The sequence below is a fragment of the Podarcis muralis genome, chromosome 7, assembly GCF_964188315.1.
Source record: "Podarcis muralis chromosome 7, rPodMur119.hap1.1, whole genome shotgun sequence".
NCBI classification, from domain to species: Eukaryota; Metazoa; Chordata; class Lepidosauria; order Squamata; family Lacertidae; genus Podarcis; species Podarcis muralis.
In genome coordinates this window covers 81,481,804-81,621,997 of record NC_135661.1, presented here as the reverse complement: position 1 = coordinate 81,621,997, position 140,194 = coordinate 81,481,804, and the positions used below count along the sequence as shown (strand labels likewise).

Below are 140,194 nucleotides of genomic sequence, written 5' to 3'. Positions count from 1 at the left end.
TCAGACTATTGGGTTGTCAACTTGCAACCTGACCGCTCCACCTGCACCTTTACATTTCCAGCTGTGGTGAGATATGGCAGCGGCCACTTCCCTGCCTGTCCTCCCTCCCCAGTCTTTTTGTCTACCCCCTCCCTCTTTGCTATAGCAGGATTTCCAGATAGGCTGCCCAAGCGGGGAGGAGGAGGAGAATGAAAGGACCGGGATAGCGAGTGAAGAAGCCACCACCAGCATCTTGCGAAAACTCTACACAACTGGTTGTGCCAGCGGCAGCACACAAAGTTGTCTGTCCCAGCCTCCTTCTCCTATTATTATCTTCAAAATAATAATCTGCTATACTATACTATAGCAGAGACATCACCTTGCCAACAAAGGTCGGTATAGTTCAAGCTATGGTTTTCCCAGTAGTGATGTATGGAAGTGAGAGCTGGACCATAAAGAAGGCTGATCGCCGAAGAATTGATGCTTTTGAATTATGGTGCTGGAGGAGACTCTTGAGAGTCCCATGGACTGCAAGAAGATCAAACCTCTCCATTCTGAAGGAAATCAGCCCTCAGTGCTCACTGGAAGGACAGATCCTGAAGCTGAGGCTCCAATACTTTGGCCACCTCATGAGAAGAAAAGACTCCCTGGAAAAGACCCTGATGTTGGGAAAGATGGGAGGGCACAAGGAGAAGGGGACGACAGAGGACGAGATGGTTAGACAGTTGTGATGGCCTGGGAATCTGATTCAGAGGCTGAACCTGAGGAATCCCAGCCTGCACAGGAGTCCCCGCCTCCAGGGCCGGCTGAGCAGGGGCTTGAATCTGAAGGGCCCTCACCTGTGCCGGATCCTCAGGAGCAGACACCAGCTGAATCCAAGGACCCATTGCCTGCAGGTGCTCCTCTCCCAGCCCTGTCAGGGGAAGGTGAGGTTGCCTCTGGGTCCAGTAACCCTCCAGCCTCTCCTGAGCTGCAGAGGCTCAGGGCAGAGAGGCGGAGGGAACTAAGTTCTCTCAGGAGGAGTGCTCACCTCCAGGCCAGGGGAGGCGAGGCACCTGTGGGGCCGGGGCCACCCTATGCCTTGGAGGAGATAAAGGCCAGCCCGCCCAGTCCCAGGATGCGAGAGCAACATCGTTGGTAACCTGTTCCTGCCGGCACCCTGACCTGCTCTCCTGAGTTCCTGACCACACCCGACTCCTCGCTTTGGACCTCGCTTCGCCCCCGACAGACGGCCTCCTTACCCTTGACCTAGGACGAGACTTAGACCACGCCGCATGGTAACCCCCCCCTCCCTCCGGGACCAGCACAACAGTGTTCTCGAAGCTACCAGCATGAGTTTGACCAAACTACAGGAGGCAGTGGAAGACAGGAGTGCCTGGCGTGCTCTAGTCCAGGGGGTCACGAAGAGTCGGACACGACTAAACGACTAAACAACAGCAACAATACTATACTATGATATTGTTACACACCGGCCCAGTCTCTGAGCGGTGCGAGATCCCAGGGGTTCCAGGCCAGGGTTAATGGTTCCTTTTGGGAATAAGGCACAGAGGAGACTGTGGTGTCTTTAGAATATATGGTTTATTTACCCGTATGTACCACCTGAGCCTGCAGTGGAGGGGGTTCACATCACCAGCACCCCAAAAGGGTCTTTGTTTCTCCTCTAACCGCAGCCTTGGATTCAAGCAGAAACCAAAACATGCTATGCTGGGAGGTGGTGGAGCTGCCAAACTGAGAAGGTGCACAGCCACATCCACCACCAGAAGCTGTGCCAGCAACCATGTGCCTCATGGGCTCTACACACACCCCCGGCACGTGCCTCTACCCCAGCTGCCCAGTCCACCAGGGGGGTGTAACACTTACTCTGCCCCGGGCACCCACAACCCATCCTACACCACTGGAGGGTCCTCACAAGGAGTCTCTTTACTTTGTTCTCCTCAATGGCCCATCAACCAGGATATCACCTCACAAAATCATAGACTCAGTGGAGATTGCACATTATGGCTGACTGTGGCCCTACTCTGGGAGAATTCTGTGCCCCCACACTGCCGTCTGCCCTCCATTTTGCTTCCATATAGAAACATCACTCTCCAACTGCAGACCCTCCAAGTCTCCCTATTTTTCAGGGACGCCCCTGATTCAGAGAAGCTGTCCCAGTTTCTGATTTGATCCTCGGATGTCCCGCTTTCCCTTAGGGCGTCCTTATTTTCATCAGAGAAATGTTGGAGGGTATGGAGTTTTCCAACCCCTGAGCCGTCTGAAGGCAATCCTGTATAGGGAAGTTCTTTAAATGTTTTGTTATGTTTTTGTATGTGTCAGAGGCTGCCCAGAGTGGCTAGGGCAACCCAGTGAGATGTGTGGGGTATAAATAGTAAAAATTATCATTATGGAACGGGACCTCCCTATTTTCATCGGAGAAATGTTGGAGGGTATGCAATTGGTTTCTATCAATCTTGTCAAACCAGCCAATCCACTCTTAAACTACAGCCCCATCCTTGAATTTCGAAGGATGGCTGAGCTCCTCTTTGTGTACTGAAAGTGCAAAGTAGGTAACTTGGCCTTTCGATGCAGACTGAATCGAATGGCTCCCCCATCCGTACTTGGGACTTGCCCCAGGGCATCCGCCTCAAGTGCTTTTTGCCTGGCTGGAATATGTCCTTGAATGCCTCTTGCCTGCTTTGGTGGAATGGGGTGTGTGTATGTTTAGAAACCTCTTCGTTCCTGAAGTATAGTCCCTTGTACATAGCAAAGACTCACATTTATTGCTCCCGCCCACTTTTCCTTTTGGCCCCAACTCTTGGCCCCAGGTGAGGGTGGGGGTCGGCCTTGGACGGGGGGGGGTACCCTCCCCTCTTCTTTTGTATTTTTATCCTCTTTGCTTTCGTTCAAAAAATTCCCCGAGCTGAAACTCGAAGCCCAAAAGTCCGGGAAGTAATATGATCTGCTCTTTTTTATTTGTGTCTGTCGCTCTGATCTGAATTTGGCAAGCCGCGCTATTTGCCAACTGCAAGGTACAAAAGCTGTATGGGTTGAGAGGTTGAGAGGTTTCCCTCTTCACAAAATATGCATCTCGAAACTTCCAGGAGCTTTTGAAAGCAGCTCTCTCCAAATAAACAAATATGTTACAGGAGAGCGTTTCTGCTCCAGTGATCCAGGGCCTGCCCCGAAATAATCCCTTTCTTCCCCAACTCTTCCCGTAAATGACATCAAGCACAAAGGGAGTTGACTCAAAAAGCGGTGCAAGCGGAGAGATTCCCTCGTCGCTACAAATTTGTGCCTTGCAGACTTTCGCGGACGCCGCTCTTTGCCATGGGCCGATTCCTAGCTTTGACTCTCCTGCTCCTGTCGCTCAGCATCCTTTGCTGCACGGCCAAGGATAAAGGTGAGAGGGGAGGATGGAAACTGGGAGGCGGAGGAATCGCTACGTCGAGTCTGCCTGGACACTGAGGTCCAGTGCTGAGGGCCTTGTGGCGGTTCCCTCACTGCGAGAAGCTAAGTTACAGGGAACCAGGCAGAAGGCCTTCTCGGTAGTGGCACACGCCCTGTAGAACGCCCTCCCACCAGATGTCAAAGAGAAAAATAACTACCAAACTTTTAGAAGACATCTGAAGGCAGCCCTGTTTAGGGAAGCTTTTAATGTTTAATAGGTTATTGTATTTTAGTGTTTTGTTGGAAGCCGCCCAGAGCAGCTGGGGAAACCCAGCCAGATGGGCAGGGTATAAATAATAAATTATTATTATTATTATTATTATTATTATTATTATTATTATTATTATTTCCCCTTTGGTGGGCGCAGGTGAACTGCGGAACCCGCTGCTGCAGGACGCAGCGACGGCCACCAATTTGCATGGCTTCGGAAAAGGATTGGACAGATTTGTGGAGGAGAAGTCTGCTGGTGGCTACTAGCCATGATGACTGTGCTCTGTCTTCACAGCTGGAGGCATTAATGCAGGGGCGGATCCTGGTAATAGGCCGCCCTGTGCGAGGCCATTTGACACCCTCCCTCCAGCCCTCTGTGGCACCGGCTTAAGCCAGGCTTTGGGAAGGAGACATGAGGTTCTGGCAAGGTCCTAGAGCCCTCCTACCTCTTTCCCCAAGCCCGGTAAGGGCTTTGCCTGCCTGTCTTTGGGAAGGAGGCAGGAGCCCTTACTGGGCTTGGAGAAGGCACCTTCCTTGGCTGCATGCCCGGTGTGATGGCAGCGTTTGCACTGCTGTAAATCTGCCTCTGTAGTAATGCTCCTGAACGCCAGTAGCTGGTAGGCGCAGCAGAGGGAGAGTATTTTTGTGTTTGGCTCTTGCTTGTTGGATTCCCACAGGCATCTGGGAACAGGATGCTGGAGTAGGTGGGCCATTGGCCTGATCCTGCAGGTCCCAGTGGCGTAGCGTGGGTTGCCAGTGCCCTGGGCCGCATGGAGGGAGGAAAATGGATGGAGTACACACGTACATTCAGCTGCGTCACAAAGGAGATTGCAGCCACAGAGATAGAAAAGAAAAGTCATTCCATTGTCTAGAGAGGTCGCTTCTTGGGTCTCATGGGAAGGGGTCAGCATGGCGCAGAACATCCCGCTTTGCCAGCCAAAGGTGCCAGGCTCAATCCCTTGCCCTTCCCAGCTCAGGGTGGTCCTGGGTTGGGAGGGCTTGAGGTTTGCCGATGCTGGAGAAATGCTGTTAGAATAAACTAGCCTTCCCCAGTCTAGGGCTCTCCATATAGAATCACAGAGTTTCCACTTCATGGGCGAGTTGGAATTCGAACCCAGATCCTAGTCTGACATTCCAACTATTACACCACACTGACTGAAAGGCACATAACAGCTAGGAAAAAAACAGTCAAGGAAGGCGCTGAGCAGGACCGGTAAGGGGCATGGTCTGGCGAAATGTAATGGCCAAGGAGAATCCCGGGGGCCGGACAGAGATATCTGGGGGCCGCATTAGGCCGAAAAGCCACCCCATCCATGCATGCTTTAGTTGAGATTCCTGCATTGCAGAGGGTTGGACTAGATGACCCCTGGGACCCTTTCCGATTCTATGATTCTTCTCCCCTCTCCAGACAGAAGAGCGGGCAGAGATTGCTGCTAGAGGGAAGAGTCACTCAGAATATTTTAATTGTTTTAATGTTTTAATGTTGTATTTTAATCTTGTTTTTAAGTTGTTTTTATTATTGGTTGTTAGCCGCCCTGAGCCTGGCCTTGGCTGGGGACGGCAGGGTATAAATAAATTATTATTATTATTATTATTATTATTATTATTATTATTATTATTATTATTATTAGGTCTTGGGACGCAAGGAAGTTCATGGCAGCAAAAAATCCCCCATCTTCTTTCCTCCAGCATCATTCAGGAGAGGGCCATGACTCTCCCGAATGGATTTGCAGAGGGCACAGTGGGGAGGAGCAGGCGGAAACTTATCCTTCTGTGTCTCGAAATCTAACTTGTTGCTCCATATAAATAACCCGCCCTCGTTCTCAGAGTAGCTGTCTTGCTGTTCGGAGCTGTGATAGGAATTTTGAAATCTTAGATATATGGTAATGTTCATTAGCATACCAACCAAGCGCGTACATAGATCAGCACAGGAAGATCCACCTGGAACCATTTTGATTCCTAAACTGAGCAAATGTTTTCTCTGCAAGGTCAAAGTGGGAAACGTCCCCATTGTCTCTTTCCTCACAAATCCTGTCTTAAGGGCACATTTAAGATATGAATAGGGTGTGAGCCTGTGACCTGGCCCAGGAACTAAGTATTTATCATTACAAAAGACTGGCCAGGCTCCCCAGGCAATCCAATCAAGTGACCATTAAACAGGTAACCTGCCAGACAGGAGGTAAACCTGCCAGACAGGAGGAGATAAACAACACACTCAGATTTCTGCTGTAGACCGCCCTTTCTGTGATGTAGGTGTGATGTATCTGAGGGGTGGGCTTAGGTTACACCCCTTCTGTGATGTATGTATGATGTTTTTGGGGGTGGTCTTGATCTACAGGGTGGCAATTTCAAAAGTCTTTATAAGGCCTTGCACGCCATTTTTCTGGGTTCCTCCTCCTTTCCTGCGGGTGAGGGGAGCACCCTGTTGCAGAAGATCAATAAAGATCAAGCTTACTAGCTGCTTTGCTTCCCAATATTCTCTGGTTGGCCTCTGTTATTCTCTCCTACCAATAGGGAACCTATGTAAGGACTCTATATGGGCTCTTGGATACCCCATAAGGGAAAAAGGGCAGATTTTTGTTTACAACAGAGTTTACCCAATTGACCATCTTTCCCCTTTTCTCTGCCAGGTAGAAGATTCCGTTCAGGCCACAAGGGGGGAGAGCCAGACCAGGAAGGCCACGAACCCTGCAGTTGTTCCGGTGAGTCTCTTTCTTGCACCAACAACCCCGGCAGTTGAGAATATGGAAACTCTCTACCCCAAGTTCCGCTTTCGGTTTCCTCTGCAACAGCTGGCCTCGCCTGTTTGTTGCTGAGGTGTGGCATTCAAAAAAGATCTGACCTGTAACCTCTTGCACAAATCACTCGGGCTCGTCGCTTGGTTTGAGAGCGCCACAGACCAAACCCGAGTCCCCACACTGCAATCTGACCCTGAAATTTCCCAGTGTGAAAAACGGAGATGGATGATGGGTCATCGTTCGTTAATTAAGAACAATTAATGTTGACGGTTAATAATGCAGCAAGACGCCGCCTAACGCCAAATTAGGCTTCGAAGCGGTCTTATTAAAAAAACCAACCAATTACGCAAGCATTTAAATATAAAGCACCCATAATTAAAATGCACAGACAATGCCATTAAAAATTAAAATATGAGCATCCGTAGTTAAAATGTGCAATGAAGCAAACCGATGCAGTAATTAAAGCAGGGGAATTCTGCTGGAGAGGTGAAGGAAATGTCTGTGTGAAGAGCCGGTGAATTAGACTGGGGGTTTTCTCGTCATTAGTGAGTGAGGCCGGGACTCAGCATGGTCTCCTATTAACTCAGAACATAACAGTGGAACCTCATCTATGGAGAATGGGGAAAACCGTGTGACTAATGTATGGCCCTCCAGATGTCATTTATGGCCCTCCAGCTCCTAACATCCCCTACCTTTGGCCATGCTGGCTGGGGCTGATGGGAGTTGAAGAACATCTGGAGAACCACCCCTGGCTCACTCCCACAATGGAGAATTAAAAGAGGATGGGGCCGCGGAGGAGGAATTGCACGTGGTTTGGCTCGCTTTCACGAGACGTCTCTGCAGTCAACACTCCTAACCTAGGAACCTAAGAAGAGCCAATGGCCTATTTAGTCCAACATCCTTCTTCTCATGCCCAGAGGCCTATGTGAAACAATTAGTCGAGACCCAAGCCCAAGACCACCGTTCCCTCTCGTCGTTTCCGGCAACTCGTATTCAGCAGTGTTGCTGGTTCCAACCGTGGAAGGAGAGCCGAGTCACAAGGACCAGTAGCCATTGTCTGCCCTCTCCCTGAATTTGTCCAGTCCTCCTTTAAAGCCATCTAAGTTGGTGGCTCAGGGACGCGGGTGGCGCTGTGGGTTAAACCACTGTGCTGCTTGGGCTTGCTGATCGGAAGGTCGGCAGTTCGAATCCCCGCAACAGGGTGAGCTCCCATTGTTCGGTCCCAGCTCCTGCCAACCTAGCAGTTTGAAAGCACGTCAAAGTGCAAGTAGATAAATACCGGTAGGTACCGCTCCGGCAGGAAGGTAAACGGCATTTCCGTGCGCTGCTCTGGTTTCGCCAGAAGTGGCTTGGTCATGCTGGCCACATAACCCTAAACGGCCTTGGTCCTGTGTACCTGAAGGAGCGTCTCCACCCCCATCATTCTGCCTGGACACTGAGGTCCAGTGCTGAGGGCCTTCTGGTGGTTCCCTCGCTGTGAGAAGCCAAGTTACAGGGAACAAGGCAGAGGGCCTTCTCGGTAGTGGCGCCTGCCCTGCGGAAAGCCCTTCCACCAGATGTCAAAGAGAAAAACAACTACCACACTTTTTGTTGTTATTTAGTCGTTTAGTCGTGTCCGACTCTTCGTGACCCCATGGTCCAGAGCACGCCAGGCACTTCTGTCTTCCACTGCCTCCCGCAGTTTGGTCAAACTCATGCTGGTAGCTTCGAAAACACTATCCAACCATCTCGTCCTCTGTTGTCCCCTTCTCCTTGTGCCCTCCATCTTTCCCAACATCAGGGTCTTTTCCAGGGAGTCTTCTCTTCTCATGAGGTGGCCAAAGTATTGGAGCCTCAGCTTCAGGATCTGTCCTTCCAGTGAGCACTGAGGGCTGATTTCCTTCAGAATGGAGAGGTTTGATCTTCTTGCAGTCCATGGGACTCTCAAGAGTCTCCTCCAGCACCATAATTCAAAAGCATCAATTCTTCGGCGATCAGCCTTCTTTATGGTCCAGCTCTCACTTCCATACAGCACTACTGGGAAAACCATGCCTTTAACTATACAGACCTTTGTTGGCAAGGTGACGTCTCTACTTCTCAAGATGCTGTCTAGGCCTGTCATTGCCCTTCTCCCAAGAAGCAGGCGTCTTTTAATTTCGTGGCTGCTGTCACCATCTGCAGTGATCATGGAGCCCAAGAAAGTAAAATCTCTCACTGCCTCCATTTCTTCCCCTTCTATTTGCCAGGAGGTGATGGGACCAGTGGCCATGATCTTCGTTTTTTTTGATGTTGAGCTTCAGACCATATTTTGCGTTCTCCTCTTTCACCCTCAGTAAAAGGAGACATCTAAAGGCAGCCCTGTTCAGGGAAGCTTTTAATGTTTAATAGGTTTTTGTATTTTAATATAATGTTTGAAGCTGCCCAGAGTGGCTGGGGAAACCCAGCCAGATGGGTGCGGTAATAATAATAAATTATTATTATTTTGACCCGACAAAACTGTCTGTGGAAGCGGACAAACGCTGGCTCCCTCGGCCTGTAAAGCAAGATGAGCGCCACAACCCCAGAGTCGTTCGCGACTGGACTTAATTGTCAGGGGCCCCTTTACCTTTACCTTGTAAGTTGGTGGCTATGATTGCATCCTGTGGCAAGGAGTTCCACAATTTAACAATGTGCATACGAGTTCTAGGGTTAGGAGCGCTCTGCGATATTCTGCTTGCATGCCCTAACCCATTCTGGTTATGAGGGGTGGGGTGGGGAGGACCATAAAAGCACTCCTCCATCCCAAATCTTGCACTTGCCTCTTCCCGCTGCCAGTTACCATACCTATGGCTTATGTCATTTTAGACCTGCATGGGCCCCGGAATCCAAAGAAACACGGACGGCTGTGTCCTTGCGATGGCATCCTTACCGGTTTGTCTCTGCCAGGTAACAAAATACCTTTTGGCAGGGCTGGTGGTGGAGATAAGATGAATGGGAAACATTTATCCCTCCCCCCCCCCAAAAAAAAAGACTTTAAAGGGGAGAGATAATTTATTGTGTATCCTATGCAACTAGAATCTCATTGATGGGAGGGAGAGAGTCGTAGTCAACACCTGGGTCCCCTAACCAGATTAGTTTCAACTCTGTATAGCTTGTGCTTATATCTCCTATTTGTGGCCCTGTAAGCTTAAATCGGGATGTGGGTGGTGCTGTGGGTTAAACCACAGAGTCTAGGACTTGCCAATCAGAAGGTTGGTGGTTCGAATCCCTGCAACGGGGTGAGCTCCTGTTGTTCAGTCCCAGCTCCTGCCAACCTAGCAGTTCGAAAACATGTCAAAGTGCAAGTAGATAAATAGGTACCACTCCGGCAGGAAGGTAAACGGCGTTTCTGTGCGCTGCTCTGGTTTGCCAGAAGCGGCTTAGTCATGCTGGCCACATGACCCGGAAGCTGTACACCGGCTCCCTTGGCCAATAAAGCGAGATGAGCGCCACAACCCCAGAGTCGGCCACGACTGGACCTAATGGTCAGGGGTCCCTTTACCTTTACCTTTGTAAGCTTAAATCAGCCATGCCTAACCATTGGGAAAAGGCTGTAGCTCCAAGTTAGAGCACCTGCTTTGAATGCAGAACGTCCCAGGTTCAATCCAGGGCTGGGAGCAATCTTGTTGTGAATGAGCTTTATGTGACCCCTGTAAAAAGTGTTTTACAAACACTTTTCAGTCAAAGCGACTGAAAGCATACATTGGGCAGGGGCGAAACTAGGCTTTATTTCACCTGGGTCAAAGACCCAATTTGGCACACTGACCCCAAGCACATTTGTGTAAACACACACACACATGCACAGAGGCTGGGAGCCTCAAGGGGGCCCCTGGAGGCTTCACGGGGGGGGGGGGGGGACCAGCTAGCCCCCTCCCCTAGCTACAGCACTGCATCAGGTAAGGTGATCTCACAAGTCAACTGCTCCCGAATTGTTAAGGGATTAATAAACTAATAGTAAAACCTTGATTTTGGCCCAGTAGCAATTCAGCAATTCAGATTTCTGAACAGAGGTGTTTTATGCGGGGGGGGGGGGGGCCTCGTACACACTTCCACTTGTTCTACTTGCCTATAAGACAAGTGTCCAAATGGTTTAATAATAATAATAATAATAATAATAATAATAATAATAATAATAATAATAATATCTTTATTGTCATTGCCCCCTCTCGGGGACAACGAAATTTCCCCCTTGATCCGCTCCTTTCCCAGGGAAAACCTGCTCTTTACAGCTAAATCGGAGAAAACGTCAATTTGGAGAAAACCCGAATTGCCATTTGCTCCGGTTGAGCACTAAAGAGTGGTTTCCCCCCAGAGGAAAGCAGCGGGACAAGAGGACGTTTGGCTCAACCCAGGGTCTCGGCATTCTGCGCTAGTTGCATCGTCCAGATGAAATGCAAGGGAAGCCCCACACAGAGCGCATAGCAGTTGAAGTGGGGTAACCTGTGTAAAAGGGGCAGGGACATAGGAATATGCCTTATACCAAGTCTGACCACTGGTCTATTTAGCTCAGTGTTTCTCAAACTTGGGTCTCCAGCTGTTTTGGGGGAGGACTACAACTCCCATCATCCCTAGCTAGCAGGACCAGCGGTCAGGGATGATGGGAATTGTAGTCCAAAAACTACAGCTCTCTCTTTTTTTCAAAAGTAGGGAAGATATAAACTGTCCCTTCTTCTTTTTTTGCAGAACAGCTCCATCGCCACCACCGTGGCATGTCCAAGCAGCATTTGCACCAGAGAAGGCATCGGTGCCAGGCGTTTGTGAATAAGTGCCACATGATGCGGGTGGCCATACCCTTGTAGCTTTCTCCTTGTTTTACATAAATTTTTATTAGTTTTTTAACATATCATTTTCAACAGTAATTAAACATACTTTTACATCTTATTCAATTTTTTTGACTTCCATCAATCCTGTCTGAATATTTTCCAATCTAATCTCTTAGTATGCATTTCTTATCTTCCCCTTTACATTTCAAACTCATAACCAATATCTCTATCTTTTTCTACTTTGAAACACTTCGTATATTTCTCCTTACAAAACTTCTTGTAGTCCTACTAGCGTAATTTGTTGATTACAGTTGCTCTTCAAATAATTCATATACTTCTTCCAATCTTCTGTAAATCTCTGGTCCCGCAGGTTTCGAATCCTTCCTGTCATTTTGTCCAACTCTGCATAGTCCATTAATTTCGTCTGCCATTCTTCTTTCATTGGAATTTCTTCTTGCTTCCATTTCTGGGCTAACAATACTCTTGCCGCTGTTGTTGCATATAAGAACAGTTTGACATCTTGTCTATTAATATCTTGGCCTATAATACCAAGTTAAAATGCTTCTGGTTTTTTTAAGAATGTATATTTGAAATATGAAATACCCTTGTAGCTTTCTCTGCCCCGACAAGCACACAGCTTAATTCTTTATGTTAACCATAAAACAAATCCATCTTCGGTACTGGCTGTCTTTACTTTGTTCGTTTCCCCACAACGGTCCTGCGAGGTAGGTGAGGCTGAAAGGCAGCGACTGGCCTACGTTTTACCCAGGGAGCTTCATGGCCCTGAAGGGGATTGAACCCTGGTCTTGCAGGGCCTAATCCAACACACCAACCACTACCATACCCTCCAAGTATCCTGTTTCCCCAGGGATGGGTTTGTGAATTACAGAAGCCATCCCAGTTTCTGATTTGATCCCAAAATGTCCTGGTTTTCCCCTTTTCCTCTCCTCCACACAGGGCCTTATTTTGGTTTGATGAGGCCCTCAGCTACTGAAGGTAATTGGGCCCTTCTATATGTCCAGCTGTCCTTTGTCAACAACAAATTGTTGCTGGTTTTTGTGTTGAATACAGTCATACCTCGGGTTGAAGTAGCTTCAGGTTAAGTATTTTCGGGTTGCACTTCGCGGCGACCCAGAAGTAACGGAGCGCGTTACTTCCGGGTTTCGCCAATCGCGCATGAGCAGATGGTCAAAAATAATGTCATGCGCATGTGTGGAAGCAGCAAATTGCGACCCGCGCAGACGCAGGTTGCGTTCACTTCAGGATGCGAATGGGGCTCCAGAATGGATCCCGTTCGCATCCAGAGGTACCACTGTATCTGCTATAAGGTAATTTATGGACCTCATAGGTATCTAAAGCCATTTGCACATGTTGCCATGCAACCACTCCATGCAGAATGTAGGCACCCTATATATAGAAATGAGCAAACCAGTGATATTTTAGGGAGCAGGCTAGCAGGCAGGGCCCATTACTTACACCATAGGAGCCTACACAACACAAAACACTGTTGCTGTATGTAGGTTCTATTTTATTTGTTTTTTATCTTATATTTTGGAAATGTACATCCAGTTTTCTTTTCCTTTAAATTTTTTTGGGGGCCCCCAAGAGAGTGAGGCCCTAAGCTTTAGGGCTTGTTTAGCTTATACGTAAATCTGGAACTGCCTCCACATCTTTGTGGAGAGCAATTTAAAGTGGGAGAAAGATCAGACCACCCCGCTCCTGTCCCTTTTGGAAACAAGAGTCTTTGCTCTGTGTGTGTGTGTGTGTGTGTGTGTGCATGTGGAGACGCAAAAACAGAGTCCTGTTTATACTGAAAATAAAATACCTGCACCAAATGAAGGAACAGAGAGGACCAGTCACCACTGCAGTGCTGGCGTGGCAGACGTAAGGTGGCAGCCGGTGGCAGCACGCGGCACAGTGGCGGAAGGCAGAGGCCGGGCACCCGTAGCAAAAATTTTGTGGGTGTCCGTGCCCCCAGGGCTCCCTGGAGTTGGTGCCAGTGGCTCGCAAGAAGCCCCGAAGCGGGGCCTGAGCACAGCACCTCTCTCTACGCACTTGTGATTCCCAGCAAACCAGTATGCAGACCTTTTACTCTGACCCAGAAAGTCTTTCCTTCCATGCTGCGTGGCAGACGTGTGTCATCCGAGGGGCAACATGATAAAATCTGGCAGCGAAGCATTTTGCTTCCGTTTGAGGACAGCTCACAAATCATTAAAAGTTGTCCTCGACCCACAAAAAAAGCAAAGGTTACAACTTAGGTTTGCAAACCACGACCATGTGACTTAACCACAGGAAATTGTGAAGTCGTAAAACTGGAGCTGCAAGATTTAGGTGATTTTGTTGGTTGAGTAACAGAATGGTGGGCAAAAAGAGGTAAACGTCGAACTCAGGCGTGGGGGACATGGAAACCTCTGGATGTTCACAGGCTCCAACTCTCATCATCCCTACATATTGGTCATGACAGCCGGAGCTGAAGGGACTTGGGGATCCTGCAACATCCTGCTCTAGAGCCTAGAATTCTGAGGAAGCATCTTTTAAAAGTTGAGGAAGAGAGAGAGATTTGATAAAAATGTGGGCAATCTGTTTTTGGATCACTAATTTATCTTTTAGGGAACAGTCAGAGGCTAATTCTCCTTCCTTGGCTGTGTGTTGCAGGGGGACTTAATCCCAATAAAATGGAATTGCTATTGCTCGGGAGATCTACTCGTCAGGATAAAAGTTTAGGCCAGATCCTGAATGGGATCATGCCCCTTCTGAAGGGCCAGGTACACAGTCTAGGAATGATCCCAGGCTGGGCACTGTCTGTGAAGACAATGTTGACATCTGTTGCTTTTCGCCAGCTTAGGCTGGTTCAGCAGCTGCGGCCCTATCAAAAGATGGCAGTGATTATGTCCAGGTTAGATTACTGCAATGTGCTCCACGTGGGGCTGCCCTTGAAGACGGTTCGTAAGCTGAAAGTGGTACCTGTGTTTGGTGCAAAGATTGCATGACATCTGTTCTGCATAGTCATTCGCAGGCACTAATTTACATTAGACAAAACATGCGCATTAGGCAAAATTGCAGACTAAAATGATGGAGACGATTTTAAGAAAAACATGAATTGCTGCAGAAATGCGTATAACTGAATTTAAGATTGCAAAGGTGAGAAACCAAGAGATCCAGCCATTCCTACGCATTTCTTCCAAGTCTGGCTGTGCACAAAAAGGAAAAAAAACTTTAGCAGCTGCTAGTGGGGATCTTGATCACTTTTTTTTTTTGCAATTGTAACTGTATATTTTTTTTTAATGTGCAGTGTGCCCTGGATTTTGGCTCAGAGGAATCAGGGCAGCACATATAAAGCATATGACTTCCCCCCCAAAGAATCCCGGAGGACTGTAATTTGTTAAGAATGCTGAAAATTATAGCTCTGTGAGCGGAGAACCACAGTTCCTAGGATTCTTTGCAAACTGCCTTGTGTTTTTCGGATGAAGGCTGGTATGTAAATTTAATAAATAATAATAATGGGTCACGTGCCGTGGATCCACCCGCACTTATTGCTGGCAGGGAGCCCCATTGAATCCACTGGGGACTTACTTTAGAGTAATTTACGCGTAGAATTGCAATGCATATAATAGCTGTCAACTTTTCCCCTTTCTTGCGATGAATCCTATTCGGAATAAGGTAATTTCCCTTTTTAAAAAAAGGGAAAAGTTGTCAGCTATGCTGCAAATACAGTAAACAACAAAAAAAACCGTGCATTTGCAGGAAAAAAAGGAACCCAGCATGGGTATATTAATTATATTAGGCGGCGCGGGACATTAGAAAGCGTCCCAAGCTTAATCCGTATCGATCCCCTGGCGTCTGCACTTCTGCGCGCCCGGCCCCTTTAAGGCCGGGCTGGCTGGGGGAATGCGGAAGCAGGAGCCGGGACGCCGTTGCCGTGGGAACCGGCTCGGGTGACGTCGCCACCGCCCGCCCCTCCGTCCCCGCCCACGACTCATTGGCGAGCGCCCGTCATGTGGCGCTACCGAACGTTCGTTCCGAGGCGGAAGCCGGTCTGGAAGGGGGCTCACAGGGGGCCGGCGGGGGCAGGAGACGGAACCCCGTTGGGTAAGTAAAGGGCCAATCAAGGGGAGGCGGGCTTGCCTTTTGAGGCGTTGGCACGTCTCGCCGCGGTCTGCTCCCTCCCCCCCAAAGTTGTAATGGTGGGGTCTGAGTCCGCTCTTCCTCGTTCTGTGGGAGGGCGCTTCCATTAGGGAAGTGGGGGGGGGAGGCGGTGGGAACATTAGGCGGTAGACAGTTATTGTTGGGGGGGGGCGGTTTTCAAATAACGTTGCCCCTTAAAGGCCAGCTCACTTTATGGTGGCGTTTGTGACAGTTCCATGGGCCGTGTTGTGTGATTGTTGAAGGCTGAGAGAGGGTGGCTGCAGCCCAAAGTCACTTAATGAGGGCGTGGGAGGATTTGAACCCAGGTCTCGCAGTCAGTCTGGCGCCCTTAACCTCTGCAGGTCAGGGGCATGGGGTGCTATCCCCCCCTGGAGGCAAATCTACACACAGATATATAGGGGTTGCAAGGGGTGGATTGTCAGAGGAAAATCTCACGCAAGAATCGCAGGTGGAGGTACGTAGTTTGGAGCAGGAATGCATGCAGAAATTAACGCTTTGACCTGTTACGACAAACCCCTTTGCAGTAAAAAACACAATAATAGCATAAATAAGGAGCAGCGGTAGGAGATCAAGCAGTCAGCTTGGTAATGTTGGGGTGTGTATGTGAAGGAATCCAAGGGTAATCGACTAATACTCTCTCACACACGGCTAGGATAGTAGATCCTGTGAAAACCCCAGCTGGTGGATCCTTTTCCCCAGGGATGGTCCTCAGGGGTGCCTCAAGTCTTCTGAAGGATCTGTGGAGATTCACCTGTGCAGAGCTTGAGGCCCAACTGAAAATAGCAAAGGGGTGGTCCCAAACTATTTTTTAATAAATGCCCAGCAGGTTCTTGCGGCACTATAAAGATTAACACGTTCAATTTGCTTTAAGCTTTTGTGGACTTTAGTCCCAACTTCGTCGACATGAATAAAACGTTGTTCTGAGTTATGGGTATATGCAGGATTACTTATCATGCAAGTGATGAAGTCAATTGTAGACCGTGGGATCTTATGCTATAATAAATGACTTGTAAACTGCTTAGAAGTTCTTTTTATAATCGGTAAATAAATATTGTTAAGTAAATTTTAAAATGTTAGTTTTTAAGGTGCCATAAGAAGGGGGGGGGGGGGTTTGCTGGGGCAAGCTAATGTAGCTACACCGTCAGGAAGTTGTTGCAATCAAGTCCTTTATGGGGCTTATGTTGCTGAAAGTATGATCCATGGTATCTTGACAGGATTTGTATTTATTATGTTATCTCTTAAGGACCTGAAGGCAATGTACATGGTTCTCTTACTATTTTATCATCACAACATCCTTGTGAGAGGGATTAGGCTGGGAGATAGTGGCTGACCAAGGTCATCCAGTGACCTTAGTGGCTGAGTCGGGATTTGAACTCAGGTCCCCCCAATTCTAGCTACTATATCACATTGTCCCTCAGTGACATCTGCTAGAAATCAACTGTGTGATCGACTGTGATGGTCCTTGAGAAGATGGGAGTGGGCTCTAGAGCTCAGTGGTTGTTGGGTCCTTTTGAATACAGTGTAAGAGAATGTCAGATTTAGTTTAATTAAAATGTTTACTAAATTATGGCTTTTCTATTTATCATATTAAGCAGAGTGTGTGTACTAGATCTTCTGCTTCTAGGAGTTCATATATGTCATTGATCAGTAGTGAAATCTTTGCAGCCCTGCTGCCAAGATGTGGGGAGGGAATTTCTTAGCATACCTTCCAAGTGTGTGTGTGTGTGTGTGTGTGTGTGTGTGTTCTGCTCTGTGCCCCATAATTGGGTGGCACCTGGGCTTCTGGGTAAGAATGTTGTTTCTGTGTATCCTATGTTTGCCTGTGGAAATTCTCAGTGAGATTCTCAGATACCAGCTGCGTGTATCTGAAAATTCTATGAGATGGAGGTGAATTAAAAATTTGATATTGGGGCTTTAGGAAGAATTATGTAAGCTTTCAGGTTCTGATATAGATTTAAGCTGCTGACCATCTGTGTGCGGCTGTCTGGATGATAAGCACTAGTTTCAGAGTCCTACCCAAAGTAATTTCTGAACTCTTAGTCGGCCATCCTAGATCTGGGAATAAGTCCTGTATAACCAATAGGACTTACTTCTGGGTAGACATGCGTAGAATTGCACTGCAAATGTCACACATCTCTGCTCTTAAATACAAAATGTTTTTGCACTGTTCCCCTGCTGGGATGAATTTTGGATGACAGCTTCTTGTAGAAGTTGTCAAGATTGGTTCCTTCTGTCAGTAAAGGCCCAAGAATGACTGAACTGTGCCACGTTCTCTTCTGTTACCGTACCTTGAGATTCCATCTAGTTTCCTCTCTTGGCTGTGTCTTCCAATTACTTTTTAATGAACCACCTTGCCACATCCCTGTGAGCACTAATAAAACAGCAATTCTAACAAGGTTTCTTTTATTTTTAAAGTTGTACACCGAGTGACTGGGTATATGTTCAGATCGCTTCAAAGTTCACGATATTACATTCTTCTCAGCCAGGAGTTCTGGTGATTTCTTACTGCCCTGGAGACCCCCTGCCCCACAAACATTGTTGGCATCTGTCTGTCTCAAGAGACAATGGAGTGCGCCTCTGGGGGTGAAGTCAGGCCGTGTTGTTTCTGTTGCGTTAAACAGACCCAAAGTGACCTCTCCGGGGCACAAGCCTGGGCAGTGTGTATGGAGGTCCTGCGCTGCCCAGATAATAATCACTCCCTCTAAAGAAAGATATATCTGCAAAATTGGTTTCTCAAACCAATGCCTGTCCTTAATGGCAAGGATTCGTTTCAAGGTTTAGTAATGTTTTTGCATATTTCCCTGGCACCCTACCCTCCAGCCCCTGAGCAACCTACAGCAGTTTCACAGAACTCGTTTTGTCACTTTTTGCCTAGTCAGTGAATTAGCTTCTAACATGTCATGCTGAGTTGGTACCACTGTTATTACAGTTCTTCTTCCTCGGTAATGGCAGCGCGATTGGTTTGCAGAACTTGTTGAGGCCTGCGAAGGCGTTGCCTGAGGCGCCACATTCCCAATCTACGAGCGTTGCAGAACCGGGCACCCTTTTGCTCCTGGCAGAATCTCCGACCAGCCTTTTCTCTGCCCTCACGGTCACGCCAAGGGGCAGGGAGGAGGCCGGCAGCTCAGCTGGCGGCCACAAAGGGAGATTTGTGTTGAGCGCGCCTGGCACAGCTTGTGCCTGTGCCCCAGAGGTCACCTGATGATCTTAACTGATGCGGGCATTAGCCCTGGCAGAGCCGCGTGAGATGCTGTTTCTCGCTGGTTTGTGTTTTTGCTAGAAACTGCGGCAGTGGAGCACCTGGGGTGAGGGGAGGGGAAGGCCAGGAACGGGTGCGGGTCTGTCGTCCGCCAATCCGAGAGCCACGTGGACATGGTGTGATACAGAGGCTCAGCTTTCACCGCAGGTCGTCATTCCTTAAGCTAGCCCCCCTTCTCTCCCCCCTGCACAGCAGAGGTTAAAGGGCAAAGGTTTCACACCCTGCCGAGAGGAGGAAAGAGAAGGGAGACAGTTGACTTCCTCCCTCCCCAATCCCTGTCCAGTTCCAGCTGCGAGGCTGTTCCCTGCCCTCTCTCCCAGTCCCCTGTTTTCCATGTTTTTGGCATTTGACATGGGCCCCCTTTGCTGCCGGTGCCCCTTGCTCTCATCCTGCCCCCATGTGTTTCCTAGTTTACCCAGAAACATTTCTTCCCCAACAGATGCCAAAGCGGTGACTCAGCTGGGCAAGTCTCAAACTCCACGTCCTGGGAGGGAATGGTGAAAGCCTGGGCATCTCCCGGCAGCGCAGATCTTTCAGCTCTTGCTCATAACTAAGTTTTGCCTTCCGCATCTCGTCTTTTCAAACACCCCATCTTTGGAACTCCATGCCGCTGTAGAACATGGATGGGGAGTCTGTGGCCCTCCAGATGTTGTGGGACTGCAACTCCCACCATCCCGACTGGGGACTGACGGGAGCTGGACTACGACCACATCTGGAGGGCCACTCGATTCTTGAGCAGCTGGTGCAATAAAACAGAAGGGGCGGTTTCCGTTCTCTCCTAGGAAGAAAACTCAAGTTAATGATAAAAAGGATTTGGCCCTTTGTTGTTTAAAAGGATGCTGTGTGTCTCTTAGGGTGAGGCCCACTATAAACCTGAAAGTTGTGGGTACGGGAAACTTGTAACACCTTTGCTGCTCCTAGATCTCCTGCATCAGCCACCAGGGGCTGGGAATACAGCGGTGACAGGGCAGTGAGGAGGCCCTGGCTTGTGGGTTGCTAAATTCCTTGAGACCCAAGTACTTAAATGAGCCCCTTCCGCAGTATCAACCGTCTCGGACCGTATGATTGGCAGGTATGGCCTTGTTGGTAGTGGCACCATTGGCGGCTCACCTGTGACGGGGCCTTTTTTGTGGTGGTTCCTCGTTCATGGAATGACCTTCCTAGTGAGGTACGTCTGTCTCGATCATGATTAACTTTCAGGATGCATTTGAGAACATTCCTGTTTGGCATTTGGTGGATGAAGGGGTGCTGTTCCTGGCAGTCCTGAGATCACTGGATAAAATAATGCTTTAAACTGATTTTAGAATGTTTTAGCTGCCTTAAAATGCTTTTTTAAAAAAAGATGTTTATTTGTTTGCCACCCTGGGCTTCTTCGGGAGGAAGGGTGGAATATAAATTCAGTAATTAGAAATAAGAATGACGACATCAATAACATCTGGTGGCTTTGAAAGCGAGATCCAGGCTGGGAGAACCAACTGCAGAATGGTGGTTGGAACATAGGAGAATGAAGGAGGAACTGTTATATATAATATGCCTCTTAGCTCACTTTTGTAACTATGGGGTTATTGTCCATTTTGTTGCAAGCTGCCTCAAAGTTTTGGCTGCTAAGAGAGGTATAAATACTCCAAATAAATCAGTTAACTTCAGTGGTTAAGGTGCCCCTTAACTGCACCTTAGAAAGATACTTATTTCTTTCCAAGATCCAGGATGATGAAAACTGGTTCTGCCACTTTGCAGCAGAAGCCGACTGTGCACAGTGGTGTTTGGCTAGTGCCCGTGACGTTACAATTCCACACCTGGGAGGTTTCACCACCTTTAGTGTTTAAAAAGGCGATCTTGGAAGCGATGACCGATGCTGACGTGAATAACTCGGCAGCCTAGCCCCAAGAGAAGAATAAATAAATTAAAAAGGCGTTGTGGAATGGGCAAGGTGAGATAATTCAGTTGGCATTCAGATTGCTGGTAGGCCTGTCCCTCTGACAGAGTGTCAAAAGAGTGGGGGCAGGATAGGCTCAGTTTGTGTGTGAGAGAGAAAAGTGCGTAAAAACCTTTGCAGAGGTGCATTTGGCTGCACTATGGACACCTTACGAGCACATGTCTTTTTGAAGCGTGGCGTGTGCTTATGCTGAATCTGGGATTGTTTTTTGTGGAATCAGAGTGGAGGAGGGAGCAAGGCGTGAGGAAGGAATTGGGAAAGTGTGTTTGTGGGGCAGGCATAACAAAGGTCAGAACAAATTCCTGTTAATCGGAAGGGAAAGAAGCCTCCTCTTAGCTGTTCTTTCCGACCGAGGGCCGAAACGACAGGTACGCTGTAGCGAGGGGCAATATTTCATTTGGTGTTCGAATAAATAAAGACATTCCAGCCCCTGCATGAAAAGTTGGCACGACCCACTTTAAGAATGGGGCTGAAGTCTAACCATTTCAAATTGTGCCCCATGTTCTCTGATTTAAATAGAAGTCGCAGGACCATTTGCTGGCGAGTCTATGATCCCTATTAGTTTTTTCTGATCTGGCTCAACGAGTGCAATGCCCCTTTCTTGCCCGTAGTGCTCTGCACAAAGGCTGTTGCTCTACAGCAGCCCAAGCTCAGATGAGCTTCAAGGAGCCCCATGGGACCTGTCTGCGCATGGGGAGCATGTGGCCCTCCTGGAAAGAGTTGGTCTAATTGGCACCGCTCTTGAAAACATGGTCACGGGAGCCCCATAAACAGCCCTGGCTCCCTGCCCTGTGTGAGGAAGAGCAGGGGCCTGTTATGTTCTTCTGGTGCAAATAGCTTCATTCTTCTGTTACGGAATCAACCAACTCAGTTCCTACAGTATTAAATGCAAACGAATATAATAGGTCTGTGGTTGCTGAGGACCAGAGTTTGGGGATCTTTGTTGCCACACTACAGTGGTACCTCAGGTTAAGTACTTAATTCGTTCCGGAGATCCGTACTTAACCTGAAACTGTTCTTAACCTGAAGCACCACTTTAGCTAATGGGGCTTCCTGCTGCTGCTCCTCCACCGCCGGAGCACGATTTCTGTTCTCATCCTGAAGCAAAGTTCTTAACCTGAAGCACTATTTCTGGGTTAGCAGAGTCTGTAACCTGAAGCGTATGTAACCTGAGGTACCACTGTATTTCACAGGGTTGGAAGGGACCCTGGGGGTCATCTAGTCCAACCCCCTGCAATGCAGGAATCTCAACTCCATGACAGATGGCCGTCCAACCTCTGCTTAAAAGCCTCCAAGGAAGGAGAGTCCCAACTGTCGAACAGCTCTTACTCTCAGAAAGTTCTGCCTGATGTTTAGCTGGAATCTCCTTTCTTGCAACTTGAATCCATTGGTTCGGGTCCTGCCCTCCAGTGCAGAAATATATCATGTGGTGTAGAGTATAATAATAAGAACTGCTAGACTCTCCGCATCCTTTTAGGGGGGGAAAGCACTAGGTTTTTAGTCCTCGTTGATTGCAGAGGAAGAAACAGGCAGCGGCTGTGTACACATTGTGCATGGCATTAGCCCCAATCCATATCTATCCTGTAGTTTCTTGGGAAATGACGCTGTTTGTTGTGTTTCCCCTCGAACCAGCTTCCATCCAGTTCAGAAATACCGTATATGCCATGTTCCCTTTGCAATTAAGCTGAGGTGTGTACATTTGAGCCAGCCCACTGCACATGCTCAGATGACAGCTTCAGGAATAGGAGTTGGAGGCATGGGCATAGCTAGGAATTATGTTAGGGGGAGCAGGACATTTGTTAGAGGGGAGCAGAAGAGAGCTATCTGCAATGCAATTGGTCAGTTAGTTAAGTATTTTTATTTATTTACTTGATTTAGGGGGGCAGCTGGGAAGCGGGTGGCGCTGTGGTCTAAACCACTGAGCCTCTTGGGCTTGCTGATCAGAATTTTGGTGGTTCGAATCCCCTCAAGTGGGTGAGCTCTCATTGCTCGGTCCCAGCTCCTGTCAACCTAGCAGTTTGAAAGCACGCCAAAAAGTGCAAGGAGATAAATAGGTACCGCTCCGGCAGGAAGGTAAACGGCGTTTCCGTGCGCTGCTCTGGTTTCAGTGTTCCATTGTGCCAGAAGCGGCTTAGTCATGCTGGCCACATGACCCGGAAAAACTGCCTGCGGACAAACGCCGGCTCCCTCGGCCTGTAAAGCGAGATGAGCGGCACAGCCCCAGAGTTGTCTGCAACTGGACTTAATTGCCAGGGGTCCTTTACCTTTACCCTTTTAGGAGGGCAACTGCGCCCCCCCCCCCGCCTACGCCCACAGTTGGAGGGCTTCTTGCAACCACAGGAAAACCCAACAGGCAATGCACTTTGGGTGAAAATATCTCCCTCTGCTCTCCAGTGTGTACAACAACATGCAAGTGTGACTTGAAAAGTGGGGTGGGGTGTGGGAGCAGCTGTATTTTAAACCTCCAAAATATACACAGGTAATTCCAGCTTTAGGGACAAGCATCCGAGGACTGAGACCTCCATTCCCCACAACCCCTAAATTTCTGCCTCATTTTCCTCTTGTCTCCCCACTCCCACCTGTTGCTCTCTCCCCAGTTTTCCTAGCCCAGCTTCCCTCGCAAATCACCTTCCCCACTGGGGTCCTTTGCACTCTCAGAAAACAGTACCTAATAATAATAACCCAAAGCTAGCGCCTTCCACCCTCCCCGCAGCTTTGCTGCGGGCACCAAATATATCCGGTGAAGAAAACAATTCATGCACACCAACCACTCTGTGCCTAGTTTATTCCAGCCATGGGTTTGCGGAGAGGGAACTGGCAGCGGAACTGGAATGTTGGAATTTTGATGCAGCGCCTCAGCATTCCAGAACGCTGCCGAGGGGGAAACAGAGAGATGGGCTGAGACGGCAGCTTGGCCCTCCTTCCCCTTCCCAGTCAATCCCAAACTCTCCCTCCCTCGTCCCCTCCTCCAAGGCGGGGCCAGCCTGTTGACTTCCCCAGCCCTCTTTTAAGCCGGCTGGCTGGGCAGGCAGCCAGTGGCCGAAAGGCAACTCCAGGCGGCATCAGGAAGCCCTGGTCCTTGTTGGGCAGCGGTGGGTGAGTACCCTCTCTTCCTGTGCTGAGCGTCTCCAAGAACCGGCTGGGGTGTCAGCTGCCTCCCGTCCCCTGCTAGTCTTGAGACCAGGCTCTTGCCTCCTCAGCGATCCGAGACCTCTGCTGCCGCCGCTGGCCTCCCTGGCAGGGCTGTTGTCAGGATTTTTGAGGATGCAAAGAGCTTTGGACCTCTTTGAAGTGCTGGAGGCTGCTCCTAACTATTTGGAAGGCCTGTTGATAGGATGGTGATTAGTTATTAAATGTGGGTGGGCTGTGCTTGTGGGGAGTGCTTTGGGCACCTCTAGCCGAGGGTCGGGGGCTTGCCAGTCACAGAATTAGAGTTTGGGAAGGGACCCTCCAACCCCGATCACCTGGTCCAACTCCCTGCAATACACAGCCATCTCTGGGCAGGCTCAAACCACCATTAGTCAGAGGCATGTCCCATCGCTCCACCTGAAAGGGAGCAGGTTTTTGCCTGTACCTCACCAGGGTCAACAGCTTAAGTTGTGCGCTCACCTTAACCCCTACCTGCTCTTAGAAGTGAGCTGCAACCAGTTGCGGGAGGAGGGATAAAAGAGGGAACTCGGGGACCCCACTGAGATGTGGGCAACATCTGCCTGCTCCATCCATTAGGTGTAGGCTTGATTCTCTTTTTGGGGTTTTTTAAAGTTTTATTTCCGAATTTCAAAAGTTTACAAATTGATACATGCTTCCAAGTAGACATACATTTCACATACAGTTTCACCCCATCGTAGTTCCCCCATAATTTCTAAATTTGCTGTGTATTATAAATATTCCACACTGTGCTCCCAACAAATACTCAACTGCTGCTTTTCATTCCAATCCTGCCTGTATTTTTTACACGTTTACGTGGAGTGGGCTTGATTCTCACCTGCACAGCTTCATCAGGAGAGCCCCTGTCGGGTGTTATTCCTGGGTGCCAGAACTGTTGAGAGAGAGTGGGGTGGAGCCCTCTGGAAACTGGCTCTTCCGTACCTTGATATTGTCTTAGTAAGCGATGCCCGCTCTGCTCACAGGGCTTCCGGCCTGCGCGGAGGAGACATGGAAGCCGAGGAATCAGGGAATGTGGAGTACGTAGCTGAGGCAGTGACGGGGGAGTGTAAGTAAGGGGCAGGACGTCCGGCGAAGGCGCGCTCTTCTCTTGGCGAGAAGCTCCTTGCGCTCAGTCGCAGCAGCATAACTTCTCCACCCGGCTCCCTTCATACCCGCCTCTCTCCAGAGGGGACCCCCTCACAGCTCTCCCTTCCTCTTCCAGGCCCCCCCGTCGCCGACACCATGGATCCTCGGCCCCTGTTCCAGACCCTGCATGCGCTGGCGGAAGACAACGTCAACTTCTTCCAGGAGAGCACCAGCGAGACGGGCCGGCGCTTTGTGGCGGCCTTCACCACCATCCGGGAGCACGCCCGGTGCCTGGAGCCGGTGCTGAGCCACTTTGCCACCATCTACCACATCTTCGACCTGGACGAGCACACGCCGGCCAACGGCTACCGGAGCCTGGCGCAGACGGTGCGCTGCTGCCTGGCCCACATCGTCCACAAGAGCCGCTACGTGGCTACCAACCGGCGCAGCATCTTCTTCCGCACCAGCCACAACTGCGCCGAGCTGGAGGCCTACTGCACCGCCTTGACGCAGCTGCGAGCCCTCGTCTACCTGGCCCAGCGCCTTCTCACCCAGAACCGGCCCGGCCACCTCTTCAACCACGAGGACCGAGGGCTCTCAGAGCAGTTCCTGCAGGAGTACATCACCATGCACAAGGGCTGCTTCTACGGGCGCTGCATGGGCTTCCAGGTGAGGCGGAGGGGAGATGCTCAGCCTGCATGGAGGTGCTAGGCTGTTCCTACCTGTCATCATTTCTGTAGTCTCCTGCTCTAAAAGGAGCTCGGTCTTTCCCCCTTGATGTCCTCGCAGCCCCTTAGTGAGACATCTATCTGCACAGTGCCCAGGGGGCATGAGCTGCTTTGGACTGAGTCAGACAATTGCTCCATCAATAATAAAAATTATAATTACAATTAATTACTTATACTCCGCCCATCTGAATGGGTTGTCTCGGCCACTCTGGGTGGCTTCCCAAATAATACAAAAAACACAGGCATTAAAAACTTTCCCACACAGTGCTGCCTTCAGATGTCTTCTCAAAGTTGTTTATCTCTTTGACACCTGAAGGGAGGACATTCCACAGGGCGGGTGCCACTACCGAGAAGGCCCTCTGCCTGGTTCCCTGTAACTTCGTTTCTCACAGTGAGGGAACCACCAGAAGGCCCTCGGAGCTAGTATCGCCTCACTGACTGGCAGCAGCTCTCCAGGGTTTCAGACGAGGACGGGGGGACGGTCTCAGCCCCACCTAGAGATGTCAGACACTTATCCTGGGACCTTCCGCATATAAGGCAACGGAGCTGCAGCCCTCCTTCTCCTTCCCCTCAGCCCAAACCCTGTGAAGTTGCTGACTGCCCTCTCCAACCCCATCTATAGCTTGGCTGAATTTGCCACAGCTGTGTTTGCTTGCATTCATCCCTTGTTGGCCTGGCCTGACTTCTCTCTCTGTTGTTCTTCCACCACTGGCTGCATTCAGCTGTATTCTCCTGTGGGCAGGGACCTGTCATCGTCCCCCCCCCCCCCAGTGTTTGCTCTGTGTTTTTTGTTATTGATTTCTACGTAGCGGCCGTCTCATACCGCAGTAGTAATAACTGCCAGGAGAGCCCGCTTCATCCCAGGAGAAGCTGGTACCCTTTCCTCACAAGACCTCTGCACTGCTCCCAAGAAGTTCACCTTGTTCTCTGCAGAGCTCACGCCGGTCCCCATCAGCTCCCTTAATCTGATTTGCCCAACACAGAGCCCTCCGTGTTTGTCCCGAAGGAGCCTCTGTGGCAAGAGCTGCCTGCCACACAGCGGAGTCAGGGCCTCCCCGTCACGGAAAGCCGGCTCTGGCCTTCCCCTTTCCTTCTCTCTTCTTTTCCACGCAGGCGAAGGCCTTGGCTGCATGGCCCTGAGCCATGGGTCATGCAAGTCCCTCTAGCTCTCTCCCTCCTCCACCCCGACACACTTGCCAGTCTCACAGGAGACGAAGTTTCCCGGCTGAGTTTGGATCTCCATTGCGGAGCTCCCCTGACTCTCTGACTTCACCCAGAGGGTCCATGCAGCCAGGATCCCTGGCAGGACTTGGCAAGGGGGATCCAGCAGTGCTGCTGCTTCTTCTGCATCATCCTTTTCCCACATGTTTGGCTGAGGCTATGAAAACCAGACCCGGCCAGGCCTCTGCCTGCGAGCAACCAGTTCCCCAAACGCAGCATCCTGTTCCCTGCCTCTCACGGTTTGGTCCTCTGGCTATAGATTTCTCAACTTGCCTTTCTCGGGTTTGGAACCAGCAGCCGTGTTTGGGAAGCATGGTGTGGCTGTAGATGTGCCGGACTGGATTCGGTAATGGACTGGATTAGGGTCAACAAACCAAAGCTCAGTCCAGACAAGGCTGTTAGTGGGTGGTTCGCTAGACTGGATGGCTGGGAGGTTGCCTGCTCCTGATGGGGTTACCCTCCCTCTCCATTGATGTTGCTTGAGGCTCAGGTGGCCTTTGGTGGTGCAGAGTGCCTTCCATCAGCTTTGGCTGGTGGCCCAGCTCTGCCCCAGTCTGGACGGGGGTAGCCTAACTTCTGCCGTCTATGCTGTGTAACCTCTAGTTCAATGCGTCGTATGTGGGGCTGCCTCTGAAAACGGTTCAGAAGCTTCAGCCGGTGCAGAATTCAGGCAGGCTGCTTGCTGGGGCAAGACAGTTTATGCATATTGCACCAATCCTGGCCCGACTGCATTGGCTGCCAATTAGTTTCTGGGCCCAATTCAAAGTGCTGTTTATAACCTATAAAGCCTTGAAGAGCTCAGGACCACCGTGCCTCAAGGACCGCCTCTCTCCATGTGAACCTACCAGGATCCTGTGATCATCTGAGGCCCTTCTTGGAGGTCCAGAGGGTGGCAACTTGAGAACAGGGCCTTTTCTGTGGTGGCTCCCCGTTTGTGGAATGCTCTCCCCAAGGAGGCTCGCCTGGAAGCATCATCATATAGCATTCAAAAACATTCCTCTACAACCATATAATAAGCCTTTTGCTTATTAAACTATCTATAGCCTTTTAGAAGTGGGTGGGGTGTTTTTAGGATATCCCCCCCCCCCCTGCTCCATTTTGGGTTGCCCTGGGGAAGAAAAAGGCAACAAACAAATGTGATTATTTAATTCATTAAGAGTTTCTGCCACAGCCTTAATGTTGACCTTTCCCTTCCCAGTTCGCTCCCTCGATCCGGCCTTTCCTGCAGACCATCGCCATCAGCCTCGTCTCCTTTGGGGAAAATTACAAGCGCCATGTGTCTGGCATTGGTGAGTGGTGGGAGGCGGGGGAATGGCAGCCGTATCTTGGCACATCCACAACATGGGAACTGTCTTCCTCTCCCCATCGTGTCCCCCTGAACACCAAAACGTTTGTTTCCCCCTCCCTGTAATGCATACCTGCCTTCTTTTCCCAGGACGCATGACTGGCCAGTGGGTCAAAGTGCTGTTCCTCTCACGTTTTTTGTATTATTTTGACCGTTTGGGGTCATGTTGGACTAGGGCCTGGGAGAGACCGGGGTTCCAATCCCGCCTAGACCATGAATGAAGTTCACTGGGTGACATTGGGCCAGTCACTGCCTCTCAGCCTAACCTACCTCACAAGGTTGTTGTTGGGGTTAAATGAGGCTGGGGTGGGGGAAAATCCATGTATACTGCCTTGAACACCTTGAAGACAAGAGTGGGCTATAAACAAATAAATACCATATTTTCCCGTGTATAAGGCTAGGTTTTTCCCCCTTTAAAATAATGTAAAAAATTAGGGGGCGTTTTAGACACGGATACATCTCCCCCGTTTTAAAATTAGGGGGCGTTTTAGAAACGGATACATTGTGGGGACGCGGGTGGCGCTGTGGGTAAAAGCCTCAGCGCCTAGGGCTTGTCGATCGAAAGGTCGGCGGTTCGAATCCCCGCGGCGGGGTGCGCTCCCGTCGTTCGGTCCCAGCGCCTGCCAACCTAGCAGTTCGAAAGCACCCTCGGGTGCAAGTAGATAAATAGGGACCGCTTACTGGCGGGAAGGTAAACGGCGTTTCCGTGTGCGGTTCTGGCTCGCCAGAGCAGCAATGTCACGCTGGCCACGTGACCCGGAAGTGTCTCCAGACAGCGCTGGCCCCCGGCCTATAGAGTGAGATGGGCGCACAACCCTAGAGTCTGTCAAGACTGGCCCGTACGGGCAGGGGTACCTTTACCTTTACCTTTACATCTCCCCCCATTTCTTAAATCTGAGTCCCCTAAAATAGGTGGCGTCTTATACATGGGGGTATCTTTACATGGGGGTATCTTATAGACGGAAAAATAGGGTAGTTACAGTGGAACCTCGGGTTACGTTACCCATGGGGTAACTTCGAGTTGCGAAAGCAGCAATTCGGAAGTGTTTTGCCACGCACGCATGCGCAGAAGCAGTCTCTCCGGTTGTGAAAACTTCGGGATACGGCCGGACCTCCGGAACGGGTCCCGTTCGCAACCAGAGGTACCACTGTATTTTGAAGTATAGGCCAACCGTCTCCGCAGAAAAGGTGGTCTCAAGTCAGGAAGGATCCCAATCGCTGTAGAAGCAGTGGAACAAGCGCATTTTTGCAGCGCATAAGCGCCACAGGCACATCCCCGCTATGCGCAGGAAGTCCAGTGTCTCTGGAAAGTGTGTCAACGCTTGACCTCTTTGCTACTAGCAATGAGCTTCGTGGTACCACATATTTTTATTTCTCTCTCTCCTGCCCTAGATGCACAAGGGGATATCATAATGTGGGCATCCCCTTTCCCGAAATTCGGAGCAGAGGTTTTCCCCTGAGATGTCACCCAACACCTTTGATCTCCCTCCCTTTCCGTCTTCTTCCTCTTTCTCTCTCTCTAATGTCCCCCCCCCCCCCAATTCAGGTGTGGCCGCCAGCTCTCTCTTCACCAGCGGGAAGTTTGCTATTGACCCCGAGCTCCGTGGGGCAGAGTTTGAGCGCATCACTCAGAACCTGGACGTGCACTTTTGGAAGAGCTTCTGGAACCTCACTGAGATGGAGCTGCTGGCTGTGAGTCCTGCCTCAGACGACAGGAGGTCGGACCTACTGGGGGGGAAGAAGGGACCTGGGATGGGAGAGAGACTCTGCCTGGGTCGGAGGGGGAGGCCTGGAGGAGGCATGATTCAGATGGCAGAGAGCGTGAGGCGAGGCAGAGGTTGTGGGAGCTGTGAAAGATGGACGGATGGACAGGTTTAGCAAGGGGGGCACCTATAGCAACAAAATGGGCTGTTGAAATTGTATGCATACCTGAAGGAGCATCTCCACCCCCATCGTTCAGCCCGCACACTGAGGTCCAGCTTTCAGGGCCTTCTGGAGGTTCCCTCACTGCAAGAAGTAAGGTTACAGGGAACCAGGTAGAGGGCCTTCTCGGTGGTGGCGCCCACCCTGCATAGCTGTCAACTTTTCCCTTTTCTTGTGAGGAATCCTATTCAGAATAAGGAAATTTTCCTTAAAAAAAGGGAAAAGTTGCCAGCTATGCCACCCTGTGGAACGCCCTCCCATCAAATGTCAAGGAAATAAACAATCTGACTTTTACAATACATCTGAAGGCAGCCCTACTTAGGGAAGGTGTTAATGTTTGATGTTCTATATATTGGAAGCCACCCAGAGTGGCTGGGGAAACCCATCCAGATGGACGGAGTATGAATAAATTATTATTATAATTATTATTATTATTATTAGTGATGCAGCACTGTTCCTGCCGTTCATGCTGCGTACCTGGTCCCTTGCGGGCCACCTCTGCCCTGGATATTCCTGCGGGGAACTGCTCTTTGGATATTCACTCCTAGGGCTCTCACACAGCTTCTGCCCTCTCCGCAGTCCCTCGCCAGCATGGCCTCCTCCCAGGTCCGGTTATCCCGGGCGCTGCTGGTGCCACCGCACTCCTTCGACCTGCCTCTGGTTGCTGACCCTCAGCTGACAGTCACCATCACCCCCCCAGTTGCCCACACCGGACCAGGAGCTGTGCAGATGAGACTCATCTCCCACGAGCTGCGGGAGGGACAGGTAAGCAGCTGGGAGCAGCCGCGGGTTGGCTTGAGCTAGGGTGGATGCGCAGGGTCAGACCTCGTAGCTTCGAGGCATGTGGAATCCTGGGCATTATTTAGCCTCTGGATGCGGCCCCTCAGACCTCTGTCCCTGGCCCTTGGGGCTCTCCCTAGGCCACGCTCTTCACCAGCCCTGCCCCGCCCCCTCGAGGGCTTTTGCCTTGCTGGAATTTGTCCTTCAACAGCACTGATGCCTCTCGCCCGCCTGGATGGAAAGCGGTGGGGGTCTGTCATTTTGCATGGCTGGAATGTATCGTCACATCCACGGCACAAACAATCACACACGCCGCTTTTGCATCCGATCGCAGCCACCGCCAGCCTGTGCCCCGAGAAGATTGCCTGCAAGGGAACTTGTTCTGCAGGCTGAAAAAGCTTCTCCAGGCGTATGGTCTCATCATGTGGCCAAACCGTTCTCGGACGGGACCCTGGCTGAGCGGGACTGCTCTGTAATTGGATACCGTCCCACATGTCAGTTTCCCTGACTGCAGGAAACCCCCGGAGTCAAGGACAAGGGAGCTGGTCTGTCCTTCTCTCTGACGTACAGCTTTTTAACCACTCTGCTGCCATTCAGAACATAGGAGACTGCAGGATCAGGCCAGCAGCCCATCCTGCCCAGCACCATGTTCTCATACTGGCAGACCAGATGCCTCTGGGAAGCAGACCCAAACACAAGAGCGCTCTCCTTTCCTGTGGTTTCCAGCAAATGTTGTTTTGGTCACTGTCTTTGTTGTTGGTGGTGGTGCGTTTAATTGTATGGCTTTCATTGTTACTTGCTTGAGGCTTTTTTTAAGCAGAAAAAGCAGCATATACAGTGGTACCTTGGTTCTCAAATTTAATCCATTCCAGGAGTCCGTTTGACTCCTGAAACGGTTCGAAAACCAAGGCACGGCTTCCGATTGGCTGCAGGAGCTTCCTGCACTCAAGCAGAAGCCGCACCCGACGTTTGGCTTCTGAAAAACGTTTGAAAACTGGAACATTCAATTCCAGGTTTGCGGCATTCAGGGGCCGATTTGTTCAGGAGCCAAGCCGTTCGACTACCAAGGTACCACTGTACACATTTAAAATAAGCGCCTCGTTTTCAGTGCTCCGGTTCCAAGGTTACCCTGAAACTCAGACTTCTGTCCTTCCTCCTCCCCCTTTCCCCCCTCACATGCCTGTTACCTTCCTCCGGGGTTTGATCCTGGCTTGCAGGACAAGAGCAAACCAGGGTTTGCTGCAGACGACTAGGAGAACTGTGGTTTGCCTCAAATCAGGAACCTGGGGCGGGGGGGAGGGCAAATTCCATGTTCCACAACGGTTGAGGGTTACCCAAATGCAAAATCCATTTTTTATTTAAATGGAGGATCATTCAACCATCCAATTCCCTGCTTGCAATCTGGAGCAACAGATTCCAGGAATGCGTCACAGCAGTCTTGTTTGTCAAGAGAGCCCTTTGAGATTTTGACACCCCCAGGGACTGGCACCGCCAGGCGGCGGCAGGTGGATGCCAGCTGGGCGCCTCTTGCCTCTCAGGGCCTGGCACTGCACCCTCAACCGCTTGGCTTTTCCCTTTTCTAGGACAGTGAGGAGCTCTGCAACCTCATGCGCCCCGAAGGCCCCCTGGCCCTGGAGCTGCGCTGGAGGACCAAGCCGCTGCCTCGCTCGCCTTACCTGGTGGTGCATTTCCACGGCGGCGGCTTTGTGGCACAGACCTCCAAGTCGCACGAGCCCTACCTGAAATCCTGGGCTCAGGAACTGGGCGCCCCCATCCTCTCCATCGACTACTCTCTGGCGCCGGAGGCTCCCTTTCCTCGGGCCTTGGAAGAGTGTTTCTATGCCTACTGCTGGGCCATCAAGAACTGCCACCTGTTGGGTGAGAAAAGGAGGGCTGGGGGGGGAGGAAGGAGGTGGGGGCCAGAACTGGGCTTTGGCCACAGTGGCCTGAGAGGAACCAGCTGCTAAGATCCTCCTCGGAAGATCACAGGAAGCTGCACTGTGCTGGCTCTTACCTTTGTCTGCCTAGATCAGTGTGTCCCTATGCCAGGCATGGACCACAGCTCCCATCTTTAGGGTTGCCATGCATCTGGGAAAACCAGGACATGTCCTCTTTTGCGGGGCCAACATGCCCATTCGGGCAGATTTTTAAATTTTAAAGGAAACGTCCAGGTTTTTCGGGCTCAGGCGGCTTGGACTGTTCTATTTTTTGCTCTTCAAGATATGGCAACCCTAGCATCTTAGAATCATAGAATGGTAGAGTTGGAAGGGACCACGTCGGTCTTCTAGTCCCTGCAATGCAGAAATCTTTTTTCCCCTGCTTGGGACTCACACCCACAACCCTGAGATTAACTGTCTCACGCTCTGCCAACTGAGCTTTCCCAGGAATGACCCTGACCATTGGCCATACTGGCTGGGAACAGAGAGTCAAGGAGCCTCTGGGGCAGGGGCCCAGGTTCCCCCCATCCTTGCCCTGTGCCCAAATCTCAGGCAGAACTCGGTTTCCCAGGTGTCCTTCCAGAGATGGTAGGAGGGACATTTCGCATGCAGAGCTGGAGACCTCCAGATCTGAATGACATCTCCCACTAGCGCCCCAGCAAGCATGGCTCCAGCAAGCAACATCGGGGGGGGGGGTGTCATATTCAGTGTAAGGTCTACTCTGTGTAAATGCCTTGTTTGCATAGAGCTAAAAATAATAATAATGAAAGCCTTCTACCAGCTTTTGCCCCGCTTCCAGCACACGACGAGTTTCCAACGCCAGCCACCCAGCCAGGCTTCTCTTGTTGCTTTGTTCGTTGACTTATCATTTCATGAAATTTATGCACCGCCGGCCTGTAAAAGTAAAAATTAAATCTCAAAGCTGTTTACAGAAAGAGGGAAGCAATCAAATTACTGTTGCGAGCAGTCGAAAGCTGCTAATTAAAGCATTTTTGAAAAATAGTAATAATTAAAAATCATGATCAACGAGAAAAAGATTAAAACACGTATCATCAGTCTGGATCAGTGGTTCCCAATTAGCTAAGTACTGTGAAACTCCTATTTTTTCAAAAACCAAGCCAGGGACGCCCGCTGCTTTTGAAAAATGTTGATACCTCTATGGTAGTTTTCTGTTATGTCCCACGGAACCCTTGGGGTCCACAGACCACCAATTGGGAACCACTGATCTACATGTGCCTAAAGAAAAAGGAAGTGCGGGCACTGCCACTGCCCGCGGTGCCTGGCATTCAGAGAGGGTTCTGCTGCTGGGTTTTGAAAAAGAGCCCTCTGCCCCGCTTGCCCCGAGTGGTTCTGACCTCTTTTCTCTCCCCCGCCGCTTGGCAGGTTCCACAGCCCAGACGGTGTGCCTCGCGGGAGACAGCGCTGGCGGAAACCTGTGCATCACGGTCTCCATGCGGGCGGCCGCCTTCGGGATCAAGATGCCAGACGGGATCATGGCGGCGTACCCGGCCACCCTCATGCAGGTCTCGGCCTCGCCCTCCCGCCTCCTCACCTTGCTCGACCCGCTCCTGCCTCTGAGCGTGCTGTGCAAGTGCCTCAGTGCCTATGCCGGTGAGGGCAGGGGGTGCTCGGGGGGGCAAGAGGGGTATCACTCCTGGCGGGCAAAGGGAAGCGGCGGTTGGAGGTCCATGGGTTGGTTAAGCTTGGCTGTGTGGTCGGTTGGCATCTGTCTGTCTCGGGAGACCACGGAGGAGTGCGCCTTTGGGGGTGAAGTCAAACCATTGGAGAGTTACAGTGCCTGCTGTGGCTGTTGAGACTGATAAGAGAGAGACATGTTTTGTTGCAGCTGGGGCAGAGGAAGGCGTCCGGTTGTGTGGCTGCATGCTTATTCTCACTGCGCTCCTCCCAGCGGTCATTTCTGCTCTGGCCACTACTGTGGATGCACGACTTGACTGCTTGTCTCCAGGCACGTCTGCAAGGGATTCCCACGTGGCGGAGATTACACTGCCAGACTTCCTGTCTCATTTGCAGACATCTTTGAAATACAGAGTTGAAGGCATCTGGCTTCAGACGTACTGCGGCGTTTCTGCTGCTGCTTTTAAAACGCAAAACTGTTTTCTCTTTATTTCACCGGAGCCCCGTAAGGCAGCTGTCAATCCTTGTATAAGATAGATAGGTAATTTATTACGGTCGGAGACCAGCTTATAAAACACACTTGGGGGTACAGTCACAGAAGGAAAACAAACAATTAAAACAATGTACAACAATAAATTAGGGACGCGGGTGGCGCTGTGGGTTAAACCAGCGGCTCGAATCCCCGCGATGGGGTGAGCTCCCCTTGCTCTGTCCCTCCTCCTGCCAACCTAGCAGTTTGAAAGCATGTCAAAGTGCAAGTAGATAAATAGGTACCACTACGGCGGGAAGGTAAAAAGCATTTCCGTGTGCTGCTCTGGTTCGCCAGAAGTGGCTTAGTCATGCTGGCCACATGACCCGGAAGCTGTATGCCGGCTCCCTCTGCCAGTAAAGCGAGATGAGCGCCGCAACCCCAGAGTCGGTCACGACTGGACCTAATGGTCAGGGGTCCCCTTTACCTTTACCTTACAACAATAAATTTAAAATTAATAAACGTTATAAGCGTAAAGACACTTGAAACTTTAAGATAAACTACCGCAGGGAGCTGACCCAGATTCACCCATGGAACCAAGTTTGGGGATTTTCTTCACGAACTAGTTTGAGTCGGGGGATGGTCTGCACCTACAGATCTGTACACTGAATCTGGTGACCATCTGGGTCGTCTTCTGATCTTTGCCTAACAGGAAATGGTCGACTTTTTGCTTTTCCGGGAGTTCAGCGAGCCTCGCCAGTAGGCAGCACATATACTAAAACTTGTATAAGACTTGTAGCCCGAATAAAACCAGAAAATGAAAGAGGTGGTGAGGAGTACCGTGAGAGGTGTAGGAAAGGGAGCTGGAAGGTTATAAGGGCATGGCAAAAATCGGGGTGTGTTTGTACGGTTTTAGGGAACCCGTCTCGTCCTGACTGTCTGGGTTTCTTCCCCCCCCCCCCTTTCCATTCCAAGGGATGGAGCCAGAACAGTGTGAGTCTCCCACCCTGGAGAAACTGAGCCCTGTGAACATGGTGCGCCGAGACACCACCATGCTCTTCCGAGACTTGCGCCTGGGAGCCTCCTCCTTGTTTGGTTCCTTGCTGGAGAACACGGGCAAGATCAATGGGGCTGACGCCCCGATAGGTAAGAAGCAGCCCTCCCCCATCTCTCCTCGGCTTCGCCATCTTTTCTTGCTCTTCATTCCCCTCTGTCCTCTGACCCATCTTGTCTCTGCAGGGCGCTGCCCCTTCTCCTGGGGCCTGCGGGGCTCCTGCCGGGGCCCCCTGGCCCAGCTGCTGGCGATGCTGTCCCTGGCGCGGCTCTTCCGATTGCAGGGCCCGACTCTTACTAACCCGGCAGCTGGTAGGAGCTGCCTCCTGCCCCTAACGGCATGCAGCGCTGCTTGAGGCGAGGAGAAAGGGGGCAGGGCTGCATCAACGCCCTTGCTGGCCAGCCCCAGGGGAGGGTCCTGCTGTTAGCACAGGGGTGGCATGTAGATTGGCATCGTCTGAACAGGGTACAGAGCTGGCTGGCTTGGGGTGTTGTTGCTGCTGCTGGCTCGGCATGGCATTTGTGGGAAAGAGCTAGATAAGGCTTTGGAGACAGGGAACCTCAGATTTTGCACTGCTCTATTCTCATTCTGCAGTATTGATTCTGGCATGCTTGCATGCAGAAATCTCAGCTTTTCTCTCTGCATTTCGCTCTTTCCCCCCCAAAAAAATTTTAATTGCTTTTTCCATGTATTTAAACAACTAAACAAACAAATAAACATAAATCTTAAATGTAATAATTCCATTTTTCTTTACTTTGTTGGGTGACTTCCCCGACTCACCCAGGCTGAGTTTCAATGTATATCATTGTAACAGTTTTCCAAAACAATTTTCACATATAATTTACTTAATCAATTAACAGCTTTCTTTCTTCTCATTTTTACTTTAAACATATTATTCTATAACATCACTTGTTTAAATCCTAGGCCAATCTGGTACTTGCAAGTATTTCTATTTATCTTAGCATATTTAGCTAAATAGTCTTTAAATTTCTTCCATTCCTCCTGGTACTCCTCCTCCTTCTGGTCATGGACTCTTTCGCTCTTTTAACGGTTCCATGAATCTCTAGGTTGAGAGGGAAAGGAAAAAGAGTTTGTTCACTCAGGCTGGATCTACACTGATCTGTAAACACTTTTAAAAAAGTAATATAGCTCTCAATGCAAATCTCCATTGACGACAGATCGCTGCTCTATAGTGCCCTCTGGTGTCATGTTTTTATAACACAATTTTAAACGTTTTAACTGAGCAGTGTAGATTAGTCCCCAGATTTCCGGTTTTGATGACCTGAGCCAAATTGGACCATTGTTTCTCTCTCCTCTTCGTCCCCCCAGCTGCCACCTCACCTGCTGCACTGTTGAAGGCTAGAACCTTGTTTCCTTTCTTTCTGCCGTCCCTTCAGGCAAGAACTGAGATTCTCAGAATTCTGCAGGGCTTTCTGTGTCCTTTGTTTTTAGGTCACATTCCTTATGGCAGCTGCTGCTTGGGAAAGTCTCGCCTGAGCAAACTGACAGTTACAGCCTGTTACACTGGGCCAGCATCGCATGCAGCACAATCCCTGTGCAAAACAGCCTGGCATTGATTGGCAGCTGCTCACACCAATGGGCCTCAAGGAGGCTGCCTTCCTTCCCGTCATTGGCTGACTCTTTCCCATGGCGCACGCTGCTGGGGAAGGGAGCAGGAAGGGGAGAAGAGGGATTATGTTTGCATCCTCACAGGGAAGTAGTAGAGCCTGTGCTTCTTTGTGCAGAAGGTCCCAGCTTCAACGCTTGGGATCACTGGGTAAAAAGATCTTTGCTGACAGACCTGGGAAAGACACTTAGAATCATAGAATCATAGAGTTGGAAGAGACCACAAGGGCCATCGAGTCCAACCCCCTGCCAAGCAGGAAACACCATCAGAGCACTCCTGACATATGGTTGTCAAGCCTCTGCTTAAAGACCTCCAAAGAAGGAGACTCCACCACACTCCTTGGCAGCAAATTCCACTGTCGAACAGCTCTTACTGTCAGGAAGTTCTTCCTAATGTTTAGGTGGAATCTTCTTTCTTGTAGTTTGGATCCATTGCTCCGTGTCCGCTTCTCTGGAGCAGCAGAAAACAACCTTTCTCCCTCCTCTATGTGACATCCTTTTATATATTTGAACATGGCTATCATATCACCCCTTAACCTCCTCTTCTCCAGGCTAAACATGCCCAGCTCCCTTTAGCCGTTCCTCATAAGGCATCGTTTCCAGGCCTCACTTTTATGAGGCTCTGCAGAGTGACAGCTGGGGAACTGAGCTGGGTTGGTGGGTCGTCTGTTTGGGCCAAATTCAGCTTTCCATGTTCTATGCAAAGGTGTCTCTGGTTCCACTTTAAGAGGCAATCTCTGACGATCGCTGGGAATCACAGGCAAGGAGAAATGGCTGTTGATCTCAGGTTATGCTTGTAGGCGTCCCATGGGCAACTGGCCAGTCCCTGTTAGTACAGAGGGCTGGACCAGATTGGCTCTTCTGTTCTTCTACCCACAAAGCAAGCTGTGTCCTTGTTTTGCACAGGGACTCCCACTTTTGTGCTTTAATCTGGATTTTTGGAGGTGTTATGTCAGGCATGTTCAAAGTCTGTTGCGGCAATTTATTTTCTGGGGGGAAATCCTAAAAAACCATCAACGACTTCAATCCTAAAGAAAGGTTAACAACTTTGGTTGGCCTTTTGGTCAGCCCTCACGGCCCTTCACTTCATCAAATCTGGCCCTCCTTAAAAAAGGTTGAACACCTGTGGTAGATGATGGTGATTTTAATTTGTATATCAGTCTTTCATGCGAAGATCTCAGGGCAGTTCACAGCATGAAATACAGACTAAAACCACAAAGCAGATAATAAATGTTATAATTTATTATTATAATAATGGTTTTATAACTTGCTGGAAGCTGACCAGAGTGTCTGGGGCAACCCAGTCAGATGGGCAGCGTATTATTATTATTATTATTATTATTATTATTATTACAACAAAATAAATCAAATTCTCCTCCCACAAACACATTTAAAAGGACATGGATTGGCTAATTAAACAAAGACTAGGGAGAAGAGGAATGTTTTTGCCTGGCGCCTAAAGATATGCAATGAAGGCGCCAGACGAGCCTCCCTGGGAAGAGCATTTCACAAATGGGGAGCCACTGCAGAAAAGGCCCTTTCTCATATTGCCACCCTCTGGACCTCTCATGGACACAAAGAAGGGCCTCAGATGATGATTGCAGAGTCTGGGTCAGTTTATATGGGGAGAGGCGGTCCTTGAGGTATTGTGGTTTGTTTGTTTGTTGTTATTGTTTAGTCGTGTCTGACTCTTCGTGACCCTGTGGACCAGAGCACGCCAGGCACTCCTGTCTTCCACTGCCTCCTGCAGTTTGGTCAAACTCATGCTGATAGCTTCGAGAACACTGTCCAACCATCTTGTCCCCTGTCGTCCCCTTCTCCTTGTGCCCTCCATCTTTCCCAACATCAGGGTCTTTCCCAGGGAGTCTTCTCTTCTCATGAGGTGGTCAAAGTATTGAAGCCTCAGCTTCAAGATCTGTCCTTCCAGTGAGCACTCAGGGCTGATTTCCTTCAGAATGGATATTGCGGTTTGTTTACAAAACTGCAAAGAACCATGTGATAGCAAGGAGGAGGCAGTGGGGGGGAGCATTTGGGGGGGGTCCTAGCCAGGGAAGGTATGGGGAGATGTGTGGCATGGACAGGTAGGGCAGTGTGCTCCTTGCAACAAGAGGACATTCTGCCCCCTTTGTAAACTGGAGCATTTTACCGCAGTCCCCAGGGGTGCTTCCTAGATCAGGTGTCGCTTTCTCTCCTCGGTATCGGGTTTTGCAGCAAGAAACAGGAAACGAAAGCAACTGTGGGCTGTGACCACGGAGGGGAAGGGAGCAGGTTTATCCTCATTCACCCTGTTGTTGTTGTTGTTGTTGTTGTTGTTGTTGAAGAATTGGATTTATGTACCGCCCTATACCCAGAGGTCTCAGAGAGGTTCACAGAACAGAATCAAAATATAGAACCACAAAATATATAATCAAAATAAAAACAACAACCCAATAACCACCTCTCCCCAAACCCAGAAGCTGCTACTGTGTGTGCACAGAGAGGGAGGGAAGAGTTATTGTGTGAATATTGGCTCTAGGGAAACAGTGAACGCTGGGATTTGTGCTGAGAGGGTCTCACTGTGGTCGAAACTGCACTTTGAGGCACTCACTAACCAGTCACTCCCCACCCGGCACACAGAGCCTGTGAGGAAGAGCATCTCCGAGGTGGGCCTCAAATCCAAGTCACTCGTCAGCAGCAAAGAATCCCGCAAGAGCCAGACCTATCAGAACCTTTCCTGTGCCTCGGATGCCTCTCCAGCCCAAAGCCCGGCCCAAAGCCCCACCCCGGCCCCAGACCCGGACCCTCTGGCAGCCAGCTTCTTCATGAGCGACGGCAAGCACGAGGCGGTGCCCCCCAGCTACGACGGCACCCTGACCTTCCCCGACGGCTTCCAGCCTCTGCGCTCCGACCAGCCGGCCACCTGCATGCCCCTGGAGCTGTCGCCCATCGTCAAGAACCCTTTCATGTCGCCACTGCTGGCACCGGACGCAATGCTGAAGGGGCTGCCGCCCATCCACATCGTGGTGAGTGAGGCTGCGGGGTAACGGCACCCATCTTGGCCCCCTGGGCAGTGGCTGGGCTGGTTTGGGGCTCGTGGGATTCGGGAGGTCAACAAGTTTGAGAGCCAGGTGCTAGGGTCAAGTCAGCAGTAACTCACAAGGTGTCAGCGAAGTTCAGACTTCATTCAAAGAAACAAAACAGTTCAGGCCTAGTGAGCCCGGTAATTCTCCCTAGTAGGTCTTGTCCCAATGAGGCAGTTGCAAAGGCTCTCTAAACCTCCTCATCCCCCAGGCCCTTCCCTCGCAATCTGGAGGGATTGGGGAGCTGGTCGCAGCAGGAGTTGGGGACTCCCTGGATTCTTCAGCGGCTGGTCTCATCTCTGCCTCCTGGCCCCCTTCCTCTCCTGCCTCTGGTTCTGGACTGCTCTCTGCTACGGCCTCTCCCTGCTCACTAAACCCTGTGAGCTCCTTCTCCCAGTCTTTTCTTTCTTCCCCCTATGACCACTCATTGTCGTCCCACCACCAACCCCCGGGCTCTGAATCTTCTTCCCCTGGGGGGTGCCCTTGGGGGGGGGTTCCCCAAATGATGCCTCTCACCACTTTTCTGCATCCAGCCAGTCCATGACAACAGGATACAAAAGTTAGCCGGCTGACCTCCCTCGGGCTTCACAAAACTGTGCAGTTGGTTGTCAGGGTGTGGGGGAACAGGTTTCAGCAGCACGTGTTAAGGAAGCCTTTGCCAGGGACTCCCATTGGCTCCAGTCCCGGCTAGGGGCCGATGGGAGTTGGGGTCCCAAAGACCTAAAAGTCACCAAGTTGGCAAAGGCTGTCTTAAGGGAAGAGGTTGAGGTGCTAGGGAGTTCTCTGGGGTGGCGTGGGATGGGGAGAGACGCAAGGGAGCGGCTATGTTGGGCATTTCAGCATCTCTTCTCCAGAAAACAGCCTACCGGATGCCTCAGGGGGAGAGTCGCCCCTTGGCATGATGGGAATATCCTTCCAATCATCAGATGGCCGGGCAAACCCTCTGCAGGAGTCTCCTATCTCTCACCCTGTCCTTTTGACTTTCCTTTGCCCCACCCTCCTCTGGACCCCCACATCTCCCGCTGCCCCCACCCCACCCACACGGCAATTGGGCAGGGTTGTCGCAGGTTCTCCACCCCCTGATTTGCAGGTAGCAGCCCAGAGCCATGCATTCACTCTGCCTCCCTTCCCTGCCTCTCCCTAGGCTTGCGCCCTCGACCCCATGCTGGACGACTCGGTGATGTTTGCCCGGCGGCTCCGAGCGCTGGGGCAGCCGGTGACTCTGCGGGTGGTGCAGGACCTCCCCCACGGCTTCCTGAGCCTCTCCCAGCTGTGCCGTGAAACGCGCCAGGCCTCTGCCGTATGCACGGAGCTCATCCGGGACATCCTGGTCCCCCAGGATCCGGCCACGCAGCAGCCGGCAGCCACTGCCTCCCACCGGAAGCACCGGAAGCTGGAGAGGACCTCCCACGGCACCGGGGCTGCCGCCAGCCGAGCCCCCAACCACACCCCCGCCCAGGAGAACAGCGCGGCGACGGCCGCCGAACAGGAGGGGCCAAACGGCGCGGCGGTGGGGAGCGGTGCAACGCCCGACGCCCAGGCCAGAGCAGCCCAGGAGCACCAGGAGGGCAGCAGGTCCCCCGAAGGCCAGCAAAGCGGGGCCACAGACAGGTCCACACCCGCCTCGGGTCCCGGCCCCTCCGACGGCACGGTGGGCAGGGGGGTGGGGGCTTGAGCCCTCCTGCATCACCGGAACCGCTCTGTTTGAGAAGGTGTGGCGTGGCTTTGTTTTGCAGTGGAAATCCCTCTTGGTGCTTTTTTTCTCTCTGCCCACTCCTGCCATTGGTGGGTTGCGGGAGGCAAATGTCCCGTTGCTTCCAAAACCCAGGGGCCGGTTGCCCCGTATTCTCCGTTTTTATACATGTTGGAGTGTTTTTAAAAGGGCAGAACTCCGCTGCCGATGGGTCCTGGCAGTCCGGGAGTTTGTGCGCCTCCTTCTCGCCCAGGGCCCCTTCCACAATCCTGCTCCTTTCTTCGCACACCAGCAGCCCCCCCCCCCACATGCCTTCCTATGCACATAACACCCCACTGCCGCCAGAGCACCCCCAAGGACGATCTGTGCTGGGGGTGCGACTTGGCACAGATGAGCACAAGCACTGACCTCCCTTCTCCTTCTCGGGAGGAAATGGGGGGAAGAGGACAGCTTCCCAGTTCTTGCAGGGCTGCCCAGCCCCCTCCTCTCCTTTGCACAATAAGCATAAAATCAGCCACTGCCCAGTCCCAACCCTCGATGGGGCGCCCCGGCTGCCACTTCTCAGTATTCACTTTTGTTCTTGGGGGACGCATTCCACCACACTGTGACCTTCCTGTCCTCCAAACTCAACAAGCTCCCCCCACTTGCCTTTCACTGTTGTTGCTGCTGCTACAAACCAAACCGGGGGGGGGGGGAGGAGGGAGAGAAGATCTGGGTGCTTCTACCCTCCTGAAAAAGGGCTGTGGTGTTCCCTCCCCACCTGTAAGGGATGCGGCGGGGGGCGGGGGAACTATTTTTGTAAATAAAAGCTGGTTCGATTTTGAACGACTCGTCCTCTGTCCTTTGGATGTGTGTGTCCGTGTCCCTTCAAGCAGTCCTGGTAAGGCTGAGAGAGGCGCCCTTGGCCACAGCAATACTGTGCTAATCAAGGCAGCAGTAGCACAGGTAGTGCGTATGGAGAGTGAGGAACCTTTGCACCTCCTGTTGTCACTGAACTACAACTCCCATCAGCCCCAGTGAGTGGGCCCCATGGTCCAGGGGTACTGGGAGTTGTAGTGCAGCAGCAGCTGGGGGGCCAAAAGTTAGTCTGCATGGCACCTGGGATATGAGATTCCTGCATTTTGGGGGTGGGGTGGGCTAATTGGCCCTTGAGAGTTCTTCCTAACCCTACGTTTCTACAAAAAGCAACTAGCCTATAGCATTTTGTCTAGAAGCATCTAAAGGTAAAGGGACCCCTGACCATTAGGTCCAGTTGTGGCCGACTCTGGGGTTGCGGCGCTCATCTTGCTTTACTGGCCGAGGGAGCCGGCGTACAGCTTCCGGGTCATGTGGCCAGCATGACTAAGCCGCTTCTGGCGAACCAGAGCAGCGCACAGAAACGCCATTTACCTTCCCGCCGGAGCGGTACCTATTTATCTACTTGCACTTTGAGGTGCTTTCGAACTGCTAGGTGGGCAGGAGCAGGGACCGAGCAACGGGAACTCACCCCGTCACGGGGATTCGAACCACTGACCTTTTGATCAGCAAGCCCTAGGCTCTGTGCTATAACCCACAGCGTCACCCACATCCCCCTAGAAGCATCTAGCCCACTGTCATCTCCACTGACTAGCCACAGCACTGCAAGGTTTCAGGCAGGGGGTATTGTTCCCATTCCAACCTGGAGATTTTGGGGATCTTCTTCTTGCAAAGTGGATTCTCTGCCACTGAGCTACAACCCTTCCCCTTGGGTTTGGGCATATCTGTGTGGCCTGAAAGATGGAGAGGAGGGGGAAGAACTGGATTTATAAAGCTTCCATGCCTAGTTGCCTGAAAGGATCACTCACCCAGCAGTGATGCAACTTACAAGGGTGGTATAGGCTGTAAAAAGGCCCTTTCCGACTAAGTCAGGCCTATGATTCCTTCTAGGCTAAAGCTCTCCTTCGCCTTTCAAGCAAAGGTCTTCCCTAGGGGCAGGGAGATGTGGCAGGGATCGAAGAGCTGGCATCTGCCACATGCGTTTCTCCCAACTGGAACAGCGTGGAGGGTTTGCAGCCCATAGGAATTGCACAAGCGACTTCTGCCTTGCAGAAGGGCTGCAACCGCCGTGCCTCCGCATGGCATGTAGCAATTCGAGGGTTTCTTTTGCAAGAGTGGGCTGTGGGAGCAACTGGAGCAGGGGAGGTGGGGGGGGGGAGGAATCGACAGGCTTTGGGGGCAAGGGGAGGTGCAGGAACACCCAGTTCCAGTGATTGAGAAAAGGGGACGGGTTTTCACAAGGCACTGCAGAATTGAGCCAGTTCTCAGCCACAGAGCATAGTGTGCTCAAGTCTGCAGCAACTTCTGGGTCCCTTGGGTTGGGTCCTCTATAGAAGCCAGACCACTTCTTCATATTTTGTGCTGGAGTGCTGCCGGCTGAGCCCCACCAGAGGTCCAGAGGGCATCTTTGGCTCTCCTAACAACCAGCCTTTGCTGGGAATCAGGCAGATTATAGCACTTCAACTGCCATGGCTGCCCCCAAAGAATCATGGGAGCAATGCTTCATAAACAACAGTTCCCAGAATTCTCGGAGGGGGGGGAGCTATGTGCTTTAGCTGTATGTGTGAATGTGACCCAAGTCTTGTGTTTTACACCTGCCCTGCAAACAGTTGTAAGGATAGGCTAGAAAGAGATCTGAGTGGGGAGACGGAATGGGAGGAAGGATGGGGGAGGCCTATAAAATCCTAGGGCCAGCTGCCATGCAGTACAACCTACCTGTAGTAGGTTAACCTGAAATGTTGTCATTGGCCAAAGGTCACCCGCAACCTTTGCAGCTGAGTGGCGATTTGAGCCTCATCTCTCAAGCCCTAGGGAAATAGTCTTAACTCAACAATGCAGCCACAATCACCTGTCATTCTCTCAGTTCTGTGCAGCAGTGCAGTTAGGTATTTGACAATGGGCAGACTTCTAGCATCTTAAAAAGTAGAGACATCACCTTGCCGACAAAGGTCCGTATAGTAAAAGCTATGGTTTTCCCAGTAGTGATGTATGGAAGTGAGAGCTGGACCATAAAGAAGGCTGATCGCCGAAGAATTGAGGCTTTGGAATTAATGGTGCTGGAGGAGACTCTTGAGAGTCCCATGGACTGCAAGAAGATCAAACCTATCCATTCTGAAGGAAATCAGCCCTGAGTGCTCACTGGAAGGACAGATCTTGAAGCTGAGGCTCCAATACTCCAATATGGCAGTGGCCACTTCCCTGCCTGTCCTCCCTCCCCAGTTTTTTTGTCTACCCCCTCCCTCTTTGCTATAGCAGGATTTCTAGATAGGCTTCCCAAGTGGGGAGGAGGAGGAGAATGAAAGGACCAGGATAGCGAGTGAGGAAGTCACCACCAGCATCTTGTGAAAACTCTACACAACTGGTTATGCCAGCAGCAGCACACAAAGTTGTCTGTCTCAGCCTCCTCCTCCTCTTTATTATTTTCTTCAAAATAATAATCTGCTGTATTATACTATAGCAGAGACACCATCTTGCCAACAAAGGCCCGTATAGTTAAAGCTATGGTTTCCCCAGTAGTGATGTATGGAAGTGAGAGCTGGACCATAAAGAAGGCTGATCGCTTTTGAATTCTGGTGCTGGAGGAGACTTGAGAGTCCCATGGACTGCAAGAAGATCAAACGCATTCTGAAGGAAATCAGCCCTGAGTGCTCACTGAAAGGACAGATCCTGAAGCCGAGGCTCCAAGACTTTGGCCACTTCATGAGAAGAGAAGACTCCCTGGGAAAGACCCTGATGTTGGGAAAGTTGGAGGGCACAAGGAGAAGGGGACGGCAGAGGACGAGATGGTTGGACAGTGTTCTCGAAGCTACCAGCATGAGTTTGACCAAACTGTGGGAGGCAGTGGAAGACAGAAGTGCCTGGCGTGCTCTGGTCCATGGGGTCACGAAGAGTCGGACACAACTAAACAACAACAACAAGACTTCTAGTCAAGAGGGCAGACCGTTTTTGCCCTAGCCCCAAATAATGCCACATTATTTTCTCCTGGAACGCCGCCACCGCCTGGAATAACAAATAACAAAGCTCAAAATGTGTTAGGGGTCTATAAACATCTTACGAGTGCAGAAGTCCCTGTAAGGGATTTGACTAGTATTAACACATGTTGTGCACACATATATATATTGCTCAGCTTGCCAGGTGTCCGTCCTCTTGCATTGCAACAAAAATAGATTGCAGGGTCCAGAACGGCTTTTGTCCTAGTTGTATCGAATCCAGGATTAAAATAATAAGCAATGTGTTGGCATAAGGACACTGGGCTCTGATTATTAATTCTCTCCTCCCTGTCAGAGGTCGTGTTAGCTCACGATTGGTGTGTTGCAATGTCCTTTCCTTCCTTCCTTCCTCTCTGCCTGTTGGGATCTTCTGTTGTGCTCAGAAAAGTCTTCTACAAGCAAGGTTATTATACTTTAGTAGGCAAGGCAAAGCAAAAACCTCATTTTAATGGGAAGATTAGTCTTTGTATTTTGCTAATTACAAAACTCTCCCCGCCCACGCAACCTGCTTTTCATCCTGAGAGCCTCATTAGTGTTTTTAATATCCCCCGCTCCTTAAATTAAATAGAGTCATAGAATTGGAGAGTTGGAAGGGATCATGAGGATCATCTATTAGTCCAACCCTCTACAATGCAGGAAAATGCAGTTGTCCCATACAAGGATTGAAGCTACATTCTTGGCATTATCAGCACCACGCTCTAACCAACTAAGCTTTCCAGGCTGCTGCATATATTTGCTGGTAGAGGTTCTGTAAAGATGGGTCCAACTGTTTGACAGCTAGTGTAGGACACGGAGCAAAGGGAACCATTTCAAAGAACCATTGACACAGCAGTGCCAGATTTCCCCCGCACAGTTGAGGGGGCACCAAATGGAGAAGATCCATAACATAGAAAATCCATTTGGGAGCACCAAATTTTGGCGCCATATGATGGAGAGGTTACCAAAGTCTTCCCCTGGACACACAGATGTGCCTGTGGAAATAACATGTTGCCCTGCTTTTCCTGAGACGGGATCTAGTTTTGATCTTTTTGTCTCCCCATATATTAACTGTACTATTTCTTAGCACGTAACTTGTACAGTTTTATTCTTTCGCATTTTCCTTTAAAGAAATCTGATTTGATGTTGTCATTGCTGTCCTTCGATCATTTCAAAGTTTTTTTTTAAAAAAATCCTTTAAAAACAAAAACATGTTGCAACAGATTTAGGGCAGTGCAGGTGGTTCCCTACACAGGGCGTCAAACTGAGGAGGTGCAAAATAGTAATAGTAGTAGTAGTAGTAGTAGTAATAATAATAATAATAATAATAATAATAATAATAATAATGCCACCTATTTAGGGTTACCAAACACCCCCGTTTCCCAGGGACAATCCCCCGATTTGTGAACAAGTCCCTGGACAAATTCCATCCCCGGAATGTCCCCGAATTTCATCTAATGTCCCCGGGAAATGCAGCAGTGGCAGTCTCAGCAGCCTGGAGCAGTTGGCTCTGGCTGGCTTCAGGAGCTGCTCAGAAGTCCCCGTATGATGGTGGTGCAGGGGCTTTAAGATGCAGCTTCTGGGCTGCCTCCACCTTCCCTGATCCCAGCAACTAAGCTGTGAAGGGAGGCTTCACGCTGCCTATCGGAGCAGCCTCCCATCTCCTACTTGCGTGCAAGCAGGAGCGGGCAGGGATCTCTCAGCTGTGAAGGGAGGCTTCACACTGCCTATCAAAGCATGCGTGCAAGCAGGAGGGGACAGGGATCTCTCAGTTAAGCAAGGGGAAGCCTCCCTTCCCAGCTGAGGGATCCCTACCCCCTCCTGCTTGCACGCAAGTAGGAATGGGATTGGGGCTGCTCCGATGAGAAGGGAGGCATTGCGCTGCCTGAGAGATCTCTGCCCCCTTCTGCTTGCACGCAAGTAGGAATGGGATTGGGGCTGCTCCGATGTGGAAGCATCACGCTGCCTGAGCCTCGCTGCCACCGCTCTCGACCCTCCTTCTCCGCCTTCCATGCCTGACCCATCACGCACCACTTCCCCACCACCACCACCAAAGAACCAACAACTCAGAGGCTGCCCAGGCTCATGGAGAAAGGAGATAGAAGCCTCGTAGGAAGGGGAAACGTGGCGGTTGAGGCAGTGGCATAGCGTGGGTTGTCAGCACCCGGGGCAAGGCAAGTAATTTGCGCCCCCTAACCTGTGGATTTGCGCCCCCTAACCCGTGGATTTGCCCTAACCCCAGATGTTGCACCCGGTGCGGCCGGCCCCCCCTGCACCCCCCACGCTACGCCACTGGGTTGAGGTCAAGGTGGCATCCACCCCTCTGCCGCCACTGCATCAACGTCCCGAACGTGTAGTATTTATTCATTTAAAGTGTCCCCAGATTCATTGAAAGAAATCTGGTAACCTTAATCTATATGCATGATGCATATCTACTCAAAAGTGAGTAGGGGCGCCAAATATTGTCCTCGCTCAGGATGCCCTGTTACCCAAGTCTGTCTCTGGTTGTAGCAAGGGGAAATAGAAGTGCCAAATGAGGTGGAGAAGACACATTGGGAGCACTGCTTTTGCACGTTGCTGCTGTGTTTTATATACAGTGGTACCTCGGGTTAAGAACTTCATTCGTTCTGGAGGTCCGTTCTTAACCTGAAACTGTTCTTAACCTGAAGCACCACTTTAGCTAATGGGGCCTCCTGCTGCCGCTGCCTCACGAATTCTGTTCTCATCCTGAAGCAAAGTTCTTAACCTGAGGTACTATTTCTAGGTTAGCAGAGTCTGTAACCTGAAGCATCTGTAAGCAGAGATACCACTGTATTGTAAGCCGCCCTGTGACCCCCGGATGAAGGGCGGCATAGGAATTTCATAAATAACAGTTACAGATGGGTAGCCGTGTTGGTCTGCCATAGTCAAAACAAAAAAAATTCCTTCCCGTAGCACCTTAAAGACCAACTAAGTTAGTTCTTGGTATGAGCTTTCGTGTGCATGCATGTGTATCTGAAGAAGTGTGCATGCACACGAAAGCTCATACCAAGAACTAACTTAGTTGGTCTTTAAGGTGCTACGGGAAGGAATTTTTTTTGTTATAAATAACAGTGTGAGGGAATTTCTGTGGAAGGAAGCAGTGGGGTGGAAGGTGTCATGGAGGTGGGGCTGGCTGCTTTCAGGAGGCTCCTGCCAACGGGCCAGAGGCTCCTGTGGGGTTCAGTGTGAGGTGGGGTGATGCCTCGTTGTCCCCAGGCATCGGACTCTTTCCAGGCGGAGGGATACGGTTCCGCTTCTGCTCTCACGACCCCTTCACTCCCCCCCGTCCCCTCGCAACGAGCCCCAGCGGCGGGTCGCTCCGCGGAGCAATCCCTGCCCTTGCCCGCCTGGGGGAAAAAGTCCCGGACCCTCCGAGAGGGCGGATTCCAAGATGGCGGCGCGGCCGAGTTGCCGCGAGTGGCCTTGACGGAGCCCGTGTGAAGCGACCGCCTCGGAGGCCCTAAGAAGCGGCAGCGGTCCCTTCCCCACGCCCGAAGAGAGACGACAAGGCGCCGGTGGTGGGGCCGGCGAGCGGGCCGCGGTTACGGGTGAGCAGCGTGAGGAGCGGCGCATCTCACGTAACTTGCGTCCGTCTGCGACCAGGAACGCAGGGGCGTACGGTGCGGGAAGAGCGTAGCAGGCGTCTGTGAATAGCTCGGTTGAATGGGGAGAGAGCGAGGAGCTACGGAACAGCGCAGCGGGGAGATCAGGGCGCCCGGCAGGGGTCGCTGCGCGCGCAGCTTCGAAGTTCGAAGAGGCGCAGGTGGGCGAGGGCGGGGGCTGTGAGGCGCTTTACGCAAGCGGAGTAGAACGCTTTCGAGAATAGTAGTAAGGAGGCACATGCGCGCCGGTGGGAGGCTCAATGTTTCGCTGAGGTTTTCATTGTGTTCTTGGAGAAAACAGCCTTAAACAAACGATACGTAAAATGCCCATTTAAAACTAATAAGCGTTCCCATGCATTCTAAGCATCAGGATAAATAGTCCTTTTTTTTTTTTTTTGCATTCCTTTCCCAGTCGATATCCCTCCAAAGTGAGGGAAAATAAATAATTTCATTCATAAAAGGGTCCTAGCATTCGATGCACAAAGAGGTGATCTGGTGGAATAAGCAGGGATCACATGTTATTCGGCAATCATTTCCTGTCTGTGCCTGTTGGATTTTAGCTATAGCGGTTCTTCAGCTGTCAAGTTCACAAAATATTACCATTTTGATGTAAATGTTTTTTTGGGGGGATGCAGTTAGCTCAGAGGGGTTGTGCCGAATCGGATCTTACAGGTACAGTGCCCAGCTTTATAGATGTTATTGTTACCTGACTTGAAATTATTGCTTCTGCTTATTTAATTTATTACCTTTCCTGCCCTATGTAAACGATCCTTGCCTAGCCACGAGCAGCAAAAAAGTGTGTGAAAGTAAATGAGTGGGCTAGTAGCATCACTTGCAGGCTACTCACTTTTGCAGGTTTATTTTAAAAGTTGGCTAAAGCAGCTCTTGTGGCAGCTTACAAGGCTAGTTAGATACAATGGGCCAATTTGTTTGTGACGTTAAACTATATGCTTCCATCATTGTTACTAGTATTATTACATTTATTACCTGCCCGTCACCAGCAGGTCCCAGGACAGGTTACAGTGATTAAAAATTAAAAACAGTTAAAAATAGATCACAGCACAGTGGTAGTATGCTGTCCACTGGGAGACTGGAAATAGAAGATTGGTTTATTTGAAACCAAACACAGACAAAAAAGTCTCCAGAGTTCCGTGTTGTGAATTTATTTATTTTTTATAAGATATTTATTAGCGTTTAACAAAAAACATAGGTTTACAGAATAAAAAGAATTAAAGCAGAGATTAACAAAATAAAAAGAAAACATAGAAGAGAAAAAGAAATAAAAAGAAAAATACAGGAATTACCAAAAAACTACAAAAAACAAATAGCTAAGAAATTTTTTTAAAAATAAATCCATTTTTCAATGTCTTTAAGCTCATTTGCTTATTTCCTTGACTTCCTCACACCTCCCCTTTTTGTATTCCCATTTACATAATCAATTCAGCAAATCCTTACCCTCTTTCATTTATCTTAACTCTATATCTTAACCTATTATAACTATGTATTTTCATCCATTATCAATCCATATTTGCATATTCTTATTAACCTTGTTACCAATACCACTTATTTTCAATCCAACATCATTTTAACATTCATTAATTTTACAGTATTTCTGCAAATAGTCTTTAAATTTCTTCCAATCTTCTTCCACCAACTCTTCTCCCTGGTCTCGGATTCTGCTGTGAATTTAAACAATAGTTTGTTGAAACAAACCAGGATCAGGTAATGATTTGTAATCCTTTTTGTTAACAGACCATATTTTAAAGTAACCAAAGTTTTCCAAGTTTGGAAATATTTAGAAATTCTGGCTGGGTTATTCTCAATTTTCTCCTTCTGACCATCTCTGGTTAACCGTCAAGGTTATTGTAGTTTATTAGAAGCTCCAGTAAACAGGATGAACTTGCAGTACAATCCTTTGTATGTTTACGCAAAATTAAGTCCCACTGTGTTTGATGCAACTTGTGGAAGTGGCTAACCTCTAGGTGTTGTAGGAACCCAACTCCCTCAGCCAGCAGGGACAATGCCAGGGATGATGGGAGATTTTGTCCTGCATCATCTGGAGGGCCACAGGTTAACCACCACCTTAGCCTAGTAAAAATAATAAAAACTATTCCAGGCAAGTATTCTGGAAAATGAATTACACAAACCAGATGCCATGAAAGAACACTGCCTGCCCCCCAGCCATCTGCTTAATCTCGGGGGGGGGGGGGAGTTCCGGAGAAGGAACTACAATGAAGATTGTAGCTGGTGAACAGCCTTATATAGGAGAAGGTTGATTCGAGCTCTAAGTTAAAACTAACTCTGAATTGCGCCTGGAAACATTTAAAGCACCAGAGAAATATGATCCCATGGTGAACCCTAGTTAACTGCCTTGCTGTTGTGTTCTTGACCATTTTATGACAAAAGAAAGAGAGTTGTAAACTTGCTAAACTTTTTTACAAGGCATTAAAGTATTCGTTAAATCTGTAAAATCTCTTTGGGCACATGAATGAAGACATGAAATTTCACCCTTGGTATTAAAGTATCTTATAACTACTTCAATACTTGATGAGATTGCACAGCTGCTTGATGCAGTTGTAGTGACATTATTTTCAACATGGAAATAGCACCTTTGTGAGTTTTCTTATGGGCAAATCTTTTTATTCCCCTCCACCCAATCAAACTGAAACTTCTCTTCACCCTAGTTGCTCCTAGTCTGAAACAAGGATCAGGTGCCTCCAAGTTCACATACATGGATATCCAGGTGTCTGGATTCCCTTTTAGTGTGTTGCATATAATTCAGTTGTCCCCTCCTCCCATGTCTTGTCCCCCCTTCCCAGGCACATCAAAAATGGCCCCAGCCTGCGAACGGCTGCAGTTTCGATTTCCTGGCTACGGAGATGGGGTGCTGCACCGCATGGACCAGCTGCGGCAGCAGAGGCGCTTCTGTGACGTGACAGTGCAGGTGAACGACCTGCGGGTTCCCGGGCACCGTGTGGTCTTTGCCGCTTGCTCCCCTTTCTTGCGCGACCAGTTCCTGCTCAATGACTCCCAGGAGGTGTCCGTCTCCCTCTTCCAGAGTCCAGAGATCGGGCGCCAGCTTCTCCTCTCTTGCTACACAGGATGCCTCGAGGTGCCCATCAAGGAACTGGTCAACTACCTAACAGCTGCTTCCTTCTTGCAGATGGGCCACGTGGTGGAGCGCTGTGCGCAGGCAGTCTCCCACTACTTAGTCCCCAAGGCAGACACCCTGCTGCGGGAGGAGCAGGCGGAGGGGAGCTATTCCCAGCAGGATGGGGAAGAAGAAGGGGAGGAGAAGCAACCTCCTTCACCTATGGGGGAGACAGATTCTGAGGATGTCAAAGTGGAAGTGCCTGAGTTCGCCCCACGCGACTCCCACGGCCCCTCTTCTCCTGCAATCTCCCTCTCCCTCATCAACTCCGCTGTGGAGATCACGCGCAGCTACCTGCAGGGTTGCTATGACGACGAAGCAAGCAGCGAAGGACTCACTTTCCCTCCAGCAGCTCCTGCCCCTGCCCCTCAGTGGAGGAACTACCCGCTGCATCGTCACCGGCACGGCACGGCCATGGCGTACAGGGACTGGCGGGCGGGTGGCGGGGTGGCGTCGTGGAAGGTGCCGGGGCTGGAGCGCCCATACCGGTGCCCCCGCTGCAACAGTGTGTTCCAGCAGCTGGGGAACTTTGTGAGCCACGTGCAGGAGCACAAGCTCTTCCTGTGCCTCCGCTGCGGCAAAGTCTTCTCGCAGAAGAGCAACCTGACGCGCCACATCCGCGTGCACACCGGCTTCAAGCCCTTCCAGTGCCCCGTCTGCCGCAAGTGCTTCACCCAGAACGCCACCCTGCAGGACCACCTCAACCTCCACAGCGGCATCAAGCCCCACAAGTGCAACTACTGCGAAATGCACTTCACCCACAAACCGGGCCTGCGGCGCCACCTCAAGGAGATGCACGGCAAGAGCACCGTCCAGAACAGCCACGAAGAGATTGAAGAGGTCACCATTGACTTTGATTGATGCGAGAGGAGGGCGGGAGGGGAGGCTGCAAACCGAGCGGTAGATAGTCTTCTGTGAGGCCGGGCAGAGTCTTCAGTCAGTCCAAAATTCCTTTCAGTGAAATATGGGCTACGTGAACTGGGTAAGAGGCACCCTGCAGACAGAAGCAGTCGACGCAGGGGTGTCACAGACACACTCGTTGCTTTTCAAGTAGTAAGGGAAGTGCTGTGGCTATAGAGTGTTTACTGTAGAAGAGCACAGAGGACAAGGACTGAACCGTCATCTGGATAGGAGACAAAATCACCCCACAGCAAGGAGAGGCTGTTGAGTGAGGATGCTGCCTGAGGATGTCTAGGCCCGTTTTGTAAATGGGTTCACGTGAGGGGAAGCCGCTGCCTCAGACAGTGGATTTTGGGTGCTCTTAACGGCAGCAGTGGGGACACGAGAGAGCTGGCTCATGGGGCACAATCCACTGGGCAAGCCCCAGTGAAATGAAGGGGAGCCCTGCAAGAATGTGATGGTGCTTTGGTATAGCTCCCTTTCAGTGTGTGTGCGTGTGCAGAAGACCATCATGGCGGATTAGTGTGTAATGGGATTGCGATTTAGATTTCCTACCTCACACGTGTCAGTGTTTGCTCTGGCCCCGGTGTGGCCGCTGCAGAATCAGCCATCTGACTCAACACCAGAAGAACTTAATCAAATAGGGATGACAGGAGATGGAAGTTTACAGTTGTTTGATGGATTAAAATTAACGTCATTGGGTTCGGGTGGCAGACACCCAATAATTCTTGAAATGATTGCTAATCTTATAATAAAATATACCACATGTCACTAAAATCAGTCTCCTTACCAAGATGATTGGAAAGTGGTCAACGTTTTGCTGCTGGTTTTTTCGAAAGGGGGAAAGCAAGACATTAACAGGCCACTTGGCCTAAGGTCTGCCTCTGGTAAATTGAGGGAATACGTTGTTAATGATAGATGTATGGAGCACGCTGAAGAAGTAAGTCTTGCTTACTATCAACATGGCTTCTTCAAAGGGAAGTCCTGCCTGACCTGCCTTCTTTAGATCTTTGAGAGTGTCTACAACTCCATGTAAGCTACAGGCCTTGACGCCTATATGAAGATCTCTTCTTGTTCAGAGGAAGTGTGCCACATGGTACCAGTTGCTGGGGTGTAACAGCAAGGGAGTCTGTTGGAATTTTTTGTCTGCTTAAGGCGGTGTTGGTGGACTTTTTGGAGGCATCTTGCTGGTCGCTGATGGAAAATAGATACTGGACTAGATGGACCTCCAGTCTCATCTCTCAGGTTTGTACACCAGCCTTACAATTAAGCACTAGCCTGGCTGGTGTACGCAACCAGAAATTGTATGCTGGCAAGCAAGTAGTTTGGCAGAGAAGGGGTGGAGACCTCTGTCCCTCCTCCATACCCAGCATAGAAATCAGGTGGGCTTCCCAAAGAGAGGAGCCTCTTCCTGTGCGCCCAGCATTGAAATGAGGTGACCCACTGCAGGAGAGATGGAGCTAGCCCCCAGCAGACTACTACTACTACTTTTTTAAATTATTTATTTATTTATTTTGTAGGCTACTAGCTTTCGTAGGATTATTTACAACATTCTCTTTCATTCTCTATTTTCTTTGGGCTAGGAATCACCCGTGATCCCAGTAGGCCCTTGTTGGACATCTGCGCCAACCGAGTTTGCGCAGCAACTGGGGCAATGGAATTAAAGCTTGTCTGCAATATCTTTGCTTGTCTTTATTTTAAAATAATAATCAAACAGCTGCAAAACACCCCTTCTCACCACCTTTCCTCAACAGCATTGCCTAACAGTATTCTATAACTACGCACTACACCGCTTGATCAACTTAAATACAGTTTTCAAATAATTACCCTATTGCATTGCTGCATTTGGTGCAGTAGGTAAGCTCCCCCTGCTAATTAGTTAAATTGTTAAGATACCTCAGGTGTGCTGAATTGTCAAAAGCTCACAGATGTGCTGCCATGCAGGTTATAATTACAAACACACACCTCTGAGTAGCACCATTGACCACATTAATATCAAGAAAACCCAACAGCCCTAGTGTGCTAAATCAGTACAATGCTCATTTTTTTATTCTTAACCCAATTAAGATGCATTCTGGAGAGGTGGACAAAAAGATGATGCTTGAGAAACGCTTTCAGCTTCCTGCATCTTACTGAGGAATTATTGCTCAAGTTCTGAGAACCTTAGTTCTAGGACAAACTTTTCCTTCCCAGCACTTGTGTAACCCATTGCCTCTCATATGAGTTATTTTTCCTGTTGCCTCACATCTGCTGTCGCGAGGACATGTGCTCTTTTGTCCTTAAGCACTGACAGCCTGACTTACCCTGTCAACAAACGAATTTGGAAACCAAATTTGGAAATGACTCAAGATGCCCCGGGAATAATGTGAAGTTAATTTCATGCAAGAGATCATGGCTTCAGGTTTGTGTCCTGATCTCTTGGGTCCAGGAAATGGAGTGGAAGATCCTGAAAGCCCCAGTTTCTAGAACCAGAGTGATGTGGGAGGAGGGGTAATCCTAGAAAGTAAAGTTACACAATAATAAAAATATCTGAAGAAATGTGCATGCACACAAAAGCTCTTACCAATAGCAAACTTAGTTGGTCTCTAAGGTGCTACTGGAAGGAATTTTATTTTGTTTCGACTATGGCAGACCAACATGGCTTTGTTGTTGTTGTTTAGTCATTTAGTCGTGTCCGACTCTTCGTGACCCCATGGACCAGAGCACGCCAGGCACCTCTGTCCTCCACTACCTCCCACAGTTTGGTCAAACTCATGCTGGTAACCTCGAAAACACTATCCAACCATCTCGTCCTCTGTCGCCCCCTTCTCCTTGTGCTCTCCATCTTTCCCAGCATCAGTGTCTTCTCCAGGGAGTCTTCTCTTCTCATGAGGTGGCCAAAGTACTGGAGCCTCAGCTTCACAATCTGTCCTTCCAGTGAGCACTCAGGGCTGATTTCCTTCAGAATGGATGCGTTTGATCTTCTTGCAGTCCATGGGACTCTCAAGAGTCTCCTCCAGCACCATAATTCAAAAGCATCAATTCTTCGGCGATCAGCCTTCTTTATGGTCCAGCTCTCACTTCCATACATCATTACTGGAGACCAACATGGCTACCTACCTGCAATATCCACAGTAGTTCATTAACTTGGGTCAAAGTAAAAGGCACAAAATAGCAAGCAAGATTTTGAGTCGTCATCAGATTGGCTAAGTCTGCATTGGTCTTTGTCTTTAGAGGGAACATAAGATGTGGAAACATACTTAATTTAATTAGGTTGTCCTAGATGCTGTTCAGATATCACGTTACATTTAGGGATGCTGGGATGAAGAAACAGGTGATGGCCTATACCCCTTTTTTGAAAAGATTAAAACCATCAATTATCCAGGACTGTCTCCAGCCTTGGCTCCTTCACCAATGTGATTTAGTTGAGGGATGTGCCTGATAATTGTTACCGTCCCCTGCCTTGAGGCTACCTGCAATGTAATCTGATTTTATAGATGCCCCACTCAGTGCTAGAACTCTAGCCCAGCAATCCTCTCTTGCCAGGGTTAGACTCGCAACACGTCCACACCCACACACCCATAAATATATTTCCACTTTAAAGCTTGTGGAGCTTCTGTTGCTTGTGCTGCTGTTGATGTGGAATGAGGAGAGACCGCAGAGCAGGAGACAGGATGAAATCCTCAAATAGCACCTGCTGCCTCCATCTGCCAGCTTTTACTCCTGGCCTACTTAACCTTGTGGCTGCAACAACTGGGCCAGCCAGTCTTCTGCTGCTGGTGCTCCCAGCATGCTCAGATATCTGAAGAAGTGTGCATGCACACAAAAGCTCATACCAATAACAAACTTAGTTGGTCTCTAAGGTGCTACTGGAAGGCATTTTTATTTTATTTTGTTTCTTCCATGAAATTGAAATGTGTTTATAAAACCCTGGAGTTCTCAATGCAACCATTCTCCATAGCTGCTGAACTGATGCAACAGGCTCCCTGGGTAGCAGCTGGTACACATGTGTGCCACCCCTTCCTGCCCTTTCCTAAGTGCTCTGGGGATCCCTTTGCTACTGGTGCAATAGCCAGCAAGTTGAATGGAGCCACGTCAGTGAAGCAGTTCTTGGTTTGGCTCTTCTTGGTGTTGCATGGGCCCCAGAGAATCTGCCAATACAAGAGTCTAGAGCCTACTAGCTATACAATGTAGGTGGAAGTTCTTTGCATAGGGAAGATGAAAATACCATAGACTCTGCAGACACTGGTAGTGCATGCCCAAGTTAGTTTGCATTGGAATAGCTCTTAAGTGGCAGCAAGATTTGGACAGCCATCAGATGTGTCTTTGCTGCACAGACTAGAGAGATCGCTGAGTGCTCTACCAACTTTATTGACCCAATGACTTTGAACGGATTCCAAAAACGTTCTTCAGGTGCATTCTCTGTTCTTCCACTATGGGTCTCCAGATGTTGTTGGACTACACCTCCCATCTTCCCCAGCCTTCTTCCCCAGTAGTGCAGGACGATGGGCGTTGTCCGACGTCTGGGGACCCAAGGTTGAAGGAGGCTGCTTTAAATCCAAGCTCAAAACAAAAATGTGTAGTTGGGTCAGCTCACTGATTAACCCATATATAGCTCACAAACACTTGCCCATACTTGGCTTGCAGTGGTTGCTTTCTTGTTTGCATTCATCACTTTCTAAAAGAGCCCCAGGTAACAGTTTCGGAATTCATGCCATGTCTTCGTACATGTAGCATTTCCCATTTTAAGGGAATTCCACAATGTCACACAACAAGGGCTGTGGAAATGAAGCCATCGGCAATGTGACCTGTCTAATCCATGCAGCAGTCTTCTCGATGTTCGGTGTGGCAAATATTTACTTTATTTTTAAACCGCACCTCACCTTTCCTCCAAGGAGGTCAAGGTGGCAAACATGGTTGTCCATTTTTGGCACACAACAACCCTGCAGGGTAGGTTAGACTGAGAGGCTGTGACTAGACTGGTGAGCTTCATGGCTAAGTAGGAATTTGAACCTGGGTCTCCCAGCTCCCAATTCAACACTCAAACCATCATACCACAATGACAATCCCAAGTTTGATGGGGCCTTTCACAAAGCTGTGCAAATGTATTATTATTATTATTATTATTATTATTATTATTATTATTGCCACTTAGATACCACAGGTGCCTTCTGTTTCAACTTTTCAACGCCTTTCTATTCCATCAGACTTGTGCAGTCAATTAAGAACATATAATTCCACAATAGTTAGCCAATTTCTTATTTTAACATTTCCATGTGGTTTTTATTTTATGGGTTTCTATCCAATTGTAGGGGACGCGGGTGGCGCTGTGGGTAAAAGCCTCAGCGCCTAGGGCTTGCCGATCGAAAGGTCGGCGGTTCGAATCCCCGCGGCGGGGTGCGCTCCCGTTGCTCGGTCCCAGCGCCTGCCAACCTAGCAGTTCGAAAGCACCCCCGGGTGCAAGTAGATAAATAGGGACCGCTTACTGGCGGGAAGGTAAACGGCATTTCCGTGTGCTGCGCTGGCTTGCCAGATGCAGCTTTGTCACGCTGGCCACATGAACCGGAAGTGTCTTCGGACAGCGCTGGCCCCCGGCCTCTTAAGTGAGATGGGCGCACAACCCTAGAGTATGTCAAGACTGGCCCGTACGGGCAGGGGTACCTTTACCTTTATCCAATTGTAGTAAACGGCTCTGATACTTTTCCGTGAATGCTGATATATAAATATCTTTGGAAATAGTAAATAAATGTGCCAAACGGGTTTCTAAGAGGTCTGAGATAGCTCAGTCGGTACAGCATGAGCCTCTTAATCCTGGTTGTGGGCAAAAGATTCCTGCATTACAGAGGGTTGGACTAGATGACGCTGGTGGTCCCTTCTACAATTCTGTGATTCTATTGAGTGTTTCCCGGACAATATGCTAACTTCTGTATGCATACAGGTTCCTGCATTACGCAGCTGGTAGACAGGAAATGGAATACTTTGGCTTTACCTGATGCTAAGCTTCTATACTACTACATGGTTTGCCAAAAGGACCTGGGAATTGTGGGGAAGTACGTTTGGGTGTAAGAGAGAGAGTGGTCCCTCCGGGTGTGACTGGGGTGTCAGTGGAGCTCTTGGTAGGTATTATCGCACTGTCCCTTTCTTGCCAGCTTTGTACTATTGGCCTTCCAGGCACTGACAACACCCAAGTTCATTATATAGAATCTTGTTTGAGTCTTTGAAGTGGGAGGGTGGGTGGGAGAGCCAGCAGGCATGAAAGGAGCATATGAGGCAGCGAAATGATTGTTCTGCATCGCCAGGGGCACGGAGGACTAATCATATGTTCTGCAGTGGCCTCAAAGCTCCGCACGGCAGCATGGGGAGCTGTCTGTGCGAAACAGCCCCCATGCAGAGAGAAACGGAAAGCCAGCCACAGACTGGACTGGCACTGAAAGAGTCTCTGAAGCCATAAGTCACCAGGATTTGTTTTTCGTTATCCTGTGTCTCCTGCTGTGGAGCTGAGGTGTTGGTGCAAGAGGCTGACTGTGCCACACTGGGAAGGCCCAAGACCTGATCGGTTTATAGAAACAGCACAGTGAGGTGGCAAAACTGTACTCTGCCCTGTGCCACTTGAGACAGAAGGTGGAAGATCACATGGTTGAACTCTCTCATTGATAATCTTAACAAGGGTACATCTATGGGGTGCGCTACCACAAGTTGTGATGGCCCAAGCTTCAAGAGCTTTCAAGCAAGATCGGGATGATTTATAGAGGACAGACCTATCAATGGCTGTTGGCCACAATGGCCAAATGAAACCTCCAATTCCAGGAGCAGTGTATCTCAGAATACCAATTGTGGGAGACAATCAGCAGAGGAGGACTGTTGTTCCTTTCATGACCTGCTTGCGGGCTTGATGGAGGCACAATTGCAACCAGGATGCTTAACTAGATAGCTCTGATCTGAGCCAGCTTAGTTTTCCTTGTGACACACAGAAGACAAGGATAGAATCCTCTCCGACGTCTGATTTTCCATGTGCAAGGACTTGGGGAAGGATGCTTTTAAAATGGAATATTCAACTACAAATTCCCACTATCAGCATTTTAGTCTGGAGTGGTACAAACCAGATTTTACCACTGCAGGGCGGGTGGGTGGATCCAGCCTGAATTGGTTTGTGTCCACTAGGAAGTGGAGAATAGTGGTTAGAGCAGTGCAAGCAGAAACCCGAGACATTTCTGCTGATGCTAGGAGGAGTCGTCAGAATTTAGGATCTTTGGGTTTGCTCCTTCATTCTGAGAAATGGGTATGTGGCTCATTCTCTATATAATTCATTACACTGCAGGCCTCGGAGGACCCTGGAGCTAATCTCGTTGTGCCTACTCAATCAAAGTTGGATCCTTTATACCCAAGTGCTGTTCTTGGAAACTATTTACAGATTTAGAGCAGATAGAGTCCTATCTCGTTTGGGGAGCACTTGTATGGAAGTTGTCACCATTCATGTATGATCTAGATGAGATACCTGCATTGCAGGGGGTTGGACTAGATGACCCCCCGAGGTCCCTTCCAACCGTACGATTCCTTCCATTCTTCCTTTTCACCACTTCCTGGAGGTGGAAATGAACACTGCCCATCCCTATTCTACCTCTAGTACTGGGTTCTTCTCTCCACTGTGAGTCGAAAGCATTTATGAGCAGGTGAAGGGAAACAGCTGGAAGCAGGAAACAGCCAGGAGCACCTGGGAGGAGGAAGAGGGGAAGGGCAGCCAGAAGAAAAGCACAGGAAGCAGATAAAGTGGTGGCAGTTTTGACACCTGCCTAGGTAGCAGCTGTCACAAAGAATGGTTACTCATCAGAAAGTGTGGCTCTAAACCAGAGCTCAACAATGCAGGGATGTTGCAACTCGGCTCACTTGAGTTGAATTGGCTGTTATATGGCAGTAGAAAACATGATTTGCCCAGATGAAGATTCACTGGTGATAATTTTGAGGAGACTTGATAAAAACACCTGTTTGAAACCCAGGAGTGGATCAACAGGACTGAGTTAGATTAGCTGTGTGCAGAAACACTAATGCATACAAGGACTAGGGTGCCTTCACAAGGCAGTTCATTCCGTTTCCCAATCTTCCACATTACGTCTGAGCTTTCACATAACATAAAAACCAGTTTTTGAAAAACTCACGGAACATATTTAGTAGTCCATGTTATTTGATTCCAGGGCAAGAAAATGCTTGCCGGCCATTAGCCTGGAAAATTGCAGTAGTAAAGTTTATCCCCCTCCTGTTGCGACAAACTGGTCTCCCACAACCAGGAGAGGCATGAAAATGGCGGAGGAGAAGTTAGCTTTGTGCAGGCACAGTCTCAAATTGCTTGGGGAAAGCCTTTGGGAGAGGGCACTTAGCAAGCTATGGGAAGGGGTACCTTTATTCTTGGCAACTGCTTCAACTTGGCAACTCTAGACTGATCTGCCAGAGATTAGCTGCTGTGCTCATTAGGCGTGACACTCCTGTGCAGATCCTGTTCTGCTAATAAAGGGTTAACTCCAACTTCCTCAGTGTGATTTACTGTGGCAGAAGCTGGCTCTCTTCTGTCACAGGCAGAACAGCAGCCACAGGTAGTTCCCCATCTCTGCCGCTATCCCATTTGGATTAACCACAAATCTTTCCCCCTTTGATCTGGGCTGGCCCACCCTCTAAATCAGAGGTGGGCAGATTTCAGATTTCTACTTCATCTTCCACTAGACCTTCCAAGATCTACCAGCCAGAGCCAAGTGCAAAAGTCGTACGGTCAGCATTAAAGAACATTGCGCTGCTTGCCCTGAGCCTAGGAATCTGCTTTCTGACCCAGAACAGAGCTGAGCTCCCAGCCCTTTTGCCTGGTTAGGTTTCTTCGTTTCAGCAGCCTACTCGACAATGTGGGAAATGCCAGTTTGCTGCCGCTGATGCTGTTGAAACAATTTGCAAGCTGCTGCAAATCGTCCAAAGATCCACCAGTGACCTGCCTTGGTTATTTGAAAGTTAACACTAAAAATGCAGTGTTTTGTCACCCGTAGACAAAACGCCAGGAGCACCCACCCCATTCTCATTTCCCGTAAAGGAGTTTTATCTGCGAGATGCAGTTGTGTTTTGTTGTCTTCTCGTTTTTCGTAAATAGTGTTGAATTTTGTGTTGTTGTTTTTTATAAAGTGCTTAAAGGTAAAGGTACCCCTGCCCGTACGGGCCAGTCTTGCCAGACTCTGGGGTTGTGCGCCCATCTCACTCAAGAGGCCGGGGGCCAGCGCTGTCCGAAGACACTTCCGGGTCACGTGGCCAGCGTGACATCGCTGCTCTGGCGAGCCAGAGCCGCACACGGAAACGCCGTTTACCTTCCCGCTAGAAAGCGGTCCCTATTTATCTACTTGCACCCAGGGGTGCTTTCGAACTGCTAGGTTGGCAGGCGCTGGGACCGAGCAACGGGAGCACACCCCGCCGCGGGGATTCGAACCGCCGACCTTTCGATCGGCAAGCCCTAGGCGCTGAGGCTTTTACCCACAGCGCCACCCGCGTCCCTATAAAGTGCTTAGGGATGTTTTATTACATTTAGCGGCATAAAATACTTTATTAATACATAGTGCTGCTGTTTGTACAGCATGGTTTCTGCACAGCCGGACATATTTCTAATCACTACAGGGTAGGAGAATACCATCAGAGCTCAAGTTTTACATTGGCCACACATTCATTTAATGCCAGGCCAGTAAACCTGCTGACAAGCACAGACTGGTAAGTTTTGATGAAACCATTGGGCGCAAGCCTGAAAACTAATTTAGTTTAATTTTTAAAAGAATTGTTTTTGCTTGCTTTGGAAGCAATTTGTTCTCCTTCATTGTGGTATTTTTAATTTTGAAAGCTGCTTGCTTTTGAAGATAGCCACACAAAGCTGATGCAGTCGCCACATCAAAGAACACCCACAGCGGTCATTGGAACAACCCAGATCCACTGATAATGATTCCATTTGTAATCTTGCTTCAAAATCAGCGGCTCCAGAAACCGCCCGGGACAGCAATATTTTTACGACTAGAAATGAAGCAACCTTTTATCCAGAAGGTGCAGCCCTTGAAAAGTCTCCAAAAAAGCCTGGAAACTGATCTCAGATTATGCAGTGCAGCTGCTTCGTATGGCCAAAATGGTATATTTTGCACTGGAGAGAAACCTGTTTCTCAGTGCCTGGCTATTAAACCTTTGGAAATTTGGGGTTGAGCTGAGTCCCATTGACATGGTATCTGAATGAAGAACTAAAGAAGGGGCAAGATGCAGGGCTCCAATTAGGGTGGCTCCTTCCACATCAGCCCACCACCAAAAAAGAGCCAATGCATCATCAAAAAGGGAGGATTTGCATTATATTTGCATATGTTGATTTCTACATATAACCTGCCTCATGTCCCTGTATGGCAACCTGGGGCACCTTGGAAGAAAGCTGAGGTGTAAATGTAAGAGAGATATACTGCTAGCATTTAAGGGGGTTTCCAACTCTAAATTCCAACTCTAAAATTCTATTATTTAATTGAGCACGCTGCTTTACGAGAGTGAGACATAGACAGCTTGCACCCTCCAAGAGCGACGCCTCAACACCTTCCACATGGGCCCCATCAGGAAGATTTTGGGCATCGCATGGCAGGATGGAGTCTCAAAGATGTGCTCTCCCAGGCCCACATTCCCAGCATGTCCACACTCCTGTCTCAGTGAAGTCTACACTGGCTGGGTCATGTCCACAGAATGGAAGGTGGCAGGATCTCCCAAGGACGTGCTCTATAGGGAGCTGGCCTCCGGCAACAGGCCAATTGGCAGACCAACTCTGTGTTATAAAGTAAAGGTAAAGGGGCCCCTGACCATTAGATCCAGTCATGACCGACTCTGGGGTTGCAGCGCTCATCTTGCTTTATTGGCCGAGGGAGCTGGCGTACAGTTTCCGGGTCGTGTGGCCAGCATGACTAAGCCGCTTCTGGCGAACCAGAGCAGCGCGCGGAAACACCGTTTACCTTCCCGCCAGAGCAGTACCTATTTATCTACTTGCCCTTTGACGTGCTTTCGAACTGCTAGGTTGGCAGGAGCAGGGACCGAGCAACGGGAGCTCACCCCGTTGCGGGGATTCGAACCACCGACCTTCTGAGTCCTAGGCTCTGTGGTTTAACCCACAGCGCCACCCGCGTCCCATCTGTGTTATAAAGACGTCTGCAAATGAGATGTGAAGGCTGGCAGCATCAACTCTGCTGGGTGGGAATCCCTTGTAGATGACTGCAGTCCCTGGAGACAGTCAGACAGGTCGTGCGTCCACAGCAGTGACCAGAGGAGGAATGACCGCTGGGAGGAGCGCAGAGAAGAAGAAACGCCATGGTACATCTGCAGCAGCACAACTGTATGCCTTCATCTGCCCCAGCTGCGAAAAAAACATGTCTCACCCAAATCGGTATCTGCAGGTGCTGTAACTCTCCAACAGTTTGACTTCTCCATTGTCTCCTGAGACAGATAGATGCCAAATTCAATACCAATGCTTGTCTTTTTCTCACCATAGTGGGAAAAACGCTGACCTGTGTGTTTCTTGCTCCACCTGCTGTCCTGTTACTAACAGTGAGTGGGCAACTTCAAGTTCTTCCCTTCTCCCGCACGGCTCATCCTTATATTCTTTTATCTTCAAAGCGAACTTGGGCGCTTGGCTCCCCCAGTCTCAATCCAGCTGTACCTGTCCGCAACCCCGAATGAGGACGCACCTCTCTGCCAATACAGTGGTGCCTCGCAAGACGAAAAGAATCCGTTCCGCGAGTCTCTTGGTCTTGCGGTTTTTTCATCTTGCGAAGCAAGCCCATTAGCGGCTTAGCGCTATTAGTGGCTTAGCGGATCAGCTGATAAGCGGCTTAGCAGCTTAGCGGATCAGCTGATTAGCGGATCAGCTGTTAAGCGGCTTAGCGGATCAGCTGATAAGCGGCTTAGCGGTTCAGCTGTTAAGCGGCTTAGCGGATCAGCTGATAAGCGGCTTAGCGGATCAGCTGATAAGCGGCTTAGCGGATCAGCTGTTAAGCGGCTTAGCGGCTTGGGAAAAGGGGGGGGGGAGGGGAAAAAACCTGCAGGAACTCGCAAAGACATTTTCGTCTTGCGAAGCAAGCCCATAGGAAATTCGTTTTGCGAAGCACCTCCAAAACGGAAAACCCTTTCGTCTAGCAGGTTTTCCGTCTTGCGAGGCATTCGTCTTGCGGGGCACCACTGTATCAAAAGACTCCTGCTAGTTTGGCCGCCTTGTCATCTGGTGGTTCAGTGTTTTCTCAAGAAGCAGTGGGAAGTCTTAATCCGTCATACTTAATCCGTGTTGCCTTAGTTACCTGCCCTTGAGCCCTTGGAGATGGGGTGAGTTATGGGTCTAAAAATGAACTGTGTGAGGACCAACGGGGGCCCAGGAGTACATCTGCTTCTGTCCTGAAGCCTCACTCACTTGATAGGGACATTAAGGCTGCATTTATCCCACTTAACTGGGATGTTCAGTATTGCTATCATTTGATATCAAAATACGAGTAACAAAATTTGGAAGTGTCTATCCCATGAGAATGGTGTGTCTCTTCTTAAGAACAAATGCATGCTTTGTGTTTTGTGGTTGATGGTAGTTGATGTACACTCTTTAGAAAAGATTGGGTGGCTTGAAGGTTGGGCTGGGTCGGGTATTTAAAATGATGTTTGTTTGCGTTTTCAGTTAGGATAAAAAACCATAAGCAGATAACTAGAGTAAGAAACTGGAAAGTCGAGGTGAACGAGATTATGGGAGGCATCTTTCAGTCAAGGAGACAAGTAAAGTGCAGTATATGCCGTATATGATGTTTTCTTCTCAGGTAATAATTAAGGACCTATATAAATGGTCCTTCCAAAAAAGCATACTGCAAGGATGGATTTCTTGCTTACATGTGCAATAAGATGAAACCGTATTTCAACAGAGCAATCATATTTTATATCCTTTGCTATTCTACTTTGGTGTGTTAGCTTTTTGGCAGAAACAACTCGTGAAATTTGTGCAAACCAACCTGAGATATCGCCTGCAGGTGGTTTCCAGCAGGCCACAGTTTCTAAGCTGACTGCAGCCAGAATCATTAAAATGAACTCTTTTGAAATGTGCCGTCCTGCAGGTTACTGAAGATTGATAGCAGGGCTCATAAAGGATCAGGGTGTGATTTGTTGGACAGCCTGCAAGGTGATGCTACAGACCTCGTGCACAGAAAACACGGCCCTGCACCTTTAGGAGTCACACAGAAGATGGAATTTCAGCAGCTGGAGCTTATATGGTTATTTTTAAGCCACTTTATTAATAGAGCTACAAAAGTCGTGTGCCACCTCCACTCTGCAAGATCCCAGGGGGTTCCAGACACCCACCCAGGGTCAGTGTTCCTCTGGAGAATTGAGACATGGAGACTGTTGTCGTTTTGCAGCCAAAACGGATGTTCAACACAACACTCTGTGCCTCCCAACCAAGGACTCCTGCCCGGGGCCTCAGGCAAGCTTTGATGACAAATACTACACTGTGCAGGCCTTGAGTCAAATGTGTAACTCCCACACATAGTTGTAAACTTGAAGCAGTACAACCTTGGAGAGTGTGCTTGCCAGTTGAGCCTACCAAATGGATTAGCGGCTTCCGAGCCAGGAATAGAACCCTGGTCTTCAGCCTGCCAGATTTTCACCTGCCATAGTTGAAGACTTGGGCGGTGTTGGCACTTTTCATCCCATCCCTTGGCCTTTGTCCCAGAGAGGTTTCAAAACACAAGAGGGTTGTGTTTTGAGGGTTAGATTGCAGCACATCCACTGAGCTCTTTTTGACTTTAGAGTTAGCCAGTGATTTCAGCTTGTTTGAAACGTCCATTTTGCCGAAACAAAGTAGGTCTGGCTCCGCTCAGTGCCTGAACGGGAGACCCACCATGGAAATGTGACTTCCATGATGGGAGTAAAGTGAGCGATAAATCCACTACTAAATGAAAATGAAAGTGGGTTTTCTGGGAAACTTTGGATCAGAAAAATATCCACAGTCCTGAACTAAACTGGGATCTGACTTCAGTGGCTTCTGTTTCCACTGTTGGAGGCAAGGCGCTTCTCTGCTATCGAGTTTTTGCGAATCACAAGAGCACTCTTGCTGTCAGGTCCTGTTTGCTGGCTTCCTATAGATGTCTGGTTGGCCACCGATGAGTACAGGATGGCAGACTAGTGCAATTTATTTTTACATTGTTATAGGTTTGGCAGGGGTCAGTCTGGATGATACCTGTGGGTCCCTTTCAGACCTGTGATCCTGTGAGTGAGGTTAGAATCTGCAAGATAAAACAGGGCAAACCAGTCTGATTCTGAAAGCTGGGAAGACAGAGGTATGTTTTGCTCTGTGCTGGACTCAGAGAGAGATGTGTTTTGGGGCTTCCCTTGAACTCTAATGGGGAAGCAAAAACTGTTGGGGTGCTCCTGCTGTGCACCCCTCCATCCTGTGAGGAGGTTGTAGACATGTGTAAACAAAACCAAATATCCTAAGGACATCACATTCTCCATCAATGGTTATTCCAAAGAAACGGAAGCCCTGGGACCACTGGAGCTTCTTGCCACTTGGAGATTGGAGTGGGCACGACAATATGATTGTGCCAATGCTGATGTGTGGTGTTTCTTTTTCCTGTTTTTATTTTTCTTTCTTACATTTCTTTACCGCCCTTCATCCAAGGATCACGGGGCAGTTGACAATATAAAAACACAGTCACAAGCGAAAACAGTACCCCCGTCACGTACACACATGCTAAGCTTAAAAAGCCATAGATTGTTTAATTAGCCAAAGGCCTGGGAGAAGAGGAATGTTTTTGCCAGGCGCCTAAAGATATGTAATGAAGGTGCCAAGCAAGCCTTCCTGGGAAAAGCATCCCCATTGCCAATTTTTAACTGGAACGAATTCATTGTGTAACTAATTAAAATGTTATAGGAAATTGCCTTTCTAAAAATGGGGGGGGGGGTTCCACTGAAAAATATAGTTGCAAAAAATATTGTGGGGAATTTCCAAATGGGGGGGGATGTACCCCACATCACTGGTTTCAGCTGCTATTTGAAATACATTATCAGTCGCCCTGATCCTCAGGTATCGGCCAAAATTTATCCAACAGAAAAGTAAAATATGTATATCTGGCAGTTTGGAGTATGTGCAGCCGCAGAGAGATGACGCTGTTTTATTTTGGAGGTGACTGGGTTTATATCTGAAGCTCATGCATCTCTTATCTGAGGGAACTGCCCTAGCTAATGAACCAGCAATAAATTGGAGGGGAACGAGAAGGCAGAATCGCACTTGACATCCAGGAACCGCCTTGAAAAGCTTTGAAGGCCGTACGCCCAGTTTCCAGGGGAAAGGGGAAGTGGTTGCCTCATCGCTCAGCCTGTGAGCTTCTCAGTCATCTCATCTGCCTATCCTGTGGTTGGAGGAACGAGGACCATGGGTGTTACTGCCGTAGCAATGATAAAGTTTCGCTCAATGCATTAGCTGCCTTACGGAACTCCCTGCCACAAGAAAAGGGGACGACGACAAGTTTAGAAGGTGTTGGAACACAAGATGGATTGGGAAAACTTGTGGAAGGGGATAGAGATCTACAGCTGATGTTCAACCTCAGTAGCAGCAACAGGAGCTGCGGTCAACTTCCAAGTCCTGTTCAGCAGGTTGGGCTGCACATAAGCTGCTTTTGGTGAGCCTGAGGTGTGGCTTCCATAATCTTTTGGTTGCCTTACCTTGATCACATTCTTTGGCTTCTGGTCAGTCCAAACAGGAGGCCGAAGAGAGCGAGCGCCACGGCTTGCACCACCTCCTGCCTCCCTGTTTGCTGGAAGCTGCACAGATCAGCTGCAAGAAATGTTTCTGCAGCACTTTCCAGAGGGGTGGCCGTATTAATCTGTTGCAGCCGTTTTGTAGCACCTTCGGGATTAGCAGTTTCATTAAGCTTTTTTTGTGGAGTGAAAATTGACAGAATTACGTTTTGGTGCTGCAAGAATCTCTGTTGATTTTGCAGCAGTAACTCCAGAGCGACTCCTCCCATGCTAAGCATTTAACTCTGCTAGAATCTTGCTTTTCTGCTTATAGTGTCTTCCGAACCCAGGATCCACCTGAATGAGAGTTTGGAAGTCTTGCAAGTGTAACTCCCTCATCCTCACTTAAACCGCCCAAACTTAAGCTGGCCTGTTCCCCAAAACCAGCATGGCAGGACTGGGCAAGGAGAGATTTACAGCTATGCCAAACCCCTTCCAGCTCAGTCATGGAACTGGCAAGCTGGCACAACTTACACCGCACAGAAGTGTGGCATAAGTGAAATTCTCCTTTCAAGGCTTGTTTTCCCTCCAGCAGGCTTGGGATGACTCGAGTAAGCAGTATAGTCTTGCCCCGAATGGAATCTGGAGTAAGGGTAACTTAAACCACAGAGCCTAGGACTTGCCTATCAGAAGGTCGGCGGTTTGAATCCCCGCGTCGGGGTGAGCTCCCGTTGCTCAGTCCCTGCTGCCAATCTAGCAGTTTGAAAGCACGTCAAAAGTGCAAGTAGATAAATAGGTACCACTCCGGCGGGAAGGTAAATGGTGTTTCCGTGCACTGCTCTGGTTCACCAGAAGCGGCTTAGTCCTGCTGGCCACAAGACCCGGAAGCTGTACGCCGGCTCCCTTGGCCAATAAAGCGAGATGAGCGCCGCAACCCCAGAGTCAGTCACGACTGGACCTAATGGTCAGGGGTCCCTTTACCTTTAAACCGACATTAAGTTCCACCAACTTCCTGGATTTAGGATTGCTCTGCCTGATGCAGAAACAGACCCAGTAAGGCAATGCCTTTGGAATGGCTTGTGTTTAAAATTCTAGAGCGTTTCCAGGTTACACAGAACTCCTCTGCAGAGTGAAGCAGGAATGCCAAGTTATGTTCCTCTGCCAAGCTAATATTTATACCCTATTGAATTCTTGTACACACCATTTGCATGAGTGGAAGTCACTTGCAGAAGTAGGTCACCAGAGGTGGACACTGCCCCTGCCGCGTGCCTTTATCTTAGGTGACAAACCAAAAGACAATTAATTCTGTTTTGTGTGAAACACCCCTTATTAGTCAATGGTTTAATTAAGATTTAATCAGGCATCTATCTATGTTATCAGTTTGTGCAACTTGGCTAATAAATGCAGATGCACCATCAAAGGCCTCTTGTTCCAATAATGGGGCGTTCCGGCTTTGCTTCCTGACTGGTTCTAAAGTGGGATTTCACCATGCAGCAGGCAGTTCGAGCAGCTAAATTAGGAGCTCATTGGAAGGACTTGCACAACGAAATATTGGGCTTTTTGTTTCAATAAAGGACGGGCGCTGGAAGGTGCAAGACAACCCCTTGCTTTTATGAAATGTTGCTAAGCCGTCCCAGAAACAAATCGGGAGGGACGGCACACGAAGCATCTAAGACTGCCTAATTTCCCAGCAAACAAAGCTCCCTTTGCCCTTTTAAATTTAAACCCAAACTCCTCTTCATAGAAGCTGTTAATTAAAAACTAATCTGGGTGTGGACTTTTTCTCACTGTTTTAATCCTTGGTATCCCTTTGGGGCTTGTCAGGGTGCTGACTTTGCCAGTAGAGTGGTACCTTGGGTTAAGTACTTAATTCGTTCCGGAAGTCCGTTCTTAACCTGAAACTGTTCTTAACCTGAAGCACCACTTTAGCTAATGGGGCCTCCCGCTGCTGCCACGCCGCCAGAGCACAATTTCTGTTCTCATCCTGAAGCAAAGTTCTTAACCCGAGTTACTATTTCTGGGTTAGGGGAGTCTGTAACCTGAAGCGTATGTAACCCAAGGTACCACTGTAGTATATAGAAATGAAGCTGTGAGAGGGTCTGCACCTTGATGTAGTAGGGGCTGTAACATGATACAAAGCTTTAATCCTCCTGTTTGTTTGTTTGTTTGTTTGTTTGTTTGTTTGTTTGTTTGTTTAAAAACCAAATCTTTAAGATCAGGAGGAAAAACTTTGGTGCTGGTAACGCAGCGGTTTGATTTCACCCTCCAGAGACACACTCCATTATCTCTAGAGACAATACGAGTGCCAGCAACACCGCATAGCACACTCTCCGATGTGCTAGTATTACTAGGGAATATCTGGATTTAGGGAGAAAGTATGGGTCGGCAGCAATTGGAGAATGCCACCTGAACAGGGCTTTGCAGAGCCAGGCAGAGGCCTGGGCCAGGTAGATAATGTGCCCCCGCCTTTTCTTTTTTTTACCCTGGGAATAACTGAAGTCTTATAAAATAAGTAAGTATATAAATAATTTTCACAAAAGTTATGCTGACCCCGGGGAAGCTTTTCTCTTGCGCTGCCAGCCATGGCCCCAGGGAATCCGCCCGCCGCCGCCTTTGCGCTTCTGCGTTGGCCCCAGTGCATCCCCTGCGATTGTGACTATGCTGGCTGAGGCCCCCTTTGGAATCGGAGGCCCGGGTCAAGTGGCCCATATGCCCCCCCCCTCTGTCTGGGCCTGCACATGGATGAGGAGGAATGAGAGGAAGCAGGCGAGATTCACAGGGCATGTTAAGCTGCGGTGTGGGTGGGTCTCTATGCTCAGCTGCAGAGGGTCAACACAACCTCTTTGGAACTAGGGGTGTAAAGATTAATTAGATCTCTCTGGGAGAAAACACAGCATGACTATTAGCCATTGATAGACTTATGCCAGGCATAGGCAAACTTGGCCCTCCAGATGTTTTTGGGGACTACAATTCCTATCACCCCTAACCACTGGTCCTGTTAGCTAGGGATCATGGGAGTTGTAGTCCCAAAACATCTGGGGGGCCAAGTTTGCCTATGCCTGACCTACACACTATAAAACTGGTCTTACTTTATTAAAACGGGTCAGATCTCAGCAGTTAAGAAAACGAAGCCATCCTGTTGTCTGAAAACAGATAAACACACACCCCTGCCATAAAGAGGCGCTCAAATAATTTATAAGATTTTATTGGAAAAAAACCATCACGTACTCATGTGTCAAATCCGTCAATAATTTACTTATTGGCTCGTGTCGTTCTTAACGATGAAGCAACTGGCATGCAGATGGGCTGCTTGGTAGGCTCGGCTACATGAGCAAGGGGTCAGCTGCCAACTCTGCAGGGGGGAACGATCCGCACTGCTTTGACCCAATTTGTGGGGAGAGCTTTCAGAGTGCACCAGGTTCAGTCCAAGTCTGTTACAATCCCATGAAGCGCTGTCATGACTGTCGACTGAAACGCTCCCATGTTACTGAGCTGAAATGCTCGATAACGTGGAGGCAGCAGAACTGGGGGGGGGGGGGTCTGCTGCCACAGTCCCCAACTAACTGGAAATCAGTGCTCTTCCTTAAATCCCTGAAAACTGCTGCTGCTAACGGTGCAGAGCAGTTTCCGAGGGGTGTTGCTGTTTTTAGGTGCCACTTCCAAGTTGCCAGGGTGGGGCTGAATGAGGCCCACCATCCACCACCCCGCCATCCTACACTATTGCTTCTTCAAAATACACAAGTAACCTTTTTGCACTTTGGTGCACCTGTGCAAAGCTTATTGCACTTGCACAACACGGAACACCCTGAGGCCTGGCTTGTTTGCTTTTTGGAGAAGTGCTTGTTCCACCCACCCGAAGACAAACCCATCGTCGGTGGTTACGCTGCAGCCAATCTGAGCCCCAATGGCATGCACATCGAGTCAGGATTCACCCCCACCCGGGCTTCTCCGCACTTACGCTGAACAACATCCATACCATTTCCCAGCCACCCCATTTAGAAGAGTTCCTGGACAGTTCTATGCAGATGTTACCTTCCTGAATAATCTGGTGCCACCTACAAGGCTGGCATGTGGCAGACTGTTAAACACACTTTTCTCATCGCTGTTCAAACAGCACAGCTTGCCACTGCACATTTGGGCTCAGGGGGCAGGGCTTTCAAGACATTTCACACCTGGGGACGCCCCTTCCTTTAACAGCCTGGCCACTGAGTGCAGCTGAAGGCATTTCTGAGTCAGTGGTTTAACACCCACACACCTTCCTTCTCCAGCTGTGTTGCACGCTCAGCCTCCTTTTGAAATTATAATCTTTTCCCTGCCGCCAGTTTGGAGTGGCAGGAACAGTAGCAAAATGAGCTTTTGGATTCTGTGCAACCTGCAACCACCTTCTCTTCTGTGTGCCAAGACTCACACCCACAGCCTCCCATCATCGCAGGTGCGCTGTGTTCCAGCTGCAAGCCTTTGCAAATTCCTCCAAACTGCTCCGTAATACACGAGTCTCGGTAATTCAAGCGCTCCCCCCGGATGATATCTAACTGGGAAAGTAGCTGAAAACTGGATCCCTGTGACTGGGAGCTGATACTTGGCGACCTCTTCCTTCCGATCCTCGGAGTGCCTTCTCTTCCTGGCACCATTCTCCTTCATGGCTTTCCAGCCTTGCCCTGTGGTCACTCAGCCTGCGGCCATCAACAGCAGCTGCCCGTGTCCATACAGGGATTGGAAATCGGGATTGACGGACTGCAGCTCGGACCAATCAATATGTGAGTGTTGCTGGGGACTGACAGTGCCGGGGGCAGGGAGGAGGGTACCATGGGCACGGCTGCTTCGCGCCCCATCTTGCAGCAAAGCCACCCTAATGCTGCCTGGCACCTCTTGGGTGCAGGGCTCAAGCCTGCCTCAAAGGCATGTCTTTTCCCAACGGAGTCTCTGTTCTTCCGTACCCGTTTGCTGATTTACAGGTATTCGGATCAAAGGCGCTCGGCTTCAGGGTCCAGTGCAGAGTGTTAGCGTTGCAGAAAATTGTCCAACTTTTGACCTGGCAATCTCCATGTCAAATTGAAGCCCTCTCTGCTCCCTCCCCCAGGTTTCTGTGGGATCTTCTGCCTTCCCTGCCTCATGTGCAAGGTGGCCGCGCAGTACGGCGAGTGCTTCTGCGTCCCCTACCTGCCGGGGGCTCTTGTGGCCATGCGGACGGGCCTGCGAGAACAGCTGCGCATCAAGGTACCCGTCTCCGGGGGGGACTTCTGGGAAAGTTCCAGCAGGTGATTGCCAGGAGGCGCAAAAGCGAGCTCTCCGCTTGGCACACGGGAGTTATAGCCAGGGTGAAGGAGGGAGGTGCAGGCAGGCAGGCAGGGAGCAAATGCACAGAGCTCTGCAGCCTTTCGCACAATGGACACCAGAGCTCTATCCCACCGCAGCAGCTGTTGCAGCAGCCCACGTTCTTTGTCGGGCTGCAGCCCATCGTCTGGTAGAGTCAAGGAATTAGCCACTGGTGAGACGGAAGCTCGCAGCTCTTCCTCTTGACCGCGACATACCAAAGTCCAATGTGGAGAAAGGGGTTGCTGGATTGGTGCAGTTTGGCCAGAGGACAGAGTTTGGGGGAGACACAGGCTGCTATGCAGATCCAGGGGGTCTCATCTTGAGAGCACATCCTATCAGTAGATAGTTCCCATCATGCCATCCCTGCTATTTGTGGGAACTGGTTCGAGGTGCTGAGAATTCTGCCGAAAACCCCTCCACGGAACCAAAGATGGAATGGCTGTTAGATTGAATTTAAAGCAGGCAATCTACACTGGCTATGTTCGGTGTTTAATCTGGGGCAGTGGGGAGGCGCTTGGAGGCAGGAGCGAAGACAAGGCTTTCCCCGACTGATGGTCCTCTCCTCTTCCACAGGGCTGCGTGTGCGGCGATTGGTGCGCTTTCTGCTTCTGCTGCCCCTGTGCTCTGTGCCAGATGGCACGAGAGCTGAAGAGCCCATGTTGTTAGCCTCATCCTGAACTGGACACTCTGGAACCCCCTTGCGGGTCAGCCCCGTCCCCTACTGCGTTGGGGGTGCTGTGGGGCTCAGGTGCCTGGAATGAACTGAACCGAACCACTCGGGGAAGCTTTGAAGCTGAGTTGCAAAGCGCTGCCATGTTGGTTTCCAGCCGACTGGTGAAGCGCAGGCATAGGAGAACTGCAAGCTTCGGACTGTCGTGGCTTGTGCCTCTCACTGGACTTCAGGTGTTGCTTCACTAAGGACAGTCACAACCTGCTCCTCCAGTGTGTGTGTGGGGGGGGGGGGGAAGAGCCACATCACCCTCCCTCCCCCTGTTAATATTACACTGTGTGCACATAGGAAGTTGCTGGCGTTGTAAATAAATAAGGTGGGGGGATACAGCTCTTCTCCTGCAGGAAAGCATCTCGATTCTTCAGCTTCCAGGGGTGGGTCAAGGAGCTGCATACACAAAAGGCAGTTGACTCAGAACTGTGATGCAACATCCCTGGGAAGCGAAGCTGCGGTTCTCAAAATGCTGAGCAAAACAGAAGGGCCAGTTGACTTCAGTCACAGAACTGTAGAGTTGGAAGGGACCCCAAGGGTCAATAAATCCAACACCCTGCAATGCAGGAATCGAGGGGCTAAAGCTTTTCCTAGGCTGTGCCATTTGAAGCCATGTGACACGTGCGGGAAGGCTTGGCACAAGCCCTTCTCCCTGGTGCCCTGGCGTCGTAGGTGCAGCGAGTGTTTCTCAAACCCGAACCCCAACTCCCCCCTCCATAGTCTGAAATTGTACAATACATACGTAAGCCGTCTCTTTGGCAACCTGGTGTGTGGGCTGATGGCTGATGGGAGTTGTAGTCCAACAACATCCAGATGGCACCAGGTTTGGCAATGGCCCATTCAGCACTTGATTGTGTTGACTCCACAGAACCACCTCCAGCTCGGCTATTTTGCCAAGGAAGGAAACAGTGTCAGGGAAACTCTATGACCTTCTGAGGGCTTTCGGTGTCTGTGTGAAGGGGGGGTGGGCAGGCAGTGGCAGCCAAAGGACTGTAACAAAAGTAGGTGGGAGGGACGGGGTTAAAATGCAAAAAAAAAGGAAAACAACACTGAGAAAAATCAGAGAGGGGATGTCAAATCCCCTCTGCAAACAAACACATGGAGTTTCCTTCCGACAAACCTGTCCCTGACTTTTAAAGCAGAAGAAGAGTTGGGCTGGTGGCCACTTGCTGCCCACTCCCTCCTGGGCAGCTGCGCAAGGAAGACGGGGAGGGAGCCGGCGCTAGAGAGGACCTCTCCCTCCCCACACCAACACTTTGGAGCTGCAGGAGTACAGTGGCGCCCTCTGGTGGCAAGGTCTGTGTTCCATGACATGATAACGGGAGATGCTTCCCTTGCCTTCCACCCGCAAAGGCGCTTCTCCTGCGCACCCCTTCTCGGCCGCCTCTCCGAGGCGAAGAAGGGCTGCTGAGTCCCATCCCTTCCGAAGCCTGGCAGGGCTCCCACGGCGGCTCAGAGGGACATGCTCGTGAGGTTCTCGTGGCTGAGGAGTCCTTTGCGGGAGCTGCTGACTCCGTGGCTGCTGCTGCAGTAGTCCTGGAGATTGTGGCGCAGGGTGACGAGGGCAGAGCCCAGGCAGGCACGGTTGGGGGCCTGCAGTCCTCCGGGCAGCTGGAAGAGGACCGTGGCCACCCCGGCCATCCCGTCGTCCGTCGGCTCCAGGGTGATGGGTCCCACCCGGAAGCTGGAGTAGGAGTAGCCCATCAGGTGGGAGAGGAAGGGCTCAGAGCGTCGGAAGTGGGCCACAGGATAGGGCACCTCGTGGTACGGCTTCAGCCGGCTGGGCTGGGCAGCGGTCAACGCTGGGTGCTTGTGGGGCCGCGCAGGGAGGAAGACCAGCTCGGCCGCAGCCCCCAGCGCATCTGGCTCGAAATAGATGGTCACTTTAGCAAAAGGCCGGCTGGCCATCTTGGTCATCTCCTGCAGGTGGCGCCGCTGCTCATGCCGCAGGTCCAGGAACTGCTTGACCTTCCAGAGCAGGACGCAGACGGAGAGGAAGAGGAAGAAGCAGGAGAAGAAGACGGAGAAGAAGACGAAGAGGTCGATGTGGGCCTGGTCTTGGCGGAAGAAGAGCAGCCCCTGGGACTCGGTGACGTTGGGGCTGGTGCCCCCGATGCCCAGCAAGATGACGTAGAAACGGCTGGATTTCAGGGCGTGGATCTCATGCGGGTAGGTGATGACCACTCGGTCTCGGACGGCTCGCACGACCAGCACCGCTTGCTGCTCCCGCACGGTTATGTAGGTGATGAGCCCGTGGGTCCGCGCCTCTCGCACGGCCGGAGAGGGCTGGCTCCCGTTGCCGAGGCCGCTGCGCCCGCCCGCCTCTTCTCCCGGCGGCATGACGCGCACTGAGTGGAAGCCCGTGGCCCGGTCCACGTCCACCACAAACATCTCGTAGGAGGTGGAGATGTAGACATCCACCCCACCAAAGGTCACGTCGATGGTGATGCGGATGTCCACGTTGGTGAATTTGGGCTGGACGCCGAAGAAGACGGAGCGGCCGAGCAGCAGGTTCTTGATGTTGGGCTCGTGGAAGCAGTTGAGCTGCGATGTCGGGTCAAAGCAGCTCTCTTGGTCCACGATGATCAGCCGGTAGCACTGGTGGCCGCCCACCGGGTTGCCGTGGAAAAACTCACGGCACTTGGCGCACTGTTGGGGACAAGGGGGGAAAGGCAGGTCAGTTTAGTGGGATTGGGGGTGGGGTCACGCAAGCTGTCTCACGCCCATCCTACCCAAATTCTTCACTCTGTGAAAGGGGTGCAAATGAAACGACTCTGCACTGTTGCTCCTTATTCCAAAATCTTCACCACTTTGCTAAATTCACTTTGCTTCTCCCAGTCGAAGGGTGGCACAAGGTGTTCTGCAGGTCTTAGAAGTGGCCCATAACCACCACATTGTGCACTGTTGCTGTCCCTGCACAGATTTACAACACAAAACAATCCCTATTGGTCTTCCTGCCAAAATCAGTCGTCCAAATACCACAGAGGGGGTGGCAAAAGAGACGTCACCTACACCCTTTTTATCTCCTAGCAGAGGTATGTGATTTCTGAACAGAGAATGATGTTCTGGCTATCACGGCAGGTCACTATCTACAGGCTACGTTGGTTTATGCAATCACAGCCCAACAAAAAATCATGTGGCAAGGAGCTCCATGGGTTAATTAGGTGCTGTGCTCACAAATCTTTGTTTGCCTGGAAGTTCTCCTGCATGGCCTGGAGACAGGGATGTACCGAGGGGTTGGCTGCTGCCAAGGACACAGGCCCAGGGGGGCGCAAAAACTGCCCCTCCCCACCCTGCCTGCCCATCTATGCACTCCCTGGGCTGCTTCTCCGCTGCTCTGCATGGCTGGGCATGGAAGCAAGCTCCCCTGAGTGCCTTGGCAGAGGAATGTGGTTGCTGGTGTGAGCAATCACAGCAGCCCCAGTTGGCCAATGGTGCTATTAGGAGCATGTGTGGAGAGCCCAGTAGGGTTTGGAGAGAAGAAAGATGAAGAAAGCAGGTGAGAGCTGGAGGAGGAGGAAAAAGGGAGGGAGGGGGGAGCCAGAAGGGAAAGCAGCAAGCAGAGCAGAACAGACCCAACCCTGATGGCTGCAGAGGAAGTCACCGGCAGAGCACGAAAGGTGACAAAAAGCAAACGTTTCCCGTTTCTGCTACAAGATCTCTCCCAGCTGAGGGCAAGGCAAGGGAGCCTAGGTACACCTCTGCCTGGAGATTCTGTGCTTGGGAGAGAAATGATTCTGTCTCCTCCCCCATGAACGATCTTGCACGGCTCCCAGTTATCGCAGTGGGGATTGTGGGGGAGAACTTCCGGATGGACTGCGCCTTGTTCCATAAGCTTCTTTCATCCCTGCCAAGGACCCGCCTCCTGCGGCCGCAGCCCCGCCCCTCACCTGTTGCTTATAGCAGTCCTTTTTGTCTGACTGGGCACTGTTCTGGCAGCCTCCCGTCTCCGTGTTGTTCTGGCAGGGGCAGCCGGTCCCATCCAGCTCGTTGCACGAGTCAGCGTGGCCGTTGCACTGGCACCTGGGAGGAGAGGGGTCACAGGGAGACACAAGAACATGAGAAGAGCCCTCCTGGACCTGGGCAACGGCCCAGCCAGTCCGGCATCCTGATCTCACAGATGCCTATTGAAAGCCCCCAACCACAAGAGCCCTCTCCCCTCCTGTGACTTCCAGCAACCAGCATTCAGAAGCATTACTGCCTCTAGGGAGATACCGTATTTTTCGATCTATAAGACGCACTTTTTCCCTCCTAAAAAGTAAGGGGAAATGTGTATGCGTCTTACGGAGCGAATGCAGGCTGCGCAGCTTTCGCTGAAGCCAGAACAGCAAGAGGGATTGCTGCGCAGCGATCCCTCTTGCTGTTCTGGCTTCAGGGATAGCCACACAAAGCCTCTTCAACAACATTTGATTCCGAATATTTTTTTTCTTGTTTTCCTCCTCTAAAAACTAGGTGTGTCTTATGGTCGGGTGCGTCTTATAGAGTGAGAAATACGGTATATGCATGGCCCACCCATTCCGAATTCCACTGGTTTTTAAATGGACCCTGAACATAAGACTACAGTGGTACTTCGGGTTAAGAACTTAATTCGTTCTGGAGGTCTGTTCTTAACCTGAAACACCACTTTAGCTAATGGGGCCTCCTGCTGCTGCCACGCTGCTGGAGCACGATTTCTGTTCTTATCCTGAAGCAAAGTTTTTAACCTGAGGTACTATTTCTGGCTTAGCGGAGTCTGTAACCTGAAGCGTATGTAACCCGAGGTACCACTGTATGAGAACGGTCATGAAAGGATCCAGCCAGTGGCACATCGGTGTCCAGGATCCCAGCCAACCAGATATTGTGGGAAACCTGTTTCTAAGTGCTTTTAATATGTGGCGTTCTCTGTTGTTTTTACTGCTGCCGTTGTAGCGTCATGATGTTTCGGTTTGATACTGTGGTTTTATTGATACCGCATATGATGGGAAGAAGCCCTGGGGTAGGTTTTGCCCTAGAACGCAGCATACGTGGGGTTTTTTTAAAAGAATAAATAAGAACGAGACTCAGCCTCCCGGCTCCTTACTTGGTACACTTTCCCTCCAGCAGGAAGTAGCCGTGGAGGCAGCTCTCGCATTTCTCCCCAAAGCTGTTGTTCTGACAGTTCACGCACACGGCGGCGTCCTCAGCTGGCCCTTCTGCCACCCATTTGGGGATCTGTGGGGAGGCAGGGAGACGAGCGAAATGTGACTTCCCACTCGTGCATTTTCCCCTGGCAGCAGACTAGGCTCCCAATCCTCTGACGCAAATGCTGATCCTGTCGTGACGCAAACGCATTTTCTCTCTCTGAAAGGCAGCTGGTTATAGAGGAATGGGGCTTCAAGTAACCTGCCCAAGACTTGCACGCTGCTGCATTTCCATTAGATCCAGCAGCAAGTGTTTTGTATATTCGTGGGCGCGAAGGCCAGCTTCAAAATGCAACTGGGAAATATGTATTTCGAGGGAGGCAAGGAGCCTTAAATCACTGGCTTTTCTCAAGAAAGGCGATTTATTTCTCACGCAGAGAAAAGTGCACAGCGTGGGTGGCACTGAACTACCTCGCAGGGTTGCTATGAAGATAAAACGGGGAAGAAGAGAACCCCGAAGGTCACCTCGAGCTCCTTGGAGAAAAGGAGGGATAGAAATGCAACAGTTAAAACTATGTTTTACTCAGGGGAGGCCCATTGAAATAAATGAGCATGGCTAAATTGGGCCCATTAATTTCTGCAGGTCTGTGCTGAGCAACTTAGTTGAATAGCACCCCATGCGTATGCCAGCACTAGCGGCAAGTGCTCATTCGTCTATTTTACAGGTACACGGAGGAGTGACCAAAAAAAGTAGTAGTAGTAGTAATAATAATAATAATAATAATAATAATTTATTATTTATACCCCGCCCAGCCACTATGGGCAGCTTCCAATAGAATATTTAAATACAATAACCTATTAACATTAAAAGCTTCCCTAAACAGGGATGCCTTCAGATGTCTTCTAAAAGTCTGGTAGTTTTTTTCTCTGACATCTGGTGGGAGGGCGCTCCACAGGGCGGGTGCCACCACCAAGAAGGCCCTCTGCTTGGTTCCCTGTAACTTGGCTTTTCGCAGTGAGGGAACCGCCAGAAGGCCCTCGGCGCTGGACCTCAGTGTCCGGGCAGAACGATGGGGGTGGAGATGCTCCTTCAGGTATACTGGACCGAGGCCGTTTAGGGCTTTAAAGGTCAGCACCAACACTTTGAATTGTGCTCGGAAACGTACTGGGAGCCAATGTAGGTCTTTCAAGTCTAGTCACCAGTCTAGCGGCCCCATTCTGGATTAGTTGTAGTTTCCGGGTCACCTTCAAAGGTAGCCCCAATTAGAGCGCATTGCAGTAGTCCAAGCGAGAGATAACTAGAGCATGCACCACTCTGGCAAGTACCTGTTCAAAGGTGTGGCTATGATGCAGTAAGCACAGGAGTTCTACAGACGATGGCACACAACGAAGGTGCCAACATGCATTGGATTCTCTGAAGAATATGGATGCCACCCTTTTGACCTGGCAGGTCTGCTTCCACCAAAAGAGCCGCTAGCAGTTGTCCCGGCAAGCCAGGCCCGGCTCCCCCGCCACCCACCGCTGGCACTCACCAAGGCCGGCTCCAGCGGGAAGCGGGCAGGATCCCGGCGGGCTCTCTCGTACTCCTCCCGCGTGATGCAGACGTTGCTGTTTCCCCGGCAGAAAGTGTTGCAGGGGCGACACGAGCCGCCACTCAGCGCCGACCCCACAAAGAGCGGCTGGCATTTTTCACAGTGCTGCCCCTGAGGGGAAAAGAGGCCAGGGGGCAGAGTTGGGCACGGGCACACACAGAGAACTGTGGTTTACCTTTAGAGGGAGGCAAGTCTGTGCAAGAACACAGCAGCACGGGGATTTGGGAAGCTGCTTTCTACTGATTCTGACAATTGGGCCATCTAATGCAGTCTTGTCTACACTGGCTGGCAGCAGCTCCCCAGGCTGCTTTCTACTGAGTCCGACCATTGCTCCATATAACTCAGCCTTGTCTACACTGGCTGGCAGCAGCTCCCCAGGTTGCTTTCTACTGAGTCCGACCATTGCTCCATATAACTCAGCCTTGAATACACTGGCTGGCAGCAGCTCCCCAGGTTGCTTTCTACTGAGTCCGACCATTGGTCCACCTAACTCAGCCTTGTCTACACTGGCTGGCAGCAGCTCTCCAGGCTGCTTTCTACTGAGTCCGACCATTGGCCCATCTAACTCAGTTTTGTCTACACTGACTGGCAGCAGCTCCCCAGGATGTCTCCCAGCTCTGCCTGCAGATTGAACCTGGGTGCTTCTGCATTCAGGGCAGATGCTCTCCCATCACCGCCCAGTGTGAACCCAGCTGCAGATCTTCTCTTCCAACCGGCCTCCGCTTGCGCCCCCAGCTCCTGCCCTCTCCCTGCGCCCCTCGGGCCCTCTCAGCCGCCCGCTGCCCTCACCATGGTGTTGTTGAAGCACTGCAAACACTGGTCCTGGGCCTCCACCCCCTGGCAGTTGCTGTGCTTGTTGCACTGGCACTCCACGGAGCAGTTCTGCCCCACGTAGCCAAAGTGGCACTGGCAGGCGTTGGGCTCCACGCAGGTCCCGTTCACGCAGCCCTGCTCACACACCGGCTTGCACAGCCCCGTCACGCTGCAAGGGAGAAAGGAGGAGACGCAGAACAATTGGTACACAGCCTGTGCGATCCCCCCCCCCCCGGTGGAAATTCTGCAAAGGTTTTCCCACACACTGGTGTTGCTCAGCTAAAAAGAATGGCTAGGAATTGCTCTGCCTAATAGCAAACTTGAGTGGTTTACTGTGCATCAGTATGGAAGTGAAAGACAGCCACAAAAAATTAAGAGAGTGGGAGACAGAGGTACACAGAATTATATGAAAAGGATTTTTAAATTAATGAGATATTTTTTAAAACCCACAAAACCTGCCCAATAAGAACCTGTGAGTTTATAGCACGGGTCAGCAAGCATTTTCAGCTGAGGGCCGGTCCACTGTCCCTCAGACCTTGTAGGGGGCCGGACTATATATTTTTTTGGGGGGGGGGGGATGAACGAATTCCTATGCCCCACAAATAACCCATTTTAAATAAAAGCAAACATTCTACTCATGTAAAAACACCAGGCAGGCCCCACAAATAACCCAGAGACGCATTTTAAATAAAAGGGCTCATTCTACTCATGTAAAAAGACGCCGATTCCCGGACCGTCCGCAGGCCGGATTTAGAAGGTGATTGGGCTGGATCCGCCCCCCCCCCTCCAGGCCTTAGTTTGCCTACCCATAGTTTACAGAATGCTGATAGCCTCGAGCAGACTTTCTCAGCCCTGAGTCCCCAGATGTGCTCAAACCACAACTCCCATCATCCCTGAGCTAGGCTGGCCAGGCTGACTAGGAATGATGGGAGTTGTAGTCCAACCAAAGCTGGGGACCCAAAGTTGAGGTTCCAAGAGGGACAATCCTTAGCTTCACATCTCGGTTTGCTTGGGAAAAACAAACCATAAGCACTCAGGCTTAAGAGGAAGCAGAGATTGTGCTTGCTTTGTTGCTTATGCAGGGAGGAGAGCGAAGCAAGGATTCTCAGCACGCCATCGACAAGAGTCTGTTGTGATGTCCAGACATAACCTACGTGGGTTTACCCTGGAGGAGGAAGGGGTGCTGAAGGGACAAGGGTTCCCCTCAATTTGGGAGGGTGAAGCTGCGGCAAATGCCACCCTCCATCAATGGAGAAAAGCGGCCGGTTCGTGCGCAATATCTAAAGAGACCAGGGTAGACAGAAGGGATTTCGCAGCTCAGTTGTCTGAAATGCAATGGTACTTAGTGAAGATGCGGCAGCTACCGCCGAGAGCACAGGCTTACAGTTCCCTGCTTCATCTCCGTCCCCCTCCCACGGCACTCACTTGTCCAGCGTGTAGCCATTCTTGCAGGTGCACTTGTAGCCGTGGGGCAGGTCGTTGCAGTTCTGGGTCTCGTTGCAGTCGTGGTGCCCGTTCAGGCACTCGTTCTCGGGAGGGCAGGCCATGAAGGCCCAGTCTGCTTTCAGGCCACACGACTCGACCAGTCCTGCAGGGAGGCGAGAGGGACAGGAGATGCTGGCAATCCTTAAGAGCAGCTGCCCCCAACCTGGTGCCCTCAAGCTCTTCTGGGCTGCATCTCGCAACCGGCTTGTATCAGGCTCTCCAGGAGCAACCACTTAATCCTGGGCAAAGGGCTTCCCCAGACCACAAATAAAAGGAAGTATTTCTGATAAACGCAATTACTATTATTATTATTATTATTATTATTATTAACCGCCCTATACCCGGGGGTCTCAGGGCAGTTCACAGAATAAAATCAAGATAGAAAATCACAAAATACCTAATAAAAATAAAAACAACAACCCAATAGCCCCCCCCCACAAAAGAAGACATTTTAAAAGGGCATAATAATAATAATAATAATAGTAGTAGTAGTAGTAGTAGTAGTAATTTATACCCCACCCATCTGGCCATTCTGGGCGGCTTCCAACAAAAGATTAAATATACATTAAAACATCAATCATTAAAAACTTCCCTAAACAGGGATGTAAATCGGATCAACCAAAGGCCTGGTTAAAAAGGAACGTTTTGGCCTGGCGCCTAAAGATGTATAATGAAGGCGCCAGGCAAACTTCCCTGGGGAGAGCAGTCCACAGATGGGGAGCCACTGCAGAGAAGGCCCCGTTCTCATGTTGCCACCCTCCGGACCTCTCGGACAAATGCCTTGTTTGCAACTAGGATTTGTGAGCATTACTGTCGGGCCGCCACTTTCCACACTCCTCCCTGAGAAGGTGCCATTGACCCCACCCCACCCCTATTCCCGGTTCTGCTCGGTACATACCATGGTGAGGACCGCTCCTCCCTCCCTCCATGCACCGCCCTTTGCCGTTCTCGCCGCGGAGGCCGCACCAGCCGCACCGGGGCTGCTGGATGCAGAGGGCGCACTGCTGGAAACGGGAGCAGGACGGGGTGCAGCTCTCGGCCCCGCTCAGCACTCGGCCGCACATCCCGGCCGCGCAGCGCATGGGCAGGTACGTGGGGCTCATGCACTGCGGGGAGACAGGGACGGAAGAGGGTGCCTGTTAGAGCTCACGTGGGCGCACTTTTCCCAATCGAAATCCTGCACCGTGAATAAATGATGCAGAGGAATTTAGCAGAATTTCTGCAATCACAAGCTCCCCTGCTCCCTCCAGGGATTACCTGCTGCAAGCTGACGCTCCAGACACACTGCTGCCAGCCCCCGTCAGCCCCCTTGGAGCTCAGGCACTCCCCACAGGTGCTGTGGTTGTGGCACGGCGTGGGGCAGGCCAGCGGAGGCGACGACTCCACCGGCATGGGGGACACGTTGAGGAGAGAGTGGCTGAAGCAGGTCCAGTCGTAGGTGGGCTGCACGCTCAGGATACGCCTCGTCTCCCCTGGGCCAGAAGAGGGAGGAGAAGAGTCAGAGATGGTGGCCTCTGCGGTGTCCGAAACGCCTCCTCCTTTTCCTCACACGTGGCCTTAGAAGGCACGTCAGCTGATTCCCAAGGGCCATTTAAGCACCCAGGGGCCTGACTTGTGGGACGCGTGCACAGCCCCCCACAGAAACAAAGAGGAGCTCCATGCAGCTGGGGCAGGAGAAACTCTTGGTGAAGTGCTGCTGCAGGAAAGCTACTTGGATTTCTTTGTCTCGGGGATCCCCTCACAAGCCTACCAATTAACCTTGCTCTTTTCATCAGGTCCCCCCAAAAGCTTCCGTTCACCCTTCATTCCACCAGTGGCAGATCTTGGGGTCTCAAATTTGGCATGCCCCTCGCCTCTCACCTTCCATTCCACGTCATAGTCCCAGCATCCCTGAACCTCTGCGACTGAACCGCTCCCCTAAATCTGCCTTTGATTCGCTACGGCCTAGGACCCTCGTACCTACGGGACCGCTTCTCCAGGTATGCCCCGTGGAGGACCTTAAGGTCCATATATAGCAACACCCTAGTGGTCCCGAGCACTAAGGAAGTTAGATTAGCTTCAGCCAGAGCCAGGGCCTTTTCAACACTGGCTCCGGCCTGGTGGAACGCTCTGCCTCATGAGACCAGGGCCCTGCAGGATCTGATTTCTTTCCGCCTGTGAGACAGAGTTGTTCCGCCTGGCCTTTGGCTTGGAGCCAATTTGAGTCCTTCTCCCTCTTTCTTTTTCCTTTCTCCTCCTGTGATGAGGCTGCATTTTAATATTTTAATGTTTCAATATTTTAATGTTGTATTTTAATCTTGTTTTAAGTTGTATTCATTCAACTTGTTTTTATTATTGCTGGTTAGCCGCCCTGAGCCCAGCCTTGGCTGGGAGGGCGGGGTATAAATAAAAATTATTATTATTATTATTATTATTAGTGGCTGTCTGACCAATATCTGACTTAGTGTGGTGTTCTATCCTGAAGAACCCAATAACATAAAATCAGGCCATTGGGCCTCCTAATCCAGAACCCCATTCTCACAGTCGCCAACCAGAGGCCCCTGGCAAACCCTCAGGCAGGTCCCCTGCACAAGAGCAGCCAGCCACAAAATCCCCATTTGCCTCCCCCTTGCACTCCTGTGCAGCCCCTTCCCCGCGGCTCTTCCTCCCTCCGCCTGCAAGGCCCATCAACGGTTCCCTCCCCGCCCCCACCTCTTGCCCATCACCTGTGCGCTTGAACTGCCGCGTCCACATGCACTTCCCAGAAGCCGTGCACTTGGCGCAGTCCGAGGCCTCGCACGAGATCTCCGAACAGTTGCTGGCGACAAAGATCTCGCGCTGGTTAATGCGGCAGTCGTTCTCCGAGGTGCAGCTGCCGGTGCTGCCGATGCAGGCGCCCTCGGGGCAGTTGGTGCACCACTTGCACTGGGGTAAGGCCTGGGGGGGGGGGTCAGAATACAAGGTCAAAGCCTCCCCAACTGGGGCACGTTCACTACAAACCAAAGGCTGGTGACAATGCTTCAACCCCCAACCCCGTACAACCCCTTGGCTTATATAAGCCTATTTCACAAATTTACATTTTCTTTTTCTTTAAAGATATTTATTAGAATCTAACAAATACAGAAAAAAGAAAAACAAACAATAAAAGGTTACAAAACTTCAAAAAAGAAAAAAGAAAAAATACAATAAGAAAAAACAACAGTACATCAAAACATTAAAAAAGAAAAAAGAAAAACATTTAAAAAGCAAAAACATTTTAAAAAGAAAAGAGAAAAAAACCCAGTATTTTCATGTCCTTATCTTTCATTTGCTTATTTCCTTGACTTCCTCACACCTCCCTTTTTTGTATTCTAGTTCATTTAGTTGTTTCAGCAAGTCCTTTCCCTCTTTCTCAAATTTAGTTCCATAATTTGTCTTAACGCAATTTAGCCTTGAATTTTACACCTTTACCCATTATCAATCTATTCTTACTTAATTCTTAATAACATTTCTGCTAAAGCCATATAACTTCTTTCCAGCATCCTTCTAACGTTCATTAATTTTACAATATTTACATTTTCATATGGTTTTGATTGTATGGCTGTCATAAACCACTTTGGTTTTTTAAAGTAAGGCAACAGTATGCAAATAATTTTATAAATAAACTGGCACTGTAACCTTTCTGGTGCTGGGAGTGCTCTGAGTAGCATTGATGCTGATCTGCAGATGGAAATTAGGGGTTGCAATCAGATCACTTTCCATCATAGAATTGTAGCATTGGAAGGGGCCCCGAGTGTCAACGAGCCCAAGCCCCCAACAACGCAGGAATCTCAACTAGATCATACACGGCAGGTGGCTATCCAACCTCTGGTTAAAAACCTCCAAGGAAGGCAAGTCCACCACCTTCCAAGGGAGTCTGTTCCACTTTCGAACAGCTCTTACTGTTAGAAAGGGCTTCCTGATGTTTGGTCAGAATCTCCTTTCAGTGGTTTGGGTCGTAGCCTCCAGAGCAGAAGAAAACAAGTTTGCTCCATCCTCCAAGTGACAGCCCTTTAGATATCTGAAGATGGCTATCCAATCTCCTCTCACTCTCCCCTTTCCCAGGCTACACATACCCAATTCCTACAACCGTTCCTCATAAGGCTTGGTTTCCAGACCCTTGACCATCTTTGTCGCCCTCCTCTGCACACATTCCAGCTTGTCAATATCCATCTTAAATTGTGGTACCCAGAACTGGACACAGTACTTCAGGTGTGGTATGACCAAGGCAGTGCTATGACTTCCCTTGATCTGGACACTATACTTCTGTTGATGCAGCCTAGAAGAGCATTAGCCTTTCCCCCCTGCTACATCATACCGTTGACTCATGTTCATCTTGTGGTCCACCAAGACCCCTAGATCCTTTTCACGTGTACTGTTAGTAAGCCAGGTGTTCCCCATCCTATATTTGTGCAGCTAGTTCTTGCTGCTTAAGTGCAGAACCTCCCATTTGTCCCTACTCAAGTTCATTTTGGGCCTAGTTCTCCAATCTGTTAGGGTCATCTTGAACCCCAATTCTGTCCTCAATCCTTTTTGCCATTTCCCCCTCCCTATTCTCAGAACCCACTCCCTTGGGACAGGCTGGAATACCTGGCCACGCTTCGAATTCCACACTTTCCTATCATTCCCCTGCACCCAATTCAGGGAGCGTTGGGAACTGGAGAGGTGGGGATTACGTGCTACTACAGTGTGATCCGAAGGCCACCACCTGCCTCCGGCGCTCCCTGCAAAGTGATTGTAGAAGTGCAGAGTTTGGAAGCCCCGCAACCTCCAACACGGAAGGAAGAAGAGGGTGCTCCCCAGGCAGTGGGCCAGCTGCCAGAAAGAGGGCTGGGGGCTACTCACTGGAATGCCCAGGCTGTGGGCCATGGCACGAGGGTGCTGGGCAAGGCACTCGCTGCAGGTCCTCAGCCGGCGGCACTCATCTGCGGACCTTGGGGTGGGGAAGCAGGAGGTCCCACCAGAACAGCCCTGCCTGCAGGAAGGAAGGGAGAGCAACCAGGAAGCTCAGTGGGGGAAAAACTCTTCCAAACTCTCCTCCTATACCTATAGGGTCAACCCTATTTGCTCAATCTTCTCAACACATGATCTGCACCCCCCAGATTAATTTGTTTTTTAAAAGGGAGCGAAATTATCTAAAATGAGAGGCTATTATGATGAATCACATTGTTAAAGGAGGTCACCTCCATCTTCCTGTAGGCCTTCAGAGGACTACAGCTCCCATCATCCCTCACCTGCTGGCTGGGGCTGATGGGAACTGGAGGTCAACTACATCTGGAGGGCTACAGGCTCCCCATCCCTGCTCTAAACAAATGGAGGAAGGGGATGAAAAAAAGTTTATGGGATGAGAGCAAACAAAATTGGCTTGCGTGGAAACAATGAGAGGAAAATAAAGATGGAAGAGGACAACCAAATTAAGGGTCTTAAAGCAATTTTCACAATGAAAGAATTAAGAACAGGTGGTACGATGTTCCCAATAAATGATTCAACCATCTATTAGCTGAGATTCAAAAGTTAATCCGTTTGGTTATGGAATTTGGTGTATCTATGGCGGTTCGGTTAGGCGCAAGAGAGTTTTTGGCAAAGTTGAAGAACCTGGAAAATGAATTAGCAAGGGAGCAACAGGAAGGGGAGCACTCGTCTGTACTTTATGGGAAATTATGGATCTAGGAGTACAATGTGATTTTTTTGGGTAGAGGATTCAGTGTCTCTTCTGTATAGAACTTTATGGAACTACGCAGCACAAATGTGAAATCCGTTCGCTAACCATTGTGCACTCCCTAGAATGGCTACATTACAATAACCTGAAGGCACCTGATGGGGCTTTGGCAATGCCTCATTTTAACTCCCATGACTACTTGTGCATTTCGTGCCACCAATGAGCTCCACCCAAGCAGCTCCAGCCCCCAGTTCTTCTCTCTGCTTTTGCCTAGTCCCACCCCAACTGCTAACCACACCGTCCTGTTTCCTAACAAGAGGCACGGTCCGGCCACTCTCATCTTTGCCGTTTGCCCGGGCTCTGCCCCTCCTCACCTCTCGGCAGCATCCGCAGAGAGGCAGCTGGCGTGGCACCAGGTGCAGCTGGCGTTGGACCTGTTGCAGGCTTCCGGACTGCTGAAGATGAGGCAAGGGTCGGAGGGCACGGAGAGAGCCACCATGCGCCCCAGCGCCACCCCGTTGAAGCCCCCAGAGAGGTAGATGCGTCCTCCGACAGCGGCCACGGCGTGGGCAATGGACTCCATAATGGGCTCTCCCACGACTGCTTCTGCTGGAGAGTGGAAAAGAAACGCACAGATAAGCAAAACTGGAGAGAGAACACACATGGCTAAGGACAGCAGCTGGAAGCACATAATTCCACCGATGCAGCCAAATCGAACAACTGAAGGTGTTCTTTCAGAAAAGTATGGAAGGAAATGGTTTGCAAGGCAAACAGAGAAGATGAGGAAGCACTAGGGAACTTATAAAGCAGGAGATGGGAAGGGGATCTCATCCTCCAGCTTGGCCAGAGGACAGGAATGATGTGAACTGAAATCTGCTGACGTCCGGAGGGCCAGAGGTTCCCCATCGCTTCACTAGATAAATGAATATAATTTCTAGAAGGGCCCTGTGCAGACGTAACACTGGGCAGTCTTCTAGACAACTGAAAGCACCTTGCAGGCCACACTCTCTGCCCTCCACTCATAAAGGTGCCCTTTTCGAGAGCGTGCAAGCAGCTTCAGAAATGGATTTGGCAGTAGCTTTGTTTGGCAAAAACTCTGGTGTCAACGTAATGCTAAGTACAGGTAGCTGAAATGGAGGGATAGAGAAATACCCACACTAGGCAGCAGGAACTCCCTAGGGGGTGCCCTCCGCTACCTAACCATGGATAACAGGTGGGCACGTGTGTACAGTCAGTCAGTCCACATTGTGGGAGGCTCACCCGCTCTCCTTCATCACGTGTGCAAACATGGAGGACTTGAAGCCCCAGGGATCTGTGGCAATCAACTCAAATTCTGAACCAATAAGGTATTGTTTCATTGCAAATTCAAATGACTTGCATCATTTATTCTGCATGTCAAATAGGGACCAGGGAGTATTATTTGTAAGGAAGCTCAGATCGCTGGGCCACAGGCTGATGCACTTGGGATGCCAAATCCTATACAGTCATATCTCTTGTTACATCCGCTTCATGTTACGTTCTTTCAGGTTACGTCCCGCAGTGACCTGGAAATACCGGAAAGGGTTACTTCCAGGTTTCGCAACTCGCACATGCGCAGACGTGCAAAATGACACCACACGCATGCACAGAAGCGACGAATCGCAACCCACGTGTGCGCAGACGCGCCACTGCGGGTTGCATTTTTTTCATGTTGCGAATGGGCCTCCGGAATGGATCCTGTTCGCAACCAGAGGTACCACTGTACCTCTGATCTTACCAAAAAAATCCATCCCAGCCCTGACCTGTGCTGTTGGGTAGGATCCAGGTGTTGCAGTTTAGCTGGTAGAAGAAAAGGTGGTTGGTGAAATTCTCGCGTTCTGTGCGCCCTCCGATCACCACCATGGTGTCCTTCAGTACTGCTGCGACGTGGAAGAAGTGAGCCAAAGGCTGGTGAGGGTAGTAAGGAACAAGGGGTTGAAGAAAGACAGGAAAGAGCCGTTTAGTAATAGCATATCACAATTCCCCCCAATATGAGCCTCGTACTCCACGGGGCCCCTTCTCAAGCCCATTCTTCCCGCCGGATGCTCTGCTCACCCAAAAGACAGAGATGGCTAAGTTCTGGCTCTCCACGATAGACTATATTATAACAATATATAGTCTTCATTGGCTCCCGTTACGTTTCCAAGCACAATTCAAAGTGTTGGCGCTGAGCTTTAAAGCCCTAAATGGCCTCGGCCCAGTATACCTGAAGGAGCGTCTCTACCCCCATCGTTCAGCCCAGACAATGAGATCCAGCACCAAGGGCCTTCTGGCGGTTCCCTCGCTGTGAGAAGCCAAGTTACAGGGAACCAGGCAGAGGGCCTTCTCAGTAGTGTCACCTGCCCTGTGGAACGCCCTCCCACCAGATGTCAAGGCAATAAACAACTATTTAACTTTTAAGAGACAACTGAAGGCGGCCCTGTTTAGGGAAGTTTTCAATCTCTGATGCTGTATTGTTTTTAATATTCAGTGGAAGCCGCCCAGAGTGGCTGGGGAAACTCAGCCAGATGGGCGGGGTATAAATAATAAATTATTATTATAAATATAACAATTCTGTTCCAAATATACTGGCTGCCTGCACTGACCCTCCAAAGGAACAGCACTGGTTTTGACCTTTAAAGCTCTTCACAGCTTAGGACCCCAATATCCTCCCCACCCCACCCCAAAAAACCCTTGTGGTTAATGCAAGAGCTGGGGTGGGTGGGTTTGGACTCCCATCCCACAGTAAGTGCAAGGGAAGGAGGGAAAGGGGGGAAATGTTAAATTGCTCCATCACTGAAATTGCAAGGAGGAAAAGCACCCTCCCTGGGGAAATGATGGCTCTGTCACGTTTTTGCAGGATCATGGGCTCATCATGGCCAACCTATACCAGACAGCAGATAACTCGCTTCGGAGGAACAACGAAATCTTCCACAGGAAAGGGAAGACAAATTGCCGAGAGTGATTTAAGGCTTCAGCTGTCCTCCTTATCAGGCTGCCTCACACCCAGGGGATGACAAGGCTAAGCGTGCATTACATTGTTCTGTGCAAAGGTTTCGCTCAAGGCAGCTGGCTCCTCCTCCCATATCGGGGGGGGGGGGGAAGATCCTGGCCGTGAAATCCCTAGGGAAGGGCAATAGATCGGGGGCTGAAGATCTGCTTTTCACACTGAAGATCCCAGGCTCAGTCCTGGACAAACTTCAGATAGGATTTGGAAAGACCTCTGCCAGAAATCTACTGAGATCTACTGCCAGTCAGTGTAGACAGTATTGAACTGGATAGCTCTAATTCTGCATAAGGCGGCAGCTTCCTAGAGTCCGATCTTCTGATCTCCACGCCACATATTTAAACTTCCTGCTTAATTGTGCTTTGTGTGAAGCAACAGAGTCATTGGGATTGTCTACCTCAAACACCCAAACTTCTTGTACTGAGCTTGCCTACGTTCTAGGTGATCTCGCCTCTCCTGGCATGTATATGCAAAAGAGGGCACACATGACACAGGTGCAGGCACACACACACCATGCATACACACACACACACACACCATTTTCTCATTCCCTCAAGCTGTTCTGTCCTTGAAAATGAATCTTTTCTCGCTTAAAGGTAAAGGTACCCCTGCCCGTACGGGCCAGTCTTGCCAGACTCTAGGGTTGTGCGCCCATCTCACTCAAGGGCCGGGGGCCAGCGCTGTCCGCAGACACTTCCGGGTCACGTGGCCAGTGTGACAAGCTGCATCTGGCGAGCCAGCGCAGCACACGGAAACGCCGTTTACCTTCCCGCTGGTAAGCAGTCCCTATTTATCTACTTACACCCGGGGTGCTTTCGAACTGCTAGGTTGGCAGGCGCTGGGACCGAACGACGGGAGCGCACCCCGCTGCGGGGATTCGAACTGCCGACCATGCGATCGGCAAGTCCTAGGCGCTGAGGCTTTTACCCACAGCGCCACCCGCGTCCCCTTTCTCGCTTACACTAACCCAAATATCCCTGCAACACATGGACTTGTAGAGCTGGAAGGGACCAAGAGGGTCATCTCCTGATGCAGGAATCTCACGGACAGTGCTAAACAGACCTCATAATTCATTCTGGGCCTCAGGGCTGTGCAATAGCAGCACCAAAGATGGGCAGAGCCTTCACACTGGGAAACTCTCTGGTGGTTTCTCCATACCAGAAGCCCGGTGTCTTTTTGGGGAGGCTGGTACTTAACAGCACCCTGGACGCAACTGTTACATTTCTGCCCTGGCAGCATCTCACCTTTGGCCCCTGAGATGGAGCCAGCAAGCTCCAGGTCAGGTTGGGATAATAAAGGCTGTAGAGCTCAGGGGAAGCAGAAACCATCTCCACGTGGAAGCGATGGCCGCCAAAGACATAGATGGCATCCGTGCCCTCGTGGTACACAGCCGAGTGTCCGTACAGACCTGAAAAGTAAATTCAATACCAGGTGTTTTGTTTGCTGGGTGCGACTGGGGGCAGGGTTTATGTTTGATCTCACTAGTGGAAATACGGAGTCAGGCACTGTGGGACATTTGTAACGTTTCCCAGCCTGCACGCCTTGCAACTGTGGCACGAAGGGTTTCTGGGATTCCCTGTCTTAGAGCTTTTCAGAAGAGGCGACTGTCTCAGATCAAGGCAACCTTGCCTTCTCAAGAGGAGCATTTTTTTTTAATATATATTAATATTTTATTTAGGATTTTCTTGTTTTACAGAAGTGTAATGCGTCGTTCCCCCCCCCCCCCCATGTAACATTTTTACAAATCCGTTTCATTTGTTGAGGTATTAGGGGGAGAAGAAGGGGGGGGGAAGGAAAAAGGAAAAAGAAAGGGGGTGGAGGGAGGGAAGATGGATGGGGGTGGGGTCAGGTGGTGGTGTTTCTATTATGCTTAATGTATGTAGAGTTTGGTGTCAGCGTTGTTTGTGTTGTTCACTTGTGTTCCTTTGGTGGTGAGAGAGTTTGGGGTTGGCCTAGGGTATGATTGTTTGTTTGTGATTGGCTGTGGTGATCTTTGTTTTCGTGTGTGAGTGGGGTGGGTGGGTGTTTTGGATCAGGTTAGCCATATTGATTTGTATGCTGTTGGTGGATTATTGTCATTGTCTTGTTGGGCTGTGTATGTGATAAAGGGGAGCCATACCGGGGTGAAGGTGTCTTCTTCTGTTTGTCCCCGTGTCAGTTTCAGTTTATTAGTTAATTTTTCTAGTAGGGCTGTTTCCCATACTATTTGGTACCATTGGTCCATGCTTACTCCTGACAGGTCTCTCCAGTGTCTGGTTATGGTGTTTCTGGCTGCTGAAAGTAGGTGGATTATGAGTTCTTTGTGGTGTAAATGGGCGTTGTTGTCTTGGAAGATGTTTAGTAGGGCCAATTCTGGGGTGATATCTAATACTTGTTTAGTTATTTTACATATTTCTCGTATGGCTGTTGCCCAGAATAGTTGGATTTTGGGACACTTTTTTGGCTCCGTAACCACCTAGTTATCCCCAGGGCCCCTCAGAGGGTCGAAAGGATCCCCTACCTGTAGGGGGTGTTCCAGCCTGGCTCCCGGCACGCCAGCTCTCTGACACGACGTTATATTCCAGCAGTTTTTTGTTGAAGCCGTTCTCAGGGGAGTAGCCGCCGATCAGGAGCAGGGAAGAGCCACGGCGAGCCGTGAGTGTGTGACCGGCCACGGCTGGGATGAGAGGGTCCTGGAGAAGTCGGGAAGGGAACAGGGAACCTGTCAGGATCCAGGGCATATGAAAGAGAAGGGCACGGGGCAGGGGCGTGGGGCACAGCGTTCCTTCCTCTTTCCACCAATGTGGATTCATCTGCAGCAAAACTGGTGGAATGTGAGGGGGCCATTTATAGGCTAAGACGGATTCTTTCCCCTCCACCATGGGATGGTCCAGAAGAACCCAGTAGGCTACATCGTGGAAACAGAGGAGCATATGCTCTGTGCATTAACCCCAGGCCTTTGCCCTGAGACCTCCCGCACTCAGGACCTTTCTTCATTCCTCTATCGGTCATGTAATAATCTGCTGCCAACACCCACAGTTTCGGATCAGGAGAAGGTACACGCCCAGCTTGGGAGTGTCCTGGAAGCATCTGGTTGCCTGTGGTTGGAAGTGGACTGGCCTGATCCGGTTAACAGAGACCTGCCAACCGCTCGCAGTCTAAATGAGGGGGGTTACCTGCACGAGCCTCCATTGCAAAGTTGTGAGGTTGAGCAGCCAGAAGTCGTTGGCCACCCCGTCGGTCGTCAGTCCACCAAGCACATACATCGCCTTGCAGGAGGGGATGTAGGCGGCCGCGTGAAAGTACCGAGGGTTGGGCCCTGGGCCTCTGTCCTCCGTCCCTGCCAGCATCTGGGTCCAGCGGCGCTCGGCAATGGAGTATCTGTGGAGAGACAGCGCCCTCTATGGCCAGGATGGGAAAGCCAGGGGCAGCCATTGGAATAAGCCTGGCAAGGGGAGGGTCTCTTACCTGTACACGTTGCCCAGCATCCCCTCTCGCAGCGACATGCCCCCAAACATCCAAAGCGTGGTGTCCGGCCCCTCCACCATGGTGTGGCCCAGGCGATGAAGAAACCGGCTGGCTGTGTCCTTGGGAAATGCACAGGTGAGGGTTAGATTATAGTGCTGGAGTTGTCCTGGGTCTTTCTGCATCTATGCCCACTTACTGGCCAGTCAGGCTGCCACAGAGACCCTGAGTGTGTAAAATCACAGAATTGTAGAGCTGGAGGGACCCCAGGGGTCATTTAGTTCAACCCCCTGCAATGCAGGAATCTCAGCTAAAGCATCCATGGCAGATGGACATACAACCTCTCCTTAAAAAGGAGAGTCCACAACCTCCCGAGGGAGTCCATTCTGCTGTCGAACAGCTCTTATCGCCAGAAAGTTTTTCCTGATGTTTAGTCAGAATATCTTTTGTTGTAACTTGAAGCCATTGGTTCGAGTCCTACCCTCCAGAGCAGGAGAAAGCAAGCTTGTTCCCTCTTCCATGTGACAGCCCTTGAGATATTTGAAGATGGCTATCCTATTTCCTCTCCCTCTCCTCTTTACCAGGCTAAACAGCTCCTTCAACCGTTCCTCATAAGGCTTGGTTTCCAAATCCTTGATCATGTCAGTTGCCCTCCTCCTCAGATAGAGGACGAACTAATTAGATGCCCTGAGTGTGTAACAAGCCCAAAGCACAGCTATTTTGAAGAGTGACATTGCTCAGAGCAGCAAGAAATTTTTTTTAATGTAATGCAGTATGCTCTCAGTGATAAATTACCCATTCTCATGGCTCAAAGAGGCCCCAGGCCGGATGACAGATAAAATGAACTGAAAAGCTAATGTCAGAGGGAGCCTTCAAGGGATGTGGGGGTTCACTTACAGCTGTCAGCTGGGTGTCAATCAAGGTCTCCCAAATGATCTTGCCAGCATCTAGAGGGATGGAACAATCTTTGCCGGCAAACCGATCGCTGCAAACACACAGACCCAGGCTCTAGGGAAGAGATGGGGCGGAGACAGAGAGACCAAGAAGGGTGTGAAGACAATGAGACTCGCAGGAGGAAGTATATGCACGGCGCGCACAAATTCTTGAAACTGGAACTGGCTCTGCACTGCCATCATGATACTCAAAGGTCACCGTCAAACCACCTGAGGCTCAAGGGAGACAACTTTAGATGCAATGGCTCGCACAAGCAAAGTGTTAGGATATTTCCGTTCCACCTTAAAAAGGGAGCAGGTTGTTGTGTCACAGCCTGCGTACTTCCAGCTCACAGGAAGTTTCTGTTTGGTATATAGCTGTTGTTTTCTCTCTGTGCCTGGACACACAGGCAGGCAGTCATGTTTTTTTCTTTGTTCTGACCAATGCTGAATAAAGTTGTAAATATGCTCTCCTGAGTGCATCTTTCGTTGTGTGAACTCTGCAAAGGGCGTGCACCAGTCCTTGGAATGTGGACTGCTGTTTCTGAGGCTTGTGTCGCTAATTGACTGATACTGCGTTTCTACGGGAGATCGATGGATCGTCTGGAATCGACGTGGGGGCAAGATGGCCTTTGTCTCCCTGGCAGTATCCCAACACAAAGTACCCAAGTAACTCCTGTACTTCCCATCTGTCGATGAGCAACTAGATATGACTCCTGCACTTCTACCCACAGTCTGCTTGCCTGCTTTTTCCTAAGGTGTAGACTCAAGACCACCTCACCTATGTTCAGTTACCCACCCTGCCACCATTCTGCTCAGCAGAATGCAACCAACCCTACCTGTATCCAAGCACTGCTTTTGTCATGCTGTCGTGCAAGGCCCTTTGGACATACCCGTATCACTGCAGACCAGGCCTGGAACTTAATGCCTTCCTAGCTCATGAATGCTTTTTGAGTGGACACCCATGTCAGCTCCTAAACTCCCTGGGCAGAAACCAAAACTGGAGAGTCAGTGTGGTGTAGTGGTTAAGAGCAGTAGACTCGTAATCTAGTGAACTGGGTTCGCTTCCCCGCTTCTCCACATGCAGCTGCTGGGTGACCTTGGGCCAGTCACACTTCTCTCAGCCCCACTCACCCCACAGAGTGTTTGTTGTGGGGGAGGAAGGGAAAGGAGAATGTTAGCCGCTTTGAGACTCCTTAGGGTAGTGATAAAGCGGGATATCAAATCCAAACTCTTCTTCTTCTTTCCCCTTTGCCATCGAGGCCACCCTTGTCCCTGAACCTTTCTTAAATATTTCTGCCCTTCATGCACACACACAAACCAACTCCCCGGGGCTCACCCTGTTGCAAACCCCCTGCCCCACATGAGCGCTGCAGTTGCCCGGACAGATCTGAAACTGGCAGCTGGGCCCTGTGTAGCCCTTTCTGCAGATACAGCTCCCCTCCTGGCACTCCTGGTTGGGGTGGCAGCTGGGGCGGCAGCGGTGCACCGTGTAGGTAGCGTTGAAGCCCGAAGCCTCGGTGGAGTTGGCCTCGTAGTAGATGACCAGAAGACCTGCAAGGACAGGGAGGGAGAGAATTGGGGGAGCAGCATTCCTAGATCGTGGAACTGCCAAGCTGGAAGGAACCCCGAGGGTCATCTAGCCCAGCCTTTCTCAACCTGTGGGTCCCCAGATGTTGTTGAACTACAACTCCCATCACCCCTAGCTAGTAAGGCCAGAGCTCAGGGATGATGGGAGTTGTAGTCCAACAACATCTGGGGACCCACAGGTTGAGAGCTGCTGATCTAGCCCAACTCGCAGGGTTCAGGAACATGCAGTTGTCCCGTACGGAGATTGAACCTGCAACGTTATCAGCACCACAAGTCTAGGTAAAAAGGTAAAGGACTCCTGGATGGCTAAGTCAACTAGAGGGTTGCAGTGCTCATCTCACTTTCAGGCTGAGGGAGCCGGCCTTTGTCCACAGACAGCTTTCTGTGTAATGCAGCCAGCATGACTAAACCGCTTCTGGAGCAATGGGACACCGTGATGGAAGCCAGAGCACATGGAAACACTGTTTACCTTCCCGCCACAGCAGTACCTATTTATCTACTTGCACTGGCATGCTTTCAAACTGCTAGGGTGGCAGGAGCAGGGACAGAGCAACGGGAGCTCACTCTGTTGTGCAGATTTGAACCGCCGACCTTCTGATCAGCAAGCCCAAGAGGCTCAGTGGTTTAGACCACAGCGCCACCCTGTCCCTATACCACAAGTCTAACCAACGGAACTATCCAGCATTGCATAGAAGGATTCAGATTTCCTTTATCAGGGTGAGAGTGTGGAGAAACGAAGCAGGAATTTATATTGTGCTGCTTCTAAGGGCATCCAGAGGTCCCTTCTGTGAGAGTCAGCTTGCCTGTTATTAGACAGGCTGCTTCACAACACACAGCCAAAGAGATGCTCTGGTTCATGAGTGGTGATGCTGATGCCTAAGAGGCCGCTGGCCTTTCGTAAGCTTTCATTGCCTCTCACTAGTGGGAAAGGAACCCTGCCTTTCAAATAAAGGTATGTGATTCACCATAGTCAAGAGTAGTAATGTGGAGCTAAGTGGACCACTGATCTGACTAGCAAATGAATTCACTAAGTTCACACCCCGCATCAAAACTCTGTTTTCCTTTTGACTCCAACCTCCTTCCTCCTTCCTACCTGATACGGCCTCCACAGTGATGGGACGGGGGCGGCCCTGCCCGCAGAAAGCCCCAATGAGAGTGCGATCCAACTGGATCAGGCCCGTGTCCAGGAAGTCAGGAAGTCCATCGAAGGCATAGACATAGTTATTCTAAGGAGAAAGCGAAGGGGAAGCAAGCATGAGTCATCAGCATTGGATCTAACTTGCTATTCTTCAAAGAGACCCTCAGTCTTTTAAATACAGCCCTCTGGTTTCTGTTCTGTGACTTCCAACAGGGTTTCCCAGACTTGGGTTTCCAGGTGCTGTTGGACTACAAACCCCATCATCCCTAGCTAGCAGGAGCCTGTGGTCAGGGATGATGGAAACTGTAGTCCAAAAACAGTTGGCAACCCAAGTTTGGGAAACCCTGATGTAGATGAAGTTCTTGAGTGGTTTTTCATACCCATTTTCTGCGATTACTGTACTAAAAGCGAGTTCACGACAAATATATGCTTAGAGAAATATGCATGCATTTTTGTGGCGAGATTTAGCAGCAAGAAATGGGGGGGGGGAGGTATTTGCCCAGTTTAGATTTTGTTTCGTTCACGACTGGGCTCCGTTAAATAAACTGGGAGAGATAAAGGAAGGTGGTGAAAATTCTTACAATGCCACTCTAATCTTTTGCGCTAATATCTCATTGTAAGAAATGGGGGAAATATTTCAAACTTCCAGCGCCCCAAGAAACTGCCTCCCCCTTAAATAAACAACCAAGGCTTCATGCTTCTAGACATGCTTTTGAGAGACAGCAGTATGTTTTTAGGCAAAATATGCCAAATGCCATAGAAGACACGAGGAAGCTTTCGTCATGTTCATCTCCTCCTGCTGATTTCTGACATTAAAAAGGTAAAGGTACCCCTGCCCGTACGGGCCAGTCTTGCCAGACTCTAGGGTTGTGCGCTCATCTCACTCTATAGGCCGGGAGCCAGTGCTGTCCGGAGACACTTCCGGGTCACGTGGCCAGCATGACATCGCTGCTCTGGCGAGCCAGAGCCGCACACGGAAACGCCGTTTACCTTCCTGCTTGTAAGCGGTCCCTATTTATCTACTTGCACCCGGGGGTGCTTTCGAACTGCTAGGTTGGCAGGCGCTGGGACCGAACGACAGGAGCGCACCCCGCCGCAGGGATTCGAACCGCCGACCTTTCAATCGGCAAGTCCTAGGTGCTGAGGCTTTAACCCACAGCGCCACCTGCGTCCCGTATTTCTGACATTACTAATGTATTAAATGACAAGCATCTGCCTCTGGAAGTTATCACTTGCCCACAGAATCAGCCCCCTGGCCCCCACGTGTCCACCCCCTGTGCTCACCATACAGAGGGTATCAGGTTGGATAGTGAGGGTGATCGTAGGGCAGATCTGCTCCGGCCGACAGGGCTGCATGTCCTCAGTGGTCGACAAGACCCAGACGCAGTAGGAGAGCCCACCCTGCGGGGGGCCCCCAGCCCGCTGAGAGCTCAACGACGAAGAGGAAGAGAGGTTGGCAAGCAAGGAGCGCCCCACACACTCCTGGTAGCAAACGCCCTTGTTTCTGGTGGATAAAAATAAAGCAGACCATAACAGCGCAGCCGTGGCACTGACAAAACAAATCTTTTTGGTTTTGTCATGAAGGGCTGCACGAAGTCACCCTGCCCTTTAAAGAACTGCTAAGTCTGGCCCAACCTAACAGAAATTCTGAAAAGACAGCGTGGCCACTTGGCATCACCTTGTTCTTTTGAGGAATCCGCCAGGAGGCTTAAACAGCACTTCGTTTTGGTGATTTTGCAGCGTGTTTATTTTTAAAAACCACCAACTCTCTTCCCACCCTGCTAACTTAGGACAGGGAAGGAAAAGATAGCCTATAATTAGCTTCCGCAGGCGCCAGTCTGTCTTGGAGGTAAGCAGAAGCAGGAAAAAAAATGGAGATGGCAATTACTCCTCCAAATGTTAGGGATGAAGACTGTAAAGCTAATTTGCCTAACCCTCCCTATTGGAGCAAGAGATTCTCACTGCAGGACAGCATTCTCCATGACAGAGAATTCTGCAGAATTCTGTGCAAAAGTGTATAACCTATGCAATTATGGACAAGTTTTCCTTTATAACTTATTCTGGTTTTGCAAGTCAGTGAGAGAGGCAAGCAGGCATGGAAAGTACTAAAGCCAGCAGTGGCAGCAGGGAGCAGCACCCTTTCAGGTATACCATTACACCATCGTAATGACCAGAAAGCTTCTGTTACTTTTCCTCTTAAAGGAGGCTGAATTCTGCTCCCAGTCATGTTCTGTGAGCTTTCCCTTTTGCAATGGACCCAAGGCATGTACACAGCCCTACATAAATACTTCCTGTTCCAGGAAACTGGAAGCATGTGTGTGTATGTCAGTCTTTGGTTTTTTGCTTGTACACGGCACACATCAGGGAGAAGTTCGATCCATTTTGCACCTCTTTAACGATGTGCGAGAGTTTTGCATTAAAAATATGCAGTTTGGGCCAAAATGAAGGGCAGCCAGAAACAAATGACCTTTAAAATAAAGAATATAATGACACTAAACATTAATAGAAAGTTTGATGGTTCCCATAGCATGTATGCTGGAAAAGCTCTGTGTTTGTTTTTCAGGAGGCAAGTCTTTAGAAAATCAGGGAGTTGCAAGCTGTGGAAAAAGCAGTTCAACACGGCTGCTTTTATTGTGAGCTTGGCAAGTGCCCTGGTGGTCCTCAGCAACCACCAGGTGAAATTTCAAAAAGTGGGAGAACTGGAAAAAGTGGGCAAAGTTTTGCACAGACCAAATGAGGAACTGCTTTGCTGTGTCAGACAACAGCTGCCAACCAGAGGTGCATCAATTATAGCGGCCAGTGCTATTACTTGTACCTGGCAACTGGTAGTCAGTAATATAGACTGCTCTTGAACATGGCAGCTCAACTTAGCCCTTCAGGTTAATAGCTTTCAATAGAAGTTGCTTATTTGTGCAACTTAGGTAGAATTACCGTAATCCAGGGGATGCAACCGCAGTCAAATCAACCAGCCTCTCTCACCTGGGGTCCCCGTAGTAGCCGGGGGCACAGCGCTCGCAGTGAAGCCCTTCGGTGGGTGGGGCGCAGTAACAGGCTCCTGTGGCCCCGTGGCAATAGCCCATCTCCTCCAGGCCATGCCCATTGCAGGCACACTCCTGGCAGCCGCTCTGATTTGTGGCGTTCCCGTAGCTGCCAGGCCGGCAAAGGTGGCAGCGCTCGCCATGGGTCCAGTCTGCAGAGGAGGAGCAAAAAGAGGATGAGACCGATGTGGACAAGGAACAGAGGAAACTGCATTCAGTCACAGACTGGCTAGATGCAAAGGAATGGTGGGGAATCCACAAGGGAAGAAGGCTCAGAGCCCAGGAAATGGAGGTGGCACGACGATGAGTGGTCAGAGGGAGAAGGAGAAGACTGGGAGGTGGTGTCAGAAGCTGAAGAGGCAACCGGGTTTAGTGAGCAGGGAGAATCTGTGGCAGAGAAAAGTCCAGGACCAGAGGGAGAAGCAGAAGGGCAGGAGGTGAGAGGCCAAGGGGCAGAGATGAGTCAGTCTGGTGAAGAGTCAGGGGTGTCTCCCCCTCTTGCTGCAATCAGCTCCCCTCTCCACTTGTCTCCCAGAACCAGAAGAGGCATGAAAAGGGCAGGGCAGAGGTTGGCTGCAGGCAGGTGTAGTCTTAGACAGCTTGGAAAACACCCTGGAAAAAAGGGGACTTAGACGGTTGCGGGGAGGTGGGGACCTCCAATCTCAGTAACAGCTTCATGGGGGCAAGACCTGCCAGAGATGAGTTCGGCATGACACCTCAGTGTCAATCATGTTTTTGCTAATAAAGAGTTAACCCCAACTTGCATGGTGTGATTTACTGCTGGCTTGCTCCTGACAATTACACTGAGTCAGGCAGTTGGGTCCATCTAGCTCAGTACAATGGTACCTCGGGTTAAGAACTTAATTTGTTCCGGAGGCCCGTTCTTAACCTGAAACTGTTTTTAACCTGAAGCACCACTTTAGCTAATGAGGCCTCCCACTGCTGCCGCGCCGCCACTGCGCGATTTCTGTTCTCATCCTGAAGCAAAGTTCTTAACCCGAGGTAATATTTCTGGGTTAGCGGAGTCTGTAAGCTGAAGCGTCTGTAACCCGAGGTACCACTGTATTGACTGTACGGACTGGCAGTTGCTCTCCAGGGCTTCTGACAGGAAATCTCTCCCAGCCCTACCTGCGGAGGGCAGGGGTTGTATCTGGGAGCTTCTGCATGCAAGGCAGATGTGTGCCTCTTGACCTATGGCGCTTTCCTAGAAGGAAAGAAGGAGGAGGCAAGAACTGAAGACCTGTCCTCTTATACCAAACCTTCACCAACCTCAGACCCTCCACAAGTTTTGGACTACAACTTCCATCAGCCCGAACCAGCACAGCTGATGGGAGTTGTAGTCCGAAAACTGTCTTATACTCTCCGAGGTGCACACTGACGGTGCTTTACTGCTTAAAGAACATCGATGCAACAAAACCGTAAATTAGAAAAGCAGGAGACAAGAAGCATCCGGCTCACTCTGGCATTCGTCGCAAACGCCGGGCCCGCTGAGCCCACAGCTGCTGTGGAAGTGGCACCCACAGTCCACATTGCACTGCACCCCGCTTGGCGGTGGGGTGGCTCCCATGATCGTCTCGGAGGTCCAGCCCAAGTCGCACACGCAGGTGAAGTTGGGGGCCCCGCTGCATTCGCCGTGTGCGCAGTCGTCGTAGCAGCTGTGTGAAAACAGAGAGGGGGAGATGGAGAAAGGCCTGCAGAAAGCTCTTCCCAGAGCGACAGTGCCCATGCCCTCAACAAAGTGCAGTTCCCAGGATTCTGTGGGGGAACTCACAAGTTTGAAATGCGTATTGAAAGCGCTTTCAATGTATGGTACAGATCTGGCCAAAGTTCCTTCCTTCAGAGGGACTGGATTAATAGAGAAGGCGCAACCAAACTAACGCAGAAGTTTCAGAAAGATAAGAGTCTGGGGTCACAGGACCGTCACCACCAACCCCGTCAGACAACCAAGGCTCATTCTGCCATGGGGCTTCCTGGCATCATAAGGTTGTCAGAAAAAGCCCTGCAGGATCTTGCCACAGACCCATCTAATCCTGTTCTCACAGTGGCCAAACAGATGCCTATGGGAAGTCCACACCTGAGCATTCTTCCCTGCTCAGGATACGCAACATAGTGCCTCTGGCAGTGGAGGGAATTACGGAATCACAGAATCATAGAAGGTATCTCCAAAGATCCTCTGGTCCAACCTCCTGCAATGAAGGAATCTCAACTAAAGCATCCATGGCAGATGGCCATCCTGGTTTGTAGCCACTGAGAGCCATACTCTCCATGAATCGGTGTAATCTTCTAAAGCCAGGCTGGTGGCCACCACTAAATCTTGTGGGAGCAGATTTCATTGTTTGTGAACACTAAGAAGAAATCTCTGCCTGCTTGCCGACAGTCTCTGGTTCCTGTAACCAGAACCAAGCTCAAGGAACGCCCCCCAACCCCACCCCAAACCTGCCAAAAGCATTTTGCCCGCCCCTCGTGCCCACCCTACTCACGTCTGGTTGCAGTACGCCACCCCGTCCCCCGCATAGCCTCGGTTGCAGTGGCATTCGAAGGAGTCGGGTGTGTTCTTGCAGCTGGCAAAGGGATGGCAGTTAGCCAGGCCCAGGCGGCACTCGTCCACATCTGGGCACTGCCCATAGGACCACTGGGCCGGGTGGGTGGGAAGCAGCCCATGAGATTCCCAGAGGGCCACCGAGCAGTTCAGGAAGGTGTTCAGGCCTGAGAAATCCCCGGGGAGGCACCTGCAGAGGGGAAAAGGAAGAAGTTATTGCAGGGCAGATTTGAGGGTAAACCATATGTGGAACGAGTCTGCCCCTGTGGCTTGATGGGGGTAGAAACTGTCTCTCATGTCTTGTTACGCTGCCGTTTCTACGGGGATATACGCTCGGTATTTATCACTCCTGCTATACAAAAATCTTCCAAATGGGTCCGTCTAAAACTTCTAGAGATCACGCTAAGGGTGGCCAAATTCTGTGCAACTGCCATAAAACTTAGGGAACAAACCGTACTACCAAAATGATTAAGGTTTTAAATGACAATTTTAGGTTATATTTTAGTGATCAAGATTTAATATATATTTTTAATTGCCACTATATCTTAATTGTCTTTGTTATACCCAATTGCAATTCAATGTATTCCTGTTGTGTTTTATGATTTTCCTGATATAAGTGAGCCGGAACTGGTCTCTGACCGTAACAATAAAATTCAATTCAGTTATTTCCCTCACAATAGTCCCAGGGTTGAAACCACCTTTGCTTTCAAAGGATTCACTGCCTATAACACCTGTATGACAAGGAGAAATTCAGCAAGCACCGTATTTCCCTCTGCTGACCCTCCACCGATGGGAAAAACCTCTGGCTGTTGATTTTTTTTTTTTTTTTTTTGCTGTCACTCAAAGAAAAACAACGACCCCATGGAAAAGACTTGGCAACCTTTCCAGCTTGTAATTTCTTCCTTCAAAATGTTACTCATTTTATTTAATAAATTTGCATACCACCCTTCCTCTGTAGATCTCCGGGTGGTTCGCAACGTGAAAGCACCATATTAAAAGACACAGAATACATGATAAAAATAAGAACCACAACAAACCAAGGATCCCCACCCTCCCGCAAGATGTTTAAAAGGGCACTGGAGGTTGATCAGCCAAAGGTCTAATTAAAGAGGAACGCTTTCATCTGGTGCGAAAAGGTGTATATAATGAAGGCGCCAGGAGAGCCACCCTGGGGAGAGCATTCCACAAATGGGGAGCCACCACAGAAAAGGCCATTGTCGCGTTGCCACCCTCTCGCAAAGGAGGCACACGAAGAAGGGCCTCAGAGGATGATCTCAGGATCTGGGCAGGTTCATGTGGAGAGAGGTGGTCCTTCAGATATTGCAGTCCTGAGCCCAACCATAACTGAAGTTAAAATGGTGAAACTGAAGTCAAACGTGAGGTTCCTAATTTGGGGTGACGCACTAAATGGCAGATTGACAGCCCTGCCCCCTTGTTCTACTCACCCCCTGGAAGTAAGCTTAATAATAATAACAGTAATAATTTTATTATTTGTACCCCACCCATCTGACTGGGCTGCCCCCAGTCTTCCAACATATATAAAAACATAATAAAGCATTACACATTGAAAGGCTTTCCTGTACAGGACTGCCTTCAGATGTCTTCTAAAGGGGATATAGTTACTCATTCGTGGCCAGGCTAAAGCAGGCACCTTGTTTGTGAGGTGGGGAAGAAGAACCATTGTAAACACGAGTCTTACCTGCCCAAGGTGGGGTTGTCCGAGTTGCCACACCAACCACATTCAAAGTTCTGCAGGCATTCCCGGCAGGTGTTGAACCGGGTGCAGTCCAGGCACTGGGGCACAGAGTGTACGCTGGGGGGAGGGGAGAGCTTGTGAGCTGCTGCTGTATCCACTGGGTTCGAGGAAGAAGGAAAAGAGGGAAGAGGGGTCCAGAGGGCTAGTAACTTGATGCCTAGCAGCTTAATTTGTCAGCTGGGTGACTCTGGTTTTGCTGTAAATAAATTGTTTTGTTTAGTAGTCAAGTTACTAGCCCTCTGAACATCTTCTTTCCTTCTTTCTCAGGAACTTGGAACCAGCTACAAAAACATTTTTCTGGGGCAAGGCGGAAAGGGGCCTTTGCAGGCTCTTTCAATGGTGTTTCAAATATACGCGATTTCACTGAGGGGTGTGGTGCCTCGGAGCGTAACTCCTGCATAAATAGGATGCTTATATGCATCTTGTGGAATGAATGAATAAATCGCCATCTCCTTTTCCACTACCACTTCCTCTCTCGCGGTGCTTAACTTGGGCTGGGGCTCGCCCGTATTTGATCATTCCTTCTGGAAACCTATTACAGTGGTACCTCGGGTTACGAACTTAATTCGTTCTGGAAGTCCATTCTTAACCTGAAACCATTCTTAACCTGAGGCGCGTTTTCACTAATGGGGCCTCCCGCTGCCGCTGGATTTCCATTCTCATTCTGGGGCAAAGTTCTCAACCCGAGGTACTACTTCCAGGTTTGCGGAGTTTGTAACCCGAAGCATTTGTAACCCGAGGTACCACTGTACTAGCATTTTTATGAGCCAGGAGTGTTGCTCTTCCAAACTGCAGCCTGCTAGTAGAGGGAAGCCCCTCTGAGCCTGTGCAGATTCTGCCTTTCTTCCTTCCGCCGAACAACCACGAAGGAGAACGTGACTTCCTCACGCCCCGAGTCTTCCTGCTGCATGGCCAACGTACCTGTCATACCAACCACGGCAGTCTCCATAGGGGTATTTGGCCAGGTAGGCAGCGAAGAAGAAGCAGCTACGGGTGGACTGGCACCAAGCACACTGGCTGGAGTTGGAGAGGCACTCGGAGCAGGTATTGCGCCTGGAAGACGAGATGAGAAACCAAAGCTTTCAAGACCAGCTCTCAGAACTACTTTGCCCCTTCTGCACCTTCCAGGGCTGGATTAAGACCCGTAGAGGCCCTAAACACTTTAAAAGACTTTGGTGCCCCCATATATATCTAATTCAAACTATAAACAACAATAAACCATAAAATAAAACTCAAAATGAAACAAAACGTACGGTACAATGGAAAATGAATGTTTATTTTTGTATATTTCTGCTTTATATCTGAAATTTTTTTCTCCTGCTTTTTTCTAATTGCAAAGGCTTGGATCAGATCCTCAAAACTAATCTGACATAATATATCTGCTTCTATACTTGGCAGAGATAAGGAATCCAAACTGTCTTGTTGCATAGTTGTTCGGTTGGGATTTTTAATATGCTCCAACTGAGAAAATGTTAGAAACCCAGCAATGGAAAATTTCTGTGGTGTCCCATTGATGCCCTAAGCATGTGCTTACTTTGTGTAATGGTTAATCCAGCCCTGGCACCCCCACCTCCTGATTCCCCCCCCCCCCCATGGTGTTACCGCTGCTTGAACCAGGGCTTCCCAGGTCCAGGCTATGCTAGGAATCCAGCATCTTTGATTCCTGCATTGCAGGGGGTCAGACTAGATGACCATCAGGGTCCCTGCCACTTCTACAATTCCATGATCTGAGGCTTCTTGAAGATAAGACAGTGCTGCTGCTTCCCCACTGGCGAAGAGTGGGCATTAGACGCTGCATCAGAGCGAGCTTTCTGACCTGAGCAACCAGTAAAGGGAAAGGTAAAGGGAGCCCTGACAATTAGGTCCAGTCATAACCGACTCTGCGGTTGCAGCGCTCATCTCACTCTATAGGCCGAGGGAGCCGGAGTACAGCTTCCGGGTCATGTGGCCAGCAGGACTAAGCCGCTTCTGGCGAACCAGAGCAGCGCACGGAAACGCCGTTTACCTTCCCGCCAGAGCGGTACCTATTTATCTACTTGCACTTTGACGTTCTTTCGAACTGCTAGGATGGCAGGAGCAGGGGCCGAGCAACGGGAGCTCACTCCGTCGCGGGGATTCGAACCGCCGACCTTCTGATCGGCAAGCCCTAGGCTCTGTGGTTTAACCCACAGCGCCACCCGCGTCCCAGAGGACTCCCCAAATACTTCCAAGCTTCCCTTTTTTAGTTTTCCCTGCTGCCTTCTTCCTGGCAAGGCCACGTCTCCCATGTGCTGGCACCTCAGCCCCAGCCACGGACTTCCCCTCACTCTCCTGACCTGGCTCTCGTCCACTTCTGTTTGTGGCCTTCGTGCTCGGGAGGGCAGAGTCTGACCGAGGTTCCTTTCCACCACGGCCTTATCCCAAACATTTCCACCGCCCCCCTGGATCACTCACTGGTTGCAGAGTTTGGGGCAGTCCTTTGGAGAGCGGATCGCACTGGGGAGGCGGCCCCGGCGGCTGCAGAGGAAGTCCCCCTTCTTGCTGCTGTTCACTTGCCACTCGCAGAACGGGTCCTGGAGCAGGGGAACGGAAGAAGAAGCGTGAGGCTCACATCCCAACAAGTGCCAATTCTCTCATTCCGTAAGTGCAAGGATTTACACTTGTGCAAGAGAACTCTCCCCCATTTATCCACAGGATGGATAAAAATCAATGATTTTAAAAAAAAAATTAAAAAGGATTTTTAAAATTTTAAAATAAAATGCTTTTGGAGGAAGAATCTTTCTAAAGATAGTTTTCAGTTTAAGTTACATTATAGTCCAAAGGCTATTCATCAGGAAATAAGGATTTGTTTTAAGTTTTTCATGTGTGCTAAAACTCACCCTAAGGTTTTGGCTTGTTTCCCACATCAGTTAACAAACATGCTATAATGTTATTGTTTTATTTAAGTAAATTATCTAAATTGTTATTAAGGAAATGATTGTTTTTCTCCTTCCAATAAAGTACAGAAAAGTTGTCCAAATATAAACAGTTAACTTATTAAACCTCACAATAATTTCATAATTATCTGTCTATGTATTTCTAATAGTGCAACCAAATCAGTAATTTTTGATAAAACTGCAAAAACTAATCTGAAAATTCATTATTCCAAAAATGAAACCTTTATCTGGTTGTAAATATTAAAGATTATACCAGAAAGAATGAGTCTGACTAGTGATTTAAATCAAATCCACCCTGTTTGAATTATGAGCAACAGAAGGAATTAAGAGATTGTCATTGTGATATAAGAGAGCGAAGATAGGGAGCAGGAACAGCGGAGGATAACAAAAACACCATGGAAAATGGAGTGGGAAGTCAACAAAAGAAAAGATAAATTTTTATGTATTGGGGTGTATATGTGAAATTTAATAAAATATAAATGGGGGGAGAGAAAGAAAGAAAGAAAGAAAGAAAGAAAGAAAGAAAGAAAGAAAGAAAGAAAGAAAGAATATCGGATGTAACCACTGTAATGCAGAGTCAACAATCCATCTCCATCGCTCCTATGCCTTTAAGATTTTATCCCTCAGCAGAGAAATGGGTTTCATTGACAACAACCTAACCTAGACAGATCAGACCCATCGTTCTCCGTGCACAGATATTGTTGAAAATACAATGGTCCTCCCTGCTGCACTGATCTGCACCTGCCTCCCCCTCCAAAAAAGACTCTGCCCCAAGGAACCCACAAACCCACAAGCCGTATCCCTCTCACCTTGCTGCAGGCGTGGCAGTCTCGGTAGTCCTCGCACAGGATGCAGTTGCCGGGGGCCAGGATGAGGCGCACGCTGCCAGCGCCACAGCCGCCGGCATCGTCCTTATGCGCCAGCCGACGGTGGCAGGTGGCACTGACTGGGCACCAGCCGCAACCCTGGTCGGCCAGGCAAGCCAGGCAGGAGCGGTAGGTGGCACACAGCTCTGAGCGATAAGGCTCCAGGAAGAAGTAAGAGATCTCCTGGCAGGAGAAGAGAAACGAAGATAAGCATCACCTGGTATAAACATCGCCACATCTCTCTGTGTCGGAGGGGGTGCAGCAAGCGAGGTTCGCTTCCTTTATTTCTATTTCATTTCTTAAAATTTATATACCACTTGATTGTTTAAGAAACCAACCAACCTCAAAGCAGCTTACAAGAAGAAAATATGGAAATAACCAGTAAAAAACAACAATTGTAAAGCTTCAAAAAAATAATTAACATCTTGATGTTAGCATTAAGATAAATTCAACAGGGTAAATAAGTTCTGATGGATGTAATAACGGAATGCTGAATGGTTTAGTTTATACAAAATATGCAGGCATTTATGTTACGCAAAATGAACCATGGAAAGAGAAGAAGGGAAGTCAGTGATATTTTGAGGTGGTTTAAATGAATATTTTAAAACGTAAAACAGAAAATTTAATAAAAATTATAGAAAAGATAATAATTAACATCTTCTTTTTTGGACATTTTAAAGAAATATTATTATATGATGAATACGTGAGGAGGATTTGAACTATGAACAACAGAAGAACTTGAAGATTGTAGCAGTGTTGTTATGATAAAAGAGACACAAGACAGGGCACAGCAGAGGGAGAGTAATAAAAACAGTGGGAAAGGGGGTGGGAAGTTGACCAAAAATAACATAGAAAAAATCTTTCAGCAGGTGCAGGAAAGAGTAGAGCTGGTGTCAATCGGCAGGGAGTTCCAAAGTGCCACACTAAAAAAACAAAAAAGCCCATGGGAAGCCTGAAAGAACAAGAGCCCTATCCCCTCCTCCTGTGGATATCCTTCACCCTTGCATCCTGTTCCTCCCAGATCCTGAATATTCCTAAAAGGCTGCTGAACCTCCTCCCTTGTCAATGGCAGCAGCCTGCGCTCCCGGCAACGTGGACCAGAAAGCAGTGGGTTGTGCGCTCAAAGTCCCTGAAGACAAGCAAGGCTGCGGGATACTCACGCTGCCACCGGGCACTCCTGTGCGATCCCACGTGAGGGTCAACTCGCTCGTCTGCCCGTTGCCGGAATTGTTGAGGTGGCCTTCGACCAGGACGGTGTACTTATTGCCCCTCTCGGTGCTGGGGAAGAGGCGCTCAGCCCCGGGGCGCTGCAGTAGCCGCTTCTCTTTCTCCTGCTGCACTGCCCAGCGGCCCACCTCCTCCTGAAAGGGAAGGCGGGAGGGCTAGGAAGAGCAAGTTCTGCAGCCTAGAGTGGCCTTCTAAGCCAGTCAGAAGTTGGGGCAGCTTTACAAAGATCCACTTACTTACTTACAGTGGTACCTCTGTATGTGAACGGGTTCCGTTCCAGAGCCCCGTTCGCATCCTGAGCAGAACGCAACCCGTGTCTGCGCATCTGGGGGTCGTGATTCGCCACTTCTGCACATGCGCGTGACGTCATGTTGAGCGTCTGCGCATGCACAAGCGGGAAACCCAGAAGTAACACGTTCCGTCGCCACGGGACGCAACCTGAAAAGATTTAACTCGAAGCGACTTTAACCCGAGGTAGGACTGTACTTGCTCGCCTGCCTTTAAGCGTAAGAGTCTCCTGCAGGCCAGCTGGTCTCTCCCCCCCCCCCCATTACTCTCCTTTTTAAAAAGGGGTGTTTCTGGTGACTGGGCCGCTGCCTGTGTTTGATTATGGTCACCAAATGCTATAAATCGGAACCATTTTAACACTACTTAAAACGGTGTCGTGTAGCGGTGGTTAAAGTGTGGTACTAAGGCCTGGGAGACAAGGGTTCAAATCCCCAGTTCGCCATGAAGTTTGCTGGGTGGCAATGGAATGCTCTTCGGAGGGTGAAGTCAAGCCGCTGTGTTAGCAGCGCCAAAGCATTCTCCTTGGGAGTCCAAGCCTGAGCAGTGTGTGTGGAGGTCCTGGGCTGCGCAGGTGACGAGACCCCCCTCTCAGACTCGCTGATGTGGTCCAAAGGAAAGCAGAGCAAGACATTTGGCACCGGCTGGGTGGCAGGAGTTGCCGGAAGGAGGCGTACAAGACTCTAGCCAACCGTCTTAGGGACTGCACTCCGGATTTTATCTCCTGAAGATATCCCACAAGGCAGCAGAGGTTTAGGGACAAGAGTTTGCCTTCTCCTAGATGGGCCACCTTCCCAGGTGGACAAGCCCCACCTGCCCCTCACTTCCCTCTACAGCAGGTGCAGAAACCACCTTCTTGACTGTTGGACCCAATCTTGGTCCCGTCTGCTCAATCCACCAGAGTCTGTCTCTGCATGCCGGGAAAGTCCCTAGCTCACCACGGGTTTGAGATCCATTGGCTACTCTCACCTGGTTCAGACTCTTCCTTAGCTCTTAAGGCCCGCCACATTCTCTCTCGTAGGCCATGGGGAATACAACTCTGATCTCCGACCACTGGCCATGATGGATGAGGAAGGGGAAGGCTGCCCCAGAACCTTTCAAGCAGACAGCCCCACCCCCACCCCGAAACCCCTCACAATTGAAATACAGTGGTACCTCAGGTTAAATACTTAATTCGTTTTGGAGGTCCATTCTTAACCTGAAACTGTTCTTAACCTGAAGCACCACTTTAGCTAATGGGGTCTCCTGCTGCCACCGCGCCGCCGGAGCACGATTTCTGTTCTCATCCTGAAGCAAAGTTCTTAACCTGAGGCACTATTTCTGGGTTAGCGGAGTCTGTAACCTGAAGTGTATGTAACCTGAAGCTTATGTAACCCGAGGTACCACTTTACTTTATTGTCACTTGTACAACTTGTATACAGTGAGATTACACAAGCACCCCCCACTCAGCTCTCTTAGTCTTAATTCCCCTCGTTTACTGACACACACACACCAAACCCGAAAGTCAGTTGCCCTGTTGTTATCTTTTCATTCAGCAGCCTAACAGCCCACGGATAGAAGCTGTTCTTTACCCTGTTGGTGCGACTAATCATGCCTCTAATAATATCTTGGGCAGAAGATAAAAAGGTAAAGGTAAAGGTACCCCTGCCCGTACGGGCCAGTCTTGACAGACTCTAGGGTTGTGCGCCCATCTCACTCTAGAGGCCGGGGGCCAGCGCTGTCCGGAGACACTTCCGGGTCACGTGGCCAGCGTGACAAGCTGCATCTGGCGAGCCAGCGCAGCACACGGAAACGGCGTTTACCTTCCCGCTAGTAAGCGGTCCCTATTTATCTACTTGCACTTAAGGGTGCTTTCGAACTGCTAGGTTGGCAGGCGCTGGGACCGAGCAACGGGAGCGCACCCCGCCGCAGGGATTCGAACCGCCGACCTTTCGATCGGCAAGCCCTAGGCGCTGAGGCTTTTACACACTGCGCCACCCGCGTCCCTATATAGGAGGCCAATTACAAGGGGAATTAAGACTAATTCCCCTAGTTCTCCTCTCTTCCTCCAAAAGTCCATCACCATCTCCTTTGTCTTGCTGTTATTAAGGTATATATATTCCATACCCTGCGGCACCTTATCTCCCTGTCGTATGCTTCAAACCCGAGTTCTGCCCCCGGACTGTTGTACCCTTACCAGCTCAGACGCGCCCGGGGCCCGGGCCAGCTTGGCAATCACAAAGAGGCGCTGGATGCGTGCCCAGATTGAGATGTCTTCAGCAGGTCCGGAGCTGCTGACCAGCGGGTGAATGAAGCCCTTGTAGACCAGGGAGACGTCCATCTCCGTGCTGGGGTTGAGGGTGATCGTGGTGCTGCGGACGATGGAGACCTAGGCAGAGGGACAGTTGTCACAGGCTGATCTCCTGCAGAGTCCAGGGCGGGGTAAGACCACCTTGATAGGGCTGGTCTCCCTACCGCTTCTCTTCATTGCCCAGAGCTGGGTGGCATCGCCCACCTGGCACCACTCAGGCCAACAGTTCAATAGCCGCTGCATACTCAGAGAAAGTTGGGGGAAATGGCAAATTAGAGCGTTATTAAATTACTGTTTCGGGGAAAGAAATAAGAGGGTTTGCTCTTCAGATAGGGCAAGAGAAGAGGCAAAACAGTGCCCCAGCATCCCATCTAGACCAGGCAGTCAAGAAGGATTATTTTTTTATTATTATTTTTTTATTTTTTTATTTTTTTATTTATTTATGGCTATTAGCCCATAAAGTATGTACAAACATAAAAGCACAGAGGCATAAAGACCGATATATCCGACAACAGAAGGTGAACACCACGATGCAAAGGTGGGTCATTGAGTAGAGCCAAATAACAGCTTGGGGCCCGGAGAGCTCCAAGGGACGGTTCACAGAAAAAAGGAAAACTGAAGACGAGATCCGACATGCACTCTCATCATAACTGTCCGATTAGTTTTGGATGTTGTTGTTGTTTTTTGGTGGTTTTTGTGTGTGAGATAACCGCATTCAGGAATCTCGCCACCTGCAGAGTTACAGAAGGATCTGTATCCTGCAAAAGCAGTGCGGCGTGTGACTCAACAGGCCTGCCAACCAAGTGCAGTAAAGCAGGACCCAGGAATTTAGTCCTGGCTATGCTATGTAGGGGACAGTTGAACATTATATGTGGAAGAGATTCAACAGTTTTCCCGTCACACACGCATAGCGGAGACACCAAACCCTTGGAAAATCTGTGGCTCAGCAGGTTCGATGGAAGGACATTGAACCTTGCACGAATAAATGCAAGTCGGTGTGGTACAGATGAAAGAGATGACATGTATGATGGAAGGCCAAGTGGTGGGGTTATTCCGTGATACCTGGGGGAGCAGACACCCCCACCCCTGGCGAGGTTGTGTTGATTTTCAATGTCTGCTAATCTTTGCTCGATAAGGCTTTTGGCTGAGCGTAAGTTCATCTTTAAGGAGTCCGCTGGGGAAATTCCGATGCTCAGAAGTTTGGCATGGATTTTTCCTACCCACGGATTGACAAAGTCATCCTGCCAGAGGCACTGAAAAAGGTAATGGTCGGGAAGCCTATGCCAGCTGGACAGCCAATAGCCAAAGACTCGCTTCCAGATGACAGTCTCCAATGATGCAATCCTTAGCTCCAGACGTATGGCTGCGTTGCTCACACACATGGGGAGTTTCAGGAGGCGACAGAGAAACTGATTCTGCAATGTCCCCAGCGATGTTAAATTGGACCCTGGGGCCCAGAGCGGGGCAGCATAACAGAGGGTGGAAACCACTTTTGCGTGGTATACCTTCAATGCAGAAGGGATGTGGGAGGCTCCGTCGGCCGCAAAAAATTGGAGTAGAGTATAAAGTATTGTTTTGCCTTTGTTTAGTAAATACTGTATCTGTGGCTTCCAGCTTAGGTTGTAGTGAAAAAAGACTCCCAGGTATTTAAATTTGAAAACCTGTTCTAATTGGACTCCATCTAACTTCCAGCTGTAAGTTTTCCGAGACCTGGTAAAGACCAGGACTTTAGATTTCCCATGATTAATTGTCAGATGGTTGAGTTTGCAATAAGCCGCAAAAATCTTTAGAGCTCTGCATAAACCGACTCTAGAGTAGGAAAGGATCGCTGCATCGTCGGCATATAGGAGCAGAGGGCAGCGAAAATCAGCTAGGCGGGGGGCATGAATGTTGGGAAGAAGGATTACTGTAGTCAATGTTATCGAAAGCTGCTGAGAGGTCCAGCGCAACCAACACTGTCCCTGCCCAGCTCCCAGCTTTATGTTATCTGCCAGAGACTTAATGGCATTAAGAGACTTAGCATGATGGTTAAGAGTGTTGGACTAGGACCCAGGAGACCAGGGTTCAAATCCTCCCTCAGCCGTGATGTTCATTGGGTAACCTTGGGCCTGCTGTTGCCTCTCAGCCTCACCTACCTCGCAGGGTTGTGTGGAGGATAAAATGGGGAGGGGGTGAACCATATATGCCACCTTGATCTCCTTGAAGGAAAGAGGGGATATAAACGCAGTCATAAATGAAAACTAAAATATCTGTGGCATCCAACTTCCTGAAGAATTGTGGGGGAAATATGTGTAAATCAATCAATCAATCAATCAATCAACAAATTGGACATTATTTTATTTCATATTTTTTCTTCCCAAGTGTATTGTAATTTTTTTTATTTTAAAAAAACCATATTTTGAATAAATTACTTTTCTGAATATTTTAATTACAGATAACCTATTATGGAGTTGAGTTAAATTAACTTGCACATTGCACTGTATTCAGATCACGGCCCTCCCCTGTGATGGATGCGTGTGTCTTTTAATGAACACAGCAGAGTGAAAAATTATGAGTCATTGAATGGAGGGAGGGGGGTGTTGTGTATGAATTTAATAGTGTTTAGCTTACTTTTTAGTTGCTATCTTGTTAGTATCGTTTTACAGATTATAAATGCCTTACTGATTTGTTAATTGCATGGTATGACTTATGCTGTAATTGTGATGTTTAGCTAATATTTTAATTGCCTGTTTGTTAATTGTGTTTTATAGACTGCAATTGGTTTACAGACGATTTGTTAATTATATTATATGATTTATGCTGTACTTGTGATGTTATGCTTTATGTTATTTATTGCTTGTAACCTGCTTTGGGATTCATTTGACTGGAAAGCGACAAAGAAATGCAACCAATCAATCAGCTGACTGTGTTTATAAATCTGGAGACCCACTCTTGCCATTACCTTATCAGGCTGGGAATCGTTGCGTGGCTGCTGGTAGGTGATGAGGTGGAGGCCGGGGAGGAAGTTTTCATGCTGACATTGCGCCAAGGAAGTGACAAAGAAGGGCTGAGGACCCCACCAGCCATAGGTCCCAGAGATTTTCCCCACCTGGCACCTGCCCTGCTCTGTGGATGAAAAGGAAACAGAAGTGTCGGAGAGTGGATTTCTTCAACACACGGTTTCTGTTGAAATATGAAAGGCGCCGGCTCCTTAAGACACACCTGTTTGGACAAGCATTCTCCTGATCTGAATCTCCTGTTTTAATTTTTGATTTTCACTGCTATGCTGCTTTAATGGGCTTGTTTATTATGCATTTCAATTACAGACGTTTCAGCGTTTTGAATAAATTGCTTCAGGGTGTATTTAAATATTATTATTATTAAGAGCATTTGCAACCCATTCTTCAGCCAAAAAGACTCTCAAAGTGTCTCACATGAACTCAGTTAAGAGAAGACGGTTCTTGCCTGCAAGCTTACGGTCCTTTAAAGAAAGGCACACAAGGGGAAAAGAAAGGGAGGGAAGAGGAAAAAATAAAACTCAAGCGTTCCAGTTCTTAAACAGAGGTTCTTATAATGCCCAGCTGCAATAGTTCAGAGGTAGGTGGTGCCTACCTAATGGAGCTCCCGTCAGCAAAGCAGATTAATTGAGTCCCTGCTTCCCATTCTCCCTCACTGAGGCAGTGAACTGCCTTGATTTTCCTTCTTGAAATCAAGGGTGGTATACAACTTCTATTATTTATCATTATTTTTAATCTCTTTAAAAACAACAATGAAGAATACAGTGTTCATTCCTGTCAACTTGCTCCCAAGCTTGTGGCGAGCCTGTATTCCCAAAAAAGCAGTATTCGTAATGTCACTTTAAGAAGTGTGCCTCGTCAACGCGGGTTTGTGGCAACAGGCAGAATGGCCCGGCTTGGCTCACTTACCTGAGAGAGGCATGCAGGTCTCATTCTGCACACACCAGCCAAAGGGTCCCGGGGCACGAGGAAGAGAAGCGTTGGTGCCGCCGAAAGCCAGGCAAGACTGGCAGTCAACTAAGAGGCGGGCCAAGCCCAGGCAGCCAGTATTGGGGCACTGAGGAGAAGGAGGGGGAAGACATTAATGAGCCCTAAAATCTTGCACCCCCAGTAGCCAGCATGGTGCGCTACAGATGTTGTCAATTTACAACTCCCACAATGGACCAGTGAGATTTCCACTCCTGTCCATGCACAGCTACTCATCTCTGGATCAGCACGCACCCCACACCCCCAGAGGTAAAGGTAAAAAAAGGTAAAGGACCCCTGGACGGTGAAGTCCAGTCAAAGGTGACTATGGAGTCTGGCGCAACGGGACACCGTGATGGAAGCCAGAGCACACGGAAATGCTGTTTACCTTCCTGCCACAATGGTACCTATCTATCTACTTGCACTGGTGTGCTTTCGAACTGCTAGGTTGGCAGGAGCTGGGACAGAGCAACGGGAGCTCACTCCGTCATGGGGATTTGAACCGCCGACCTTCCGATCGGAAAGTCCAAGAGAAGCAAGTGGTGCTGTGGTCTAAACTGCTGAACCCCCCCCAAGTTACTCACAGTGCTGTGGGGCTGGGTACTCTGGCAGCCTCTCATACACCAGGCACATTCTGGGTCCTTGGCACACGTGGTTTTTTCAGTGTAAATGGAGCAGTAGTCCAAGTGGTACTGAAGCCGTGGGGGAAGAAGCAAAGGTGTGGGTCAGTGACCCCTCAAGTCAGTCCTGCATCCAGTAAGGCACTCGCGATGCTGCCTTACAAAGTGCCCCACACAAAGGGAGGGTGTGCAGCTCCTGCCCCCCACACCCTGCCCTCCAGCAGAATGCAAAGACTGACTCTGCAACAACACACATTCTTTATTTTTTAATGTATCCATTTTAAGGTGTTACAGACAGCTTGATATAGAATAATGTGACAATGATAAGCACGTCTCCAAACTTGGCATGGGGGTTTCCAAGGTGGGAGGTAGCAGACTCTGTTGATGTTTGGGGCACCAGGCACCATTTTGAATCAAGATGGCGGACTAACAGTTTTGGCGTGACTTCACCTGATTTTTGGGAAGTGGGTCCAAAATCACAAAGTGCGCTATCCATTTTAAAAGCAATTTTTTGTTTGTTTCCACAAATCACCAGGCACCCCCGCTGGTTATAAATAAAGCAATAAATAATTTTTTTTTAAAATAATAATAAAATAAAACAAAATAAAATAATCTTAAGTGGTAAATAAGAGTACTGGGGGGGGGGGACATAACACGTAAATCATAAAACAAAATTTCAAAGCCCAATTAAAATTCCTCCGTTGCATAGACTATCAGTTGCAAACTAAAACAACAGTTCATCTGGAGAAAGCTTGGAGAAAAATAAGGGTTTTCAATGGGTGTATAAAGCACAGAACAGAGGGGAAAAAGGAACTGTGTACATGAACACCTCAGGAGAGACCATTACTTCCTGGAGCAAATTAACCAGCCTAATTCTCTACTGAGCCCCAAGTCTCATGATGCCCCATTTATTTGTAAAATTTCCCAGTTTTACGATTTTACAGTTAAAAGGACAGTTGGGGTGTACGTGGTCGGCCTGGTTAAGACCAGAAGGCCCTCTGCTAGAGCACAGGTGACAGGCCAGCTCTTAGGATGCCGAGGTTTCGATGGGCCCATAGTCAGGCAAGCCCATCGGAAGCAGGCAAAGGGAAGGGTTTAAGGGAGGCAGAGACACTTACCATCTGAGAAGGCACCTGGAAGACAAAAGTGGGCACCTTGTACGCCAGGAGGTCTCCCCGCGGCACCCCGCTGTAGCCGCCAGCCACAACCAGCACGTTCCCGTTCATGACCGCGGCCACATGGGAGTAGCGACCTCGCGCCTGGGCCTGAGTCTTGGCCTCGTGTTCTGAAGGAAGGAGAAAGAGGTCAGGTCAAGGGCAGCCTATTGTGGTGTCACAACAAAGCGCTGGAATTGGGGCCCGGGAAAAATATGGCGCCAAATAAAACTATACATTTTGGAAAATGGTCTGTCTATCTGTTCTCCGTGGGTTTAGCCACCTCTCTAGATATCGTTGCCAAACTTGGCATGAGTGTTCTGAGGCGGGGGCAGCAGTCTTTTGTCACCAACTGGTCCCCAGGTTACAAGTTGGTGGACCAAAATGACCATGCCTGTTTTTGGGCGTAAGTTTGTCCATCCCTTGACATATCATCACCAAACTTGGCATGAGAGTTCCTGAGGTGGGGAGGAGGGGGTCTTTGTCAATATTTGGGAGCCATTTTGAATCAAGATGGCGGACCAAAATTTAACTTTGGCTTGACTTTCCAGTGGTACCTCAGGTTACATACGCTTCAGGTTACACACACTTCAGGTTACAGACTCTGCTAACCCAGAAATAGTGCTTCAGGTTAAGAACTTTGCTTCAGGATGAGAACAGAAACCGTGCTCCGGCGGCGCGGCAGCAGCAGGAGGCCCCATTAGCTAAAGTGGTGCTTCAGGTTAAGAACAGTTTCAGGTTAAGAACGGACCTCCGGAACGAATTAAGTACTTAACCTGAGGTACCACTGTACTATGATTTTTGGTGTGACAGATCAAATCTCACCGATTACACTATCCGTTTAAAAACACACACCAAACATTAATTTTTTGTCCCTTTGCAAGAGGAATGAGCAATCTGTGATCTGCTTCAGATGTTGCTGGACTACAACTCCCATCAGTCCCGACCATTGGCAGGGCTGGATGAGGCTGATGGGAGCTGGAGTACTAGGAGAGCTATAAGAGGGATATGGGCTCCTGCTTTATGAGCTCTGTGGCAAAAGGATGCTCAGCAACCTCAGGTGCCCCCTTTCCTTTCAACGCTGCGATGAGAGAAGCTGGACCTGTGGAACTTCTCTCCTCCCCAGAGTACTTGATACAGAAGTGCTCTTTCTATAGGGAAGCTGACCACTGGAGATTCTGTGAGTTCATGGCACCATCAGGACCCTGCAGCAAACTAAGAGGGCGAGTGCAATTTCCTAGAATCAGAGCCTTCCCTCACCGTGGGAGAGTGGAGGCGCCAGATCATGACTGGAGACCCACTGATGGCAGCCCAGGTGGTAGAAGAAGATTTCGTCCTCGTAACATTTCTCCTCGTGGTAGTGGATGTGGACATTTCCCCCTGGAGAAGAAAAGGAAGCAAAGCAAAAATATAAAGGTAAAGGGACCCCTGACCATTAGGTTCAGTCGTGGCCGACTCTGGGGTTGCGGCGCTCATCTCGCTTTATTGGCCGAGGGAGCCGGCGTACAGCTTCCGGGTCATGTGGCCAGCATGACAAAGCTGCTTCTGGCGAACCAGAGCAGCACACGGAAACGCCGTTTACCTTCCCGCCGGAGCGGTACCTATTTATCTACTTGCACTGGCATGCTTTCGAACTGCTAGGTTGGTAGGAGCTGGGACCGAGCAACAGGAGCTCACCCCGTCACGGGGATTCGAACCGCCGACCTTCTAATCGGCAAGTCCTAGGCTCTGTGGTTTAACCCACAGTGCCACCCACGTCCCATAAGCAAAAATATATATTATAATAAAAACTAGATTGTGGGATATTGAACGCCGGGAACTAACAGCAGCAGCAGAGAAAACATGTTCCCCTCTTTCAACTTTCTTGGGCATATGAAATTAACCACAATTATCTTGAATTTTTGCTTAATCCTCAAGAAGGAAGGGCATTTTCGCTGGCCAAGTTTAATTCAAATCCTTCAAACCTCCTGTGGGGAAGGTTCTAGGGAATGGTGGAAGGAAAAATAGTTTGCCCATGTGAAGACCATCAGGTGGAAACTCTTACACATATGGTTCTTAAATGTAAACTATGTGTTGCTCTCCGCCAGCAGTTCCTAGATCAACTCTGCATCCCCAAATGGAAACCAGAGTTAGAGGACATACATTTTCTATTATTGGGGAATAATCAAGAGCTCACCAAGTTAGTGGCTAAATATCTTTATCTGGTTTTTTGTCGTCGAAACACATTGCAGACGTCTGATCTCCCTGGAGACCTAGAGATGTAATGTTAGACTGCTTTGCCTCTTTCATTTGACAAATGTTTTGTGTCACTGGGAAGGCGGGAATTCTGTATTGATTTGCTATGGATGTTTGTATGTGATGCCAATTAAAGGTTTGACGATGATGATGATGAAAAATACATATACACAATGGTGCAGTAAAGTGTACAGCTATTTCCAGTGCCTAAGAACACAAGGAAACCCTGCTGGATCAGGCCAATGGCCCATCTAGTCCTGTTCTCCAACCAGATGTCTGCGGGAAACGGGCAAGCCAGATTTGTGCCCAAGAGCCCTCTCCCTTCCTGTGGTTTCCAGGAACTGGCGTTCAAAAGCATTGCTGCCTGATTGCGGAGGCAGTACATAGTCATTATGGCTAGTAGCCACTGATAGCAACTGATAGGGGATATGGGTGGGTGGGGACAATACAGTCGTACCTTGGAAGTCGAATGGAATCCGTTCCGGAAGTCCATTTGACTTCCAAAACGTTCAGAAATCAAAGCGCGGTTTCTGATTGGCTGCAGGAAGCTCATGAAGGCAATCGAAAGCCACGGAAGCCCCATCGGTCATTTGGCTTCCAAAAATAGTTCACAAACCGCAACACTCATTTCCTGGTTTGTGGCATTCGGGAGCCACAATGTTCAAAAACTAAGGTGTTCAAAAACCAAGGTACGACTGTACTTATTCCCTTCCTTCAATACAGGCTTTTTCCTTACAGAAATTTCACAGGAAATGGAAGCTTTGGCAATATTAATTTAACAATACCGTACTAAACTTGGGAACAGGGTTGCCAGTTCTTTTTCCTGGTTCTGCTCCTGCGCCTTTAGCACCAATCTGGATATGCAGCAATTTAGCACATGAAACTTTGCCTAGCATGCAAATAAAACGGCCTGGGGAGCCAAGGTTCTGTGTCTCAGGCTGTCGGAGGAAAAGGATCAATGCAAGGAGGGCAGGGGTTTGGGGAATGGTGGAAAACTGGTTTGTATTATCTGCACCAAAAATGATTAGGAACAGAGGAAGATACTGAGTCAGAACATGAATCCATTTAGCTCAATAGTGTCTACACAGACCGGCAGCGGCTCTCAAGGATTTCAGACAAGATTGTCTGCCAGCCTTACCTGGAGATGTTGATGGGGACTGAACCTGAGAACTTCGACATGTTATGCCACCAAGCTACGGCCCTTCCCCAAATTCCCAAATATTCAGTATTGGAAGAGGAAGGAAAGATCTGACCCCCACCCCAATTCTCACATTCCTCCACGCACCCCTACCCTCTGGCTGGAGAGGCCATACTCACCATACACAACCATGTAGTTGCCAATGACTGTGGCAGAGTGAAAGGCCCGCTCTCGAGGTCCCCGGTGCGAGTCCTTCGCGCGCAACGTGCTCCAATAGCGCAGGTCCACGTGGAAGAGGTCGGTGGTGTTCACACGCACGCTGAAGCTGAGGGCAGGAGAGTTTCAGGTAAGCTTTTCTTCCTGCCTTGGTCAGACCACACCTGTGGGGCTACCTTTGAAGGTGACCTGGAAACTACAACTAATTCGAATGCAGCCGCTAGACTGGTGACTGGGGCCGGCCACCGAGACCACATAACAACAGTCTTGAAAGACCTACACTGGCTCCCAATACGTTTCCGAGCACAATTCAAAGTGTAGGTGCTGACTTTTAAAGCCCTAAACGGCCTCGGTCCAGTATATCTGAAGGAGTGTCTCCACCCCCATCGTTCTACCCAGACACTGAGGTCCAGCGCCGAGGGCCTTCTGGTGGTTCCCTCACTGTGAGAAGCCAAGTTACAGGGAACCAGGCAGAGGGCCTTCTCGGTAGTGGCACCCGCCCTGTGGAACGCCTTCCCACCAGATGTCAAAGAGAAAAACAACTACCAGGCTTTTAGAAGACATCTGAAGGCAGACTTGTTTAGGGAAGCTTTTAATGTTTAATAGGTTATTGTATTTTAATATTCTGTTGGAAGCCGCCCAGAGTGGCTGGGGAAACCCAGCCAGATGGGCGGGGTATAAATAATAAATTGTTATTATATTATTATAATGGAATCCTGTGTCCAGTTGTGGGCGCCACAACTGAAGGAGGATAGTGACAAGCAGAAACATGTGCAGAGGAGGGCAAGCAAGGAGATCAAGGGTCTGGAAACCAAGCCTTATGAGGAACGGTTGAGGGAGCTGGGTATGTTTAGCCTGGAGGCTGAGAGGAGATACAATAGGCACCTTCAAACATCTAAAGACTTGTCACACAGAGGATGGAGCAAACTTGGTATCTCCGGCTCCAGAGGCTAGGACCCAAACCAATGGACTGAAGGTACAAGAAAGGAGATTCTGACTAAACATCAGGAAGATCTTTCTGACAGTAAGAGCTGTTTGACAGTGGAACAGACTCCCCTGGAATGTTGTAGACTCTCCTCCACAGGAGGTTTTTAAGCTGAGGTTAGGTGGCCATCTGCCATGGATGCTTGAGTTCAGATTCCAACTATACAATTCCAGCTCTACAAATCCTATGATTCTATGATTCATATCACCCCCTTCATGTTTCCATCATCTCAAGTCTGCCCACAGTGTAAGCGTCAATCCCATTTGGCCCAGAGGGACTGTTTATTTTAACACATATGTTTAAATTAGAATTGCTGGGTTTTTCTTATAGGTAACGTGAGTTGATATGGTCTCTTCCTTTTTCCTTCCTGTTATATTTGCAATAAAAATAGATTTTAAAGGAAGCAATTGCACCCGCAAGCATTGACTCAATAACCTGAGAAGAAGGTGGGAACTTAGCCTATATCAGGGATGGGGAACAAATGGCTCTCCCAGGGTTACTGGACTACAACTCCCATCAACCCCAGCCAGCATGGCCAACAGCTAGGGCTGATGGGAGTCGTAGTCCAATGCCACCTGTAGAGCCACAGGTTCCCCATCCTTTGTCTATATGCCAGCTGTACCAACCAAGGCAACTTCCTGCATCAATAGGGCAGAGGAAGTTGTAAATCAAACCCCCAAAGGCCTTTTGCTCCAGTTTTCCTTGATGTTCTGAACAACAAAAAGATCTACTTCTGCTATATACATATCTTCCTATATACATAAAATTGTAAGGCTGCCATCACGCTGCAGTCTGAATGGCCACCAATAGAAAGCTACGACTGGGTAGCAGGCAGCCAAGGGAAGCTGTTCAAAGGAGCAGGGTGGGGGGCGTTTCACAGAGGAGTGTGAGGGTGGGTGCGGTGTAAAAGGAGGAGGGTTTGGCCACTTGTAGGGCAGATAGGTAGGGTTGGTGGGTGGGGTGAGCAGGGGTGGCAGCCCCTGGTGTGTATGCTCACAGTACTCCCAGTTTTCTCTTTACCGAGCAGTTGAGGGTCGGTGCCCGCCGTAAACCAGGAGAGTGCGGGAGGCTGCGTGGAACACCATGGAGTGGCCTGCGGCTGCGGGAGCCTTGCCCCCCGAGGGCACCACCAACTCCCAGCGCCACATCCTCAGATGGAAGCGGTACATCTGTGAGGAAAAGACATCCACCGAGGTGCGGCCTGCGTAAAGGAAGGGAAACAAGTTAGCAGGGCTAAGAGCGCCTATTTCCAGCTCTGGCTGGTTCACCGGCTAAAGCCCCCTTTTGGAAAGAAGTGACTCGGCCACCACGCTCCACGCTCATGTGACTGCTGGGCTGGACTGCTGCAATGTGCACCGCATGGGGCTGCCCTTGAAGACATCTCAGAAACATCCACAGGTCCGAAAAGCAGCAGCCAGGTTACTTGACTGGGGTTCCATACAGAATTCACACAGCAATCTGCTCTAAAACAGCTGAACCAGTCACCAGTTTGTGTCCAGGTCCAATTCAGGGGGTTCACGTGAGTGGTTAGAGCCCTGAATGACTTAGCACATGAATATCTGGGCAATCAGCTCCTTTCCTACATACCCTCTCGGTTGTTAAGATTGGCAAAGGGGGCCCTCCTGGTAGTTTCGCTGCCCTCAGAAGCTCAGGGGGTGGCAGCCCGGGAGAGGGCCATCTCTGTAACAGCCCCTAAACCAGTCATAGGCAAACTTCGGCCCTCCAGATGTTTGGGACTACCATTCCCACCATCCCTAGCTAACGGGACCAATGGTCAGGGATGGTGGGGATTGTAGTCCCAGACAACTGGAGGGCCGGAGTTTGCCTATGCCTGCCCTAAACTATGAAAGTCCCTCCCCACAAGCCGTAACAGACACTTCCATTGTACCATTTCTGTCACGTGTTGAAGCTGCACTTATTTACCTCTGGCTTCTGACAACTCAGATAGATACTTTCAGGATCCACCCTAGTCTTCTGGTTTTAGATTATTTTGACTGATTTTAATCTTGTGTTTTTATACCGTTGCCACCCACCCGGAAATTTATGGTGACAGGCAGCTAAGGAATCCTATTATTATTATTATTATTATTATTATTATTATTAGGTGAGGCAAAGTATTCCAGTACTCTACTTTTCCACCTCCCACTCAAGTCGCTGCACTTCAGGTTACTGGAGGCTTTTAGGCAGAGGTTGGATGGCTATCTGTCATGGATGCTTTAGTTGAGATTCTTGAGATTCTTGGATTGCAGGGGGGCTGGTCTACGATTCTGTGATTCTTGCTCTCACCTCCAAATATGTAAAGCCATTCATTCACCACGGCAGAGGCGTGGCCGGCCAGCCCGGGAGGTGGAGGAAACCAGGTGGTGTTGAGGGGCACCAGCTCCTGCCAACGGCCTTCCCAGGGCAGGTACATCCAGACGTCGTTTGTAAGAAAGCCGCTGGCCAGCTCGCCCCCAAAGAGGACCAGGAATCCCTCCCATGCCACGGCGATGTGGGAGTGGCGGGCTGACTGTAAAAGGGGGAGGACAAAGGAGTTAGACAAGTGGGAGGTATGGGATCAAGGCACAGTGGGGCATTTCCCCCCTCCTCCGGGCCATTTCACACATGACGCAGCTGCAAGGAAGGCTCAAGGGGCAGCCTCCTGGCTCTGAGATAATAATAATAATAAATTTTTATTTATACCCTGCCCTTACCGGGCTCAGGGCGGCTAACAACAAATTTAAAACACTTAACTGATGCAACAAAAAACAGCATAAAATACAGTATAAAACATGAATAACAATAAATTCAGAATTCAAAAATCAATTTAGGGGGGAAATCCATCCAATAAAAATTAGATGATCGCCAGGGCTAGCTGTCTAAATTAGTCCTACTTGGGCCAGCGAGGAGATCAGGTAAGAGTTAGCTGTGGGATCCCAGAGCGGGTAATCTTCATAAAAAAGGGAGGGGGAGGGAAGGAAGGGGAATAAAAGATCAGGCTAAGTTCATACTGAAAGCCAGGCAGAATAGATCTGTCTTACAGGCCTGGCGGAAGGAAGTAAAATCCTGCAGGGCCCTGGTCTCATGGGACAGAGCATTCCACCAGGTCGGATGCGTGCAGACACACATTAATGATGATGTAGTCACAGATTACATTTTTATGAGGATGCTATAAACATCTCAGGTTGATGGGCCCTAAAGGGCCTTATTTAGATTTTTTAATCTATATTTATTTTTAATAGTTTTTTTTAAAAAAAAAAATCTGTTTAAAAAAATGATGGCAATTTTAGATATACAGTGGTACCTCCGGTTATGAACTTAATTCGTTCTGGAGGTCTGTTCTTAAGCCAAAACCATTCTTAACATGAGGCGCGCTTTCGCCTCCCACTGTTGCCACACCCCTGGCGCATGACTTCCTCATGCGTAAATCGCTGCACTTATGCGTAAAGTGCCGCATAAATCGCTGCTGGGCGACAAAGGAAAGAAGAAGCTTACCGGAGAGGGGCTGAGCACTCGCCGATGCCAGACGTTGGTGGTGAAGTTATAGAAGACGAGGTCCCCCAGAGCCGTGTTCAGATCCAAACCTGGAGAGGAAGAAGAAAAGCCATGGGGCTACAGAACAGGAAGGAAGCGCCCACTGGGACTGCAGGAGGGAAAGGAAGCACCCCAGGACTGCAGACCCCAAATGCCCAGAGCGGCTCCCTTCCTTCCACCCCACAGGAGTGGATTAATTTCTGACCTCCAAAGATGTACAGTCCTCCAGTGGAGGGCAAGAAGGCACCAGCCGCTGCCGTGCGGGGCCGGAAACTAGGATCCCGGGCGCTGACGTTGTACCACTTGCCGGCTCCTTGGTTCTCGCTCAGGGCTAAGTCACAGGCCCGGCCCACAAAGCCCGGTTCACACCGGCAATGATCTGAGCCCTGTGGAGAAACAGTACACCCTGTCAGGACAACAAAACGTAAGGCTCCCTGCAAAGCGCCACTGGCTCGCAGGCAGGGAGGACAAACTCATCTCAAGGGGGAAAGGTAGCCCTTGTGTCTAGGAGTCTAGGCTTGGAAGCAAAACTGCAGGTATCCGAGAGACGTCCGAATGAGATTTCCAAGATTAGAGACACGGAGCAGGCCAAGATCTGGTGCTTGCAAAGAGTTCCCCAAGAGAAGCAAAAACCAGGGGAAAAAATGAGGCAAAATAACAAAAACTGCAGAATAAGATTACACAAAGTAGCAGAGATTAGGCAATGTTAATTATTATTATTATTATTATTATTATTATTATTATTATTATTTATACCCCACCCATCTGGCTGGGTTTCCTCAGCCACTCTGGGCGGCTTCCAGCAAAATATTAAAATACAATAAAACATCAAATATTAAAAGCTTCCCTAAACAAGTCTGCCTTCAAATGTCTTCTAAACGTCAGATAGTTGTTTTTTGGCATCTCGTAGGAGGGCATTCCAGAGGGCGGGCGCCACTGCCGAGAAGGCCCTCTCCCTGGATCCCTGTAGCTTCACTTCTCACAGGGAGGGAACTGCCAGAAGGCCCTCGGTGGTGGACCTCAGTGTCCGGGCAGAACAATGGGGGTGGAGACGCTCCTTCAGGTATACTGGGCCGAAGCCGTTTAGGGCTTTAAAGGTCAACACCAACACTTTGAACTGTGCTCGGAAACATTCTGGGAGCCAATGTAAGTCTTCCAAGACCGGTGTTACATGGTCTTGGTGGCCGCTCCCAGTCACTAGTCTAGCTGCCGCATTCTGGATTAGTTGTAGCTTCCAGGTCACCTTCAAAGGTAGCCCCACGCAGAGCGCATTGAAGTCCAAGCGAGAGATAACCAGGGCATGCACCACTCTGGCGAGACAGTCCAGAACAGAGAGCTGTGCAGAACTCAGTTGTTCCTGGAACTGAATTCGGATTGTCTCTCCGGTTTTTTTATTTTGCAAAAAGTGTGCCCCCACTCGAGAAATACAAGATGGAGGCTACCAGAGAAAGAAAGGAGAAAGCTGTGTCTAGGGCAAGAAGTTTGGGGTGACCACCCCCCAGCACACACACGGCCGCTACAAATGCGCTTTATGGGGCAAGCACGGTGAGATCCGGAAAGTCTCAAGTCTTACCTGGCTGCAGCTGCCATGGCTCTGGCAGTAGGTGACGCAGTCAGGCATGGAGCAGCCCTCGCCGCCCCAACCTTGGAAGCATGTGCAGTGCCCGTCATTGTCGCAGATCCCGTGTCCGGAGCAGCCCATTGGGCACAGCGAGACCGTGTAGGTGGCATTGAAGCCCAGGAGGTTGTAGTTGGCGTCACTGAACAGGTGCAGCAGCATCTGCCAAGGAGTTAAGAGGGTGGGATGGTGCCAAGATCGCAGCTACATGCCCCACGTGAAACCCAAGATCACAATTACACGACTCGCGTGTCCCTTAAGAGACCACAGCTACGTGCCCCGTGTGCCCCTCAGAGTCTCCACTCCTCTCCCCAGCATGCAGTAATCTCCAACTTCATCTCAACAACCACTCGTGAATGGCCACCTCCCGAACCCCAGAGCAAAACCTCCAGGCCACGGAGCCCTTCCATGCTCACTGGTCCAGGCCTATGTCTATTGGTTGCAACTTGACTCCATCCAACCTCCGGGGTCAGTACCTTGCCAGAGGTGGCCTCGATGGTGGGGGGCAGTGTGCTGCCGCTGAGGCTGGCCAGCAAAGGGCTGCTGGGAGAATCTCCATCGTAGATGAACAGGTAGTCATAGGTGCATTCAGTGTCCATGAACATGAACGTCAAGAGGATGCGGTAGCTGCTGCTGGGAGCTGAACAGGGTGGAAAAGTGGGGCGGGAGGGTTAGAATACCAGGCACAGGACCAAGGATGGGCTTTCATCATTTCCTGACTCCTGTAAGGCAGGGGGTACCAACACAATTCCCATGAGCCCTGGAGGGTCTTCCCCTGGAGCCCACTAAGCTTCTTAGCCCCCTTGGTCCAAGAGGCACTGAATGGGGTCACCTTTTGTCCTGTGAAAAGTGCACAGAACTGAAGGAGGAAGTTTGAGGAAGGACGCTCTTTCTCACTTCCTCTTTCACCTCTATGGGAACAAGGTTCTGCGCCACCAACAGTTGTATGATAGGCAGGCATTCAAGAAGGGGCCATTCCCATTTCTGCAGCAGGAAAAGTGGGCACTTGTGGGATTTCTGTGCACCATGCAACTGCTGGGAGGCACAGAACCCCTCCACCACCCTTTTTCTGATCACACTCACGACTGATGTATTTGGCAGGACTTCTCAAATGTATCATTAACCGGCTGGTTTATATTTAAAGGTAGAAACAAATGGGCGGGGAAAATGTTTTTTTTATTATTATTATCTTTATTTATTTATTAGATTTATATACCACCCTTCATTGTAAGATCTCAAGGAAGTTCACAGAATAAAATGCAAGATAAAAACAAGTAAATACTGTCATACCTCGGGTTAAATATGCTTCAGGTTGAGCGTTTTCAGGTTACGCTCCACGGCGACCCGGAAGTAATGAAATGTGTTACTTCTGGGTTTCGCCGCTCGCGCATGCACAGACGGTCAAAATGACGTCACGCGCATGCGCGGAAGCAGCAAATCGCGCAGGTTGTGTTCACTTCAGGATGCGAACGGGGCTCCGAAACGGATCCCGTTCGCATCCAGAGGTACCACTGTAAGTAAAACAAAACAGAAAAATAAAAACACTTTCTTCCCACAGACACATTTAAAAGGCTATAGAATATTAATCAGCTAAAGGCCTGGTTGAGGAGGAATGTTTTTGCCTGGTGCCTAATGGTGTTCAGTGAAGGCGCCAGGCAAGCCTCCCTGGGGAGAGTATTCCACAAATGGGGAGCCACTGCAGAAAAGTCCCTGTTCTCATGTTGCCACCCTCCAGGCTCTCGTGGAGGAGGCACAAGAAGAAGGGCCTCAGAAGATGATCTCAGGGTCCAGGACTTTGGTTGCTGGTTTTGTTTATAATTAAAGTCTCTGTTCTAGCCTACTTTTTATTTTTAGTTTACTTTGTTGCAGACAGCCACCATAGGACCTTCGGATAAAGGAGGTAGATTTATATACTTCCAATAATAAATAAAGAAGCCTCCCCAAATTCCTACCTTCCACTAGCCACTCGCAGTTGCCGTTGACAGAATAGTTGCCCGGCCCGTCCGTCACATAGCCTGACGCACTGCGCAGGACCTGGCGGTGCCCCTTACAGTCGCCACCGCTGGCCCAGCGGATCCCACACAGGGCTAAAAGCAGCGTTACCAGCAACCTCAGGCAGCTGTCCAATAAGGAGTCCATGATGGGGTTTGGATCTCCCCGCAATTTGGAGGCTGCTCAGCACAGTCCAAAAGGTGAAGGGAATGCCATAATCCAGCCTGAAAGAGCAGAGAAGAACTTCGGAAGTCGAGCAGAGTACAGTGGTACCTTGGGTTACAGATGCTTCAGGTTACAGACTCCGCTAACTCAGAAATAGTAAAAACCTCCTCAGAAATAGTACCTCGGGTTAAGAACTTTGCTTCAGGATGAGAACAGAAATCGCGCGATGGCAGCGTGGCGGCAGCGGGAGGCCCCATTAGCTAAAGTGGTGCTTCAGGTTAAGAACAGTTTCAGGTTAAGAACGGACCTCCGGAACGAATTAAGTACGTAACCAGAGGTACCACTGTATACTGTTTATTTTCATTTTTATCATCACCATCATCCTCACTGCCCGTTGCAATTTAAAATCACAAAAAATTAGGTGGATCCTAAAATCTTAAAAGAAAATATTATGAAAATGATATACAGGTGGTACATGACCCCGGTCAAGCTTGCAAAGCTATATCATTTGCCCGATAATAAATGTTGGAAATGTAAAGAAACCGAAGGAACGTTTTTTCACCTTTGGTGGACATGCCCCAGGGTTAAAGCCTTCTGGGAAATGATATATAACGAGTTGAAAAAGGTATTTAAGTATACCTTTCCTAAGAAACCAGAGGCTTTGCTTTTGGGCATTGCCGGCCAAAGGGTGTTAAGGAAGGATTATACTTTCTTTATGTATGCAACAACGGCAGCAAGAATACTCATCGCTAAACATTGGAAGACACAAGATTTACCCACGCTGGAAGAATGGCAGATGCAACTGATAGACTACATGGAGCTGGCAGAAATGACAGGCAGAATCCGTAACCTGGGAGAAGAAGAAGTGGAAGAGGACTGGAAAAAAATTAAGGACTATCTACAAAAATACTGTAAATTGTATGAATGTTAAGAAAGTGAAAGAGTCAAAATAAGAGTGGCTTTAGTAAACCAGTTAAAAAGAAAGTGAGATGACAATGATTATAATGAGATATGAGTTTAAGATAAATTTTTGAATAATATTATGTCCAAAATAAGGTTCCAAATCTATTGAAGGTAAATACAAAATGGGAAACATAATAATTGGAAAATATAAATAAGTATCTGAAATAAGGTGATAAATTGCTGTCTAGAACTTTTTAAATTTGGAAAGCAGGAACGGAAGATGTGAGGAAGTCTAATTTGTAAAGAAAGAAAGTTTCGGATTAGGATGTTATATTTTTGTTTTGCTATATTTTTTCTGTATGCTTTTTTCTTTGTTTACCTTTTTTCTTTTTCTATGTATTTGGAAAATCTTGAATAAAATTTTTTTAAAAAATAAAATCATACACCTGGAGTGCAATAATAATAATAATAATAATAATAATAACAACAACAACAACAACAATTGTATTATTTATACCCTGCCCATCTGACTGAGTGCCAGGTACATCTCTGTGGGTAGGGAGTTCCACAACTTAGGGGCTGGCAGAGAAAACGCCCTCTCCCGAACCGCCATCCCACCAAAGCTTTTGAGAGCAGTGGAACAGCCAAGATGGCCCAGAGAGATTTTGGGGACACAAGGAGAAAGACAGGGAGTTGTTTAGCACAATAGAGCAGCCTTCACCAACACAGTTCCCTCCAGATGTTTTTGACTACAGCTCCTATCAGCCCCAGCTCCAACATCTGGAAGGCACTAAGTCAGCGAAAGGTAACTTTTGACAAACTTCCCATTCCCAGAACGTAGACATGGCTCAGATTCACAACTTGTTACAAATGCTGAATTTGAGTAATAGGTATAGGACAGGGCAGGATATAGACAGAATAAAGAAAGATGTGGTGTAAAGGGGACTGTGCCTCCAAACTGCAGTCAGGGCTTTCCAATCCTTTCTCACAAGCAGCTTAAATTTCAGACCTTAAAGCAGCCATTGCCAAGCAGGTGCCCTCCAGATGTTTCCGACAACTCCCACGGAGGGCACCGGCTTGGCGAAGGCTGCCTTACACCAATAACAAACCCACTCCCCGTAAAGCAACCCGGGTGTGTACATGCAGTGCTGTTTTTCTGGGGGGGACGCAGGGGTATGTAAACCCCTAAACATTTTGTGAATCTTTGTACTTCTGTCCATTTACTGTATATACTTTCCCGATTTGAATTATAAAATGGTGATTTTCTTGCGTCAAAATGACAGTACCCCTAAACATTTTTTTTTAAAGAAAAAAGCACTGTATACGTGTCACATGTGTGTTTAGTATCCCCCACCCACCCCAAAAAAAGGCTTTATGGGAAAAGGAAGAGAAACCCATACACAGAAGGGAAGAAATTCCCTGGAACTGGTCCCAGCTGGGGAATCAAAACAAGTTTCCTAGGAGGAAACTTAGGTCCAGAGCAGGATTTCCCCCCCTTTTCCCTTTTAAGCATTACTTCTGGAGTTACAGGTCCTTGAAAAGGAGGAGACCCTAAAGTGGGGGGGGGGGAGTTCCTGCTAAGTCTTTGGGGCTGTGAGAATCATACCTCAGAGATGCCCAAAGGGGCTGCAGCATGCAACATAAATGCGCCTACACTGTGTGTGTGTATATTGAAAGGGAGGTTCACGAGGAGAGTCCAGGAGGCGACGTGTGTTTGTGGGAGAGGAGAGGGCTGATTGTTTTTTGTTTTGTCCTTCCTTTTATTGTGAATTTCGTGGTTATTTTATCTTGTATTTCTATACTGTCACCCTTCACCAGTAAATCTCAGGGCGGGATACATAATTAATAATAACAATAACAAATGATGAGTGGGGCGAACGTGGGGGCCGGGAAAGGGATAAATCCTGCAAACGGGTGACTTTGCAGCCAGGGGACTCTCTGGAGGAGGAAGGTGAGGGTCAAGGGGGGGGGGGGTTCTATCAGGTGAGGTCTATCAGGGTGGCCTACAAAGGGGGGGGCATGCAGAGGCGTGCAATGAGGGGGGAATGCGGGAAAAGAGAAGCCTCCCCCCCCCACGCGAAGACCCACCTGCCGCCGACTCCGCTGCCCCCGCGGCCCATAGAGAGGCTCAGCCCGGGACCGATGAGGCGCAGCGAGACGACGGGGCCAGAGCGGCCCGCGGGAGGAGCGCGGCGCATAGAGAATGGAGGAGAGGGATAGAGGGGAACCGGAACGCGGACGTTCCCTGATTTCTATGGAAAGGCAACGGGCGATTGAAGAACCATAGAGGCCGCAGGGGGAAGCGAGAGGCTAGAGCGGCAAGTTCTAGGCCGGTGTGAGTGTGTAGAGGCCGCCGAGGACGTTGTCATGGCAACTAGAGGGACCGGAGGCGGGATGTTTATTTATTACCATGAAATTTAATACACCCGCTCATTTGATTATATGTAGTGATTAATCATTGTTATTTTTATAATAGTTGTTTTTAATAATGAAAAAAATACCGTTTTGAATATAGCGAGTTGGGATTGCTGCTGTTGTTAGATTCAGGCAGCCCTGTCTTCCGAGAGCAGCAGCACCGAGCATGTGCAGAGTGCCGTTGTCCTGAATTTGGGTAGGGGGTGGTGGATTTTGTAGGTTTTTCACACGCACCCGCAAAGGCTTGTGAAGCTCATTATTTAGCGCGTGGACAGCGTAGGCGCAAGGTGTTGCAGGAAAGCCCCTCCCCAGTCATTCAGTTTGTACCAACTCGACACACTCACACACAGCATCTGTTATAAATTCATAGAAAATCACCCGTACATCGGATCTGTACCGTTCCACTTTTATTTTACACCATGAAGGAAGGACGATCAAAGGGGAGAGACTTGACACAAGGCAGCCAACACGTCCGCAGGGAGCCCTGCCCAGTTAGCATGCCAACCTTGATGGTCCTAGACAGAAAATCATTACACTCACAAAGCACCTGCATATGGAAGTGGATTCAGTACGGACTGAAACAAAGGACAGTGACCAGCCCTTCCCTCTGGGGGCAGGAAACAGTGAACTCCTCTTTGTCCTCAGGAATGTAATCATGGGGAGGGGGGAAGGAGGAACGGGACAGGTGACAAGACACTCAGGTTACCACCACAACTCCTCCCTGAACCCCTCCTCTTTGTGATGTGTCAATGATGTAGTTATGATGTAGTCTTAGGGGTGTAGCATGAGGGATTAGTAGCTAATAAAAGTTGGGGTCTTCTTTTGTTCAGGGCTTCCATCTTGCTTCATCCTATGGTGAGTTGGAGTCCTGTTGCAACAGTCTCAATAAAGACCAAGCCTACTGGCTGCTGTTTTGCTCCAATTGTCCTGGTTGGTGTCTTTGCTTTTTGTCCAAGGGAGCCCTCGGATTTCTCCGTTAACAAAGGCATGGCCAAACTTGGCCCTCCAGCTGTTTTGGGACTACAATTCCCATCATCCCTGACCACTGGTCCTGTTAGCTAGGGATGATGGGAGTTGCAGTCCCAAAACAGCTGGAGGGCCAAGTCTGGCCCATGCTGTAGGGGGAAGGTTGCCTGTGCCTGTCCCAAGGGGGATCAGAGGCCTCGAGGACAGTGGCAGATGCACAGACGCCGGCACAGACTTCTGCGAAGGCGGCAAGGAGGCTCCACCTGACGCCTACGCAGAAGGGATGGAGCAACACACACACACACACACACACTACCAAACGGCTGTTGGGCAGGGGGCCACAATATTTGCTAATCCTTCGTTTGGAAGGAGCTTACCAAGAATGCCTCTCTCTCTCAGAGATTGTGCATCCCGCACTACCAATGAAAAGATGAACATGTGCAAAAAAAAAATTTTTTAAATCCATGTTCACATCCAGATTGAATGCCCAACTGAGTGTGTGTGTGTGTGTGTGTGTGTGTGTGTGTATATAGTGCTAAACCATGAGAAGGGAACCTTTGGCCCTCTGGATGTTGCTGAGCTGCAACTCCCAACAGCCCCAGCAAGCACAGCCAATAGCCAGAGATGGTTAGGAGTTGTAGTTCAGCAACGCACTCCTGCACTAGACCATTGACCCACAAATGTGTTGTTAGTTATTGGTCATTGTATTGCTATTTATTTATGGCTGAATAACATAGACTGATATTAACAGGCTTGTGGGTTGTTATGCTTCTGAATGCCCTCCAGGAATTCAGGAATCTGGGGATACTTATTTTTGGAAATAGAGGAAACAACAACCCTTTATTTCGAACAGGTGTCTCCACCCATCACGAGAAAAACTGTTTGGTTGATTAATGCAAGGGACAAGCTGATGGGCTTGGCACATATATGGAACGGAGTAACTCTGAAAGGTAAAACGGTGAGAATCCATTGTCCAGTACTGGAACATCTGTTGCAGAATGCCTTCTCCTAGGAATGTCTGTTTTCTCTATATACTAATAATATTTTTAAAACTTGTTTCCATTCACCATCCTTTGTCTACGGGGGTGGATGACTCTGGAATTTACTGCTAGTTGTGTGCAGTGCACTCAGTACAAATGTAGTACTCTTCAGACGTTGGCTACCACAACATTAAAACTATTCCTCTACTATACAAGTCAATATAAACTGCAGGGATTTAACAGCCAAACTCTCTGCTACTCAACCCTCCCAGTACTTTTCACCCCCATCCCACCCAACCATGGAAGAACACACAAATCTGACTTACACCAAGTCAGAACACTGGTCAACCTATCACAGAATTGCTACTGGTAGAAACCTTTCAAATATCCAGATAGTAGTTGAGCCATTTCCAGCTCAACTACTCAAGATCCTTCTAGGTGAAGATGTGGGAAATTGAACCTAGGACCTGACCTTCTACAAGCAAAACATGAGCTGTACCACTAAGAGGACCATTCCTTACCTTCATGCAATCACTGCAGAGCTCCCTGCAACATTCAACCCACAAGCACAGTGCTTGACAAAAGTTGCGAGAATCCAAGTGTGGATAACGAATCGAACAGATGCAATAAAAAGCAGCTCAACTTGAGAAGGGGAGCTATTTGTGCCCAACAGATACATTTCTATTTATTGCTGCAAATCAGCTCCCAGGGGATTTCCCCAACAACAGATTTGCCAATAGCAGTGGTAACCGCCTCCTGTTCAAGATGCTGTTCAGTTGCAAGCAATGCAGAACCACGGGTCTTGTTGAAGTTTGAAGGAGTTTGTTCTAGACTTGGATGCTTCAATGCATTTTCAACAAGAACGACGGAAACTATGTGTGCTATCTGCAGGAATCTGGCTTCTTCTGCATCTTCCACACCCAAGAGGAGGCACTCACAAGAATTGGGACAAGCACAATCACACTTGAGATTGTGAGGAGTCCCAGAGCTTACAAGGTTAATAGCTCAAGGGAAATGACGTCCTGTCCTGGGTGTGTTTCACGCAGGAATGTGAACTTACTTTTACTTTCTGTTTTGGCTGCAAAGGAGAGGCAACATATCGTTGCTCTCTCATGGCTGATTTATTGTTTTGCTGCTGTACATTAAAGCTTCGTAGAACAGAAGAAGCTGTGTATGAGAGTTTTACTGCAGTGCTGATAAATCTTTACACACAGGCACACTGCTGCTGAAGAATCTCTGCTGTAGCCGGGAGAAGCGGAATGACTCAGCACCGCGCCGCGAAAGCATTGGGCGCCATTGCATTTTCTGAAGAAGATGGGTCCGACAGTCAAAACAGACAAGTCAGTTCCCGTTTCACTCAACAGAGATCCACGCCATTGTGACTCGCCAAGATGAATGAAGGTCACCAGTCACACACAGTGGCTGCCACCCAAGTGATTGACGCACCACTCCCTGCATTTTGTCGGCCTGGAAGGTCACCCCAAAGAGGAGGAGGTTTCACAGACAAGTGCTTCTGGTGGAACCATCACTAGTGGTTGGCAGGATGTGTTCAGCTTGGTGGGTCTCTTAACTCCCCACCCCACCCCAGCCTGTGTTAGATTTTGCTCATAATGAAGTGGAAGGATGAAGCTAACACCATGGAGATTAGATGGTGGTCAAGCCACTTTGGGATGGCAATGTTTGCCCAGCCACAAATACAGGGTGTGGAGGAACCTTCATACAATCATGGACATCGTTGCAACCAAGGGCAGAGAAAAATAAGCAAATGTGGAACTGGCCATCAGTGGAAGGTTACTGTGGAAGGATGTGTGGTTCCAGAATTGGCCTCCACAGTCACTTACGGACTCATTGTTAAAACCGTGTTTATGGAAGACAATCTTACTCGGCTACGAGTGATCGCCAAAGAAAGAAAGAGAAAGATTGTTGTGTTGAATTTTGAGGGAACCCTGAAGAAAAGAGTTAAATACATCCTATCCCTGTCCCCCACTAGGCATAGCTATGGATCATATACAGTTGCAAGCCGACCAGGAAAAAAATAGTTTGGCTGCTCATGCACCTTTAAAAGCAGCTTGATCTGCAGAAGCCTTTCACAGCACGGGGATAA

General features: G+C 49.6%; 5 protein-coding genes across 10 annotated transcripts; 4 read left to right on the top strand and 1 right to left on the bottom strand.

Annotated features, from left to right (window-relative positions):
- The first annotated feature begins 3,023 nt into the window (after positions 1–3,023).
- On the top strand, positions 3,024–11,793 carry LOC144328615 (uncharacterized). The gene is made up of 4 exons (XM_077932619.1): positions 3,024–3,358; positions 6,246–6,317; positions 9,177–9,257; positions 11,034–11,793. Exons 1-4 carry the CDS (start codon positions 3,286–3,288, stop codon positions 11,147–11,149), a joined length of 342 nt encoding a protein of 113 aa, XP_077788745.1. The 5' UTR covers positions 3,024–3,285; the 3' UTR covers positions 11,150–11,793.
- Positions 11,794–15,072: 3,279 nt separating this feature from the next.
- LIPE (lipase E, hormone sensitive type) lies at positions 15,073–42,453 on the top strand. 4 transcript variants are annotated; one of them, XM_028742257.2, is made up of 11 exons: positions 23,462–23,550; positions 24,585–24,667; positions 24,824–25,356; positions 27,835–27,925; positions 29,528–29,673; positions 30,484–30,669; positions 32,268–32,562; positions 34,005–34,232; positions 35,701–35,871; positions 40,022–40,407; positions 41,609–42,453. In XM_028742257.2, the coding sequence occupies exons 2-11, from the start codon at positions 24,610–24,612 to the stop codon at positions 42,137–42,139; spliced, it is 2,625 nt and encodes an 874-aa protein (XP_028598090.2). In that variant the 5' UTR covers positions 23,462–23,550; positions 24,585–24,609; the 3' UTR covers positions 42,140–42,453. The 4 variants fall into 4 exon arrangements, with proteins under 4 accessions (XP_028598089.2, XP_028598088.2, XP_028598091.2 ...); XM_028742256.2 differs by lacking the exons at positions 23,462–23,550; positions 24,585–24,667 and adding an exon at positions 15,073–15,202; XM_028742255.2 differs by lacking the exons at positions 23,462–23,550; positions 24,585–24,667 and adding an exon at positions 15,629–15,713.
- A 7,047-nt stretch (positions 42,454–49,500) lies between these two features.
- LOC114603350 (zinc finger and BTB domain-containing protein 26-like) lies at positions 49,501–54,588 on the top strand. The gene is made up of 2 exons (XM_028742259.2): positions 49,501–49,706; positions 52,580–54,588. The coding sequence occupies exon 2, from the start codon at positions 52,591–52,593 to the stop codon at positions 53,770–53,772; it is 1,182 nt and encodes a 393-aa protein (XP_028598092.2). The 5' UTR covers positions 49,501–49,706; positions 52,580–52,590; the 3' UTR covers positions 53,773–54,588.
- An 18,123-nt stretch (positions 54,589–72,711) lies between these two features.
- On the bottom strand, positions 72,712–135,965 carry MEGF8 (multiple EGF like domains 8). Of its 3 annotated transcripts, none has more exons than XM_028742260.2 (43): positions 135,818–135,965; positions 132,622–132,885; positions 131,146–131,309; positions 130,625–130,831; positions 129,257–129,437; positions 129,013–129,101; positions 127,825–128,047; positions 126,559–126,739; positions 124,517–124,662; positions 122,225–122,344; positions 120,929–121,095; positions 119,775–119,882; positions 119,134–119,281; positions 118,170–118,333; positions 115,115–115,306; positions 112,587–112,787; positions 111,370–111,609; positions 110,079–110,197; positions 108,567–108,698; positions 107,589–107,702; positions 105,831–106,079; positions 104,809–105,005; positions 103,292–103,502; positions 101,597–101,816; positions 100,268–100,400; positions 98,924–99,138; positions 97,550–97,660; positions 96,656–96,774; positions 96,364–96,568; positions 95,709–95,880; positions 94,453–94,616; positions 91,986–92,130; positions 90,579–90,813; positions 89,391–89,520; positions 87,254–87,464; positions 85,806–86,020; positions 85,447–85,654; positions 84,489–84,651; positions 83,040–83,232; positions 82,191–82,361; positions 80,619–80,749; positions 79,450–79,582; positions 72,712–78,208 (listed from the first exon to the last, which is right to left on the bottom strand). In XM_028742260.2, exons 2-43 carry the CDS (start codon positions 132,806–132,808, stop codon positions 77,012–77,014), a joined length of 8,211 nt encoding a protein of 2,736 aa, XP_028598093.2. In that variant the 5' UTR covers positions 132,809–132,885; positions 135,818–135,965; the 3' UTR covers positions 72,712–77,011. The 3 variants fall into 3 exon arrangements, with proteins under 3 accessions (XP_028598093.2, XP_028598094.2, XP_028598095.2); XM_028742261.2 differs by having other exon boundaries at positions 90,579–90,810; XM_028742262.2 differs by lacking the exon at positions 132,622–132,885 and having other exon boundaries at positions 135,818–135,934.
- On the top strand, positions 74,162–75,504 carry LOC114603352 (cornifelin-like). Its single transcript, XM_077932515.1, has 3 exons — positions 74,162–74,279; positions 74,603–74,739; positions 75,412–75,504. Exons 1-3 carry the CDS (start codon positions 74,162–74,164, stop codon positions 75,502–75,504), a joined length of 348 nt encoding a protein of 115 aa, XP_077788641.1.
- Positions 135,966–140,194: the final 4,229 nt, after the last annotated feature.

Bases quoted from the DNA above. Each gene is read 5' to 3' on its own strand.
- LOC114603352 (XM_077932515.1), top strand. From the start codon at position 74,162: ATGGCTTTCCAGCCTTGCCCTGTGGTCACTCAGCCTGCGGCCATCAAC. The intron at 74,280-74,602 runs GTGAGTGTTGCT...TCCCTCCCCCAG, and splicing joins CAGCTCGGACCAATCAATAT to GTTTCTGTGGGATCTTCTGC. The intron at 74,740-75,411 runs GTACCCGTCTCC...CCTCTTCCACAG, and splicing joins GAGAACAGCTGCGCATCAAG to GGCTGCGTGTGCGGCGATTG.
- LIPE (XM_028742256.2), top strand. From the start codon at position 15,109: ATGTGGCGCTACCGAACGTTCGTTCCGAGGCGGAAGCCGGTCTGGAAG. The intron at 25,357-27,834 runs GTGAGGCGGAGG...TTCCCTTCCCAG, and splicing joins GGCGCTGCATGGGCTTCCAG to TTCGCTCCCTCGATCCGGCC. The intron at 34,233-35,700 runs GTGAGGGCAGGG...TTCCATTCCAAG, and splicing joins GTGCCTCAGTGCCTATGCCG to GGATGGAGCCAGAACAGTGT.
- LOC144328615 (XM_077932619.1), top strand. From the start codon at position 3,286: ATGGGCCGATTCCTAGCTTTGACTCTCCTGCTCCTGTCGCTCAGCATC. The intron at 6,318-9,176 runs GTGAGTCTCTTT...ATGTCATTTTAG, and splicing joins CGAACCCTGCAGTTGTTCCG to ACCTGCATGGGCCCCGGAAT. The intron at 9,258-11,033 runs GTAACAAAATAC...CTTTTTTTGCAG, and splicing joins TACCGGTTTGTCTCTGCCAG to AACAGCTCCATCGCCACCAC.
- MEGF8 (XM_028742260.2), bottom strand. From the start codon at position 132,808: ATGGACTCCTTATTGGACAGCTGCCTGAGGTTGCTGGTAACGCTGCTT. The intron at 115,307-118,169 runs GTAATGGCAAGA...CCCTCTGCCTAG, and splicing joins ACGATTCCCAGCCTGATAAG to GTCTCCATCGTCCGCAGCAC. The intron at 96,569-96,655 runs GTAAGAGACCCT...GTCTCTCCACAG, and splicing joins ATGCTGGGCAACGTGTACAG to ATACTCCATTGCCGAGCGCC.
- LOC114603350 (XM_028742259.2), top strand. From the start codon at position 52,591: ATGGCCCCAGCCTGCGAACGGCTGCAGTTTCGATTTCCTGGCTACGGA.